The 141,768-nt window shown below is 39.0% G+C and overlaps 1 protein-coding gene and 1 long non-coding RNA gene across 7 annotated transcripts; one reads left to right on the top strand and one right to left on the bottom strand.

The window, feature by feature from the left end:
• Positions 1 to 78,936: 78,936 nt before the first annotated feature.
• LOC124858651 lies at positions 78,937 to 99,537 on the bottom strand. Its single transcript, XR_007035895.1, has 3 exons — positions 99,457 to 99,537; positions 83,112 to 83,212; positions 78,937 to 79,205 (listed from the first exon to the last, which is right to left on the bottom strand). It is a non-coding gene; the product is annotated as an uncharacterized LOC124858651 (long non-coding RNA).
• Positions 94,951 to 133,749, top strand: pax2a (paired box 2a). Of its 6 annotated transcripts, none has more exons than XM_047350746.1 (12): positions 94,951 to 95,529; positions 96,694 to 96,859; positions 97,302 to 97,322; positions 97,724 to 97,921; positions 100,916 to 101,001; positions 101,119 to 101,238; positions 102,168 to 102,212; positions 114,251 to 114,426; positions 117,564 to 117,684; positions 128,803 to 128,904; positions 130,153 to 130,239; positions 131,792 to 133,749. In XM_047350746.1, the coding sequence occupies exons 1-12, from the start codon at positions 95,487 to 95,489 to the stop codon at positions 131,866 to 131,868; spliced, it is 1,242 nt and encodes a 413-aa protein (XP_047206702.1). In that variant the 5' UTR covers positions 94,951 to 95,486; the 3' UTR covers positions 131,869 to 133,749. The 6 variants fall into 6 exon arrangements, with proteins under 6 accessions (XP_047206702.1, XP_047206701.1, XP_047206705.1 ...); XM_047350745.1 differs by having other exon boundaries at positions 96,682 to 96,859; XM_047350749.1 differs by lacking the exon at positions 97,302 to 97,322.
• The last annotated feature ends 8,019 nt before the right edge of the window (positions 133,750 to 141,768 follow it).

The raw sequence follows: 141,768 nt of genomic DNA, 5'->3' as shown, positions 1-141,768 counted from the left end.
TACATCAAAGCTTATGACCTTAGCCAGGTCCAACTCTGTTATTTCAGGGCTAAATTCTTGTCCCTATTATACAGACTTGTCACATTTGGGAAGCGTGATGAAGTTTGTGAGGGTTTTTTCTGAATAACCACAAGAAAAGAGGCTTTTAATTGTTGATGTTCTGACTAACAGTTGCAGTTCACATGAAATACAATTAATTAATTCATCACATTAAAATATGACTCTCCCAATAAAGCTTTCAAATTATGAAAGTTTTTCATTTTATTAGAGATGCACCAATCAGTCGGCTTTGATCAGTGATAAGCAGGTTCAATACTAAAAAAAAATTATTTTTTCCCCTATCCATTAATTGCAGAAAAACTAAGAAGTAAACACATCAACCTAAATCATATACTTTAATGCTCATTTTTTAGGTTTAACAAAAATCAAATAAAGCTTAAGGGCATGCTTTGTTACACAGAGGTTCATTATTGTGTTATTCTTTCAGTTCAGTTACATTCAGATCTACTGCTTCTATCTAAAAACCTTGACCACATTTATTCTCTTTTATGTTTTTGAGTCCTTAGGGTAAAAAAAAACAAAACACAAAAAAAATCTAAATTGGTCAAAATTGGAATTAACAGCCAAGACCTCAAAGAAAACCTAAAAATGTTATAAGCCAGCAGCAGAAGGATTGGTGCATCATTAGTATATATGCAACTGTGGATTTTTAAACCTATCCTTCAAGGGCTGATGGGGCCCTCGGGACAACAGGGGGCCTCAAGAAGCATTTACTTCGGGTTGGCTCTGACCCTAAATGTTACCTGATTTTTATTAAACTCATCAAAAGTTGATCAAAATGTATGTTGTTGATTGATTTACTTATAGACCAGGACTTTTATGTTGATTATTGTCTTTGAAGCAGAAGAAAACCTCCCAAAACAACACCACTTTGAGCATTATCTCAAACAAAGTCGGCGACCTCGTGGACAGAATCCAACACAGTTCGATTATCATACCCCCTGTAACTTACACTCAGGGTTATTACTTCCTACTTTGTAGATACATAATGAGGCTGTCAAAACTATGAAGCAAAAGTAAATAGAACTATGTATCAAACAAAAGAAACGTGAAATGATTCAAAACATCTTTTGTATTTTAGATTCTTCCAAACACCCATCCCATTGCTTTGATTACTGCTCCGCACACTCTTGGCATTCTCTCGATGAGCTTCACCAGGTAGTCACCTGAAATGGTTTTCCAAAAGTCTTGAAGGAGATCCCAGAGATAGTAATAGAAATAAAGACGAGCCATTGAATGACAAATGTCCTCCCTTTTACAGGAATCCGTTGTCTGTGCAAAGTTATTCATTTATTTACTTCTTTGTATTTTTTATTATAGCAACTAAAAAATGAGAGATCTTGAAATTACTATTTTTCATTAAAAACTGCAACCATTTGCTTTTGAGTGGCATGGTATGGTTTTGAAAAAATTTCCATCATTATTATTTTGTGATTATCAAACTATTGTTCCATTATTGAATGGACTTGTTAGTCTTGCTTTGTAGTCAGCATTTATGTTCCATCCAATTTTCTAAAAAAGACTCTCACTCAGATGGTACATTTGTAGCTTGTTTGCAGAAACCCGTTGCCTTCATTAGAGAGATTCATCGACTTTCTTTCCAGAAATTACCAGATTTATTTAAAAACAACACTCCACAGTGAAAGCCAACCTTACAATTTTGACTAACTTGATTCTGAGTTTAGGAGCATTCAGCTGTTAATCCAAAATGAAAAATGTTTTTCTAATATTTATTATCTTTTGTTTTCCACATTCCCTGCCAAAACAAATATTAATGTACATACATATTCCAATTTGAATTCCCAGTTTATTCCGTTTTATCTAGTTTGTGTTTTTACTTATTGCAGAGATCTTTTTAAATTTGTACTATTTCTGTTTTTATTTACTTTGAGGTATTTGGGTGCTTTTATTTGTCTATCCCATTTGCCCGCTCTACTTCACAAAATTCCTAAATGAGGGACAAATAAAGGATTATTCTATTCTATTCTATTCTATTCTATTCTATTCTATTAGTATAATCTTTTTTCATTTGTTTAAACAATAAACTATATTGAAAATAATTTTATTTAATGATTTAAATGTCCCAGTTTAACAGACTACCACACTAAATTAACTACATAACAAAAGGTCTGAGTAAAATAAAATGTTCCTTAATATTTGCAATACAGGTCCCATCATTTGTTATGATGACAAATTAACATTTTCAGATCCAAATCTTCACAATTTAAATCTATAAAACCTACATTTGCAGATAAGTTGGACATTTTGCAATGCAGACAGCTGAACAGGTACAGGTCTACATCTTGTCAAAATGTTTTTATGATAAACAGTTGTCGATGCAGACCTTTAAGAAAAGGTGGTGGATGAAACAGGTGGGAGGTAATGAAGAGCAACATAGGGTAATTGCTGACCTGTCCTGAACACTGGGGATATTGTTCCAAGGTTTAATCTTTGTCATCATAGTAAGGACAGTTTGCATGTGTGTGACACGGATGGAGGATGGAGAGCTTGGAGACTTACTGTGTCAACTTTCTTTCTCCCTGTTTCTCTGTAGGTCAAGTAAACAGCCTTTGCAGGGACAGCTCAGGGCTAGTGTCTGACCAGCCAGGCTGAAAATGGCCCTTGTCCATTCCTGCCATGTAGCATTTCTTTCCCCAGCTGTTTGTCCTTTGTCATGGACACAGCTTGTATTAAGAAGAGCCAACATATTTATGAAGTGTCCGACCTCGCCGGTGCACAGGGCTTTAATCCAGTGGGCACAAAACAGCTTTGTTACTCTTTAACAGTTCCCAAACCTGCGTAGTGGAGGAGAAATGTCTAGGAGCATGCATATACAGCATGTGAACTATTGAACACGATTGTTTAGAGAAAAACAAAGAAATTGATATAAATAAAGGACATTGTATTTTCCTGTTTTATGATTTGCCTCTAACACAGAGGCCAACGAGGATTTTCATGCCTAGTGATTTGTTTTACCATGTGTAGTGGCCGTAAATTTAGCTACATTTATGAGTGATTAGTTAGGCTTCACTTGAGCTGTAGTATGGGGGGAGTCCAGTGTAGAAGTAAACTTTGGCAAGAAAAGAAATGATTAAAAGGAGCTGTGAAAGGAGTCCTTTCACATGTCTAGGTGTGTGTGTTTTCAAAAGGCAGCAGGGGATTCCCCTTTAAACCAGTAACAGGTTCACAAGATACACACAGCAGCTGTCTGCCAAAAAAACAATCCACTACATATATAGTAAAATGCCCTTGTAAATAATTCCTTGAGTAAAGACCATGCATTAAAACTGTCAAGTTACATTAAAAGCAGTTTTCTAGAGCCTTACTCAAACTATCAACCAATTAATTAATAAGTACACAAATAAATAAAAGGACTTAAAATGGGAATTTATTCTTCAAAGTGGTCTGAAACTCATTGATCATGTTTCAGACATTCCTATTTGGCATTTGTGTCCTGCAAGTAGATAAGAAAGAATTGTTTCTTGGTTACTCTAATTTTGTCTTGACTGAGTTTTGTACCATTCAATTCAAAAATTACCTCATGATACATTTCTCTCTGTTCAGAATTCAGCATCATTTACGTTTTTGCAGGAATCAAGCCTGATTTTAATAGGCATGATGTCATCATGACCTTTGTCACATTTTGAGGGAAACAGGGGAACGCTTGCAAGTCTGAGAACACCATCCTAACTGTGAAGTACGTGGCGGCAACATGCTGTGGGACAATTTAGTTGCAGGAAGTACAGGTGTGCTTTGCAAAATAGATCACATCATTAACAAGCAACTTTACTTAGAAATTTTGAAGGAATGGACTTAGACATATGTTAAGTTAATTACTTACAAATAACAAACAAGTCAATATTTTGGCGTGACCATTACAAAGCTGTGAACTCAATTCTATAGACAATCTGTGACCACAGCTGAAAATGTGTTTGTGAGCCAGGTAGCCTAAAAACATGACTCAGTTAAACCAGTTCTGTCAGGAGGAATGGGCCAATATTCCAGCAAACTGTTTCAAGAATTTTGTCAAAAGAGACCCAACATATTTAAACTAAGTTATACTGTTTAAAAGGCAATTCTACCACATGCTAAGGGATGTATGTAAACTTCTGATTCAAAAGATAGTTAAAAACAAAAATCCCTCTCTTATTATTCTTGAATTGTGGAAAATGTAAATAATTTTGGTAATCCCAGCAGATCAAAAACAAGAAAATGTAGTTAATTATATTCAGACCGTGAACAATTTGTGAGATTAAAAGTTGGGACTTTTTCTGCAGTATATGTACATACCTGGTTCTATCTGTACTTTAGAGACAAGTATAGCTTTGTCAACATCTGTGATTGATGGGGCATGCTGGATTTGAATATGTTGATAGCCATTGTCTTGGAGATAAACATGGAGATGATGCTAAAAGCAGTTTAAATTTCAACTCTGTAATCATTTTGTCTATGTTTCAAAAGAGTCAAACCCTGCTTTACAGCGAATGCGCTCTCACACAAAATGGTGTGAAATTGCCTCTTCTCCTAATATAAATAATTAATGGCTGCTTACAGTAGGGCGGCTACAAAAATATTTTTAAATATTAATTCTTATAGAGGAATTTAGTGTTGCAGGTTGCAGTACAATAAAATTCGGAAATCATGAATCAGCAACAAAACTCTGGTCGAGGAAACTGTAGTTGTGTTTGATTGGTATTTCTAAGAACCTCTTTAGTAAAAAAATAAATAAAACAAACTGGTAAATGAAAACATGATTACGTTGTAATTTAAGGTAGATTAGGGCTGTATTTACAAAGAAACAAAAATAATATTTATATGCAAAGAAAACATATGCTTTTTAAATAATGCAGTTATTTGAACAGCTTACCACAACTGTCTATTAAACCAATATAATGCAAAAACCATTTTACAGGTTAAATATGTAATCTTTCTTTTGTTTTATCTGGTAATAACATGTAACCTTATCAATATGATGAACTTTTAAAATGATACATCATAGATTCCCCCATATTACAAAAATATGCAAGCAACATCTCAATTTCCAATAGTTTTATCAAGGTTAAAGAGTGAATGAGCCCTTCTTATCAGTTAATAGTTCACATCAGACAAAGCCACTTGTATCTAATGATTACTGTTAAATAGCTTAAATGTATTTTAATCCTCTCCATCAAATCGTGATTACAGCGGACGGGTATATCAAGTGGTCCTTTCATTTGGTTAACATGATCAAATTGACTCCTGTGTCATGAGCGATGACACCAGTGGTAATTAATTTCTCCATTAAGGGTGGCCGATGTGACAGCCATGCAAACAGAGCGCAGTGACAGGGAGGACACAATACCTTCAGCACACTAAGACAGCCTGACAGCCAAGGAGGAGCAGCGGGTAATCACATTATCTGTCTGCAGGGAAAGCGCTGTTCATTTAAGGAAAACAACACGGACTACAATGTCTGTTTCTGCATCGTAAGCATATTTGCAGATCTGGCAGATTTAATGGCGGCTATGCATTTACATATAGTAATGAACTTTTTGAAAATGTATTCCTAATTACTGAGGTGAGCCATTAGAGCCTGTGGGTACTTCCACCAAGGGCCTCAAACATGAGTAGTTTTATAGCTTTTGATTTTCTCATATTTGTAGAATATACTAAGCAAATGAAGCCAAGTGCTTTATTACTAGAAGACAAACTCAGAAAAAATATATTAATTACTTTGACTTCACTTGCATTTTCTCCTTTTGTGTGTATTATAAATCTGATCTAATTGAAATGTATATGTAACATTCTTTGACATTTTAGCCTTTTTTTTTTACAGTACTCTGTTATACTCACAAAATGCATGTTCCTCATCCTTTATTAAAAATTAGCTGTGTGTAATGTGCAGTTGGTTCAGGATAACGTGTTTTTTTGTGTGCGTGCCCGCAGGATGTCTTTTCACCTCTAGGGGTTTTGATAAAAAGTGAAACCAACAGTTCTCCTACAGCAGCAAGAGCGGAGGGCTTCTCCGAGGATCGGGGCAATTGTCCAGCATTTTCACCACAGTGCTGCCATATGGGGAACAGAAGGATCAGCCACTGACTCCCTGCCGGAGCAAAGGCAAACACCAATCCACATATGCATAGAAGTAGCCATTTTGAGCCACCACTTTTTACCATAACAACAGATGAAACACAGGAGTCATTTTGCTTTCACTGAAGAGCATTGTTCCCAAGACTCACCGCCTCTATAGCTGTCACCATATGAGGCAGGATAAACTTAGGGGCCCAGGCCCAGTTGTAAATAACAAAGAAAGCCTCACTTACATGCTTCCTAAATCCTATCGAAAAGATGAAAAGGAAGAAAAAAGATCTACTCCATTTCCTCATCTTCTGAAAATGAGCTTAACACAAGACAAATGAATTTATTTAAGACTCTTCTCACACTGTTTCTGTGTGTTTTAGTCCTTTTTGCTGTTTCATTTAGAAAACATGAAGTGGAAAAGGCTTAAATGGGTTTTTTATAATTCACCTTTTAATCCATAGTGTTCAAACATGAACTCAAATAAATTGTTTCAATGCTTTTAGGCTAAAATCTGTCAACAAATTTGAAAATAGAATTTCCAACTGAGAGTTTTAAATTTTAAATTTCAGATTACATATTTTTAGTTGAACAATATGGTTCTATTGACCTTACAAACACAATGTTTACATTTCCACCTATGATATTAATACAACTTACTGGACTTAATTAAGGAACTTAACTTAAAGGACTTTATTCTTGAAAGATAAAAAAGTATCTTTTGAAAATGTTATTGATCAATCTCTTCCAAACATATCACAGTAAAAAGTAAACTACCATTAGCCTTTCTTCAAAGACATATTTTCTTGTCTTTCCCATTTCAGGAGTGACTAGGAGAAATGGCCTTTCTCTTACACCTTATTTATCGTGTATTAGTCATGAATTGTTAAATTAATGATACAAGACACTGTGTTAAACTTTAAAAGTAATGTAGATATCTTAAAAAGTGCTTTATTTACATTTATTTTATTGGATTTGATTTGATAAAGTGTGGCTGTGTGAAAATATTAAAAACAATCATTTTTCAATGTTTTTACTCCCAATGCATAAATGTCAAGTTAAAGGTAGGATTGTTCAAAGGTTTTAAGGGTGAGTCTAAGCTGCTGCAATAAAAATAAAGTAATTTAAAGCATATTACACATCCTTAGGGTGAAAATATTTCTGGTACATAGGTTTTCTAGTAAAATAATTTTCCCCATACAAAATCTGTGCGTCCGAGCACTTAAAAGTCTTAGACTTAAGTAGACAACAAGTTTGTGTTAGCAGGTGTGAGCATTCTCATTGATGAGATTTTTTTCTTCATTTTATCTCTAAAAGCAATGAGCCAGTTAAGCATTTTGTGCAGGCTGGAAAGTGGCTGAATGTGTATTTCGAAGCTGGTCAGCCAGTCAGTGAGCTACTTAACAGCAGCAATACTGTAATAAAGATGTGCTGATGGGAGGGTAGCAATGGAGCTGAACTTCTTGCATTCCTCTGATGCTGCCTCATTATGATTTCAAGGAGTAAATTATGAGTGCAAACAACCTGAGACTATTCCTCCAATCCAATGCTTCATTCTGCTATGAAGAAAGTAATATTTTGAAAAAATGAGGGCAAAACAATGAAATCATTTAAATTTTATTGGTTAACTTTCTCTTACAAACATGTCATAAAATGGTTTGTGTCATAACAGTTTAAAAATCTAGTCCATTTTATAAACTTGTTGTTCAAAATGTTCTACTCTTCATTTGAAAGGTGCAGTGATAAAATGTGCATTAAATGTTACTGCATTAAAACAGCTAGCGCCTAATCATTACCTATGAAGGTAACATTTGCGCCCCAAAACCCTAATAAATGGCAATTGACTGAAGTTATCTTTGTGCTTTTTACTTTTCAACCTCAATTATTAATGCAGTGAGATCACAGTTAATCGTCAAAACAAAGTCATTCAAAGACATTTGGAAAGGAATGAGAGGCTGAAAACTTGTTGAATATATATATCAAAGGCAGTGAAAGCACTGTGTTTAAGACTCATCCAATCTCAGTGACATATAATACAGACTTTTAATATCCAGAGGGTGTTGGGCTGGAGCGGAAAGCAGTCAGCTGCTTCACTATAACCAAATGTTTCAGTATAAAACAGCATGTCGCGCTGCGATTTGACATGGTGCAATGAGATTAGATGGAATTGATTTCTAAGTGAGGGTAAATTACAAGCCTATTGAAAACAGACCCACTTACCCTCACAATTGATCGCAGCCTATGTTCACCCCCAGCAGTGGTTTGACAATGAAGGTGTAGTCTGGTAAAAAAGTGACACAGGGAAGGACCTACCATCCTCAGATGTATTCTCATGCTGGAGAAAAATATTTTTAAGGTCAGATTAGTCCATCAAATACAAGTTTTTTAATTTAAAAAAATACACTACATTAAAAATGAAGATGAAAACAATTATATTTTGAATAAACAAAAGTCATAGTCAAGTGAAATAAAATGACCAAATGATGCTAATTTTCCTGAAAATGCCAATACAGAGCCCTGTGGAACCCTATGGTTAATGGCAAGAGATTCTGAGAATGTGTTATTTTAGAGGACACTCTGGGATCTTTCAGACTGCTAAGATTTTACCCACTGAATCACCTGAGATGCAAAGATGATTCTGAAGTTTGTCCAGTAATATGCAGTTGCCCACTGTCCCAAAAGTGGCATTCAGATCATGTAACAATAAAACAGATGGTAACTCTTAGTCAACAGCCAGTAATACACCATTCACTGCCTTTATGAGTGCTGTTTCTGTGGAATGACTTAAATGACAAGCAAACTGAATTTGCACAGATGTTTGATAATCCAAATCTGAATTGAGAGTATTTTCATGCCATTATTTGAACAGGTCTATAATTAATTAGGCAGTCCACATGTCAAGTGCTTGAATTAGATTTTCTTTAGGCCACATTGACTCAACATTTAAACTTGGGATTTTGGTTAACTAAATTAAACATTTAACTGACCGACGTTGCAGTAGAATTTAGCACAAAGAAGATTTCCCCCCGTTAAAAGTGTCCTGATTTCCTACCAATGAATTCTCTTGCTCATTAATACCATGACCAGGTAGAATCCTTTGACATTGTGATCCTTGAACACATGTCTTAGACTTTGCAGCACATCAGGATGACACCTCAAAAAAAAGGAACTCGCCCTTTGCCTTCTCCTGAAGAACAACACGTGTCAGCGGCCCCCTGTGGGCCCTGTCAGGGGGTGAAGAGGTTAGACGCTCTGTGTGCCAGAACAGATCCCGGCTCTTCACGAAGACCACCATAATGACTGCTAATTATGCTGCCATCTGTGGGGTGGGCTGTGTTATGTAGACACCTGTTCATTAAGTAGGAGAAAGAAACTTTTCTGACAAAAAACACCAACAAACCCGGCATCTTCCCTGCACCCAGCTTTCTCTAAAACCTCATTAGCCCACATGCAAAAGCCGATAAAACGTCCAAGCATACAGAATTGAACTGCTCTGTGTTACTAATGATCAAGGGAACTTTGTGTGAAACATTTCCAGCATCAGAGCCATCACCAAGGTTAACCAGGTTTTTGCAGAGGAAGCCAATAAAAAGCTCTCAGATATCTGCTGAGGGGGAGTGCGGCTTGTCAGTCCCCTGACCCTAAGCGGCGATCTGCCATTATGACTTCACAGAAGACTAATGAGAACCATTCTTTTGCCCCCACCTTCAATAAAATGTCAATACCCATTCAGGCTACATTCAATGCTACCTGTTTTATGTTCACTTGATGTATTTCCTAAAAATGTCTACCAGCTGCAGGAACTGTCCTAATAACTAATAGTCTGAAAATAATTTCCTGCAAGGTAGAAGCTTATATCCTGCTTTGGATAAATTTTGAAAGTCTTTTAAGTTGTCTCCTCCTCTTTGAGCCATTCCAGACACATTCATCTAATCCCTATCTTTCCTGGAGATTTATATAAATGGATGATGGCAAACCATCACATATTTCAACTTTATCTGTTAAGCTTATGACTCCATTTAGTTTTAGATCCTCAGAGATGAAGCCAGCGCAGGATTCATAAACTGAAGGCCAATTAGGATGTTGACGGATTGAGTTTGGAAGATAAATTTGGGATGTAAAAAGGTTGACATAACTGCTGTGTCTCTTTCACTTCGTGCGCAGCTCCCAATTAAGTGAGGAGAGGCAGTTTTTCCCCCCAGCCAGGATCAGCATGTCTTCCTGACAGATGAGCCACTAATGAGAGCAAATCCCACAAAATCCTCAAGAAACTGAATCATGTTTGCCCTGTTCATTTTTTGTGTTCACAGATGAGACCAACGCAAAACATTTATTTAGTCAACAAATGGCAAATGAATAGGTGGGTTCATCATTGTTCACACCATCTCTATTGAACTTCTGTTTTCGTTCTGCTTCTCATTATTTTACCCTTCTTGTCTAATTTAAAATAGAATATGGCGGTTAAAAAAATACATATTTTGCATCATGAGTCCTTAGTTTGCCTCCATCCTAAACACGTATCAGCCAAAATAAGGAGGCTATGTCCTTCATTATTTCCCAAACCTCCACCATATGCTTGCCTATTATTAAAGAACCAGCTGAAGATATCCTTTTTTCAAATTTAAATGACTAAATCTAGCCTTAATTGGTGCAGAAACGCTGTCTAGCGGATGGTATCAAAGTCGGGCTTGGGAGAGAATCCGACAGATGGCTTAGTCTTATGACTTATATTAAAACCCTCCAAGTTTAATGAACTGTTAATTGCTTTTCTAATACATAATGGGGACATTGGAATACAAGCAGTAATGCAAATCGATTATTTTGTAGACAACAGATAAGCACACATCCACTTCAATGTCACCTTTAAGTACCTTGAACAACAAAAGCCATTTTAAGGAGAAAGAGAGGGTTCATTTTTCAGTTGATGGGAATCAGAAATGGTAAACTTGGTTAATTTTATGGATTATGGTTACTTTCAGTCACCCACTAAACAAATCCACTCCACCTAGGTAACATGAGTTCTGTTGCCCCCACCTCCACAGGACAACAACAAAATACAAAACTTGATTTGGATTCATAATGAGCTGGTTGGTAACTGTCTACTTGTAGGAGAAGAAGAAAAGAAGCATTTTAAGAAAATAATAAATTATTTTTGATGTTTCTGGTGAGTTTTATTAGTTTGTATTGTGTATTGTGTATTTAGCAGTAGCCAGCGTTAGGACACATGATTCGGATTACAGGAGACCTTGCTCTCAACTCTTTTTATCCATATCAATATACACATAGATGAAACTTAATTGCCGTGTCCCAATCAGGATCTTTAGAACCACCAAGATTCCCAAGAACACGAAGATTATATTCATAATTAGGGCTGTGAAGTGGCATCAGCTGTTAGCACTATTGCCTTGCAGCAAAAAGGTCGAAGGGTTCCTAGCCAGGGACATTTCTGCATGGAGTCTGAATGTTCTGCTTGTGGATGCGATGGTTCTTACTAGATACTCCAGCCTACTCTTAGTATAAAACATGAATGTTTGGGGAATTGATCTCTCTAAATTGCCCTTAGGTCTAAATGTATGAGTACATGTGGGCATGCATGGTTGTGTCTGTGTGGTGACCTGTCCACAGTGTACCCTGCCGCTTGCCCAATTACCAATGGAAATAAGCACTAGCCCTTTAATGACCCTCCACAGATTAAGCATGTATAGAACATGGATGGATGTATATACATTATAAGTGTACTAATAGTTGATCATTAAATTATAAATAATTAAAAAAGGAAGTGAAAAAAATCTTCAGAAAATTAATTTGACCGTAAAATATTTATTTGAGGTTCAGTGACAGCTGTATGCAGAAGTACTAATAAGCAGCTGCTGAAAACCCCTAAATGAGTTAGAAAAATATCTGTTATAATTTTTCTTTTTATTATTTTCTAAAGTAAAGCAATAGTGTCAGAAAGTTTGGATTTTGGAGTAGCACCCAATGCAGACAGGAACGTGGGAGCAACATGAAAGACAAAAAATTTACAGCATGGCACAAAGACATCAGGACATGGAGCATGGTCAGGCAGAACAATGTGACAGAAACAGGCATGGAAACAGGGAGAGAACAATGAGAACCAGAAAGCTTATATACTAAAGGAGGTGTGATGAATGACATTAGATACAGACGTGTTAATCAGGGGATAGATGCAACAGCTGAGACAAAATTTAAACAGGTAGACTGAAGAAGTGAGAATAATTAACCTGAAAAGAGCTGAAGAAAGACACAAAAACCCAGGGAAACAGAAAATAACTCAAGGTACGAAGAACACAAGGATAAACTGGGAAGCTAAACACAGAGGAATAAACTAATATGAAGACACCTACTAATAATAATGAACACAAAAAAAACTGAATCTGTGCAACAAGGAGATCATAGAAATACGCACAAAATAACCCAAACCACGCAGGTGGTCGTCCTTGGAAGGCACAAGGATCTGGCATGTGATCGGGAGGCCGTCCCTAGGAAGCACAGATTTCTGGAAGGCAACTCAGAGGTAGTCTAGAGGAGGCACTGAGGTCTGGAGGGTGTTGGGTCCAACAGAGGAACCTCACAGTCCCATGCTGGAAAGACTTGGGGCTTGAAATGGAGAAACCTTGAAGGCCGCTGGCAGGCAGAGATCTTGATGAGACAAATGGAGAACCCACAAGGGTTCACCGTTCACCTGGACACCCTCGTCTGAAAACTCTGGAACAGGAACACTGGACAGACCCTCCTGGGCTCCCTTGTAGAACTCAGGATGTCCTCAACCCCCCTGGAAAACTTAGAATCAAGAACACTAGGCGTGTCATCCTTGACCCTCTCAGAGAACTTGGAAACAGAAATAAAAGGTTATTCTTGACCCTTTTGGTGAACTTGGCAACAGGAACACAGGGAGGACCCTTTTGGACCCCCTTGGAGAACTTGGCATGACACTGTAGTAGAAGATACATTTGGTGCAACAATTTCTAATACTGTTGCCCATAAACAGCCCTCTGCATGTTAGAGCTCTGCTGGAAAATTTCTACTATCATATTTTCAAGACTGTTATGCCCCAGCCACTGGATGAAACAAGGACTCGTGATTTTTAGTATAACAATGGCCATCAGTGGGCTCTAGATGGACAAACTGTCTACTTTTAAGGCTAGGCTTAAAACTTTCCTTTTTGATAAAGCTTATAGTTAGAGTGGCTTAGGTTATCCTGCGCTATCTCTGTAGTTATGCTGCTATAGGCTTAGGCTGCTGGAGGACATAATGACCACTTTCACCCTCTTCGCTACATTCTTACACTACTCTCCAATTTTGCATTATTTGCTGTTATTTCAGCTTTTAACTTGGTTCTCTCTCTTTTCTCTTCCTAGAAGCTACACCTGGCCTGGCTCTGTGTCTACCTGTGACACCTTTCTGGAGAGGGGCATCGTCCAAGCTTCTGCTGGCAACAACTTAATGCTCACCCTGTACCGATGATTCACATGGCCCTGTCTTTCAGTGTTGAACCCTTTCTCTCTCCTGGATATGGCAATTGACTGAGCTTTTACTGTAACTAATTATATGTGCTCTCTTTCAGACTCTAACCTTGAAAACTGGCCCAGAGTTTATCTGTTCTTTCTTTCTAGGTGAAATGACTAAAGGAGCTACATCCACTAACATTTACTTTTCCTTCCCATAGAAAGGACTCCTGGATCAGTGCTTCTGTGTTCTCTTTGTGTCTCTGCTCTGTTCTCTCAAACCCCCAGTCGGTCGTGGCAGATGGCCGCTCAGCTGGTTCTGCTGGAGGTTTGTTCCTGTTAAAAAGGAGTTTTTCCTCTCCATTGTCGCTACATGCATGTTCAGTATGAGGGATTGCTGCAAAGTCAACACCAGTGACTGTCCACTGTCCCTACATGCTCATCTGGGAGGAGTGAATGCTGCAAGTCACTGACTGGATGCAATCTGATGGATTTCCTTAGACAGAAACACTTTTTTATCCAATTTGAATAAATAACTGAATCTGACTGCACTGTTCAATGATTAGGATTAACTGGAATGTATGTACCTGACTTTTGTGAAGTGCCTTGAGATGACATGTGTTGTGAATTGGCGCTATATAAATAAACTGAATTGAATTGAATTGGACTCTAAATCCCAGAATGCACAGCATTAATGCATTTTCTCAACTCACAGGAAGGAGGAGTGAAAGCTGGAATCCAAATGACACTTTAGTACAAAACCCTGTTGTGCTGCATCGTTCGTCCTCTTCCAGAGCATTACAAGAGTAGACATGCGCGTGGGAATCTGAATGTCTTGACCTTGCTGGTCAAGTAAAAGAATGCATTCGCTCTCCCCTAAGCCACTGAACAGAGAGCTGCTACCTATCACACAACTAATTGCCCTTTGGACGTTCTGTTCACCAGAACAGTTCATGTAAGAGGTTGTGTCTGGGCAGAGGAAATTTGTTTAGAATAAAACAATCTAAATGTTGTTTATTCTCATTGTGTTTTATTTTCTTTGTGGTGCAAAATCTGCTTAGTACTGACATGCCTCTAAGTCTTGATTCTAGTTACTTGTTTCGGGTTGTGTTTTAAAGTTTAAACATAGATTGTCCCAGTGGGGACAGTTGACGCTGGGCTGATGCGGGTGCTGGCAGGACAAGAGGGGGCCAGTTGGGGAGCTGGCCCCCAGGGGTAGATTCATGCTAGTGCCTTGACGTCAACCCCCTCCATCTTCACATATGCAACACTGCACAGCAGTAGGGTCGTGGGGTATGGGATGATAGGCCTTGTAGGTATGGGGGTGGCACTATACAGTGCACCCCTCTGCCTTCCTAATGTGTTGGGATTTCTGGGAGGTCTCCTCTGTTTGGTGCCAGATGGTGTTGCTGCCATGCATTGGTGTGGGCCCTGGGCTGCCGGGGGGACCGATTCCCAGGCTTGGCCTGCACGGCTGGTGGTGGCGTTGTGGCTGTGTCTGGGGGGCTCTGACCCTGCATCTTGCTCTGTGCCTCTTTGGGGTGGGGATTGCTACTTCTGTGCCTTGCTGGCGACCTACTTCTGTGACCTATGGGTGTCCTGGTGTGATGCTGTCTGGGACTGCTGCGTCCAGTCCACCTGCCCTTTGCTGTTCTTAGGTGCAGTGGATTGTTGGATTTCTACCGTTCTGCCCACACTTACAAATGAACACTTCCAGGAGACAAACTGACATTCAACACAAATACACTTGTTTGTATGCATATGCTCATCCAGCCACACATGCACACACTCACACATACATATACAGGTCCTTCTCAAAATATTAGCATATTGTGATAAAGTTAATTATTTTCCATAATGTAATGATGAAAATTTAACATTTATATATTTTAGATTCATTGCACACTAACTGAAATATTTCAGGTCTTTTATTGTCTTAATATGGATGATTGTAGCATACAGCTCATGAAAACCCAAAATTCCTATCTCACAAAATTAGCATATTTCATCCGATCAATAAAAGAAAAGTGTTTTTAATACAAAAAACGTCAACCTTCAAATAATCATGTACAGTTATGCACTCAATACTTGGTCGGGAATCCTTTGGCAGAAATGACTGCTTCAATGCGGCGTGGCATGGAGGCAATCAGCCTGTGGCACTGCTGAGGTCTTATGGAGGCCCAGGATGCTTCGATAGCGGCCTTTAGCTCATTCAGAGTGTTGGGTCTTGAGTCTCTCAACGTTCTCTTCACAATATCCCACAGATTCTCTATGGGGTTCAGGTCAGGAGAGTTGGCAGGCCAATTGAGCACAGTGATACCATGGTCAGTAAACCATTTACCAGTGGTTTTGGCACTGTGAGCAGGTGCCAGGTCGTGCTGAAAAATGAAATCTTCATCTCCATAAAGCTTTTCAGCAGATGGAAGCAAGAAGTGCTCCAAAATCTCCTGATAGCTAGCTGCATTGACCCTGCCCTTGATAAAACACAGTGGACCAACACCAGCAGCTGACACGGCACCCCAGACCATCACTGTCTGTGGGTACTTGACACTGGACTTCTGGCACCTTGATTTCCGAATGACATTTCCGAATGACATGCAGAATTTGCTTTCATCCGAAAAAGTACTTTGGACCACTGAGCAACAGGCCAGTGCTGCTTCTCTGTAGCCCAGGTCAGGCGATTCTGCCGCTGTTTCTGGTTCAAAAGTGTCTTGACCTGGGGAATGCGGCACCTGTAGCCCATTTCCTGCACACGCCTGTGCACGGTGGCTCTGGATGTTTCTACTCCAGACTCAGTGCACTGCTTCTGCAGGTCCCCCAAGGTCTGGAATCGGCCCTTCTCCACAATCTTCCTCAGGGTCCGGTCACCTCTTCTCGTTGTGCAGCGTTTTCTGCCACACTTTTTCCTTCCCACAGACTTCCCACTGAGGTGCCTTGATACAGCACTCTGGGAACAGCCTATTCGTTCAGAAATGTCTTTCTGTGTCTTACCCTCTTGCTTGAGGGTGTCAATAGGGGCCTTCTGGACAGCAGTCAGGTCGGCAGTCTTACCCATGATTGGGGTTTTGAGTGATGAACCAGGCTGGGAGTTTTAAAGGCCTCAGGAATCTTTTGCAGGTGTTTAGAGTTAACTCGTTGATTCAGATGATTAGGTTCATAGCTCGTTTAGAGACCCTTTTAATTATATGCTAATTTTGTGAGATAGGAATTTTGGGTTTTCAAGAGCTGTATGCCAAAATCATCTGTATTAAGACAATAAAAGACCTGAAATATTTCAGTTAGTGTGCAATGAATCTAAAATATATGAATGTTAAATTTTCATCATGACATTATGGAAAATAATGAACTTTATCACAATATGCTAATATTTTGAGAAGGACCTGTACACACCGTCATTCACCAACACAAATGTTTGAAGGTCATAGAAACACAGGTTTCTCTAACATCAATGTGGCCTGCCTACTTTGGTGCTGGATATAATCTTGATTATTAAATTAATCATGCAATTAGGATATTGTTTTGAGGTATATTTTGTCGAGCAAAACGGCCCTGGCACATGTAGGCAACCCCTTGCTCTATATGGCATGCCTAAAATGCTGCGACAGGACACGTAAAAAAACAAAAAAACAAGGTTCTTGATTTCTTATTCAGCGCAATCATACTTTTAAATATTATTTTATTAAGATAATATTTTATTTACCCTTCTGAATTGCACTGTGAATTGGTTGTTGAACAAATACAAATTGTTGGTCTTTATTGGCTTACAAACTAATTTGACCTTATTCCAAAGTCCTCAGAAAAACCTTGGTTCTGAAACATAGCATATTCTCGCTGAACTGTGATATTGCATTATGTTATTGGTTATTGGTTTCAGTTTTATGCTTTTTCCCTTTTCTTCATTCATTACATTTTTCCATAGGAGTCCAGTTTGTTGAATGTTTTTAGCCTAATTAAAGAGATTGTTAACTTACATATTTTAAATTCTCATATCTCATATGTAGCTGAATTATTTTGTTTTGTAAATTATCATATTTTGGAAAGTCGCAGTTTGTGTTTATTCTAGATATGTGTGCAGGGCTTGTTTTTGACGAACGTCAGTGCTGGATTTTACTCTTTCACAGGTTGTTCTATAGAATTGCCACATTGGGCTGGTATTCGAAGGACAATCCCTGACACACCAAAAGTTGTATGGCTAAGTTAAACATTCAAACTTTGTTAATGAGTTTTGGAATAATAATTAATAGTTGCTAAAAGCCCAAACAATGATTACTTTACAACAGATTGTTTTTTTTAATATAATATTGATCACTGACCTCATTCGCTTTTGATTCCTCCGTGCAAACGGTCTAATTCTCCCCTGGTCCAAATACTGCATCATCATGCTCTGCAAGGATCTCAAAACTTTTTATGTTCATTCTTTATTCTTGCATGTTGTTTAGGCAATGGAGATGTGTGTTGATATTTATGAGAAAGGAAATGGCAAAAGAAAAATAGTAATGGTGTAACTTGCCTAAAAATTCAGACAATAATTTAAGGAAAATTTCAGACAATAATAAAAGGGAAACATCTTTAACTGTTACAACCAAGGCTGGAAGAGGAATTGAATTTTTCTTGCCCACACACACAGAAAGGAGAATGTAAGGGAGGTAAAAAAATAAATAAAAAAAAAGCCACTGTTAGGGGGATTGCAGCATGTTAGGGTAATCAAATCTTAACAACAATCTTTTATTTTTAAGGCTCTTTGCAGAACCTAACCATGGGTACCAGTCATTTTTGAGGGTGTTGTATATCAATAAAGTTGACCGATGCAAGCGTATCAAGTGTGTCTGCTTTCTGATGTCATTTTGCATTCTGTCAAACTTTTTAATAAAATTAATATGTGAATACCACAGTTAATCTTTTTAGTTCTGACAGAAAGTCAGTAATAAAACCCAAATTCTTCTATGGTTCATCTATGTTTTAGTTGTATGTGTACTACAGTGTGTGACTTGTGCTTGAGTGAACATTTGTGCATTCAAACCTTTACACAGTACTTTATTAAATTATCTCTTCTTTAAGGTCAATATACTTCTGTAATGAGTTGACTCTTTTTAATCATCAGAGGTTAGAAAGTACTCCCATCCTCTCTCCGTTTAATGGTGTTGGCATAACAGCTTAGCTAACAACAACCCTGATGTTTATCATACTCCAGCTTAAAGTCAGCACAAGTAATGATTTGCATGCTTAAAATCCATTTCCATAACTAAGTGTAATTCCCCTTCAGTTTGTTCCTGTTTAATGAGGTGTCTTGTTTGTGTGCCTTCCAATGTCACAGGAAAAGTCATTCATGCGGCTATGTCTGACTTCAATCAAATTAACTTTACTATGCTGTCAGTTTGCACAAAATTCTTTAGGTAAAAATGTTAGATTTAGACAAAATTAGCTTTTACTGTTTGTTGCCTTTCTGCCTTTCTGTTCAAACTTCTTAATGATGGAATGTGTAAATGCTTGAGGGTGGTTGCAGAAAGTCAGAGGGTGGAGGAGAGAAAATGACCAACATTGATTTATCCTGGCTGTTCCCTTGTCTGGTTGGTGCCTTCAGAACACTTCGTTGCATCCCATTCCCTCCCATTATCTCCCCGCGATCACCGCAGCCCAACGAGTTTCCTACAGGGTCATAAATACTTCCCTCAGACCCCATACTGCTTCCACATTATCCTCCAGACGGCGCCTAATGACAGCGAAAAACAGACAATGCATCCTCTCTCTCGTGACAGCCATGCTTCTCTCTGTTCATACATATTTTACAGTGGTTAAAAAACATACACCTACACCAAGAAAGGCCAGCAGTAGTGTCCCCCTCAGAGTTTGCATTTAAAATGGGACATTAAAGCAACATGTCTGAAAATATCGTGCATGATTGATGTTGGTAATGACAGTTTTTTTTTTTCTGCATGAAAGCCATATGTGTGGTTTTCTCCACTTTTAAAATATCCAAGAAATAAATGTAGTGAAGCCTGATATAAAGAGAAAAAGGGACAAACAACAATGAAACAAATAGAAACGTTGTCACTAGGCTTTGTTTTCAAAAGCATCTAGTGAGTCAATTACTCAACATATCTCGATGGGAGACAAGCTATTAGAGACAATGAATCAAATTAATTATTTTGATGCGCTGGTCATCCGAATCAATTAGTAGCCACACACAAAGAACCCTCAGCATAAACAAAATGTTTTCCCTACAAGCATCCCAGAGACCTGTCACACAGAAAACCACATTCATAAACCAAATTGATGTGAGTCTATGGTCCATCTGATTTGCAAAGGCAGCCAAGCAGGGTGGTCAATTGTGTCATTGTTCATGTGTACAGAAAATAGAAAATGACTTGTTTTCATTTGTCATTTTACAAAAGGAGCAAATTCCTGGCAAAAGCAGTGAGCTCTCTCAAAACATTTGGCAAGTTTTGGAGGTGGAAGTTCTCTAGACAGCAAAAATGTTCTACTTCGCCAGCTATGGGAAGAACAACCAAACAATCATTTACACCCATCATTTAGGTATACATTTCCTCTCTCATTTTAACGTGTTTAGGGTTGCAGCAGCCTCCAGGAGTCAATTGGTGAAAAGTGAAGTAGATCCTTGGCAGGTCTCCAGTCAATTACAAGTCCAACATATAGGGCTTCTCAACCAGAATAGTTTTCTGGTTGGAGTTATGTAACTGTGTTATTACAAACCTCTTATCCAGGAACTGACTACATACATCACTTTAATTATCCCAGTAACCAAACAAACAGAAGTCTTTATATCACCTGCTTCATAAGGACTAATACCAACTAAATAGACTAAACTAAATGCACAGAACAGGACATAAGAAAGAACTAAGAAACGCCATATGAAGGAATGACACTAATAACACTGAAAAAAGCCCCTAAATACAAACACAAGTGAGAATCAAAAGACAGCTGTGGATCTTGACAACTCGAGTTTTAAACATAACTTCCGTTTCATTGTTTATTGGTCTCCATGAGCCTGCATTCAGCTCCTGATCAAGGCTGTTTTTTTCCTGAGCAAAGAGTTTATGCTGAGATCGCACCATTTTATTGTTGTCCAACAGTGGTAGAAAACTGGTTTTAAGGAAGCATAGGCACCAAATTGGTTTGGTAGAAAAACTCAAATGTACAAATAACCATGCATTAAAACACTCACCTTAACCTAGCATACATGTTTTTGGAGCGTGGAAGGGAACCAGAAAACACGTAGAACACATACCCATGTACAGGAAGAACATCCAGATTTCACACAAAGACTCAGGTCCTATTTGAACCCAGAACTTAAGGAATAATCATAAGGTATTTGTCTTAATTCAGAAAATTATCCTCCACTTTCTTCAATTAATAGTCTGGTACAGGGATATATCATGAAGGGAAAAAAAACAAAGTCTAAAGCCTATTTTTGAAAAACCTTTTAATCAAGTCAGTTTAAAAAAACATTCGAGACCGTCTGGGTTCTTGGAAGGAAGTATAGAGATTAGGGGCAGTTTAAATGCTTTGCATGGTTGTGTATATTTTAAAATATGAGACATACAAATATATGTTTCATTGGACATAAACCACTAAATCAATAACGCCTAATATCTGCAGTATGGGGTTATCTCTGGATTAAAATTGCAGCCATTTAAGTGCATTGCAATCACAAAGCATAGCCAAAAAGCCACTTATTCCAAAATCTCTGACTAAATCATGCATAAATTACAGTTTTATCCTATTCACATATTTCTCAATGTGTTTGCCAGACCATATTTAGAGACAGTCAGCTGGATGAATGAATTGGCCACCCTTAGATCCCTTGCTTTGTAAACCTGCCACATGCTCTATTAGCTCCCATGGTTCAAATGTGTACATTAACAGATAGAACAAAATAAGACAGAAAAGCCAACTCTGCAGCATGAAATCAGGACACGATCATCTTTTGGTCTGAACATGAATTTTCCCACCACGCTTCAGTTTACATCATTACATGCTATAGCATATGTGCCAATTTGGGCTCTCAGTGGCTCTCCACTGTCATGGAGACTGAGCACTTATTGTAAACTGTAATATATGACCTCGTGTTGAGCATATTCTTTGTGGGGTCTGACACAAGCCGTGCACTTGAGAGGGACACGAGTGACTGAGCATTGCTTTGTTGAGTAAGCCTCCTGATAGAATGCCATGTTTAGACTTGTCATTCAAAGCAGAGGCGCATCAGATAATGAGGATGCGTTGTGTATTTTATTTATTTTAGCTAGCAGAAATTTGTGTTTAGTTTCCTGTTAAGAGAGACATTAGTATAGTCACAAAATTTCAGATTCTGTTTGGTTTTATTCCTTTCTGAAAAGTTGGGCAGAAAGCTTTCAATGTTTTAAGTGTGTGTCATTGTCTTTTTGTCTATCTTTCACCCTCCAATGAAAGGTGGAGGAAATCAGCTAATTAAGGCTGTAAAAAGCCTGCTTGTAATTCGCATGTAAATTGTGTCTTACCTCAGCAGAAAATTTATTACAGGAGACAGTGTCAACTTTTACATGGAGAGGGCCATTTTAATTTTTCAAATCCATTACAAGAGTGGTGCTGCAATAAGAAGCCATAATACTGACCCCTACTATCCCTCCATTCTAGCGCCACCAGTCTACCTATTGCTACTGGGAAGAGGATAATCTTATAGGTTCCTCTCCAGTGGTCACTCAGCGGTGGTATAGATGCAGGGAAAAGAAGGAAAGGAAAGGAGAGAAAGACAGGGAAAGGGTGAAAGGACTTTGTTCTATGTTAAGCACAAAGCAGTCTACCACCTTGTTTATGTGTGTGTGTTTTGCTCAGTGTACATGTGTGCTGCAAAGCCACACCACTCTCGAGCGACAGAAACCTTGTTGTGATTTATGCAGCCTGAGATATGAGTGCTGGTTACGCAGTAGCAAGACATCGATCTGACAAAGCAAACCAAACAATAAAGAGGCGAGGAAGATGATGTGCCCAGTGGAGTGGAGAAATGGAGAGTGTACCTATAAGAGCTAATTATCTGAGCACATAATTCTTCAGGTTAAGACAGGGAGAGCTGAAAGCCTGCCAAGCCACAGCTGTCTGAGAAAAGGGCCCAGGCAACACAATAGGGCTGAGGTCCCAGACCATGGTCAAATGTAATTCAAATAAAAAAGTGTATAGGTGAGACTAATCACACATAATCTGTGTATGTGCATCAAACTGTGTGATATGTCAAGTGGAGTTGTGAAAAAGTAGGAGTGTTGGTGTCGGAAACTAGGCTTCAGTCCAAGATGTGTTGTCAAATCTGTTCTGTAAATGCTTTAAATTTAATTTAAAAAAGCAGAATGTTGTGAACATCATATCTGCTTTTCTTCAGCAAAAGATAAAATATTTGTTAGCCACAAAATAAATGCACAGACTGATTTTCTGTTTCTCTTTCATTAGACATAACCGATATTTAATTGGTTCTATCAGTAACTTATATGTAAGCATGTACCAATACAGATTTATTGTCTCCTATACTGATCTGAGTCATTTAGGAGTGAGCACTTGAGAATACCGACTCCCAGTTAAATACTATGTTATAGTTAACAAAATGACACACTACATTTTATTAAACCATGGTCTACCTTAGTTTGCCCCATTTGACTCATTCACCAATGACATTGTGTTGACACAACAATCTCTTCTATCAATTCTTCATGACAGATTTTTCTCAACAACCGGAGAAACTGCAGACGAGCCTCAAAATACTGATCCAACATGTGGTTAATTAGGTTATAAAAGCTGTGATATTCTGGCAATAGGCTGCTTTAAACCAGCATAATTTATTTAGAAACCTTCATCGGACTCGTCAAATTCAAAGAGTTTTAAATAAACGTACTCCTACTAATGAAGATTTCATGCTGAAATACTTGCGTTTTGAGATGACTAGTTGTTAATTCAGGTGAAGGATATTTAAGTGTAGCCCAAGCTATCATTATGTGCACAAAACTTAAATAAAAGTTTTTCCCCTGCTTCATACATTTAGAACTTTGTTTTTATTGTTTTAACTCCAATATGGCATGCAAACAACAAGCTGCAGCAGCCAATATAGTCTTTCTTAACTATTAAAATAATAGCAAAGAATGAAAAACATTGATTGGTAGGAAAAAGCCAGATTAATTAGGTCAATAAAATTATATGCATATCTTATATAATACTATGTGTGGACTAAGGCGTGCACAGAAATTAGGATGTAAAAATTTATTTCCATGGCTTGCTGGTGAACACTATGGGTTCAACTGAAATAAAATCCCAGACAGAACACTGACAACAGGTATCAGGAGTTGAGTTTAGTCAGTGACTCTAATAATAATTATGTTTGTGGCGCAGTTGGTAGCACGAAGGTCCTGGGTTCAACTCCCGGCAGCAGGTCTTTCTGCATGGAGTTTGCATGTTCTCCCACAGTCCAAAGACATGTCTGTTAGGTTAATTGGTCTCTCTAAATTGCCCTTTGGTGTGTGAATGAGTGTGTGCTTGGTTGTTTGTGTGTTACCCTGCGATGACTGGCTCTGAAACTAACCACAGCTTTCTGTAGTCTCAAAAGATTCTGGTTGGACCAAATCATTATTAAGACAAGAGGAAAGAGATTCATGTGCATGTCAGGAAAATCAAATTACTCTTTAATGTAACCTAAGAACATAAAATATCAAGGCCAAACACCACCTTAAATGTATAAAAACAACATTCAGTTTCGCATTTGCTAACTGCAGTCATCATTTTAACTTTAATACTTGGTGGTTTTCAGAAGTTTTTCATAATTTGTGTATCAGCACAATGACTGCAAAGTTCCACCAGGCAAAATCGGTGCCTTATTATTCAGCTGAGATGACTGTAAGGCTTACACCACAGCTTGTATAACAGCCATGACTGACCCTTATGGTTTGATCAGCGAATCATTACAATCATGGAACAAGTTCACAATTCAGAGTTCAAATAGATTTTCAGAGTCTAGTGTCATTTCTCTATGAGCCAAGAAAGCAATAATAATAATATTTACAATTATTACTTCCCATCTTGCAAATCCATTCTCTGCTTCTGTAAGCAGGGAGCCTTTAATTAGACACAAGTACACATACACAGGGGACTAGAGGCGGTGGGCGCTCACTGTCATTAATAACGCTATATAAAAGCAAAGCCCGAACACATGTGACACTTTAAGTAGTTTGGGAAACAAGATGTAATCTGCGTCTGGTGCCAGGAGCAGAGCGGGGCTGCAAGTTGGGAGGGAGAGAGGGAGTGTGGCCTGTAAGTCAATGTAAACAGAGCAGTGTGAGTACATTACTGATGAAGACATTATCTCTGAGTTATATTCACATAGATAATGGGAAAGGAGAAGTGAAGAGAACTGCAAGACCAACCCACAACATGAAACCTTAAGAAGGGAAAGAGGCAGAAAACGTTGGGGGGGGGGGGGACCATGCACTGCCTTATAAAAGTAATCATACCCCTTGAACTGACATTTTATCACCACGAACCTCAATATTTGTTTGTTAGGATTTTATGTGATTGGCCAAGATAATAAAGTATAACTGCGACCTATATAGTTTTGACAATCTCTTACAAATAAAAATCTAAAAGAACTGTGTGCATTTGTATTTTAGCCACTTTAGTCTAATGCCCCTAAATACAATCCATTACAAATAAATTCCCTTCATAAGTATCCTAATTAGCAAATAGAGTTCATGTCTATGTAATTTAATTTCAGAAGAAATCCAGCTGTTCTGTGAATGCCTAAGACGTTTGTTAGAAAACATTAGTGACCAAACAGCATTAAAACAACCTAGGAACACACCAGATAAGCCAGAGATAAAGTTGTGGACAGGGTTAAAAAAGGGTTAGGCTATAAAGCAATGTTCAAAGCTTTACATATCTAACACAGCATTGTTTCATCTACCATCCAAAAAATGGAAAGAGTATGGAATAAAATCAATCCTACCAAGACATGGCAACCCACCTAAACTGACAGGTTGGACAATAATTAGAGCCTTATTTAGAGCATCGGCCAAGAAGTTCTGGAACTCCAAAGAGCTGCAAAGATTTATAGTTCATTTTCACAGAAAGGAGAATCTGTCAAGCCTCCACTCTGCACATCTAGTCTTTACTTAAAAGGTGCAAGAAAAAAGATATTGTTGTCAATCTATGGATATCATTTTTTTAATCGAGGACAGGAAAGCTGTTCAAAGTTGATAGGAAGATGGATGGAGCTAAATACAGGACAATCTTGGGGGAAAAGACTATTTGTTAGAGGCTGCAAGTGACTTCAGACTCAGATGGAAGTTCACATTGCAGGACAACATCCCTTCACATACATCCAACTACAATGACATGGTCTGGATAAAATAATATTTTACACCCTGGACAGGTCGCCAGTCCATCGCAGGTCTGTGGTTGTAACATAACAAAAAAATTTGAAACTTTTTAGGCGGTATGCATACTTCACAAGACACTACTAGTATTTTAATGCTTCAAGTTAAATGTTAAATACTATATAAAAATAATTGAGGTGGTACAGTTATTTTTTTATTTCCTGGTTGTATTCTGTGTGTTGCATTGTGTGATTTGGTGGCATTTAGTTTTTGGAGAGATAGGAGAATGCAGCAGAAGATGAGGTTCCATTTAGTGGCACCCTTGGCACCCATCTAACCTTGGCATGCAACTGGGCATGCTCCACTGGCTCTGAACATGCTGAGGTTTGAATCCAGAAATGCCTTTGTGCTGCACAGACCAGCAGACAAATGGTGGAAGGCCCCATTAACATCTCCAACTGCATCGCATCAGTCAAGACTACGTGGTCAAACCGGTGGATCTGATATCCTGTACCTCTGCAAGCCTATCTATTAGCTTGAAGAGAAGAATCATTATATAATGTAAGAAAATACAATTAAAGGTCTGTAATTATGGTGATTTTTGTTGAAATTTGTATAAATTTTGAGAATCAATTACAGCACATTCACTTCACTCAAGGTCAATTTGTGTCAATGTTTTCTTGTTTGTGTGTTTGTATGTTTAATATAAACCATGAATTATAATTCTGGCAACACAGAATGGTCACATTAACCAGCCATGGCAGTCTGGGACACTGTCCAGCTGGAAACACAAACATGGTGCTGCTTTCCCTGCAACAAAACTGGCTCTGCAGCCGAAACAGTGTCTCACTTCCAAGAGAATACAAAAAATCTTTAATAGTAAAGCTTAATATTGCTTTTTAACTTATGGTATGTACCCCATTAGTGGTTATAATTTTACAGTGATTTGTAGGCTAGCTTTAAAACATTTTATCTCACCTATACAGCAAACAGTGATAAGATGCAGAGGGGGTGATATGCTATATTCTCAAAGGAATGTTTAAGGCTTTACCATTTTACCTCACAATTCATCTTCTCCTCCCTCCTGGTGTGTTTTTTTTGTCCCACCAGTCTGGTTGGCTGCTCAGTTTGTTGGATGTCTGTCTGAGCTGTGTCGTGTACAGGAATGAATGTCGGAATGAGGGTCAGGAAAAGTGCATCGGATCTATGTTTGTGTGTGCCTCTGTGGGTGGTGGGTCCCTGGTGACCCTTTCTTTTTCTCAACATGACAGTTCCTCAACTTCCCCATGACCTATTCCAGTTCTTGCAAACTTAAATATGACAATAAATGTGTGAAAACAAAACTCTCTTGACAGAAGTGCACAAAACCTTTTTCTTGAGGAACACATTCAGTTCAGATTCTCACACAAATAGTAAATGGATTTGGTTTTGATTACATTTAACTTGTTATTTAAAAATAAAAATAAAACCAAAGGCAAATCAACATTAAAACATAAATGATGATAATATTTTTGATATTTTAAAATCCGTCTTCCACCCAAGGCAGCTGTAATCAAGGATCTGCTTAAGATTTCATTTTGTACGGGTATAAAATGACACAGTCCAAAGGGCATACATTTTACTAAGTGACGAATATCCAGGGGGTCTTTCTGCATGAAGTTTGCATGTTCTCTCCATGCATGTGTGGGTTCTCACCGGGTACTCCGGCTTCCTCCCACAGTCCAAAGAGATGCCTGTTAGGTTAATTGGTCGCTCTAAATTGCCCTTAGGTGTATGAATGAGTGTGTGCATGGTTGTTTGTGTGTTGCCCTGTGATGGACTGGCTTCCTGTCCAGGGTGTACCCCGCCTCTCGCCCATAGACTGCTGGAGATAGGCACCAGCTTCCCCGCGACCCACTATGGAATAAGCGGTAGAAAATGACTGACTGACTGACTGACGAATATCTATCAATTAAGAATTAATTGGATACATTAAGAACTACTTTCTCTCTTATTTCAAAAAAAGAGTTCTAACATAAATAGAAGATGTTAAACTAAGGGACCCAGTGTTCATAATAATAGCATTCACTACCAAAATTATGCCAACCATCTTGTTGATGATCTCCGAGTTGTGGGACATGTTTAGTGGATACAATGAGCTAATGTACAGCTAGAGAGCTGGTGGAGATACAACAACCTTAGTGTGGACAAAACAAAGGAGATGATCATCGATCTCAAGAGGTCAGGTACAGCAGAGAGTGTGGATAGCATAACATTTCTCAGAGTGGAGTTCTCTGCTTATGGTCAAGAATCCCACTGGAATTGCACCAGAGACTGAGTTTTTGAGAAAACGTAAACGAACATCACAACACTTCACAGGCCTGTGTTTAGCAGTTTTGTTGACAAACTTCATCTGAGTTTGGGGCTCTAGCTGCAGTATGGCAGACAAGAGGGTTCCATCAGTGGATAATGAGTGGAGATGAGAAGGTCTGTGGAGCATCCACAGCCTCCATCCAGAAAATGTTTCAGAACTGTTGAAGGAACAGAGCTCAGAACATTGTCTTCACAAGCTCTCCATAAATATTTTTGAACCGCTGCCATTAGTTAAATGACACCTCAACCTAAAAAAGTAACCACGTATTGTATGTGTTCAATATGCTTTGTGTTTTCATCTGGGGGCTTCCAGGGCATTCTTAAGCAAAAAGGCCAAAGGCCTGAGAAGTTTCTGGGTTTTCCATAAGGTCTCCTCCCAGTGGAACATGACCAGAAAACCTTCAAAGGGAGGCAAACCAGGAAGCACCCTCATCGGGTGCCCAAACACCCTCAAATGACTCCTATTGATGTGGAGGAGTAAGTGGCTCTATACTCTGAATTCCCTCTGGATGAAAGAGCTCATACTACCTGTAAGGATGAGACAAATCACCCTATGGAGGATGTTCATTTCAGCAGTTTGTTGCCAGGATCTCATTCTTTCATTTCTCAGTGGAATTTCCACCACGTGGTAGATATTGCTCAGTGCCCCTATCAATTAATCAGTCAGTCACTTTTAATATACACCAGTGGTGGGGAGAGAAGTTGTGGTCCGGTGCTGTGTGAGCTGGTTAGCATGCCAGGGAGGCGACCCAAACTTACTGATTCCAGTGTAATAGTCTGCCTTCTGAACATTTTTTTATCAGTGTTTAATAATTTTTGGCACCGATCTCTCGAAAGATCCCAGAGAAACACTGTCTCATTTTGTTGAAACATTGAAAGCACAATAAACCAGTTTGATCTGACGGTACAGAAGCACAGTAGTCATCTTTGGTCCTCCTGCCCTCATTGGCCTTTTCTCTCACACTTTCATCAGAATCCCATTTCTGAGCTTAGACTGGGGCCCCTTGGAAACTCTACTCCTCACAGTACCATTCTAGCCCGCTTAAGATGGATGGCTACACCTCAGGTCCTCTCGGCCTGTCCATCAAGTCCTACAATTAAAACAGTTGGAAAGACCAACATTTTTCTGGCATGCCTCCCCCCTCAAAACCCCTTGTTCTCACTGCCACCCCTTTACTCTCAGGCCACCACCGCCACAACCCACTGCCCCCTCACCTTTCCCGCCCTCCCTTTCTTTAGTGCTCTTCTCCCACTTCAACTGCCCCCTATAACCCCCTTATCCATCTTGTGGAGAAAAACCATCATTTATTCTGTACTTCCCAGATAATTTACTTTTTCTATCCCTTTTTTTGTTCCTCTTTTCTTTTTCCTCTCCTTTCTACAGGAATTCTCCATTTCCCTATAAAATGAAAATTCATCTGGAATTACATCTTATGTCATCATTATGTTTATTAAGCGTGGATGATGTATATGAGGAGCTGCGGCGTGCCGCTGAGTGCTTAATGATGCATAAGATTAAGCCGAGCCTCTCAGCTGTGCTGAGACTCCCCTCTGCTTCCCAGGCTGCAGACACACGCTGAGGGAACAGGCTCCAAACGGCCATCAGGTGAACAGGGGGAAAAAGGGAAAGCCTCTTTGTGTGTCAGCAGAGAAGGAGGAAAGTGCGGAGCTGGTTGAAGAAGAGTTGCTGACCAGGGAGGATCAGAAAGTTGGCAGCAGCATCAGAAGAAGAGAACAAAGTGCTGTTTGTTACAGTTCGTAAAGTAAATATCTGATATTGTGTCCGTTCTTTGTAATAACCACAAGGATTTTCTGCAATACTCATGAGCTTCTTCTGGTTGTCTCCTCTTATCTCCATGTGCCAAATTTCTCCTTTTCTCTGATATAGTCACCACTTTTAATTTTTGCTCATGTGCACTCATCCCCACAAACACACAAGGTCTTCCTCTATTCGAAGAGCAGCAGCACCAGCAGTCTGACAAAAACATTATCCTTCTGGTGCTAAACAATCCAATAAACCTCTCCACGGGGAAGAACTTAACCTCGCCTCTCCGCCGATGCTTGAATCCCGACCACGTGATGGCTGCCACAGTAAATACCAATCATTAGTCTTCTCACTCCGCCATCACACAGGGAAGGGAGGGGGAAAAAATTCCACCTCTATTAGTAATGGAGACCTCGTCAGAGACCTTCCTCCGGGAGCCCTGCCTTCCCAATTCCCACAGGAAAAATCCCCAGCAAAAAACTAATTCTACTTTTAATAATCTGTCATCAGGACCAGAGGCAGTCATAAATTATGTGGGGAACATGTGCGGGAGCGAGCCACGAGAGGGAACTCAGGGGGAAAAAAATCAAAGCCTGAGTTTGACAAACTTTGCAGAAGATAAATAATAACTTACAAACGGTATTAGTTGTAAAGTCATGGCTGAATACACCGCCAAGCCGTTTCCCTCGCAGTCTATGCAGGATGAAGAATTTACAGACACACCTATCATCCCCCCACTAACACACGCGCACACACACACATATATCCCTTTTTTCATTCGTACTCCCCCAGTCTGTCTCTGAAGCCCCTTTGCTTTTTCTCTCACAGCAAACAATGTTTGCGTTTCATCATTAACCCTCTTGCTTCCCAGGGACAGGTGCAGAGGGAGTGATTCTGTAGAGATAAAGGAGAGACAGTAAGGTGTTTAAGAGACAGCGTGCCTGGGGAAATGGTCTCTTCCTACACCCTGAAAGTAAATAAACATAAATAAACAATCATCCTCCCACATATGTACACAGCACAGTAAAAATAGCAAATCAAGCTGCAGTTGGAGATGCATATACAGATCTTTGAAAATACCTCTTTAAGCTTTTGTTCCCACTCTTTTTGGATAGGTTTTTTTTGGGTGACACAGAGATATCAACAAAATGACCGATAAAAAAAGAAAGGCCAGCGAGCCGTGGGCTTGTTTGCTCACTGTTTTCATGTCAATATTTGCCGGAACGATCGACATGCATCATAATCGGCTCCTTCCATCGAACCCTGGCTAAAGGCCCATCTCCATGAGGTGTCAGAGACCAGTCAGGTGATGAATCTCGCCACAGCTAGGCAGAAGAGGAGGGACTGGCTGAAATAACTCAGACATGTTCCCACACATCTGTGGTGAAGCTCTATTGATTTAATCATCAACAGAAAAATGCTTTCTTGGCTTATACAGCATGGGGTCACTATAGATGTGTTGAAAAAGATAACTGCCCCAACTTCATTAGAGAATATACACATAATAAGTACAACTGCTACAAATTTTTTGGTGTTTTTTTGAAACTCTACTGTTTAAATTTATTGGCTTGCAACCAGTGAATCTAAATGAGAAATTGGACATTTCAACAGTGTAGCATTGCTAAACTACATTAGGCTGTATTATTTACATAAATAATTTTGTCTACAAATCAATTAAACATCTGTCAATATTCAGTTGGAAGGAATTATTCTTTAACTCTCCAATGAGTTGCCAAATGCAAATAAAAAATTTCTATATTTTATCAGGATATTTGTTGAAGGGAAAAACATCAATGTGGAAGATGAACTTTTTAACTGAATGTCTCATACAAACCTGATCAAATTCTTAACATTGGAAAAAAGTTACAAGTATTTGCATTTCATGCTATTGGATGGTAAACAGGTTGCAAGTTAAGCGAATAGACCGACCAGTCTTGTTGATTAATTAAAAAATATCTTTAAGCATGCTAATTGTGAGCGTTTACAGAGGATTGAAGGGAACTTTGATCCATTTGCTTCATGAAGGGTCCCATGGTCTGGAACTTTTTGTTTTGAAAACCTCCCTTGCCATCTATCTATAAATGGTTTAAATTTGATTTAGATCAGAGGAACATATATGATTGCTTTTTAATGTTTGTTTCGTTTATGCAATGTTTCCCACAACTTAAGGTTTTTTGATATTTCAATGTTTTTGTCTAAAGCAGCTTAGATGGCTGTGTGTCTAATTTGTGCTATGAAAATATACTTTCTTGCCTTTGTCACAAGGGTATTGTTAACTGCAGCATTGTCTTGTTGAAGGACCTGGTCATCATAGTGGAGGACGTTATGTTTAGGGATGCCTGCTGGAATATTTCAACAGTCAGCTGCTGTTTGACACCCCTTCACTGCCTAAATCTCCATCGCCTCCATGTGCCACTTAGCAAACATCTCTAGTGGGGTCTCCTTGTCATGGATATTTCAGTAATTCTAGAAGCCATACCGACCACCCAGTTTAATTTTTGTTCCCGATTAGAAAACAAATCTTTCTTTCAGTTTTCAGTGACTCATCTTTGGTGCTGTTCTGCAAAGTCAATGTCTGTAGCATGGAAGGAGATGAGACCTTTAAAGACATTTTTTGTTTTATAAGTCCTTTCTAGCAGATGCCATTTTATGCTTATTGGGCTGCAGTCAGCATCAGAGACAGCTTGATTTTGGTTTGAGGATATCTGTCTTCATTGACAGTCCGTCAGATCCTCTGGCTCAGAGCAGGTGAAATTTTTGTATACCTCTTCACTGTCAGAAACTCATGATTTAAAAAAAATGTCTCCAACAAGCTTGCAACACGCATTGTTTGTGTATATCAAGTTCAAATTCAGAAGGCCTTTTTGCCATTTCTGTAAGGGGTCATGACACTGTTAAAGTCTGACAGTAAATTATATAGAATCCTGATTTATGTGCAGACTTTTAAAAGCTATTGTCATAACCTTTAATTTTGCTGATGAACAACCTAGTTAAATTTAAATACATTTTTGATTAGAATGATGACTCAAAATTGTGTCTTGTTTTTTCTTTTTGGATTTTTAAGCCATGGAATCTGCTTATTTTACACCTGTATGAAATGCAATTTAGCAATTTCTTCCCTCGTCTTAGGATGTTGATATGTGCCAATTAGGTCTACAATGAATCATCGAATTCTACTCGCTACTAATTAACTAAAAATAAATAAAATATAATAAACAAAGAACAGCTGTCATAGCAAGACTCATAATCATTAACAGAGATCTCAACCACAGTAATTCAAGTTATCAAAAAATATCGCTCTCTTAAATGTCCAAAGAAAAGTTATGTTATGGCATATTTTCGACTTTTAACAAGAGGAAAAAAAATGTTGGTGTTTCTTCTCCAGGGTTCTGCTACCTCCGACTCTCTCGAGTCGGGGTAGAGTTGTCCTTCCTGCTACAACAGAGGTTATCTCACCCACAGCCCTCTCTGCAACAACAAGTGGTGCTGACCTCTCTTGGCAATGGACTTATGGAAGTCCTGCATGTTCTGCCACTTGGGTCCTGTCAATGCCAAGAGGACATGGTTGCAAAAACCTGCTAAAGGCTTAGACACATGTCAGAGGAATGAAAAACAAAATTCACAATAATTATACTTGTTTTGATAGACAAAATTATTCAAGACTTGTTTAGCTTGCTAAGTCCAAAACCGTTATAGTTCATTCAATTCAATTCAATTCAGTATTTTTAGAGAGGACCTATTCACAACACGTCGTCTCAAGACACTTTACAAAGTCAGTTTAATTGAATCATACAGATTTCAAGTCGTGTACATTTCAATTAATCCTAGCCATCAAACAGTGCAGTCAGATTCAGTTTATTATTCAAATTGGTTCAAAAGTTTTTTCTATGTAAGGAAAGCCAGCAAATTGCATCAAGTCAGTGACTAGCAGCATTCACTCCTCCTGGATGAGCATGTAGAGACAGTGGACAGTCACTTGCGTTGACTTTGCAGCAATCCCTCATACTGAGCATGCATGTAGCGACATTGGAAAGAAAAACTCCCTTTTAACCCAAAAAAACCTCCAGCAGAACCAGATTCAGTGTGAGCAGCCATCTGCTATGACTGACTGGGGGTTTGAAAAAGAACACAGAAGCACTGATCCAGGAGTACTTTCTATAGGAAACAATAGTGAAACATTAATGGTTATAACTCCTTTAGAGGCTTCATCTAGGAGAGAAAGACAGATAAACAGATTAACTCTGAGCCAATTTTCAAGTCTAAAGTATGAAAGAGAGCACATACAGTTAGTCACAGTAGAAACTCAGCCAGTAGCTATGTCTGGGAGAGACAGGGTTAAACACTGAAAGACAAGGGCTAAGTGTATCGTTTGTATAAGGTGAGAATTAAGTTGTTGGCAGCAGCAGCTCAGCCGATGCCCCCGTCCAGGAAGATGCCAGTTAGTTATCCATGATATTTATTTTGATGCTGTCTTGAGTCACTTTCTTGAAACTGATAATCTCATTGACTGATGTTGTTTTCATTTGTGGCCATCATGGGCCAGATGTTGACTATCCAGGGTAAGGCATGGCCCTCATTTTTGACCTGGAGGTGTGTCCTATACCCTTTACCTCCATCCAAACAGCATTAGGCCTTCAAAATTATTTTAAATACCCATCCTAGAAGTTCCCAATAACTCAAATATAAAACAAATGTATCAAAATAGAAGAAAGAGTAAGGACACGTTGAACTTATCCAGAGCTTTGCCTGCTTTTCTTTGACAGCTGTTTTCATTGCCACTCCATCATATCCCAGAAAACAAATACAAAACTCAACACATCATTAAATTTACTAAATTTTCAACGGTAAAATTTGGTCACAGACCTTCAGGCAAATAAATTACAATGAACAAGAGAAGAATAAAACACGATCAAGAAATTAAATGCATTAACAAAGTATACCAAAAGCAGTGCAAAATGTTTGAAATGTACATTTTTAATATTTCTGCATTGATTTTCTTTTACATTGTGATAGCCATGCAATGTGCCACGTTCACATGTTCTAAAATCGGAATATGATTCGCCAGGTACCAAGAACCAGTATCAGTTGTAGAGAAGCACGTTTTACAAGTCACTCAGATGTTGCATAAAACATTTAGCAAGTTTAACAGAGCGCAGGAGAATGGTTTTTATTCTCTGGTATTATGTCATCCTTCTACTATGTACCTGTTTTAAATATTAGATGTGCAACATTTATTGTGCTTTCTTTTTTTAAAGATGAGAGTCAAGACATTTTTAGACAGGCAATGTAAAAAATTTTTACCTTGATTAACAAGTCTACAAGAATACACGTAACTGAGCTTTAAAAAGTCTCTACTTTCTACAAGTTTCTTTCAAACTTTCTGTTGAATGAGGCAAAAGAAAAAGGTTTAAGTTTTGCTCAGGTTATTCCTTGACTGTGTCTCATGAAACAATAAATACATAAAACAAAGAGAGAGAAAGAGAAAATATGTGCATACAGAGCTGGGGTTTGATGTCTGCAAAGTCAAGTGCTCAATTTTCCTTTCACTCTCCAGCGATACCAAAGAAGCTCAATCATATCGGGACAGTAATATGAATCAAGGACAGCTCACTCACTCTCAATTGCAGCTCAGTCTAACTGGGACCATGGGTGCAGCAGAAACTGGATTCTCAATTCAAATGGGAGTGCGAGTAGGCTGGTCGGACTCTCCGGCACGTCTCGGGGCTGATAGATTACCATCTGCAGTAAGGACAAAGGGAATGAAGATGACTACTCTGCCAGAGCTAGCTACAGATGAGACATGCACGGCTGAATGACCATGGTACACCTCAGCCATTTGTCTATGTGCTCAAGATTTGCTCTACCTATGACAAAGGAGTTGGTACACCACACTATTGACATATAGATGCACCTTTATATGCTGGAATATCTTGTTACAACTTTCATTTTGGGTTAGATTTTTATAACGTTGGAGCATCGATCAACTGGATTGGCCACTTAATGTTCCTTACATGCTGCTATTTATTACACAAAATGTGAAATGCGGGCATAAATCAAACTTTCTGTCAGTCAGCTGTGTCTCAAAGGTAAAATCTGGTGCCAAGTATGTAAAGTTTGTTGTAACACATACTGCATAAAATGTAAAATCAATAAATTATACAGGGTATTTGTTAGGGGGTGTAATGATACCTCCTGCTCACAAGAAGTGATGATGGACAAAGCTGAGAATTTATCAATAGTAGAATCCTTTTTAAGATCAAAATCCCTATTTATTAGTTATTAAAATGACCTCTTATTTTAAATGACCTTTAATCAGTGTAGAACATTGCAGTATAGATTTGTCCAGTCTAAAAACTTTCAAAGCAGTTTTTATGCTTTTCTAATTCAGAAGTATGTTTCTTACAACAGTCATTAAAATGGTTACTTTTCATAGTTTCACAAATACAAGAACTGTTGAAAATGAATTTAAAATGTTTTGTAGAATCTATATTCAGTGTAGAATTGATCAGTACATATTTGATTATTTGATGTTTTGAGCAAAACATAATTAAATACCAACACAGGCACAGGCCTTTTGCTTAGTGTCAGTAGTCTCATTTATTTTAAAATATGTATTCATAATTAAACAATGAAAATCAACTGTAATAGCGTAAAAGTGTATATCCACACTGTTGTTTGCATTTCCTAATAGTAATTAAAAGAATAAAGTTATACCAGTAGTAATTTCTGTTTTCTTTCCTTTCCTGGTTTTTCTGTCTAATACTCTTTCTTTCCCTCCTCTTAGGTTTAGTTTTCTTTCTATCAGTCTATTTTCCTCCTCTTTTTTTTAACTCTTCCTATTTTCCTCTGCCATTTCACTCTTTTTCTCTGTGTCTTTCTATTTTCCTCCTCTCTCCTCTTCTTTCTTCTGTTTAAAATAGTCTTACTATTCTAAAACAGAGACATAATATAATCATAATACCCTCCAAAAACATTAGAACGTATAACATACTGAAAAATAAAAATTTAACAAATAAACTAGATTTTTGTTTCAGAAACACTTTAGAAGTTGGTGATTTTAAATGAGTAAATACAGTAATCCCAATATAAGCTCATAAATACACCGCTCAAACAAATAAAGGGAACACTCAACGCATCCTAGATCTGAATGAATGAAATATTCTCATTGAATACTTTGTTCTGTACAAAGTTGAATGTGCTGACAACAAAATCCCACAAAAATTATCAATGGAAATCAAATTTATTAACCAATGGAGGCCTGGATTTGGAGTCACTCACAAAATTAAAGTGGAAAAACACACTAGTGGCTGATCCAACTTTGATGTAATGTCCTTAAAACAAGTCAAAATGAGGCTCAGTATTGTGTGTGGCCTCCACGTGTCTGTATGACCTCCCTACAACGCCTGGGCATGCTCCTCATGAGACGGCTGATGGTCTGCTAAGGGATCTCCTCCCAACCCTGGACTAAAGGATCCGCCAACTCCTGGACAGTCTGTGGTGCAACGTGACGTTGGTGGTTGGAGCGAGACATGATCTCCCAGATGTGCTCAATCGGATTTAGGTCTGGGGAACGGGCGAGCCAGTCCATAGCTTCAATGTCTTCATCTTGCAGGAACTGCTGACACACTCCAGCCACATGAGGTCTAGCATTGTCCTGCATTAGGAGGAACCCAGGGCCAACCGCACCAGCATATGGTCTCACAAGGGGTCTGAGGATCTCATCAGATCGCTCTCCACGGTGTCTCCAGAGTGTGTCACGTCTGTCACATGTGCTCAGTGTGAACCTGCTTTCATCTGTGAAGAGCACAGGGCGCCAGTGGCGAATTTGCCAACCCTGGTGTTCTCTGGCAAATGCCAAGCGTCCTGCACGGTGTTGGGCTGTGAGCAAAACCCCCATTTGTGGATGTCGGACCCTCATACCATCCTCATGGAGTCAGTTTCTAACCGTTTGTGCAGACACATGCACATTTGTGGCCTGCTGGAGGTCATTTTGCAGGGCTCAGGCAGTGCTCCTCCTGTTCCTCCTTGCACAAAGGCGGAGGTAGCAGTCCTGCTGCTGGGTTGTTGCCCTCATACGGCCTCCTCCACGTCTCCTGGTGTACTGGCCTGTCTCCTGGTATTGTCTCCAGGCTCTGGACACTACGCTGACAGACATAGCAAACCTTCTTGCCACAGCTCGCATTGATGTGCCATCCTGGATGAGCTGCACCACCTGAGCCAGTTGTGGGTTGTAGAGTCCGTCTCATGCTACCACGAGTGTGAAAGCACCATCAACATTCAAAAGTGACCAAAACATCAGCCAGAAAGCATAGGTACTGAGAAGTGGTCTGTGGTCCCCACCTGCAGAACCACTCCTTTATTGAATGTCTTGCTAATCGCCAAAGATTTCCCCCTGTTGTCTATTTCATTTGCACAACAGCATGTGAAGTTGATTGTAAATCAGTGTTACTTCCTAAGTGGACAGTTTGATTTCACAGAGGTTTGATTTACTTGGAGTTATATTGCGTTGTTTTAGTGTTCCCTTTATTTTTTTTAGCAGTGTATTAAGGTTTCTTTAATTATTTCACTAGTTTTTCCCGCTGATGAAACACCAGAATTGCTATATTTAGCAAAGAAAGAAACTTGGAGCTACAAGCTAATATAACAGAAAAAATGCACATTTAACTAGGTGATTATCTCCCTCCTTATCATTCTCAGTTCATGCAGTTCTTGCCTCATTCAGTTTTCCTGTTACTGACTCCATTATTTTTTGAGAAACTTTCATACGCCCAAACTCAGTGGACAAACACTCCTCAGCCTAAAAGTCTGTGTTCACATATCGCAACAAAAAAATTCACAAAACAACTAATAACTGGCTCTAAAAATATAAACTAAAATCACCAATGAACCCTTGTTGACACTGTAGCTCCACTTTCCTAATTCAGGCAGTGCTTAAAAAGTGATTTATCTCTCTACCTCCCTCACTCAGCTGCAGCTACTCCCTGCGGTCTTGTCTTGCAATTTCCTGTTCTGTTCGTTCATAAAAGCTTTGTTTTTTTGCATTTGGGTCCTCACCTTTTGTAAAACAAAACACATCCAAGCCTTATTTTTTTTTTTACCTGGACACTGTGAATGTTGACAACACTATTAGCATTTCCTACCGCGATCCAAACCTTCATCACAGCAAGGACAGCCCAGTCCAAGGCATTAATAGCGTTGCTACAAGCTACTGTAACAGCTGTTGTTACGCACAACATGCGTACTCGTGCTTTCTACACCTAGAAACCATAATAACAGTCTACAAGCAACATCTTTTTTCCTCATTCACAAAACGCTAAAATCAGGGACATTTCCGGGGACAGCTTTAGCCGGGGACATGTTGTCTAAAACGGGGACTGTCGCCCTAGATTTTTAGCTTCAATTCAAACACCAAGCACCAGGGTTGCCAACTGAGTGAGGAAGTAGCTGTCCTACAAGTCGCTGGGAGTCACTACATGACGTCATCATCTAAATATCAATTTTGGCATGTCAAAAACTACAATTTGGCAAAGATGCCAAAGTGTCATTTATATGTTGTAGTATTTTAGTTTACTGTCCTTAGTCTGGTTTAGTGTTTAACTTTATGGTTCATGTAGGAGGTACAAGGCAAAGAAAAATTAAAATTTCTAATCATAACCTTTTTTTGTGTACAGTAATATTAACAATCTAAATGAAACAAAGCAATACAAAAGAAATGAGGTCCTTTATCTTTGCGCAATGATTTATTTTAGACATGGAGAAATTAAATTTGCCTCCTGCTATGACTGAGGATCGGTGTGAGAAACTGCTGTGCGAGGGATTGGGAAAGGGCCCCACAGCAGCACCTGTTACTATCTGAAAAGATTAAGAACGGTGCTTTCTCATCAGAGTTTCCAAAATGCACCAATCAGACTAAAAAAAGATTGTTAGTCAGTTTTTATGAAAAAGAGTGGCTAGAGGGGTTTTAATATTTGTTAAATACAGCGTCAAAGTTGCTAATTTGGCAACATCGGCAACAACAGTATAGTTACTTTCATTTCTTACTTCAAAATAAAATAATCAAACATAGGTACAGCAGGGTGTCAATCTTAAAGCACTTAATATTCAGAATTCATAATATTAGCTCACTTACTTTAAAAAGCTATGCAGCACAGCCTTCTCTTTGGATTCTTGAGACACCCCTAGTATTTGTAGCCAGTCACAATTTTAAATATATTCCATTTAAGGGTGTTTTGTTTGAAATCAGAGGCCCTATAAAATGTTTAAAGGTATTGCCATTTTTTTTATTGCATACATTGTTGTGTCACCCTTAAAGATTAACCTAGATGTTCTTTAGGCCAGGTTCACTTGTATCTGAGCCACAGTCGTATATTACAATGCAGCTGAGGTGGCAGTGGCAGTAACTCATTCTTTTCTGCTCTATTCCGCCTTGCATATTCCACAAAGCCGCTGCTGCTCCGCACTTAGAAGGTCACCTCTTTCATCAGCTATTCTACTTGCTTTCCAAATCGTATGCACATGAAATATCTGCCTCTGAGTTTTTTTTTTCTTTTTTCTTTGTGGCGGCAGATTAGAGATTGAATTTGCAGTATGAACCTTTTGCATGCTAACCTTTGCAGATGGCCCCACTATTGTGAGGAAATGGATTGCCTAATAAACCATATCATCCAACATATTTGCCGCTCGACTGACCAAATAGAGGCTGTATTTTTTGAGTAAATTCCCTTTGTCGAATTTGTCAGTGCTCATGCTGCCAGTGTAGCCTTGAGTAAGAGGAAAGGGATCCTAAGAGTATCAGCTTAAAGTGTTGCATAATTTGCAGTCTTTCCAAAAATGAGAGTTTTTATGTTATTTATTCAGTCAGCAGGGAGTATTTTGTATGATTTCTTCTTGTTTGTGTTTACCCTCAATGGATTATTCCATGAATAAGATCATGCACTTCTCAACAGTGGCAGACAACTGTTGGCAACCTTATTTTTCTTCAAAACTAGTGCAATTAGTTAAGGAATTGCTGGTTAAATGACACGAGCAGCATTTTCTCTACTATATGTAAAGTGACAATAAGTATCACAAATGTACAATCTTTATATAATAATTGTCCTTCATCTTTATAATTTCTCAGTTCAGTTGCCAACATATTTTTTACTTTAATGTACAGTTATTGAAGAAAAATATGGTAGTACAGAAACAACGCTACTTCAAAACCTTTGCAAGGTTTTCACAGGGAATCTAATTTCACAGTGGAGCCCTAATTTATCGCTCCCAGAAAAACCTCTTTCATCAAACTTTGCATATGAGCAGCCAAGTGATGCACAGGCTCTTAACGGCATGCTTTGCCTCCTTTGGTGAGTCGGCCAACCAATCCATCTTCGTGACTGTGCTCAGAGCCGAACAGTGGGCAACCGATGCTCCCGTCACCAGGCTCCTGCGGGAGATGGATAGGGGGCTCCAATCGCCCACCTCCAGTCCAGTACCAGCCCAGTGGCACAATCTGGACCTCTGCGCTGAGAGCCACGTGGTGGGCCTTGTGGGGGCTCTATGAGAGGGCTACAGAACAGAGGATGGAGGATGCTGTGCCTCAGTCATTCATGTAGAATCCAGATCCTCGCCTCCACAGGAGACTAAACTGGACCTCCTGTTTGTGTTCCACAAAACAGAGTGAGGGTGTCCAAGTCATTGTCTGCCTGTGCAGTTGCTAATGCAGGCATTATATCTATGACAAAATGTCATCCAGTAATGTGATCATCAGCAAGAAAAGAAAACTTACAGACACTATCTGACTTGTTTAGCATATTAAAAGGCATAAATTGCAATCTGTTGAATAAATGTGTGACCTCCATCGCGAGTTGTGTCCTTCATTGGCTGTTAGTCACTGAAGTGTCTGACAGAACAACAAATACAATAAATGATAGCCCTGATTCCTCTTAATCTAATAGGGCTCTTCAGTGTACATCCACCATTACAACAGCTTGTCCTTCAGCTGAAGGAGGAGTTTGGTTGCGTCTCTTCATGTCGTTCATCATGGCTGATTTTAAAACTGAAGTAAACGCTTCTTTTATTAATCACATAGAACTCAAGTCAAGGCTTTTCACTCCATCGCTTGCATTCAATTTACAGCAGCAATAATTCATGCTATACTAAACGTTTCTTGTAAAATGTCACTTTGTATTTGTAATGAATAAGAACATTTTCCCTGAGTTCCGGAATCAAACCTTTGGAAATCTTGGTGACCATAATGCATCAAGGTGCCAACTGGAATGGCAGATGATATAAAAATGTGACTTTTGTTGCAAAGTTTCTGAAGGTTTTAACAAGTCCAATTTAGGAAGTTTTAGGACAATGAGAGGGTGTTTTGTTGTTTATTTTCCCACAGCATGTCTGTGGCTGGACCAGTGGAACCTGAGGAATTCAGAGATACAAATCACAAAATTAACACCCCAAGTGCATTTCTTGAAAATTAGGACAGGAAAAAGGTTGATTAAAAGCAATGGATACAAGTAAATTGTTATAACCCAGCTTGAAGAGGAACTAAACCCCAAATCAACTTTTTTTCAGATAAACTGTATCAACTGTGCCTTAAGGGTGCTGTCATTTTGTTACCGTGTTTTTTTTTATTTCATGTAAACTTGTTTAATTCTGCAATATTTGTCCTATAACCATGTTAGTGTTGCCCTCTTTGGGTTGAACAGGGGTTATTGCTTGTGAGTTTTCCTATTGGTTCATACGATACAGCTTGGTACCTGCGTATGTCACAGCCTTGTGTTCAGGAATAAAATCATCTCACTCAAACACCCGTGGTGAGTCAGGAGTTGGAATTTTTCCTCCACTGGCCCGGCAGCGCTGGCTTCAGGCATCGCTGAGTCAGCACCTTGAGCCAGCGGCTCGAACTGATAAGGCTTAGGCCTGCTGGGAGGCCTAAAATCCTCCACCTCAACAGATCTATTCATGACGAAACTGCCAGCTTCTCTCTGCTCACACTCCATGTTTCAATTAGTTAAATTAAGCTAGCTGCCACTTTCCGTTGTCCTCTTGACCACACTTCCACTTAACCCCCTACGCTCATCCCTACACTTGGCACTGCCCACTTTGGTCGCATTTTTCAAAATTTGTCTGGGGGCGGAGCTGTTCTTTTACATGGCGTTTAGTTCCACTTCAATGTAAGTTACGACCCAAAAGTTTGGAAATCTGGCCACACATTGGGCTTTTTAGGGCCTAAACGTAAGACCCCGAATGAAGATCTAAAACCCTTGCAAAAAGCATATGGTAGAAACATTGGAAAGGTGCGACAGGTTGTTCAGAGAAATGCTTCATAAGCTCTGTCTATCTTTTAAGAGATAGTTCATGTAGGCTAAAGTTATTGTCAGTAAAAGTTTGCTTACCTGTAACAGCAAGTCAGATGGACTCCCTGTTGTAGCTGATCCTTATTTGTGATGTTTCTACGCTGAAGATGCACTTGTTGATGCTGCCCACTGATCTGCCTAATCACGTGATTGTCAGACCACTAAAGGGATTTGAAGATGCCATCATACACCTGCTTCAACAAACCCACTGTCATCTGGACAAAGCCAGCAGCACTGTGAGGATCATGTTCTTTGATTTCTCCAGTGCATTTAATACAATCCAACCTGATTTGCTTTGTCAGAAACTCCAGAAGACTCAGGTGGAGGCCTCAACAATCTCCTGGATCAAAGACTACCTGACAAACAGACCACAGTTTGTGAGACTAAAGGGTTGTGAGTCTAACCAGGTAGTCAGCAGCACAGGAGCACCACAGGGGACTGTACTCTCACCATTCCTTTTCACTTTGTACACCTCAGACTTCCAGTACAAGACAGACTTCTGTCATCTGCAGAAATACTCGGATGATTCTGCAGTCGTGGGGTGGATCAGAGATGGACAAGAAGCTGAGTACAGGAAGGTGGTGGACCGCTTTGTGGCATGGTGTGGAAACAATCATCTCATTTTGAACGTGACTAAAACAAAGGAGATGATTGTAGATTTTAAGAGAAACAGGAATAAGTCAAAAACTATTTCTATCATGGGAGAAGAAGTGGAGGTGGTGGAGGAGTATAAATACCTCGGTGTTCACCTGGACAACAGACTAGAGTGGAGATGCAACTGTGAAGCCATCTACAAGAAGGGACAGAGCAGACCGTACTTCTTGAGGAAGCTTAGGTCCTTTGGTGTTTGCAGCAAGATGCTGCATATCTTCTATAAGTCTGTTGTGGAGAGTGTGATCTCTTCTACCATCATCTGCTGGGGAAGCATCATCAGAGCCAGGGACTTAAAAAAGCTCAACAAGCTGATAAAGAAGGCTGGCTCTGTTCTGGGGACTCCTCTTGAACCTCTGGAGATCATTGTGGAAAGAAGGATTCTTCATAAAATGAAGAACATTATGGAGAACCCTGAGCATCCTCTTCATGAGACTGTCGTACAACAACAGAGTATCTTCAGTCAGAGGCTTCTTCAGATCTGCTGTAAGACGGAGCGCTACAGGAGATCCTTCCTGCCCACAGCCATCAGCATCTACAACGGCTCTTTGAGGAAACCTTCATAATATGAGCTATAACAACATTTAATTTCCCTTTGGGATTAATAAAGTATTTTTGAATTGAATTGAATTGAATTTATGGACTGATGAGTTTTATTTGTTCAGTCACATTGTTACAACCTTTAGCATCAACCAACATAACTTTACCAACATCACACAGACATTGTTCTGTTGACAAAACAGCTAGTTTTGAGAAAGTAAGCACAATATACCTGATAATAGCTTCAAAGGACATCACTTCAACACACCCAAACCATCTCTTTAAGAATATCAAATAAAAATGCCCTTTATTTTGCCAGAATCAGCATTGTCAGTAACTCTGTCTTTTCCTGATATCACCTCTGTACAGGGTTGCCAACTCCATCAATCCCATGCTTCTAAGTCAGGAACGGTGTGTTAGGTTACCTCCTATATGGAGTATCATGTATCCTTCATTTAATGCAACCTATGGGCCCTTGATCAAAAGGAGTCTAAAGAGTGGGGGGTCAGACAAAGTGTTTCTGTTCCTACAAAGCTTGGCCAAAAGGGCAAATACACCTGTCACGCACCAAGCAGGTGCATGCAGCCGAGTTGATAAATCAGATTTCCTCCATTAAGTTAATTCTACTGTACTTCTGAGATTAAATACAAAGTATCAGTGATGCTTTGGCAAGAGAGCGTAATGTTTAGAGATCAAAGAAGCTATAATAATGCAATCTGTTAAAGGGATTTCATTATGGAGTTTTCTTCCACCACAGCTTGACCATCTCCACTCCTGCAGTGTACACTGATGGCAACATCCATAACCTGTCCTCTGATATTTCATTCCCATACGGGTGCCGTGAACCTAAGATGTAATCGATACGCAGACACACAGGCCTCCTGTGTTATTACAAGAGGGACAACGTCTGCTCAGCTTCCCGTGCCGTTACACAGTTCAGGCTTCCAATTAACCTGAGCGGATCTCAGTGCCAATCACACAGGGCTTCTATCGACAAGCTGCATGAAAAGAATAATGTTGTTAGGATGATGTAGCTCATGGTGGGAGGGCTCCCCCCCCCAACACACCCCCTACCCACCACACCCCACCCATTACCCCCCCAGTACTGACAGGGACGAGTGTTGCAGTCATTTATCACCTCCTCTCTGGTCACTGAAGGGCCAAACAGGGCCGCATGCTTCTCACACCTTTGCTTCAGTAGACCGCAGTCTGAAAAAGTGTGATTAGAATACTAAAAGCGCAGCTGTATATCTGATTTTGACTGCAAGGAACAAAGCTTTAACATGTAAAGAGCTGGAAACTGATAACATGTGTGAATGTTTCCAAATTTATTGCACAGTAAGATAGGTATACTTTATAATAGATTGCATTTTTGCAGCAAAATGCACTGAAACTACCTGACTCATACAAAACCAGGGCTGGCTTTAGGAGGATGTGGACCCATAGGCTAAAGCCATTTTTGTGCCCTACCCTCACATGTTTATTTTTGGCATGCCAATTACAGTGATGTGATAATTAGGTAGCTGTAAGTCAACTTCAAAGTATTTAAGAATTGTCCACATAAAAAAAGTTGCTTTTCTAAAATTATTCTTCTATATGTATTTTCTAAAATATGTCCTCTTAACAGCATAATTTCTAGAAATGTCTTTGTAGAAATAAAGTTACCCAAAAAAGAGCCTATGTCACGATCACCAGGTGTTTGGGTTTTGATTTTCTATTTTGTGTGTTTTGAGTATTCCCTGGTTGTTTATTTTTGTTCATTTAGATCTTGTCATATTAGTTTATGCTTTTGTGTCAGTTCGCTAGTTTATTCTGTTCTGTTCTTTGTGATCTTTTCTCCTTGATTGATCATTTCTTTGTGTCCACGCTCAGCTCTATTTGTGTTAATTAGTCTCTCTCCCTCAGTTTCACACTGTTCTCTGTATTTCACTGGTTGTTATTGCTCATCGCTGGATTCTTCTGTTAAACTGTTCATTATTCTGGCATTTTTTCCTGTTGCTGTTTCACTGCTTGTTATTCGACATGTGTTGATCCTCCTGTTTTTTTATCCTGATCTGATCCTGACCTGATCCTCCTGTAACTAGTTTGTCAGTAACTTTTGTTTTTTAATATTGTTTATTAATTGTTTATTGGGTCCTTCTTCAACCACACCATGACAACTTGTGCCTGTAATACTGAAATACAAAAAACACAATACACACATCAAAGATAGCAGGGAGGGAGCATTTGCTATAGGCTTGGTTTTGTTTGTCTGACTTGCCTGGGGTTGAAGGTTTGGTCAGAAGAAGTACTATGACATCTCTGCTTTAAAATTGTTTTTTATTGGTTACCTTCATGAAAATCCAATAACTTCATACATGTAACAGTGATATGGGCTTAGATATTGTCTTTGGAAGCTAATGCAGAACTATTAATTAAGAAAATAAATACACATTATGAGGCCCCCAAAACCTCTGGGCTCCATGCTTGTGCTCCTGCAAATCCTTTCTAAAGTCAGGGCCACTGCAGGACAAATAAGATAATGTTATTGTTTTTATGATTTTACCTCTTATGAGTTCTCCACTCTTTGCTTATATTTAACTTTTCACACCTCGTGCATCTATTATCTTTTTTTTTTTTCGTTTGGGATTTTAAAAATCTAATTAAACAGTATCCCTAAAACGTATTTTGTGGCATAGACAGATGATCAGATGAACTGTGTGAAAACACCTCCATTATAACAGTGTATTCATTAAATAGAAAACTTGTTCATTTTGTCAGCAGTGACATTTTCTCTATAAATACTGTCTCAAAAAAGATGTGCACTAGTGGGACAAGTGATCAATCCATTTATTTTTGCCCCCCCTACGTCGTCTTCTGAGACACATCATACAAATTGAGACTGTATATAAGTTACAACCACAGCCAAGTGTGGTCTACTAGGATTTCAGTTGTGATTGAGAGTGTGTTTAGACGCTCAGGGCCAAACTCTAAAAGCATTGTTACATTGACAAGGCCGACACAAAGGAGGAATGTCTCTCTGCATTTGCTCCCTCCTTTCTTGGGCACTGCTGCCACTGGCGACTATGATATTGATTATTGTGAAACAAAAATCAGCTCAAGGAGCACAATCATTAAGACAAATGTGGCTCCACTCAATGCCAAATGCACAACGACTTGAAACTCTTTTAAACATATCTCTCAGTGTACCACACTTTAAAAGAAGCTGTGCACACAAGTTCTCTGTGGAGGTTTGGTCTGTTTATTGTAGCTTCAGTGGGCTAATGTCCTTTTTTAATTAAATAAAACCTTACAAATGAACAACATTAATTTAAAAGACATGCAAATCTTGTACGTTCTATATTTAAAGTATGAACAAATGAAAGCAAACATTTGTTCATATTTGTAGTACACATAGTTATGAAAAAAACTTGTAACACTACTTGTGACACAATTAGACCACATTCAAATTAATAAAAAATATGTACATTTACAAGACTTAAATTTAATTTTAAATCATGCCACATTGTATTGAGTGGACCACACAGTATTTAACTTTTTGCCCGTAATTATTTTTCACAGGGATGTCTCGATTTGGATTATTTTGCCCCTGATACATATCCAAGTCATTCATGGATAGACATTCACTTATACCGAGTCCCAGGTCAATGCTTCATTAAATCACTCCCATGTATATGATAGAAAAGTGCAGTTAAATAACAAGCTACATTAATCAGTTTTACCTCGTAACAGTATTAACAGTACAGATATGACTGCACACAGAACTACAGTTCTCAACAAACTCACAATCTACTTGACTAAAACAAGTACACGACCAATATGTAGTTTGTGCAAGATGTGCGCACAAAAATAGGCTGTGAATTTTAAAACTTTGTTCACTGGGAGTCTGGCTGAGAAAATCACAGGCAGGAGATCTTAACGAGGTATCAGAAGTTGAGCTTAGTTACAAATACCAATACCAGTAATTTATTTTATTTGGGACCCCGACCTGTTCTTTGGATTAAATGGAGACATTCCAACTTTTCTATTTTATTTTTACAATGTTTTCACATGATGTTGACTTCATGTTTATGTTTATCCATATTTGACAGATTTGTTTTATCTTGACTATATCACTTTTGTTCAACATAAGTAAACATACATACAGAAAAAAGGGAAAACGTACTGATTTTTTACTAATTACAATTTTTTTAATATACCCTTGAGTAAAAAGTGCAAAAGGAGATGATAGCTGTGAGGTGCCTCTTGTGGTGTGTGACCAGAAAGATGTTTGGAGGTCCTAAACCCTGCACACTCTGCATGCTACACAGCCTTTAATAAGTTCATTACTTTCAAAGACTAAATGCAACAATGAAATTCACCCTTAAAATGCATTTAAATCCTACAGAAGAGTTAAGGTTGTTCACTGCACACTGCTTAAAAACATAAAAGGAACACTTTTTCATCAGAGCATAATATCAAGTCAGTTACACTTCTGTAATATTGATCTGATCAGTTTATTAGTAGAGGGTGTTGTTAATCTGTTTCAGCTGTTTTGGTGTTAATGAAATTTACAACAAATGGACTAAAGGGGCAACAATTAGACAACCCCAAAAACAGGAGGCAGGTGGAGGCAGCAGACATTTGTTTGTTTTTGTTTAACTTTGTTTCAGTAGTTTTGCATTTGACCAGGGTTAGTGTCACTACTAGTAGCATAAGGCGATACCTGGACACTTCAGAGGTTGTACAGGCCGTCTAACTCCACCAGGATGGCACATCAATATGTATCATTGCCAGAAGGTTTCTTGTGTCTCCCATCACAGTCTCAAGAGCATGGACAAGATCCCAGGAGGCAGGCCGTTACTCTAGGAGAGCTGGACAGGGACGGCGGAGGTCCTTAACACATCTGCAGGACTGATATCTGCTCCTTTCTGTAAGAGGGAGCAGGATGAGTATTACCAAAAGCCATGGGGTAGGCCACATGTTCGCTGCTTGATACGATGGAGCTCATGTGGCATTTGCTAGAAAACACCAGAATTGTCAGGTTTGGCACTGGTGCCCTGTTCTTTTCACAGATGAGAGTAGGTTCACTCTGAGGTCATGTGACAGACGTAAAAAGGGTCTGGAGAAGCTGTGGTGAATGTTATGATGGAGAGTCACTCTTGGTCCGGGGAGGCATATCCATGGAGAAACACACAAACCTGTACATAATAAACAATGGCACCCTGACTGCCATCAGGTATCAGGATGAAATCCTTAGACCCATTGTTAGACTGTGCCGTAGGTCCTGGGTTCCTCCTGGTAGATGATAAAACCTGTTCTTATGTGGCAAGAGTATGTAGGCAGTTCCTGGAGGATTAAGGAATTGATACCATTGACTGGTCTCCTGCTCCTCTGACCTAAATCCAAGAGAACATCTCTGGAACGTCATGTTTAGGTCCATCCGATGCCAACAGTTTGCACCTCAGACAGTCCAAGAACTCAGTGATGCCCTAGCCAGAATCTGGAAGGTGATACCCAGGGACACTACCCCAGGACACTATCCTTCATCTAATAAAAAGCATGCCCTGACATTGTCAGGCATGCATACAAGCATGTGGGAGCCAAAAAACATTCTGAGTTGCTGCATTACATATCAACAAATTGGACTAGCCTGCTACATTAGTATTTAGGTTTAAATTTCACAGTGACTTTGGATTAAGCCCTCCGTGGGTTGATAATTTTTATAGAATAATGTGGCATCCTTTTGTTCCTAACACATTACCTATTCAGCATGTTTTTTTTATTTTCCAGTTGAGATCTGATGTTTTCAAAGTATAGCTTAAATTTGTTTTTAGTAGTATATAAATTGCAGTGCTGATAAAAATTAAAGTTGTATTTTTCATGTCTTTTACAATAATACTGTGATTCTTATAGCAATCTGCACAGTCCTGGTTGACTCACATGTAACAGAATTGTGTGCAGATAAAAAAGTTATTATTTAATGGTTTCATTAAGTTTCTTAAAAACAGACACACAAGACCCAGATCAGGCTAAAATATTAAAGTGAAAGGGGGCTGCATCTGCACCCTTTATGGATTACATCAACAGGTTAAGGCAAAGATACTGAGCTGTGCAGTTTTAGTACAGTTTGAACAGTATCTTATGGATTTTTGAAATACATATTCATAAACTTTACACTTGCCTGTGATCAATCTTTTCTGTTTAGCTCTGACAAAAATATGTCAGCGCAAATTTAATGTGGCCCTCATACCTTTAAAACTTTCCATTTGTTATGTTTGGTCATCCCATTAGTTGCCATTTATTATCATTAGTGTGATAGAAGCATCTTCCTTGCTGAAGTAGGAAAAAACTAGAATATTTTTACATTAGACAGAGCTCCACTGGTGCGTCAGATTAATGTTCCTTTTAAAAACAGAAAAAGGTAGGTGGAACATCAACTTCAGGAGCAGTACCATAACTATTACATTATGCTGTCTGTTTATTTGCTTACTCCCTTGATGGTTGGCTAAGTCCTAACGTTCCCATGATGTTTGAAGATAAAGCCTTCACTTTGGTCTGAATATGTTTTAAGAGCCTGTGACGGATGCCGTAGTTGTTCCCCTGTGGCTGCTTGTGCTATATTTAGCTACAGGTAAAAAATTTAAGTGATAGTGAGCGACATCAGTAATTTCCTGCCTCAGATTCCACTCAAAAAAAGAAAATCATCATTTTGGATACAGTAAATCACTTTTTATATAGTCTTGCATAATTCATGAAGAATTATGCAGCATTTTATTACCCAGAGATCTCAAAAAGAATTCCACAAGAGAAAGAAAAGTTGATAAATATTTTGAATAATTGAGTTTTAAAATGTATCTATCTTGTTGAAGTGGGCGGACCCTGCCTCGGGCTCGTGTTCCTGCCCCGTCCAGTGTGAGCGATAAGTAACATGGCTCACGGGAAACAGGACATATGTGTGGCTGATTCACTTTGTATAACTCCGAAAGAGATTAATGGTTTTCTTAATATATTCACGGCACTAATACAAACCCACGCACAACTAACCTTGCATAAAAATGCAAATGAATAGAGACAAACTGCTGAAAAAACCTAAATGGGCAGGGCTAGGCCCAAAAGCCTTGGGAAATGGGTGTGCATATTTCTTTATTTGACTGAAAACAACTTCAAATTGCAGATTAGGCCTTGTTTTGTTGGTGCAATTTCTCTTTAAAAGAAATACTACTGAGGTTCAGAAAACAATTCACCATAAGAGAAAGTAAAGTATTATACATTTTATAAAGTATTTTCACTTTTCAACTAAAAATACTTTTTAATTTTCTAATGACTTGATTAAATGAACATTCTCATATTGGTTGCATGCTGTCTTATCCAAATAACAAAATTGCTTATTATGTTAGGAATTCCAATCATTATCCATCCATTTATTGTCTATCGCTTATCCTTGCAGGGTCACGGGGGAGCTGGTGCTTCTCTCCAGCGGTCATTAAGGGAGAGGCGGGGTACATCTTGGACAGATCGCCAGTCCAACACAGGGGAACTGAGAGACACAGGAAACTACCATAGATGCACACGACACCTAAGGGCAATTTAGACTAACCAATTAACCTAACAGTTATGGTTTTTTGGACTGTCGGAGGAAGTTGAAGTACCAGCCTGGGTACTCTGTAAACTCCATGCAGAAAGATCCCAGGCTGGGATTTGGACCAAGGACCTTCTTACTGCAAGGTAACTGTGCTAATAACTGTAGGGTACGCCCAAAACAATATCCTGAAGCCTATATTTAACACATGGAACTATTATGAACTGCTATGAATTGTTTTTAAAGTAATTAAGGTATGGTATTTACCAAACTAAATAGATAAACATGCGCTTAGGTAAGAAAATAGTGGAAAAAGGTTGACACCAGTTACTGTTGAATTTCAGAGTGAATAAAAAAAAAATATTTTGTGGAAAAATGCCTTCGTCATGGCTCTAACTTGACAACTAGAGAATACTGTCTAACGTATACCTCCTAGTTTGCACTTCTCTCCTTTCTACTGATAACAATGTGTGATGTAAATGTTGTTGTTCTTACCCACCCAGAAGCACTCGGGATCCCTGCAACATCTGTGTACAGATTTATGTGACTTCAGTTCGAATACTGGCCTGGGATCTTTCTGCATTGAGTTTGCATGGTCTCCTCCGTGCATGTGTGGGTTTTCTCCAGGTATTCCGGCATCCTTGCCCAGTCCAAAAACATGACTGTCAGGTTAATCAATCTCTCTCCTTGCCCCATGTGTGTGACTGTGTGTGCATGGTTGTGTGTCCCTGTGGAGATAGGCATCAGCTTCCACCCGAGCCTACACAGAAAAGCAGGTATAGATAATGGCAGGATGGATCCAAATGTTCTTTGTATATTTGGATGTTATTTCTCTTAAATTAATGTTGATCATTCTCCTTTGGTTAGTAGTTTCTTTGTGTCTTTACTTAGCTCCCTTTGTTTATTAGTCTCCCTCCCTCAGCTTCCTTGCTTTTGTTCTGTCACAACTGTCCACAACACATTTCTTGTAAGTAGCTCTTCTGGTTAATTTGTCATTTTTCAACCCTCTCTTGGTATTCATTGTTCTTCGCTGGATTCTTTTGTTGACTGTTACTGTGTTACACCGCCTGTGGCTGATGACCTGCTCTCCCTGTGATTGTTCCTTGTAAGTTTTGTAATTTCTACATTAAATAACAGTTTTTTTCTATAATCTGTCTCTGCTACTAGGTCTTCTACAAACCAAACTATGACACAATGTCTTTTGCAAATAAATCAAAATGATCTTTTTGCAGAATACGCACATTTATGTCAGTGGTTGACTTACTGTGAATTCTTGCTCAATAGTTACATTACATAAAAAGACTAAATTATTAGCCTGTACGTGCTATGTGTAAAGTTACCATCATGACATTTTATTTGTATACACTGCAGTAATTCAAACGACCTTAATCATCTACTCTTACTGGCTTATTTTCACTCCTGAATGCATAAGATTGTTTATTAGACTCAAGTCTTATAAACAGAGATGCCAGCTCTCCCAATTAAAGACATAAAGTCAGTCTTAAAGCTTCGAAGAACCTAAACAAGCTCTGATATAAAAATTAAACATATCAGAAGTTTCCTTCCTTTACTTAGACAGTCTCATCAGCAGAAATAACTTTTTTTCACTGTTATTAATATCATAAACAATGTTGATTAATTATCAAGTCAAAATCACTGAGGATAATCTGTGCAGAATACATCACTGTCAGGAAGACTGTTGAATATTACATTTACACCAGGAGCGTTTTAATTACAGAAATCTTAACAGAATAATTAGAGCTCAGAAGGCGGTGGAAAACAGAGAATCTGAAGAAAATAATTCGTACTCGGAAGTGAAGCGTGTTTTCTTTTCTTGTTACTGTGTTTAGTTTGTCCTTACAGCATAACGTTTGAGCTATTTTGTTCTGTCTTATTTCCATCAGTAATTGCTTTGTATAATTCTGCTTTTTCCTATAAAAGAATTGAAAGAAAAAAACAAAAGATTTCACTAAAAAGAAATATATCATTGGTAAAATTATGCCTGAAACAATTTTAAAACAATGGTCTCTGATATTAAATACCACCTATTGCATTTTAAACTGTGCAGGAAATTAATGATGTGTAATATCATAACAGTTTCAGACTAACAGCATAAGGTTAATATTTTATAATTACACTGAACACTATTGGTTTTGTTCAGTTAGCAGCCTGGTTCTATCCTATTGCTTCTTAAAATCATCATATTATTTTTTATGGAGCAATCATATGAGGTGGGAAAGCTGAAATTTAGCACATAAGCACATGTACATCCTGACACCAGGATGCTGAAATGCTCATTGTCTGCAAAAGTAATCATTATCTGAGATCCAAAATGAAAGCTTCAACAGGAATGACTGTAAAATGAATGAAACTTTCACCACCAGGTGGGATGCTGCTGAAGAACATCTTTTTAAGTTGGAAATGAAGATGGATGTCTGATATTGCTGTTATTAATATATTGATGATCCTGTCAAAACATTACAAATCTGATTTTTTTGTTAATATTGATACATTAGCTGAGATAATTGATTAGATTTCTGTAAGCCCCTTAATTGTTAACCATCTGCTTCAATTATAAGAGCTCCCATGGGAATGGTTGTGATAGGTTGAAATTAGTGGTTTGAGAAGACTGAAAGCTCCCAGGAGCTCTTTTATCTTTTTTTCTTTCGCATGGCAAACCTCAGGTATCAGACATAAATCCCTGGTTCAGGTTTCCTCAACCTGAATCCTCAGGAGATGTTTTTCCCTGTTTGTTCATTTCCTTTTGAGATTAATTTGTGTTCTGTATCTTTTTGCACATTTTGAACAAATTACATGACCTCTGATTATTTTTGGAGCATTTGGAGCACTAGTATGTAAAATTATATTATAGAATAATTAAAACGTAGAAATCCACCAATTATATTTAAAGATGTTGAGGATTGTGTTATGTTTTATGCTAAATTAGCACACAGTAGGCTAATATTTATACCTGCTAAGAACATATGTGAGATATGTTCTAAGCTGAAGCCTTCTATCAAATAATTAGTTAAAAACCTAAATTATCCACATATAGTTCACTCTTAGTTCACTCTTACAGACAGGCTGTGAGAAAGAGGATTTCTTATTTTTTTGCAGTTTCTGCTCATTCAATTCAACTGTTTTTAATTTGCCTTTATTTATATAGTACTTTTCCAACACATGTGAAACTCAAAGTGACGTACAAAGCAAACTGGTAGCATAAAACAAACAGACTTCCAGTTAGTTGTCAGTAGGATAAAAAGCTCAGATCAGGATCCCCATAAATTTTTCATTTCAAAATTCTATATTTTTCCATACTAATATTTTTTTCCAGCAACTGTTATAGAATTTGGACATTTGAGTGCAAAATTAACCTTGAACTGCTTTATTTGTAGCTTTATTAGTAGGTTTTACAAAACATAAAAACAACAGTGCTGTAACTGTATTTTCAAAACAAAATTTTATAGTGTGGCATGATGCCATTTGGCATCTGGATTAATTTAGACCAGCAGTATTTTTTTTATAGTTGCTAAATGAGTACTAGAGTATTCTATAATAGGTGCAAATACTTTAAATCACAATTTTTGCTTCAAGAAAATTGGTACCTTTATTTGATTTGTAAAACTGCCACAAAGAGTTTACTTTTGATACTTTGTTCCACATTTTAACCAGACTTAGTTAAAAGACTATAGAATCAGCTTAACCTGAATTACAAGTTGTATTTTAGTCCAGATAGCAGTAAGGTGGCCCTTTTATGACTTTTGAATGACTGTGCATTCAGTCAGTAAATGAAAAACAGAATGCTGATGGGTGACACGACAAAATCAAGTTGTGACGTGTCAAATCAAAGATGAAGAAAGTCATTGAAATATGTACTTTATTAGATTTTTGCACTTTAAAAATGGAGGATGGGAAAATAAGACATTTTTCCAGTTCTCTTTTTCATACTTTTCTGAAACTGGAAAATTGAAAAATTTTATATTTGTTATGGACTTTTCAAGACTTTCATATGGAGTAAGACTGATTTGCAAAGTAAGAAAATACATAAAAATATGATATCACACAATTAACAATAAGAAAAAAAGGTTAAAGGTATGTGCTGTGGTATCTGTCACCAAGATGTGTGTAGCAGATCATTTAAGTCCCATAAGCTGCAAGATGAGGCCTCTGTGGATCAGTCTTGTTTTTCCAGCACATCCCACAGATGTTCAATTGGACTGAGATCTGTGGAATTTGGAGGCAAAATCAAAGACTCAATTTGGTTGTTGTGCGGGTCAAACCTTTTTATAGAGCATCGTCATGTTGAAGGAGATCACAGCCCTCAGGAAATGTTCTCTTCATAAAATGGTGTACAGTCCAGAGAGCATTTGTTTTTGATGAAAAATACATCTATAACCACATTTAGATCCGGCAGTCTAGCTTGGTCTTGTTGGGACCCACAGCCATGGATTACAACATGAAGTCCGGTACAAACTTTTCTGGAACTTTCAAAATAAATTGCATCAACCGACTTCCACCACAACTTAGGAAGGGGGGGTTACAGCGGACTTCCCGTGAGGTCACTGCCCGTATAAAACCCCCACCTTTCCAATGAATCGATCTCTTCCACGCCGGCCTCTAGAGGATTGGGACAGGAGAGGCACAGCGCACTAATGTCTCTTTGCAGACAAACAGACAAAACTCTTCAAACTGGATCCAAGAGTGTCATACGGTCAGCCGATCATATGCACTAAGTTAAGTACGAATGAATTTCTGTATGTGTATCCGGTATTCATTCAAGAACAGGGGTAATTAAGGTACAAGCGTGGCTTGACTGTTCTCTCTGAGGTCTACAGAATCAAGCTGTGTTATAGAGAGTTCCCAGCAGAGACACTGTCTCTACGACGCCAATTGGAGCAGTTTGTCGGTCTCAAGGAAGGACAACGGGGACCGCATCAGCGTGGTAACTGTACAGTTTGTTCGGCGGGCAGAGCGAGCCGCCCACCCAACAGCTATGGAGGTTAGCTGCAGTTAACCCTTTGTTCACAGAGCTTTCTTCAAACTTCGTCGTCGCCCAGAAAACTCCTCATTCGAGGTTTGGTTTGGGCAGAGAGAAGTTATTTAGGATGAAATGATCTAAACATTTTTTTTATTTTATGAAGTTTTTTTTTTTTGTGTTGAACTCAGCTATCTTGGTGCTAGCAGGCTATTTGCAGCACACATGCTCAGTTTTATGTTCTGTGTTTGTGTGTTTTTAAAGTTAAGACAAACTTTACTTAAAGGGTGATTTTAAACACAGAAGATCGGCCATAACGCGCCATCCGCGCTTCTGCATTTTAATCCCTTTATTGATGGTATTTTAAAGGTGTGTGTTTGATTCTAGTGCTAAGCTATCAGCTTCTTTTGTTAGCTTTAACTGCTAACAGTTAAACTGCTAACAAGAACACGTGCTTGCTATTAAAGATCATCTACCCAGAAAGGTTGTTAGTTTTCAATCCAGTAAATAATATTTCCCTAACATTATTTTACTAAACTTGATAACTTGATAACTTGATAACTAAACACCATTAAGCCCCATTTCTCCAGAAAGATTTGGCTCTTTTCCAAAATATTTCCTTAAATATTTTACCATTTCCTTAATAAAATTTCATTAAATATTATTTTAATAAATAAAGGCAGCTAATTAGACACTGTTGAGAACTAGTCATCCAGAAGGTTGGTTTTATTCAGCAGATCATTCTTTAAAACATTATTTTATTAAAATATTTTATCTTATCTTGCATTGTGAATGGTTGTCTAAAGGTATGCTGATTATTGCCTAAGTTGGTTCCAAGGCTAACTTAACTTCATTTCCAGATTCTTCAACATAATCCTTGGTTCTCAAACATAAATAACATTGCATGGTAATGTTGCATCACTCTTTTGGTCATGGTTTTCAACCATCTTTAATCAACTTGTTTATACTGTACATAACCCATTAGTCTTCGTTATTCTTTAATTCTGCTTGGTAGTTTAGTTGGATTGTTTTAGCATAGTAAAGAGTTTGTTGATTGAAATATGTTTGACTTTGAGTTGACTTATTTTTGTTAATAAATTCTTGTATTCTAAGAAATTGTGTGAATTCATTCCATATATGTGCAGAGTTTATGCTGTTCAATAATGTCAGAGCTAGGCTCACCTTTTTCGATTTTGTCCTAATACCATCGCCTTACTGGGCTGGTATTCACAGGACAACCGTTAACATACCGAAATATTATTTGATAAAATATTAAAGTATTAATATTAAATATTAAATAATATTCATATTCATAGTCACAACAGTCCAAACCTAGACGAAACATAAAGGCCTCATTCGGGCCTATGTGTAGACATACCGTACGTTGCCTTATTTCTAAAGGAGATCTATTTGGAACCTAAACAGGGCTATCAGCATTTTTTTTTTTTTTTACTCAGGAAATGATTTCTAAAGAAAATTAAGAGAACCCTGAAGCTAACAGTTCATCAGAGTTTGTTGTCACAGTAGACGCCATAGAAATATTACAATGACACCAAAACCATTACTTTAAAAACAGTTGTACTTAAAATACCAAACACATTTCAGCTTATGACTTGATTATTGTATAATTTAAAAAGACTGGTGAGGGCATTTAATCTTTCTGTAATCATGACAGACGTTGATGTGAAATTAACTGCAGTCACTCTCCTAGGCCAGTTTGCAGTGGTCAGCGGTCCACGTCCAGGAGACTAGAATAGATTTATTGCTACTGCGCCAAAGGTAACAAATACATGCAATATAAAGGGTGAAGATGGATGCCATTATCACTGGATAGATTTCGTGCCCATCATGAGGGGCAATCACATGGAATAGATTGATACTGCAAGCAAAATTTTTCTATTAGGCTTATATATCTTAACCGGACAATTCGCTTACAGGAGGGCTGAACAGGATGCAGAACAAACAGACATGAAGTGAAAAACTTTAAGTAGAAACAAGGCTGTAAAAAAAAAACGTTCTTACGGATTACCTTTAAATGTGAAGATCAAGGAATCCAACAGGTCAAACTCTGACTCCTCTGGTTATTCATAAACCTTCATCACTCAGCTGAAGCAGGAATATCTTCATCTCATCTGCAGAGTTGACCAAAGGTTTCTAGAATGCCTCAGAGAGATGGGATGAGGTTATGAGAGGTCATGTAGAACAGCTCTGTGTGACAACAAATCAGAGCCCACCCTTCTGGTCTCAGCAAAGGAAACCAGGGGATGAAACCAAACATGAACCACGAGTGGTTTAATGTCTCGCACTGTTTTATATATGTATATATATATATATATATATATATATATATATATATATATATAAATAAAGATAATTTAACTGTACTTTTTTTCTTTTCATAAAAATATGTTTGGATTAAGAGTAATCATATGTTTAGAAAATGAAGAGATGCTACATATATGTTTTAAAGTGTTTGGTAATAGATTTTTAATGTTCATTTGTCTATGCCCTGCAGGCTTGTATCTTTGACATTTGAAATAATTGTCGTTCGAAGGATCATCACCAGGGGAGTGTTGTGAATAGTGCGGGGACGATTTGAGTAAATGACTGTGTCAGCCTGTTTATTTGTGACAATACTGCCTCAGGCGCTGCCGCAGGACAGCTATTAGAGGATCTGGCCATAAAGAGATAGAGAGAAAAGCCCAGCGATCACCCAAAACTTAGCACTTAATGTGACAACTTATCAGACAAAAGCTCCCCCACGGTGAAAGGAAAAATAATAAAAGGAGGGAGGGAGGGAGGGAGGGATACATTATTGTCCACCAATAGAATAATACAAAATTAAGCAGAAGTAACCGGATCATGATTATTTGAAGGGGCGATTGTGTCAAATATCACATGTCTATTAAGAGTCTCAAGCATTGTCCCCATATGTTTTCACATGTTGCATGACGGCATCCAATCCCTTTAGGCCCAAGGGGATGCAGGAACCAGGATGGGATGTCCCGCGCTGTATTTAATTTGATGACACTGATGCTTCACGCATGTGGTAGGGCCTTAGTGTGAGTAGGTTTACAATGTGGTCTTTTAGTAGCTGCTTAATAAACACAGCTGGTCCCAGCAGGCCTGGGGATGTCGCACCAGAATTTAAATACCGCAACACTTTGATGTCCTGATGAACAAAAAGAGAAAGGCAGGAAGATAAAGACATTTTTTTTTTTAATCCAACATACATATGTATTTGGCACAGGGTTTCCTCAGTTAGAGTGACATGCACGTTGTTGTTTAGTTTAAAAAATCACTACATTCTTGTCCTGTCTTTACAATAACCCTGGGTAAATTCAGCCCATTTTTCTCAACTTCCATCCATTTCTTACTGTAGGTAATATTAACATTCTGGAGTGTCTTAACTTGAATCTTAAAGAGAATATTTGGAGGTAAAGATTAGGTTGAGGGTAAGGAGAGCATCCAACCTCAAAGACTTAGAGCTCATCACCAAAAGGTAATTGTCAAAATACAAGTAGAAACATACAAAGAGTTGATCAGTAATTATAGAAATCGTTGACTGTTGTAATGCAAATAATTTTTTTTTATTGATTACTAAACAGGTTGTTAATTATTAAACTTTTTTGATAAATGTAAATAAAAGAAAAATTGTTTCTTTCAAAAATAATTTCTTGAAAAATCCATGTCTTACCTTAACATTTGTTCTTCAAAGTTGGTGTGTTAGAACCAGGAAACTTGGAAAGTGTAATGACTTTATAAAGATTAGTTTGGGTCCAGATGTAGGGGTTTCATAGTCTGTAGTAGTCTGCATTGGTGAGTATCTTAGAAAACTGGTTCATGGTGGTGCACAAAACCCCAATGTTTATTGGGGTTTAGTGCATTCACATTGCATCACATATGATGCAGGACCGTAACAACAAGTTTGAGGAGTAGATTTGGCCTATGAGTCAAATGCTTAACTTTGATGCTTGACTGGATTAATCAGTCCAACACTGGACAAATAAATCTCATCCATGGAGACTCCACCTTGCCGCTTGCAGGAAATAAAGCACTTGCTAACATCCAAGTGATGGATGCCACAGCACACCTTCAGTGGTCCAGTGGAATCTATGTCTCAGCGAATCAGTTATTTTTGGGGCATATATATCAGGGATATATAATGAGCCTATACTATCTTCCAGTCTAGGGCCTTAGGCAAGACCTTTAACACTTAACTGCCTACCTCATAACATGAGAATGAATAACCTGAGCATACCAGCTCAGACGTCACCTGGTCAAACAAGGACTGTGATAAATTACGAGGAACTCAGGAACTTTGACATGAACTAAGTAAATGGATTGCTGGAACACAACAGCAATGGCCACGGGATGAGAAACGAGTACTGTTGAAATCTTATAACTCCAGTAACCCAAGGCAGGGCGCTACATGAAAAGACTGTTGGAAACATGGAATCTTTGATACCCACAGTCTAAGCTAACACTGAAACCTCTAGTAAGTTAGTATTACAACAAATGGCAGCTGATTTCACAACTAGACATTCAGGACATACAAAGCATTAATGCTAAGGGAGCCACGACACAAGGTCAGAAGAGAGAGTTAACATTAACTCCTCCCCAAAGATTGGGAACCAAGCTCTAACGATGTGAAGGGAGCGTTAAAATAAACGACATTACTAACGGCGTTAAATTTTTCAGTAATGAGTAATCAAACAAATTACTTTTTCTTTGGGGAAGGGAGGAGCGAGGGCGAAACAATCGCATAAGTGATCATGATTGACTAAGGTAGAGAAAGCTTTCATTGTAAGCCAATCAGAGGCAGTGTTCAGTTTATACACAAACCACAAACTCGCACACCAGCCCTGCTCAGGCAGACTAGCAGATGTAAGCTGCAACAACGGTGGGTGTGGAGGGAAGGATTGCGTTTTCAAAGTGGAAGTACAGACACTACTTTATTCTCCTTGTTATAAAAGGCAAGAACGTACATGTGAAGTAAATATTAAGAGCTCGGTGTAAGTACTGGTCTATGTATGTCCACTTCATGCAACTGGCTTGTGAAACCTTTGGAAAAATTCTAAATTTGTAAACATATTTACATTTTAAAAAAGTAACTCAATAGTTACTTTCCCTGTTAACTAGTTACGTTTATAGCGGAGTAACTCAGTTACTAACTGAGTTACTTTTTGAGAGAAGTAACTGGTAACTATAATTAATAACTTTTTTAAAGTAACTGGGCATGTTACACATGTTTACACTGCTAATGACAAGAATAGATGCGAGAGTAGCTTGCATGGTCAACCCCAATGCCGAATAGTGAAGTAGTAGACAATGTGAATGCAGCACTAGGTACAATTCCAAATGCGATCATCACAGAAACCAACAAGATAATATACAGTACAGCAACAGTGATCCTTCATATGCCTGGCAAAGGTAACATTAAGGGCAACCACAGTGGTCAATGTCCACCATGGATGAAAAGGTCGGATGCCAAAATCAAGGCAACATGGAAAGAAGTAAGCCAGTTGATGTTGAAATCCCGAAGGGTGCAACCAGAACCAGAATAACCAGGAAATACAAACAAATGCCTGAGGCTCTGGAGTTTACCAAACAAAGACTTCAAGCCTTGGCCATCTAACTGAAGAGATACATAAGGGAAATAGAACCCAGATGAATGAAATGGCTGTTCTCTACAGAACCAGCTAAAGTGTACTCCCGGTGGATGAGCCAGAACACACAAACGAACCCACCAAGGCTGAAGACTGAACAGTACTAAAACGGCATATGGGAGATGGAAACATCACACATTTGCTGGCAATCCAGTTTGATTTTAAAAAAGTGTTTTATTTTTTTATGCACTTGTGTGTTGAAACTTGTGTGTGTTGAAACATGGAGCCTGCAACCCCTTTCTCCAATACAGTTTTGACGATGAGACCGTAACTGTTGTTGCCTGAACATAAATTCCCAGAACTTCCATTTACACTGCCTGTTTTTTTCTTTTGGTAAGCATTTCCACTGGGGAGTCCAGAACAGGTGCCAGATGCTGAGAAAGTAACCACACCCACTGCAGCAGTGTCGACCAAGGTCAAGCTCAGTGGCTGAGAGCGGGAGATAGAGGCTCCCATTGTAGAATTAATAGCCATGATTTTCAGCTATAAAACTATGAATGATGATTTTTGAATGCAGCAACTGTTTTTCTAACTCATATGAAGTCCCTATAAAGTCCATGGAAAGGTATATCTGTAACAAATTTTAAAGGGATTTTACCAAGAGAGACTTCCTTGTTTTATCGTTGTTGGAGCAACTGGTAGAAAATAAAATGTGAAGCTGCAGTTGGGATTAAAACCTGAATTTCTAGCAATAAACCTCTGATCATTTCACAATGTTTACAATGTGAAGATGAATTAAAATGAGAGAAAGTTAGTAGCATTCATAGGTAATTAATAAATAATGCCTGAGAGACTTGTCCCAAAGGACCATAAATTACACACATGCAACAGTAGCATGTTGATGATTTAAAATCTATTTCAGTTAAAGTTAACAAAAACTATGAGCTGTAGACTGTTTTGCACTGATATGCATTGGCAGTTTTTGATGTGGGCTAATTGGGCAGTCTCCCAGGGCGGCATTAGAAATGGTGGACACACAAAATCCCAAATATATAACTTATCTTTCAGTTAGGCCATGAACCAGTAATCTATTGCTTTTATGCCTGACCAGTCAATGAGTTGGCTCTCCCTGCTTTCTGCTGAGAATAGAGAGACTGTTTTACTTGCCTTGTGTGAAACTGCAACATATTTTATCCTGCCCCTGAATTTAGATGCTTTACTGCATTTTGATTAGGGGTGGCAGAAAGTGGGGCTCATCCAAAGCATCATTCATACAAGTTCCTCCAAAGCTAGCATGACTGAATTATGTTGTTGAAAAATTCAACCATTTCACAGTGATCAGCAGCATCTCTCCAAAACACTCGAAGCACCCTGCTAAATAAAAAAAAGTACTATCTCACATCTAGAGCCTTTTGCTTCATATTGGGATAATGTTCTACCCTGCTAAATACAGTGGAAACAAACAAGGGTAATAAAAGCCTAAAAAATTGCCCTGGTGCCTGGAAAAGGTTCCTGTATTGGAAAAGTGCCCATTTACCAACAAAATACAAATATCTATACAAAAACAAATAAAAAAGTAAAACAACAGTAAATTTACTATCTATCCTTCCTTGACAAATATCAATTTTGGAGTCCATCTGGTTATTGTGAAACACTACAAAAATATATAGATGCTGACTCAGGTTTTCCTCACATTAAATGTTTTTTGCCAAATAAAAACAGAGAAAACGTCCAATTAAAGGTACAGTCAGGTTACAAAAGCATCACCAAAAGCTACCATCACAACTTGGGCCTGGTAGAAGAATGCTTGAAATTTCCTCTGGCTGGGATAGATCCTGAGGCTCCGGCCGGCTGTGGAGTGCAGTCCTATTGTTGCCTAAATTCTGAAGATGGGACGGTGGGCCAGAGAAAAGAAGGAAGGTGTTATAGTAGGTATTAAACATAGTAGAAATAGATGACCCAGGTCACATTTTTAGTTAAACCTCTTTATAATAATATTTTTCATCTTTTCTTATCAACTCTATTTTATGATAGTTCTCCAGAATTTCAGGAGTTTTTCTGTTTAGGAATAGAAAAACATCATCGTGTTGACTGGAAAAGTGTGTGTGTGTGTGTGTGTGTGTGTGTGTGTGTGTGTGTGTGTGTGTGTGTGTGTGTGTGTGTGTGTGTGTGTGTGTGTGTCTAAGAAAGACTAAAGGGAAGGGCCCTAGGTTTTTGGAGATTATGCTAAATCAGCTCCAGTTACAAGAGGGGGTGGAGCTGAAGGGCAGACAAAGACTGAAGAGGATACTGCTGGCATTTAAATATGCAAGAGGATCAGGAATAAAAAAACTAAAAGAAAGAGAGAGAGAAAACCAGAGTTTCTCTTCGACAGCAGACGCTGTTTTCTGCCTCCTCAACCAGATGCTGAGGCAGATGGTGGTGAATTAACAGAAGATGAGAGAAGAAGAAATGGAAAAACCTAAAATGGGCCCATGGAGGGAAGACATTAAAATATTGTGTGTTTGTGAGTGAGTGTGTGTGTGTGTGTGTGTGTGTGTGTGTGTGTGTGTGCGTGCTTCTGTGTAAGTGTGTCTGAGAGGGCGTGTGTGCAGAGTACATGGGTCCAGGAGACAGACTGTTAAACAGTATCTCAGCTGGGAGGACTAAAGAGGATGGGTGGAGGATTCCCAGTCAGAGACACAGCTCGCGATAATAATCACAGCCGTGAAATTACAATGCTGATATTTGTTGCACCCCAGGGTTTGGTGTGGAGTTGTGGGGCTATCGGAGCTTAGAGAGCCCACATATCACCAGAGGCCCCGCACTGGTTGACGGTCGGTCATCAATGATCAGAAGAGCAGCCCCTCACCCACACCCCTGCCAAGCGAGGGATCTTACTCATTCTGGAGATTCAGTGTTAAAAATAATAATAATCACCTGTGAAGTTAGAGAAAACATTAAACTGAAATTTTATTTATTGCAATCCCAAGCAATATTCAAATCAATTTTATAAACTGTAATTTGCAGTTTTGTAAAACAAATCAGGGTTGCAATTGATAATAATAAATACAATTTGCTAATTCACAGGTGTTATTTATTTGCTGATGGAACAGCGATTTAAAATCTTTGTTTTGTTTATTTGTAAATGTAATTTAGCATCTCAGTTTAAAAAATGTTTAATTAAAATGGTAATTCCTAAAACATATTTTCACTTGAGAACACAGAATTTGACAGACTTTTGCAAGTTTATACAATATTTTAAGTCAAAATGAGCCTTGCCTGGGTGCATCTGTGTCTGGGGTGTATTTTTACTTTATCATTACAACATGTTTTGAAAATGCAGATAACTGTCATTAGACAATGCATAACGATATGGGCTAAGTGCTGTTGTTGTGGAAAAAAAACTCCGGCATGCAATGCAAATATTAAATCTTGTAAAATCGTCGGTCATTTATTAAATATAGTCATGCCTGAAGGGGTGATGTCCTGCATGTTCTAGATACTGTAGGATGTCCCTGCTCCAACACAGAAGATTCATATGATTGAATTACCTCCTCAGTATGCTATCAAGTTCTATAGAGACCTGGTTATGGACCATTTATTTAAGTCTGGCATTTTGAACTAGGGCAATATCAGAATCATGAAGGATATAGGTCCTTGACATCTGAGTTTAGAAACCATTGTGGCTCTGGCAGGGGTTTTAGGTTTGCTGGAGGGTGAACCTTTGCTCAGTCTCAAGTTTTTTAGAGCCTCTAACAGGTTTTCCTCAGGAATTGCCCTGTATTTATCCATCTTCTCAACAACTTTGACCAGCTTCTCTTTCTCAGCTGAAGAAAAGCAGTCCACAGCATGATTCACGGTGGGCATGTTGTATTCAGGGTGCCATGCATTGACAGTTTTCCACTCTATGTAGCATTTTGCATGTAGACCAAAAAGGTTTATTTTTTGGTCTCATCTGACCAGAGCAAAATTGGTCCTATTTGCTGTGTCCCCCTCTACAATGCTTGTGACATTTTTTAAAAGGACTTCTAATGGTTTTATTCCAAACGTGGTTTTCCTGTCACACTTCCATAAAGGCCAGACATGTGGCGTATACGACTCGTGGTTCTTTTCCATTAGTATCAACTCAGCGAGGCTCGACTCAGTGCGGTTGTTTTCTATTAGAATTGTGTACCACCTCAATGTGGGTGTGGTTGTCATGTAGCAAGGCGGCTCCAAAGTCTGAAAAGTAACACTGAAAAGTGACGTGATTTGTATGTGACACAAACACAATGCAACAAAGGAGGACATGGAAGCAATGTTAAACCTGCTGCTCAGTCTCTGACATTTTACTCAAAGTAAAGAAGAGAGCCAGAAAAGGCTACAGGCGGCTAAATGAAACACTCTAGATAAGTACAAGAAAGTGTGGGAAGCCAAAGAGTGGTATCAGACTGAAGGGTATGAGCTAGATGACATGTGAGGGAAAGCTAATGGTACCTAATGCTAGCTTGCAATAGTGGTCATGTACACAGTACAGCGTACAATGATTTAATGCTTGAAGATATTACTTATTGTAACATATGCTGTGAGTTTCAGATCAGTCTGGGAATTTAGCTGAGGCCTCCAGTTGTGGGGTGTTATTGTTCTCCATTTCACAAACACGCAATGATTGCAGAATTTCATAATGTCTGAACAAATATTCAGCTTCCTGTGAAACAAACTGCATCCAGCGCTGGAGCAACAAGGTACCACTTTCAGTATAGGACATCTTTTTAAACTCAGCATCCCAGTTGTGTGCAGGTATGTGCAGGCGTTTTGTGCTGCAGCAGATATAAAAAATATTTATGTGGCCTTCACAGCCCTGAGCCCAAACATGTATCATTGTATCTCATCAGTTTTAACAAACTGTGTCTTAAATGTCTCCACTTTTGTTTTGTCCATATTGCAAAGACCTTATGCAAATGAAATGCTAAGAACATAATAACAGTTGGATAAATCACTTTTAGTTTGATATGATTTGTTCAACAGAATTATGAACCATGAAGAAGTCTGTTAAAACAAATTAAATGCCATTAAACATTAGCCTAGTATCAGGAAATACAGATGCTAGTATGGCACAGAATTCCTCAATATAAAAGTGGGATCACTAAAGAGGGTGGTTTCTTCTGCATTGCCACATCCAAGAATAGAGTTGTTGTTGTGATGACTTCACTCAATAAGAAAAATAAATTATTTACGTTACCTTTTCTTGACATTTAGCCATCAATGCACAAAAATGTCAATGACAAACATAGTACTATTGACTCTCCCCACCGGTGTATGCACAGATATAGAAAATCATGTTGCAAGCACACAAGTCACAATTTCACAAATTACTGACAGTAAAAAAAACAATTTACAATAGGCAAAAATATGACAGCCTGTCCTACTACAGATGAGGGGTCAGAAGCAGGTCCAAATTTAAGAGAGGTGGAAGAATACACCATGCATGTGGAAAGAGATTCTGGAAGAAAAAAGTACAGGTCCTTCTCAAAATATTAGCATATTGTGATAAAGTTCATTATTTTCCATAATGTAATGATGAAAATTTAACATTCATATATTTTAGATTCATTGCACACTAACTGAAATATTTCAGGTCTTTTATTGTCTTAATACGGATGATTTTGGCATACAGCTCATGAAAACCCAAAATTCCTATCTCACAAAATTAGCATATTTCATCCGACCAATAAAAGAAAAGTGTTTTTAATACAAAAAACGTGAACCTTCAAATAATCATGTACAGTTATGCACTCAATACTTGGTCGGGAATCCTTTGGCAGAAATTACTGCTTCAATGCGGCGTGGCATGGAGGCAATCAGCCTGTGGCACTGCTGAGGTCTTATGGAGGCCCAGGATGCTTCGATAGCGGCCTTTAGCTCATCCAGAGTGTTGGTCTTGAGTCTCTCAACGTTCTCTTCACAATATCCCACAGATTCTCTATGGGGTTCAGGTCAGGGGAGTTGGCAGGCCAATTGAGCACAGTGATACCATGGTCAGTAAACCATTTACCAGTGGTTTTGGCACTGTGAGCAGGTGCCAGGTCGTGCTGAAAAATGAAATCTTCATCTCCATAAAGCTTTTCAGCAGATGGAAGCATGAAGTGCTCCAAAATCTCCTGATAGCTAGCTGCATTGACCCTGCCCTTGATAAAACACAGTGGACCAACACCAGCAGCTGACACGGCACCCCAGACCATCACTGACTGTGGGTACTTGACACTGGACTTCTGGCATTTTGGCATTTCCTTCTCCCCAGTCTCCTCCAGACTCTGGCACCTTGATTTCCGAATGACATGCAGAATTTGCTTTCATCCGAAAAAAGTACTTTGGACCACTGAGCAACAGTCCAGTGCTGCTTCTCTGTAGCCCAGGTCAGGCGCTTCTGCCGCTGTTTCTGGTTCAAAAGTGGCTTGACCTGGGGAATGCGGCACCTGTAGCCCATTTCCTGCACACGCCTGTGCACGGTGGCTCTGGATGTTTCTACTCCAGACTCAGTCCACTGCTTCCGCAGGTCCCCCAAGGTCTGGAATCAGCCCTTCTCCACAATCTTCCTCAGGGTCCGGTCACCTCTTCTCGTTGTGCAGCGTTTTCTGCCACACTTTTTCCTTCCCACAGACTTCCCACTGAGGTGCCTTGATACAGCACTCTGGGAACAGCCTATTCGTTCAGAAATTTCTTTCTGTGTCTTACCCTCTTGCTTGAGGGTGTCAATAGTGGCCTTCTGGACAGCAGTCCGGTCGGCAGTCTTACCCATGATTGGGGTTTTGAGTGATGAACCAGGCTGGGAGTTTTAAAGGCCTCAGGAATCTTTTGCAGGTGTTTAGAGTTAACTCGATTCAGATGATTAGGTTCATAGCTCGTTTAGAGACCCTTTTAATAATATGCTAATTTTGTGAGATAGGAATTTTGGGTTTTCATGAGCTGTTTGCCAAAATCATCCGTATTAAGACAATAAAAGACCTGAAATATTTCAGTTAGTGTGCAATGAATCTAAAATATATGAATGTTAAATTTTCATCATTACATTATGGAAAATAATGAACTTTATCACAATATGCTAATATTTTGAGAAGGACCTGTATGAGTGGAGCATAATGATGCTAACTAGATATCTTATTTGTTGTCTTCATTCAGGAGGCAATGGCTTTACTTTCAGAAAAAAGTAAGCTTACCGCTGATGAGTTGACTAACAAAAAAATGCTTAATGTCACAAAATGCTCACCATTATCCATTACAGAATTCAGTAAAGCAGTGGTGGAGTTAAGTCAAAGCCACTCTCCCTCCTATTGTTCGCCGAACCACTTACAGTTTTTTTGGTTCAAACCCCTCCAGCTGTTGTAGTCCTCGATGGTCTGGTAATCACGTTTCAGCGTTTTAAGCTTCTCACAGCAATGCTTTGGTGTTCGCTGGTACCTGTCAGCAGCCATCAACAGAATCGCTCTAGTGACATAACTAGTAACTACCCAATCAGTGATCAACTGTCTTCAGACATTAACTAATCAGCCCAACATGGTTATCTTGGAACTGCAGCCAAGGAGTTACTAAAAAAGGGGCTGGTACCAAGTAACTGTTCCTAATGGGAAACCCTAAAAACTGAGTAGAGCTGAGTTAAGCCTCAATGAGTAGGAACTAGTGGAAAAGGGCCATTATAGCTGTTCTGTCCCATCAGAGCTATAGATTTCTACAGCCCATTCAGACTGCCCATGGGTATTTTGGCTGCTTCTCTAATAAATGTTCTCCTTGGGAGGCATGTTAGTTTAGGTAAATGGTCATGTGTTGATAGGTTTGCGACTCTGCTAACATTTTTTTATTTAAAGATTATGAATTGAACAGAGCGCTCTCAGATGTTCTCAGAAATGTGAGCTATAGTTTTAGAGCCCAACCCTGCTACAAACTTCTCCTTGATATATTCAATGTGGGTTTTGCTGGACCAAGGTGCAGACCAGCTGTATGGTTAGTAGACTTTTTAATGAAGAAAAAGAAATGTTAACTTACACATGAGCTACTTAAACACTGGCAGGGGAAACAGACAAGGAGCAGGTCAACATCCGCGTAGTGAACAGGAGGAATCGGTGAAGAACAAAGAACCAGAGAGTAAAAATGTTCAAAGAGATTGGAGAATGGACCAATGAAACACGAGAGCTAAACAGAAGGCAATGAGAAGCAGCTGGTGGAAGGCAATTGAGGGAGAGTGACCAATTAACACAAATAAGCAGGGAGTGCAGGGAGGCAACAGAAAACAAGTAAACAGAAACAAGTACCCAATGAGACTACCAAACTATCATGAACCGGGAGAAAACCGATTTACAAGAAGATAACAACTAACACATCTAACATAGGAATCCAAGGAAGTAACAAATATCAAAACACCAGAATGAATCTAATATGAAACATAAATAAGTGCAGAGAAAGTGTGTTTTTTGTTCTTGATAATGCTTAATGTTTATAATGTTGTCTTTAAGACTTTCACAGAACAGCTGCATTCATACTGAGAATAAGCTACACACATGTGGACTCAATTTACTGATTTGGTGACTTCCAAAGGCAATTGGTTGCCCTGCTAGAATTTATTTTAAGGTATCATTTTAAAGAAGGCTGAATACAGTTTCATCCCAAACGTTTTAGATATTTATTGTAAAAAAAACTTGAAAACCTGGTTTCTACCTGTGACTACTTGTTGCTTTTGCTGCAGCTTCATCCGATTGTTCCATAGTATTGTTGCCCTGTCTTACATATCACATGTATTATTTTCTGAATGAAGAAAGTAATTACACTTTAAATGAACAACAGTAGTTTTCTGCACAAAACTAACTGGACTTACTGCAGTACCATGACTGCAGTCTCCAACTTCAGATACCATAAGTTGAAATTTACAGAGGCATTTATTTTTCACTTTTTGCCATCGCGAAATAATTAAAAATAGTTCATATGTGACATGAAGTAAATCGGATCTTTTATGTCCACTCATTTTGTTCAACAGTAAAATCAGAGGCAGAAAAGTGGCTGGATGTACCTCGGCATGAATATCCTCATGGCTGAGTACCAAAACCCAAGATATGACACCACATTTTTCAGTCTGTAAAAGAGGTGGGGGGAAGCTAATTTTCATGTCCATCATCTCTTACTCCTGCCAGTGCCTCTGTGAAAGCCCAGTCTGCCTCCTCCATTTCTGGGGTGAAAGTAAAAAGTAGATGCGTTGTCAGGGCAAAACTGATAATGGCTGTGAGGCACAGGCTGATCCCAATTGCCCTGCTTTCAGCCCCTGCCACCCCCATGCTCTCTGACACTAAAGGGTTCACTGACAGATGGGACTGGGGTACTGTCAGACAGAGTGCTGATCTGGCATCAAAAGGCCCACCAAATAGGCTTTTTCTTTCCTGGCATCATGTGCTTACAGATTTTTTTTGCTGCTTGGATCATTATTTTATTTGCAAAGCTCTCATCTACAAACACTGATAAAATTAATACATTTTATTTGTTACTTGAGCTCATGCGGTTAGTGCTTATTGTGAGATTTGGGATGCTTTCAAAACTGCATTCCAGAACTTGAGGAGCTGAGCAAAACTGCCTGTCCTATGCCCACCGTGTTTAATTTCTGCCATTTGTAAAGTAGCCGAGTGGCCATAATGCCTGGTGGTTATCACTTCACAGGCGCTCTTTACTCGGATAAGCTTCACTTCTCAACAGGACAGAAAACTAAGGGGATCCATCAGCAGGGGGAGCAAAAAGTGAAGGTTATTATAATGTCATCACAAGTTATCCAGTCCCAGGGGCTAAATATTGTCCTCTGGAGAGCAGAGAAAAGACATAAAAGGAAAAAAAAAAAAAACAAGGAACAGTTACAGAGGGAAACAGGGATATGTTGACAGAAAGGAAGTGAATTGGAAAAAAAAACCTTTTTATTATTAAAAATCTGCATGATATATTCAAAATTATGTTACATTAGAATAAGTCATTTTTAAACTGGCTGTAGGACCACAAAGAATAGACTGGTATGATCCCTGTTTGTGTTCATCATGAAAAGAAAACCACTTTTCTGGCAAAACCCTGGAAGGAACGTTATAGTTGGTGCTCTTAATTTCTGCATTATTTTCCCACGATATGTGGATATGAAATGAACTGTTCAGCCTGGTTTATACTTTTTATTATTCTTAAATATTACAGCACCAGTCAAAGAACAGCTCACTTCATGCAGTGGAGTCTTTCCATTTAGGGCATGACAGCCAATCAAGTCTTCACAAATTAATAGGTCAGGATTGTGTTTTTACCCTACAGAATCCTAACAGAGAAACCTGAGATGTAAAGAGGTGCATCATTTGAAATGAAGTCAGATGAAGGATCTAAATAAGAGCAAACAGACCCTAAAATGATAACATTAAATTTATTCTCCCTAATGTTTTTTTGTTACCAACCTAACCCCCCCCGCCGCCAAATCCCCTCTGTGTTGTATGTGTCTTTTTGATTTTTGCAAAGCAATAGAGACAGATGCCCAGTTACGACATCACAGTAACACAATAAGCCTCATCAGATATTGGTAATTGACCATTAATGAAGTCCCTGCAATAGCCCACTGAGGAATAGACACGTGGGCCCTGGGGAAAATGCGGCACTGGGAGAAAAAAAGGTTCTTGTGGCATTGACACATACTCCCAAGGCTACAAAAGGCTTTTAAATGGCCAATCAATACAGAGCATCAGCTCATCATGCCCTCTGAGGGACCCTGAAGGTGTCTGTTGTGTATGTTGAGAGACAGAAAAAGAACTGTGCTTTCATGAGCCTGATTCTTTGTAAATAATAAATGTGGGAAGCTAAACATGAGCGAAGTTTGTTTTTGTATTTTTCAAAACTCAGACATTCCACTTGTACTCCTCACTTCTGTTCTGCTTATTTATTAACAGCTGTAACTCCTTCTGTAAAACCAGGACAAGGGCATCACAAATATCGAGTGACATTTACTTTACATATCCTTTTAGATAGCTATGAATAAAGCTGGACTTGCTTCTCACTGAGCAGTTTTATTCTTAATTCTCTCATTTGTATTATATGGCACAATGAAAGGGGATGTCATTACATAGAACAGCACTATCATACAAATACACCCTGTGTCCTTGAAGGCAGCATAATAAATGGTTCATCACTGGCAACCAAATGGCAAGACAAGTTTACGGCCGCTGATCTCTTCTCATCATCAGAGCAAAGTACTCCGTAAAATTTCACTGTAACTTTCAGGGAAATAAATAAATTTGCCCCTTGACCTTGAGAAAAAAATCATCCCCTCCCACTCATCTCGGCTGATATGATGGACCCCTGGCTTCATCCCTCCCCCACCACGTCTATCTTTCTATCACCTCCATACATCTTACCTTCTTTGGCTCTGTATCCATACATACATAGCAGGCTAAAGATAGGTTATCTCACCTCCACCAGCTGTAGATCCCCAAAGATTTGTGCACCGTCTCTTCTTGCCTCTGCTGAGGCTCCAGCCACCCCTGAAGAGCCCCCCTCTCTAAGGAATGGGGAGCAAGAATGCAGAAGACAGCACATCTGGAGGGAGGAAAAAGAGGAGTGGAAGAGGCGGAGGCGGGTGAGAAATGACAGGAGAGGAATATGCAGAAAGTCTCAGTTTAAATCATGATAAAAGACAGAAATAGAAAACAATAGAGGAACAAACCCCTGGATGCAGGCTTCCTCTTATGGAAGCACATGGCTGAGGCCGAAGGTGTTGTCAGCAGTCAGCCTGAGCACAGTGACATTTCTGCCTGATAATCCAGACTGCCATAAAATTAGAATAGCAAATACCCCATTGACAAAGATGCATGTCCTCCCTCTCTAGCTCCACCATAAAAAAACTCCCACTGGTGTCTCAGAATGCCACAAACTTCAATTTAAATTTACAGCACAGCAAAAAGGCAAGGTGATATGCATTCAAAAATTTTAATAACCTATTAACTTATGACTTCAATTTTCTTTTATGAATATTTTCCTTGGGGAGCACTGCCGTCACTTGAGTAAGTGAGAAATTTAAAGGAGATAAATAGTGCCATTAATCTATAACATTTCACTTCCATTATTCCTGAAAGCGAGAATGTTTTTCTCAGATTGTACATAATTAGCTCCTTATAGACTTGACAAAAAAATTATGTAAGCCTGCCATTTGACTGAGAAGAAATGATCATTTGTTTAATACAGTCTATGTGTCGAGCAACGGTTTGAAGACTAAGAAGTTTCAGCAGGTTTGTTAAAGGACTTGAATAGTCATCTTTGCAACCTTTACATTTAAATATTGTTTGGGCTTGTAGCTCACAATAGCTATATTCATTTCCCTGTCCAAAATCTGGAGAAAAAAGGAGTGCTAGGCAGCCAAATATATGGCCAAGAACAAAGTAATTGCAAAGTCTGCAGCTCAAATGTCCTTTCATAAGCAAAAAATGTACAGTATATAGTAACTTGTTCAGTAAGGAGGAGGAAGGCAGGAGAAGAGTAGCTTAAGAACTGAAGCCTTGAGACCCAATATTCTGGCACCCTACTCAGTAATTTAGGGCACGTTGTGGGGAGCCCAGTTTACCTGTACTTCACCACAGAGGTGAATGACCATCTTTGACAAAGCTGCAATCCAAAAACCAAAATTCTGGTAACATTCAGTTGGTGTTTTAATGTCAGGCATGCACTAGCATGCTATTCCTAGCCACTGTCTCACCATAATAAAATCGTTTATATTAGCAAACAATGCAGTGATTGTGTTATTTGCACTTATCTCCATATAATCAGTATGTGTTTTATTTATTTATTTTTATTTAAGGATTTAATAGCACTACAGTACTGTTGCTGACAAAATTCTTCATCTTCATGCCACTTAAACGCCATAAGTCAGTCTGGAGTTCGTTTTCTCACAGCAACATGTTTGTCACTAAAATTGTTATTTGGTTCAATGCTACACATGTGGTTTATGTAAGCAATGTTAAATGACAGATATACAGTCAGACTGCAGCTGCAGTCAAATGCTCTCTCCTTCATTTGGATCAACCACTGGGAAAATAAGAATCAGTGCTGCAGTGATTACCAACACAATCTACACACATCGGCAGACTTTTTGGTTATGAAAAATGAGACAAGTAATAACCATGGAAAAATATAGCATTTTACTGCCTGAAAAACCTTATGCTCAAAAACACCTGTGGTCGCCTTGTCTGGCTGTTGCCTCACTGACATACCTGTGTGTTGTAGCCACTTTTGGGTTTTACTGTGACTTCTCTATTTTGCAAAATGACGGAAGATTTGTTGGTTTTCTGTGTTAAGATATGATAATATTAGGTTTTTAAACACTGCTGTATGTAGGAAGTTCACTTCAGTATGTCAGAGACTGTCAATGCAAAGCGGAACTGCAGCAAAGACCTGGTCTCTTTGGATAAATCCCAAATATAAAAAACAAATTCAAATTATTTATAGCCCACCACCGTGCTTTACAGCATAAACTTGATATAAGCTGCAAAACTATTAAACAAGTCATCATAACTCCACTTTGAACAGGGTAAGTGTGGGAGTGCAGCAGGGAATAATGGCTTTAATCTGTCTGTTGTTTGTCTCATGGGCATTAAACACCATCTTGATATGAGTGAGACTACAGTGCGCACAGAAGGGGGTCCTCATAATATTTAATAGGTCATCAAAGGGAATGGGGGGCTGACTGCTGACATTTGCCTGGATAGTTAGGAGAGAACCCCATGAGTTGTCATATGACTCATTACCAGAACACAGTCGACTTGGTTGTATCATCGTTCAAAGACACTGTCTGGCAGAAAAAGAATGATAATAATCAAACATATATGACTATGCATGTCCCAATGGCCCCATTAGTTCATATGAGATTTCTTGTTTCCTCTCTGAAAATAGAGACCAATCATTTGATAAAACTCTATTACTGCTAATGTGAATTAAGTGCTTTAGTTGCTGTCATTAGGTTGAAAAAACTCTATAAACACAGCGGCCTGAGAGCATCACAAACTACAGAGTAAACAATGGTTTCCTCAGAGAGATTGCATTCTGACAGCACTCCCTGAAGACCAGCAACCTCCTGCCTACCTCCTCACTTTCAACGTCTGGCCAAAGATTACAAAGTGAAGACCTTAAACTTATGGGTAATGAAAGGCTATCATTTGGAGCTGCTAGATTTTCCATACAAGAAAATACAGGAAACGTGTTTGCTGCAGCTGACCTCCTGACAGCAAGTGTCACGGATGATAGTGAGAGCAGACGTTTATGTGAACCTTACTGTCTGTGAATTTGCCCTTATAATTTTTGTTTAATTGTAATACAAATAAAGGACAATAGGACTTTGTTGGCTCCTAAGTGTGTTTTATCTTAAATGTAAAATATTTTTTAAGTTAGATTTAAGTACCTAAGATGAGAAAATTATAACTTGTGAAACAGCATTTATGTTTTGGAGTTTGCATGGTCTCCTATTCCCTGACTTGGTTTTCATATATATATATATATATATATATATATATATATATATATATATATATATATATATATATATATATATAGATAGATAGATAGATATAGATAGATAGATAGATAGATAGATAGATAGATAGATAGATAGATAGATAGATAGATAGATAGATAGATAGATAGATAGATAGATAGATAGATAGATAGATAGATAGATAGATAGATAGATAGATAGATAGATAGATAGATAGATAGATAGATAGATAGATAGATAGATAGATAGATAGAATCATATGCAAAATATTTTTATTTTTTTAGTTCAGGCCTTTTACTTATATCTTAGCTGTGACTCAGGATTCATCTCACAAATCCTCAGCTGTCTCAGTCAATAACTCTAAAGCTTTGGACAACCCCCTCACCACAGCACAAAAACAACAGCACTCAAATGCCCCTCGCACATTGATTCCAGTCCCGAGGGCCCAAACCAATTTCTCTTGTTTTCAGACATCGTCCGTCCTAGAACCTGAAGTGGCCATCAAAGACATTCATCCATCCGGCTGGGATGACTATGACTGATCTCGCCACCAAACGATCAATTTGTGTTTTGCTCTCCTTCTCCTTCATTCTCCTGTGAGGATTTCTTTCCCTCTTTCTCTTCCTCTACTTCATCTTCCTGTTGTTTTTGTGATGTGCAGAATACGATGAAAAAGCGAGAGGGCAGATCATTTGACGTTGTCACATGCGAGAGTTACAAAGCAATTACTGTTTGACCTTGAAGAACAACTAATTCAAATGTCCATCCATCTATATTTTGGACACATTTATAACTATTTCAGCAGCAGCCAACATATCGTCCATGCAAACAAACTGTAATTTCTCACAGGCAGGACTGAACTTTGAAAAATACAGCCTGGAAAGTAAGTCCTGCATGTATAATTTTTTTTCAGTGAATTTATTTCTAATGAGACTATGGAAAAGAAATTCACACCAGATATCAGTAGCAACCCAGGTAATCCTAACATACCAACAAATAAAAAAAAACAAGTTCAGACCTCACAATCTGTGTAATAAAGGTAAATGGAACATTGAAAAAAAGCATTAAAAAGGCCTTTTGTGATCACAGGTTTAATTCTCCTTTGTGGAGAAACTAGTCAAACCTGTGAGTGACTGGACCAATCTAACAGCTTTACTGTCCTTCTCTGAAACAACCTCACAGATTTGGGGATTTTTTTTTTTTTTTTTTTGCTTATGAATCCACCCACGTTTCATCTTCAGATTCTTATCAAAAACATCCCAGTACATTTCTTGGTTCATCCTTCCCTCATATGAAGTCTGAAAGATAGCCCCACACCATGATCTTCCCATCTCCAGGCATCACTGTGTACCTACTGTTTTTGGGGTGATGGCAACATATGTTGTGTAATACGGTTGAGAATGTCTTGTGAGAGCTATTTGCTTCTTCATCTGAATACTGAAAAACATTTTATAGGTCATCAATTAGGACTAAAACAGCCGATATAGGAGGCAAGATGGCTTTTTTAAAATACCAACAGATTTTAGGGGTTTTCTGGGCTTTCTGTCATTTTACACCTCCTTTAATCCATGCTTTCAATAATTATTCCCTGTCATTCCACTTTATAGCACATTAACCTAGGAACTAATCAGTGTTTATTTTTTGTATGAGTTGGGTTGTTACTGACTTTTGGCTATAAGCTCATTAAAAATATTTCTACTGAGAAAAGGGTTGATGAGCACGATTTTATTTTCCAGGATGTAAATGATCTACATTATACAGATGAAGAAAATAATCTTAAAATCTACACAGTGAGTTCATTCGCAGCAGATTAAATCTACCTAAATTGTGCTGCAAGTCTCCCGTTCATTTATTAAGCAGTAATTGGATGTGATTCTCATCCAGGAACACAGCATTTTCAGATTCCTCCAAGGCATGGAAGGTGATGATGAAGACGCTTGAAAGAACCGTTAATCCATCTTGTAATTGCACCGAGCAGATTGTAGGGTTGGATATGTCTGTTGGTGGAAAAGCAGCAGAGAAACATTTGTCACCAGATGTAAACAATAGCTGGTACAATAGATGTTTATTTATGTGTAGTAAAAGCTTTTGAATGCGTTTTTGTTTGGGGGGGTCGATGATGCATGCGTGAGAATCTGATTAAGCAAAGTAAAACTGAATGAGGGTTTTCCGTATATGTATTTGTATATGTCCCTGTGTAGGTGTGTGTGTGTGTGTGTGTGTGTGTGTGTGTGTGTGTGTGTGTGTGTGTGTGTGTGTGTGTGTGTGTGTGTGTGTGTGTGTGTGTAAGTGGGTGTCCCCTTTTCTTGCTATTCCCAGACAATTTGTAAGGCCGGCTGTTGAAGACAGGCCAAAGCCCGTGGAACAGCTGGAGCCCCTCTATGATTGATAAACGCAGCAACGAGAACTTCATCTCCCCGAGAATGAAGACAAAGGCCCCACAATGCACCGCCAGTGTGTTACGCCTTTTTGTCGTTAAGTGTGGACCGCGGGCCTGCCCTGGTCCTCAGCTGGGGGAGTGGGGGCGCCAAGAGGGAGGTCAGGACCCAATCTAATTACCATTTTATGACAAAATGGTTCCTTTGTTGAGGTTATATAATTGATTTACCTTTCAGGGAGAGATCATTATGAAGTAGCTTGGAGAGGGGAGGGATTAAAAGGGTTCAAGAGGGTTTTAGCTTCAGCTGTACATGTGCTCGAAGCCACAAAGGAGGCATAGTGATACAGCATGACTACAAAGACAAATGTATTTTGAATCTTTATGAGGACAATTTCACAAGTACATATAATGATTTTGTATTTGAAAAAATAATCAAGAAAAAAAAAATTATTTGGTGCAAGAAAATCATTGACCCCATGAGCATTGTTCTGCTATGATCTTCAAACATGATAATGACAGTCACATCACTAATAATTACAATTTAATAACAATATATTGCAATGTCGTTTTAAGTTTGGCAGACTCCAGTCATGTCTTTTCCTGGAGATGTGTTCAAATGGCTTCTATCTCAGTCTTTTAAACATTTGCTTAATTTGTGACCTATACAGAATAAGGTCAAAGAGCCAAACAGTACCAAGCCATGTCAAATTTGCTAAGGGCTAAGGATTGTTACATTTGCCTATGATAATATTTTGCAAGTGAGTTTGCAATTGCAAATCTATGTTCAGTGTTGTGAGGAGTCAGATAAAGAATACATGGTTTTCAGTTGTTTTTGGAAATAAAAATCTAAAATGTGTGGCATGCATTTACATTGCAAAAGCTCCGGCTTCCCAGTGCCAGCAGAGGAAAAGCCTCCCCACAACATGATGGTACCACTACCTTTTTTTGCTGTCAGAATGGTGTGTGTTAGTTTTTTGGAGCATAAAGTATTTTGCGTGAAAGCCCAAAGTTTACATTTTTTACTCATCTGATGCACCTTCTCTGTGCCCCCTACATGGCTTCCTTTCATAAATGGCTTTCTTCTTCCAACTCATCCAAAAAGGACATATTTGTGGAATGAAGAGCTAATAGTTGTCTTGTCAACAGATTACACACAAATTAACAATATTTACTGAAAGGGTGATTTCTGAAGGCAGTAGATTGCATTAGATCTTATTTAGGAATGTGAGAGTAAAGGATTAAAGGAGGGGTATATACAGGTCCTTCTCAAAATATTAGCATATTGTGATAAAGTTCATTATTTTCCATAATGTCATAATGAAAATGTAACATTCATATATTTTAGATTCATTGCACACTAACTGAAATATTTCAGGTCTTTTATTGTCTTAATACGAATGATTTTGGCATACAGCTCATGAAAACCCAAAATTCCTATCTCACAAAATTAGCATATTTCATTCGACCAATAAAAGAAAAGTGTTTTTAATACAAAAAACGTGAACCTTCAAATAATCATGTACAGTTATGCACTCAATACTTGGTTGGGAATCCTTTGGCAGAAATGACTGCTTCAATGCGGCGTGGCATGGAGGCAATCAGCCTGTGGCACTGCTGAGGTCTTATGGAGGCCCAGGATGCTTCGATAGCGGCCTTTAGTTCATCCAGAGTGTTGGGTCTTGAGTCTCTCAACGTTCTCTTCACAATATCCCACAGATTCTCTATGGGGTTCAGGTCAGGAGAGTTGGCAGGCCAATTGAGCACAGTGAGTGATACCATGGTCAGTAAACCATTTACCAGTGGTTTTGGCACTGTGAGCAGGTGCCAGGTCGTGCTGAAAAATGAAATCTTCATCTCCATAAAGCTTTTCAGCAGATGGAAGCATGAAGTGCTTCAAAATCTCCTGATAGCTAGCTGCATTGACCCTGCCATTGATAAAACACAGTGGACCAACACCAGCAGCTGACACGGCACCCCAGACCATCACTGACTGTGGGTACTTGACACTGGACTTCTGGCATTCTGGCATTTCCTTCTCCCCAGTCTTCTTCCAGACTCTGGCACCTTGATTTCCGAATGACATGCAGAATTTGCTTTCATCCGAAAAAAGTACTTTGGACCACTGAGCAACAGTCCAGTGCTGCTTCTCTGTAGCCCAGGTCAGGCGCTTCTGCCGCTGTTTCTGGTTCAAAAGTGGCTTGACCTGGGGAATGCGGCACCTGTAGCCCATTTCCTGCACACGCCTGTGCACGGTGGCTCTGGATGTTTCTACTCCAGACTCAGTCCACTGCTTCCGCTGGTCCCCCAAGGTCTGGAATCGGCCCTTCTCCACAATCTTCCTCAGGGTCCGGTCACCTCTTCTCGTTGTGCAGCGTTTTCTGCCACACTTTTTCCTTCCCACAGACGTCCCACTGAGGTGCCTTGATACAGCACTCTGGGAACAGCCTATTCGTTCAGAAATTTCTTTCTGTTTCTTACCCTCTTGCTTGAGGGTGTCAATAGTGGCTTTCTGGACAGCAGTCAGGTCGGCAGTCTTACCCATGATTGGGGTTTTGAGTGATGAACCAGGCTGGGAGTTTTAAAGGCCTCAGGAATCTTTTGCAGGTGTTTAGAGTTAACTCGTTGATTCAGACGATTAGGTTCATAGCTCGTTTAGAGACCCTTTTAATGATATGCTAATTTTGTGAGATAGGAATTTTGGGTTTTCATGAGCTGTATGCCAAAATCATCCGTATTAAGACAATAAAAGACCTGAAATATTTCAGTTAGTGTGCAATGAATCTAAAATATATGAATGTTAAATTTTCATCATGACTTTATGGAAAATAATGAACTTTATCACAATATGCTAATATTTTGAGAAGGACCTGTATATATATATATATATATATATATATATATATATATATATATGTTGCTTTAAAGCACCCTAACACATTATCATGCTGCATTAACAGTGTAGCCCCAACCCCCTGTTGCAGGCATTTCTTTCAGAGAGAAAGAAATTATGTGTTTTGCCTACATTCTTGGTTTGACCAAAAGAGCACTGTAGCCTGCATACATCCATCCTTGACTTATTTACTGGCTGTGCCAGCTGAAACTTTGCGCTAATTGAAAAGTTTTCAGTCACTATTGAAATATATGGTTCTGGCTCCACATTGCAAGAAAAAAGATTTTTGCTTTTTAATTCCAGACTCAATTTCAGACTATCATGACACCACAGCAAGTGCATTTTAGGCCCGTGCTTGTCCACTTTTAAGCTGCCAGTGCACACAAAGATGTTCCAAAACCATTTACCCTTGTTTTTGTTGGTGTGGAGAGTGAGGAGAAGAAAAGCTGTGCCCCTTGGATCCCCTGGGAATGTGGAAGCCCGATCCATATTCAGATTATTTTCAGTGAAGTTCAGAAAGTGATATCAATCTCACTTTAAGGCTCTGCGCCGTCATTTGTTTGCAAGAGATGCGGCGCACTGCTCAGATGACTGTGCCAATTCTTCAAATCCCACTTACAGTAAGGAACTCACACGAACATGCACACTGTGCACTGAAGAACATCTGCCACTTCTCCAAGTCCTGGGGATCGGCATAGCAGGAGTCTGCAGCTGAAGCTGTCAGTATCTGAGGGCTAAGAGCAAAAATGATTGTTTGACCTTAACAACAGAAGAGTTTATTGGCTAAGATTTTCTTTTTCTGTGACATTTACAAAAGTGAAAGGGAAGATGGAGAAAGAGCTTTTATGTATTAGATACAGGGAGGGAGGCGAAGGTCAATTTATCGAAAACTCAACTCTCAGTTGTGCATAGCTAATTTAAATCCACATTTTTTGAGTCTGAGAGTTATTAAAGCAAGGAAGATATATGTCCCAAGAACATACTGTAAATAAATATTCAAAGAAATAATCTATAATACTACACATTAACCAAAAAGGCATCTCTAGGCGATGATGCATTTGCAGTGACAAGTTAGCATTTAAGGATCATTGCATCTTAAACTGTGAGCAAGAAGGGGGCAGATTTCCATTAAACATGATATTCAAAAATAACAACATCGAAAAGAAGGAATTTCAGCATTTCATAATAACCACCTAAAATAATGTAGGTGTACAAAAGTTGTTTTTGATTAGCCTTAAGTCCTAATTGTAGTATATTTAAACATTTAATATCTTACAATTATATCATTTTTTTTATTCATTCATTTTTCTGTATTGCTTTTTATTTTTCTTAATATTAGTTATTATTTTTCTTAATATAAAAAAAAATTTTCTTAATATTGATAATAAGACATATTGTTTGGTGCTTTAAATGACTTCCTTATCAAACAAGTAAATCCAAACAAACTTGTTTGTATAAATGCATTGGGTGCGTGCTTTTAGAGTTCTGGGTTTACAACAAATATTGAAATGTAAGAGATAAACTTGAAGGAAGCACATGTTAGATGTTCATAGAGGAACAAAGCTATCATTGACCTAAATTAACGCCCTACTGCACATGTTGAATCTTTGGGGAGACAAGTGCTAACAAACAAAAAACCTGATTCATTGAAGATCATGTTGGTTTTACCTAAACCTGCACAATTTGAGGAAAATTTGTAACTGTGATGTTATTGTTGAATATTATGATAAAAATATTGGTTGCAATAGGCCCTAATTTTTCTCACTTGTCTTTTTCTCTTCTATATCATAATGTCCCGACTACTCTACATAGGTTTTAGCATCCCCATCACTAAAACCCTTCTCAAGTGGGGTCCTAAAGGACAGCTAAAGTCCTTCTAACCGGGTAAATATATTCTAGGCATGTAGAGTATAAATTCATGGCACATGAATATAGCCTTAAAATACTGCGTCCAAAAAACCCTTTGTGATAGTTAAATTGCACACACTGATTTTGTGATGTTAATGATGATTCGATATAAAGTGTAGTTTTAGTTTTACCATGTTTCTATTTGACTAAGGTTTGTATGTGTACTTTAAGCTTTAATTTGATTCATTCTGTTTGTTTTGGTCTCTCTTCCTAAGACACCATCATGCCAGGTGCCCAGCCTGGCTGTGTTGTGGTTTTAACAAGGCAATGGGCCGTGCAGGCCCCACACAGGGATTCTGAGCAGAGGCTTTGCCCTCACATGCATTCAGTTGGGCCCACTTTACCAACACTATTGATTGCAGGTGATGTTCTGGACTCTGTCCAGCTGACCTCAAAGGGGAGTTAGATACATCATTGTCCACAGAGGAACCTGTGGGACCTTACAGAAACAGCACATGTGCTAAGCAGTCCCACTCTGTCCAGCCAGTGCACCTATCAGTGCTGTGGAAATGCATTATGGCCACTTAACACAATTCTCTTATTCTAAACAAAGGATGATGTGCAGAAAAAAAACAAGTTTCAGCTGTTGTGCTGCTAGAGTAATCACCCATGCATCACATATTTCTAAACCACTTCACCTTTTCCTTTTGCCTGCTAATTACAAATCTGTATGCACAATCCTGTCAACATTTTGCCTAATTTGTGTTCTGCACCTCTTTGTTTCTTACACACCTCATAGCAATTGATGGATATCCAATGAGACGCAGAGTCCCAGCCAAAGGGAGCAGCTCTGCAGCTTGTGACATATCACTGTGACTGGGGGGAAGTACGCCTTAAATTAATTAACATCGGACCTCTTGTAGCTGTTCACTTCTGTAAACAAACATTTTAATATGCGGTGATTAATTAAATCTGCCAAGCTCCTCTGCTCCTCCCATAGATCTTCCTTCACTGTTACTTTTGCCATCTTGTTAAAGAGTTTATTATGCTGCATGTTGTGTGGGATTCTCAGCTTTGTCCAGCACCATTGCTTCTGATTACAATTTTAAAAATGGTTGTCTGGAACCTGATGGGTGATATGATCGTTCCACTTCACTATTTAAGTCCAGGATTATCAGTTTAGATAGTTAGAAGCTACAGCTTCTTGCAAAAAAATGTATAACCCTAGAAATGTTTACAACGTTTTCACATTACAACCACAAACACAAGCAGATTTGTTTCTTCCAATCTTGGAAGAAGGCTGCAAAAGACTTGAGAATTATGTGAAGTTTCACCTTCCAGCAAGACAACAAAACTACACATCTCGAGCTAAAATTGAATGGTTTAAATCAAAGCATATTCAGTGTTACAGCAGCCCAGTCAGAGTCCAGACCATAATTCAATTCATAATCTGTGACAAGATTTGAAAGACAATGTTCATAGGCACTCGCCATCCAGTCTGACTGAGCTTGAGCCAGTTTGCAAAGAATAATAGGCAAAATTTTCTATCTCTAGATGTGCAAAGCTGGTTAGAGACATAACCCAAAAGACTTCCAGCTGTATTTGCAGCAAGAGTTGATTCTACAAAGTACTGACTGAGGGGGCTCAATACAGAAGGACCCCACAATTTTGTATTAATAAAAAATGTCGGTTAGTCTATCACATAAACTCCCAATAAAACACTGCTGTAACGTGGCAAAATGTGAAGAAGTTCAAAGGTATGAATACTACTGCAAGGCATTTTATATGGCTCAGATGTGACTGAAGTACTAATCTGTATCATCCTTACCCTCTTTAATAGCTTCTGGGTTCTGGCTGTGAGAAAAATAAAAGATCCCAAACCCTTTTTGGCTTCTATGACCAAGTACAATAAAAAAAAACAGCCAGATTTTGAGGTTTTTGGCATTTCAGTATACCATAGTGTCTAGCAAACAGGGACCAACCTATTTTCATTATTTAACCAGATGTTTCCATTAATTAAAATTAAAACTTTTCTTTTTCCAATTTTTTAAAATACTTTCAAACCATAATAAATGTATATGTTTTTTCTAAAAGATAAACAAGAGAAAGAGTAGTAGAAGTTAATTGAGCTGATTCTGTGAGCCAGCCAACACAATCCTGACAAATATTTATGGATTAAGATTTATTTTTAAGTCAAGATAAATAAATTCAGGCACTTAATAAATCCCTCAATTTGTCTACAGTGGATAGTTTTGCATTTATCACATCTGAAAAAAATGAATAAATGAATGAAAACACTGCGTGAGTTTATGGAAATCCACATCAGCGGGGAATGGATGCAGACTCAAGGGGCATCACTGCACAGGTAAGCTGCTTTTGGAGGGTTCATGTAAATCCTAAAGTCCAAAAAGTCAATTACTGGGGCATCTCAAGCGTGTGTTACTGAAAGACTCTGATGTTTTATTGAAGAGAGGCTTTAATTCATCGGGCTTCTCGGTTCCCTTTCATGCAGCTTGGAGAGGGAGAGCGTGGTACCTCCTTCAGATGGCCAGTGTCATATATCACACACACATATTCACACACAAACACACAAACACACACACACACACAAAGAGAAAGAAAGAGCGACCGATGGAGAAACACACACTAATGCCCAAAAACAACTCTCAGGTGGTCTGCTTCACTCCACTGACCAGACCATTACTCCTTGCACACACACACACAAACACACACACACACACACACACACACACAAACACACGCACACACACTCAAACTTCTCCCATTCTAGACCACACAGACTAAACAAAAAAAATCATACCACCTATTTTAAATTATTGGCATTTACCTAAAGACCAAGCTCATTTTTGGCACTCTGGAAAGCATTCATACTTGGTGTGCCTAATTCTCATTGGAATATTCATAAACAAACGCAGACCGATGCAGAGCGAGCGCTCAGCCTGGCTCTAATGTCTCCACAGCTGGAATTAAGGCTCGTGGTGGCATCGCCCAAAGTAAGGCGGGCAGACAGCTTATTTTTCCACCGTGATTAGACAAAATGTGCAGCTCATACACAAATGGAAATGGGATGTGCATGAGTGTCCCCCCTCTTCTTATTCTCTCTCTCCCATCTGTCAAGACAATAGATTTGAATCTTTAATCCATGAGCAGCCATTGAATACTGGGGAATCACAAATTACAGATGTTTTTTTCTACACTTCCTCTTTTTCTCCTCCTCCTCCCTTTTTCTTCTGGTGCTCCTGCCCCTTTGTCTGTCTATCTGTCTGTTTGCCAGTTCAGGCCCTTCAGCTATTCTCGCTATCAGGATGTTAACACACAAAGGTGTTGCCACAATCAACTAAACACCGAGCAGAGACAGCGACAGAGAGAGAGAGGTAGAAAGAAAGAGACTCACACATTTTAAACACTCATTCTGTGCCATCATGGTGCCATATGACACTGTCATCATTTGGTAATTAAACCCTTGCTGGCTTTAAATATGAAAAGCTGGCAAGAGTTGATGATGATGATACTGGCTGTCGCTCAGCCCAGATTTGAAACAAACCATCCAGACACCAGGCAGGAAGCATATTGTTCCATTGTTTTCATAGTTTAGCCCATCCATTTCCCGTTAGATGAGGAGAAACAAATTGTTTTGGCATTTTTATATGTACTATATTAGAATACAGAGGTGAGATTTGACAGTGGCAATATGGCTCTCTGCCCAGAGCGCCATGGGCTGGGGAGTGCCACAGGGCAAAAACAAACCAAAAAAAATGCAAATAAAAAAATTCTTCAGAAATGCTCTTACTTGCATATAAATGCATTTTTTATTGCTTATTTGCTTGTCCAATTACAAAGTACAAAGTACATGTCATAGGTGCTTCCTCCCATGGCCCAAACATATGACTGTTAGGTTAATTTGTCTCTTTATATTGCCCTGAGAATATGTATGAATTGTTGTGTGTCTCTGAGTTGCCATTTGATAAACTGGTGACCTGTCCAGGGTGAACCCCACATCTCCCCCAATGACCTCTGGAGCGATCCACCAGCTCCCCCGCTACCCTGCACGGACAAGCACGTATAGACATTGGATGGATGGATGAATTAAAAGTTGTTTCATTTGTTGGTTTTTGTTTTTCATAGAACTCCTAAGAGGAGTAGATGAGTGTTTGGTTGAGTCTGGAGGTTGGCAGAAGGAAGGGCTCGACTAGGGCGCCAGTCATTCAAGAACCAGCGCAGTTGGAATAATAGCTGTGATAAAGATTTTTTGTTTTAGTTTGCCTGAAAAGGAGCAGAAATTAATGTATCTCTCAATGGTGTGCATAAAAAAGAGCACATCCTGGTGAACAGAATCACAGTGGCCTCAGAGTGAGGACAGGAAAGTTGTGCCAGTGAGAAATGGAGGAGAGAGCAGGGTGAGAGGTAGGAGGTGTGTTTAATGTTCAGCTCATGGGCAAGTAGGACACCATTAAAAAAAATAAAAACAGGGGAGGGGAGAGCTGGGCTGGAGTTTTAAGGACAAAGAGGGAATCTGCAGGTGAGAAGACAGGAAGATACCTCATCTCCACCCCTCGCACAAACGATGCTTTCCTCCCCACCTAGGTGGCCCTCTCAGACAGAGTAGACACTGTTGACCAGTCTAATGGACTGCACCATAAAGATATCTTCACCCAGTAAACAACTTCACTCCTCTCCTTTAGTTTCCAATCTCTTTCTCCACTCTTAACCTGTAAATGTGGCATGTGTGGCTAACTGGCTAACTGGATCTGAACAAAATGACTGAATTGTATTGGAATTATTTCTACTTACTTGATTTAACTTTGGACCAGTTTGGATTTTATATATCTGGAAATTAATTTGGCCTGTTTGTTTTGTAAAATGCTTATAAGTAATATTGTTGCAATCTTGTGGTATATATAAAAGATATACTGAACTGAATTAAATAATCTCTATTCCAATGAGGTAAGCTCAGTGCTCATTGGTGGAACATATTTGTTTTAGAGTTTAAATAAATAAACATGACCCTAGAAATACAAGATAACTGTTGACCCTATAAATCTGGGCACATATGCAGGTACTGATTATAATGCTGAGTCTGAAATACACATTACAAAACAGTAAACATAAAAAAACTCTTCATTGTTTTTAGATCACACTATGAAACAAATAATTTATTCTCCCATAATAATTTCCATTTTGATGATTTTTTTTTTATTCGTATTTTTTGTGTGAAAGAACATCTTTTCTGTGGCTTTAAATCCCTGAAACTAATTTAGCTGTGCAGCATGCCATGGCGTTATAATGTTTTCAAAAGCTGACAGAAAAGTGTCTCTCTTGTCTAAATGACATTTTAAGTAAGGAACAGATCACTTCCATCTGAGTATAAAGCGCTCCACAATATCCATTACAGGTCCTTGGTCCAGTGGCAGCCTTATAGCTATGTCTGAACTTCAAGCACTGTAAAGAGTCTTATAACACAAAATGTTTGTTAAATAGCCGATAGAAAAGCTATAATCTTTTAATGTTGGTTTTTATGGCTTCCCCACGCTCTGCTGTTCTTGTGGATATTGTAATATTGCATTTTTACTGGTTATTCATCTGTTAATGTTCCACTTACTAAGTTTTATACTCTCCCCTTATACATTTTTTAGTATCCCCGGACACTGTTAAACACACAAAGAAAGTTTCTGCAGCAGATGAAAAAGACCAGTACTTACTGATATCTGATTAAAATTAACGAACTGATAATTGTATGCTACCACACTCTGTGTATGTGCATGAGAGTTAAATTACTAAAAACAACCACAAAAAATAGTGAATTCAATAAGTAGGGCTATGATCATAACATGATAATAAAGAAGGATACACACAAATGTATTTTCTGCGTGCTGAGTTAAACAGTGAGGGTGCAGCTGTATGCAAACTAAAGTGTTATTTTTTACTCGTTATAGGCGTTTTACAGTTTCTTTTAAGTCAGATTTCTATTTTTTTACTCGTTCCTTTATCAGTTTGTAGCTCATTGGAGCAGAGTTGCTTCCCCTTTTTGTTGTCGCCTAAACCGTTTAGTTTTGGATGATCGGTCAAAGATTCTGACAACCAGCGGGGAGAAGCGCGCAATCCCGGCCGGGGAGGGAGCGAGGGAGGCCGGGCAGATCTACTGGGCTGCGTCGGGGGGAGACGCACCATTAGACAAGGGAAAGCCATGCCTCACAGCGCGGGTCGATCAGGTAAGGATCTCTGCCTCTCTGCCTCACACTAATGTCTGCATTTGTTTTCAGGTATCAGACCCCCTGCCTATAAATGTGTTTGCAAATTTAATTCAAACTTTTTTTATTTGATATTTTAGTAGCATTATTATAATTGATTACCTAATTTGATTTCAGATTTTTCCTAACAATACCTAAGGTAAGTGATGTTATTATTATTATTATTATTATGTGCCTTTTCCGAAAATATTTGTTTGTGACTTTAATTGAAAGCATCGATCACTATCTAATTCATCTCTCAATTTTGAGGTTTAAGCTGGGGAAGATCAATGGGAAAACAGTTGTAATGATCTAATTAATTATGGTAAAATAAAAGCAAGTACAAAATCAATCTGGGGTGGTGTCGACAATGGAGTCAAATTGATATCCATCTGCTCCCGTTATAGAGCGTATGAATAGGCAATCTGAGGACGCAGCTGATATCCCGCAGTGTGGCAGAGCCTACCCATATGGCTCCGGGTGTGTCAGGAGACTCCAAATCATTGTGGGATGCTGCGAGGGGCTCCTGATATGATGCTGATGTTTTAACTAATGTGTGTGTGTGTGGGGGGGGGGGGGGGGGGGGGGGGGGGGGGGGATGTCTATTGTGTAATACTTTGATTTTTTTCTTGACATTTAAGGGCTCCAAGTTTTCCAAGTTTGATCGTTTTCCTTGAATTCATCGTTGGATATTTGCAGATAAACTCAAATAGCGTTATGCAAAAAAATCTGCCTAACTTTATTTACATACAAAGCATATAAATGGGGATTTCAGATATGCTTACTTTTAAATGTGTAACAATCCAACAAATTAAAATAAGTTTGTATTACAAATGCAGCCTGTTCACGCCAAATTGCATACATGTCGGAACTTAAATAATTATTAAACTATTATAAATCATAGAAAAACTACTTTAGACTAGCTAGAGGGTATGAGTTCAGATCACAATTAGAAAACAAGAGCCTTATCGATCGTGACTTTACGCGTGCGTCACAGGCCAAGTGTTTTACAAACGGAAGTAAAAGATTTGTTTGCTCCTCTATAGAAATTCATCACCCTCCCCTTCTTCTACCTCTTTAAGCTTCCATTTTTTCTAATCAGTAATTTCATTATTTTCTACATCATCTCCAATTAATATCTTATTTCCCAATATTTAAGTCATTAGTAATTTTGGAAATCGGTGTTGCTCTTTAAAGTGTCTGAAACACTTTAAAGCTACTGTTCCGGATATCTTTATGGCACAAAAATCGAAAAGGCTGATCTCAGGCCTCCTCAGTGGCCCGGATTTTTTTTCTTCCTTTAAGAAGTGGGGGCTACAGTCAGGTCTAACAGCTTCTTAATCATCGCGCCGTTTGTTTTGCTGTAGCGCCGTGACACGGGAACGTCATTGTAGCAGTGCAGAGAGGTATATGGGGGCCAAATAAGGGTGTTGTGGGCGAAATAGCAGCAGCTTTCGGGCAAACGTGCAGTGATGTGTGAAATTACAGCCGATGGTGCTACATATTGTACCAGAAGCTCCTTTCCACCCCCTTTCAAAAGGGAAAAAAATGCAGAAACAACAAGAGAAATCGTCCTCAAACTTGTCCAGAGGGTTACGGTGGGCGCAATGAGCCGCCATTAGTCCATTAAGGCTCTAAATAACAACTAAAGATTGTTCTGGTGATGGTTTTACTCCAGCGTCTTTGGATGTTGCTCCATAAATATCAGATTGAGGAAAATTGCTTGGGAAATGGAAAAAAATAATTTGTTGCATACACTATAAAAAGGAACTTTGGAGCCCATTAAATATAAACAATTAAAATTACTTTAATTTGAGTCAAGCATATGTAATGTTTACTTTCTAACAACATTGGCTACTTTATTTTGAGAACAACTTCTACCTTAACATTTTAAATAGACTCTTAGTTTATTCATGATGTGCAGCATCCAGCAGAGAGCAGTAAAGCTATTTTTTATTTAGCCGTGATCATGTATGAATACATTAACTTAATAAAAGTTAAGAACAATCATAAAACTTGCAGTGAAAATGGTCATCCAGAAGGTTTTAAAACGGGTGACTTAATGGTGCCTAATCTTAAGGTGGCAAACCAAAACTAAAACGTATCCTTTATTTATTTAAGTGTTGTTATGCTGTTTTTATACAATAGTGTTGGCTAGTCAAACTTAGCACATGTTGAAAAATAAAAACAGGTATAACTATACATTAATTTATCAATTAAAGTAAATATATAAATGAAAAAAATTTGCAACTTGTTTATTTTCATTGTCATCTGTCTTAAATTCATATTCATAGAAAACATGGGACTCATATAAGAGTTGCACATTCAAATGAAAGTACAAAACATCTGCACAATCAACAGTTTATAATAACCGGATATTAACATGTATTTAATTTATCAAATAAATGTATCTAATTTAATTTATTTGGCATTGTTCTTCAATAAGGCAACTAACCAGTTGGCAGCGACTATCTCTGGGTAATGAAGCTTAGCATACTAGCAAGTTTAATTTTAGCATTAGCACTGTCCCTAAGCTACTTAAGGTATAAAATATCACTGAAATAGTGATAAACTTTAAATTGATAATGACAAACTGGCATGTAAACATTTTTCCAGAAAACTACAGCTAAGATATATGCTTCTTTTTCACTGTAAAGAACCTTACCTTGCTAGCATGTAAGACTTTAGTGTTAGCTCTGTCGCTAAGCTAGTTAAAGTTGAATGTAAAATTCAGTTCTTCTCAACCACAAGTCTTATGGCAGTATTTAACTTAGAACAAGTTGATATATTTACAATTAAAACAACCTGTAACCATGTCAATTTTACTATAGTATGTTAGGCGCTGCACACAACGGTTGACTGAATCTTGTATTAAACTGTAATCAAAGTGTATAGATGTGTTTCCAAAAAGTAGCTAATAATGTTAGAATTTGACCATTATTGGGCATTACATTTATAAATGAATATGCATAGCTAAAAACTGAAATATTTTAATAACTAATACTCAACTCCCTCCAAAATCAATTTTTTTAGTGTAGTAAACTGAGCTTCTTAACACTAAAGAGGTGGAACATCTTGGCTGCAGTTGTCAGGGAAACGAGTTACATAGCACCTTATTAGATCAGATTAAATTGTTTATTACTATTTCAGTAAGTATTGCCAATGGGTTAGTCATAAACCAATTCTTTTTTCCCTTGTAGGACAAACTAGATAAACAAAACTTGATTAAATATTAGCCAAAACTTAATTTAGTTTTTAAAGTACATTTAAAGAAATAAAGGAATGAATTTAAGAGCCTTTTAGCTGGTAATGGTAGCTACATCATTTCTACTTAGGAATATTGAAAATAATCTAAACAAATAAAATGTTTGCAAATTGTTCTGTCAGTTTTATTGGTTGAATTCTAACAGTTGTGTATGTATGTTAGTGTATGTACATGCAAAGGTTAATAACAATCTCATACATCTTATTCCAAGCACTACGTTCTTAAATTTATGAGCACTTTAAGTGTTTTCTCTTCATTTCCCATTGACTTCCGGATGAGATTAGGAGCACATAATTCACTGTAGTCTCAGCATCAACCTTTGACCCAACCGGCTTCAGTAGGTCCTGCCCGTACAACAGCATGCATGCATGCTTCAGCACAGCAGGCTGTCTATCCTACTGTATGAGCGCCATCTACAGAGCAGAACCAGGCACAGGCAACTGGCAGATGATGATGAGGGTGATGATGACGACGGCCTACTGACTGACTCTCTCTCACCTTTTCCTCTGAGCACATTCAGTCAAACACTCTCACAACAGAAGCAGCTTACAGTCTGCAAATACTTTCTTTTTACGTGGTGGAGTTTTTGTTTTATATCATTTACGTAAACAATGTAGGCAATAAATCCACAATGCATGCATATAAAACATGCAATAGTTATGTGGTATAATTAAAACATCCTACGTCAGAAGTCCTACAAGTAAGAATCCCTTTTGGTAAGCCTTCATGTAAATATCTGACAGAACATATCCTGATAGCGCTTTACCTCTCCTCTACCCCCGTGCCTTTAATTTCCTTGATTCTTCACCCCAAAGTCTCATCATTTCCCATTCCGTACCCTCCCCTTCCTGGCTGTCGGATGCAGGGACCTCCTCATTTGAGCTGCAGGTTTTTTTACGTGGGCGAATCACAAAGTGTTGGAATCTATTGCCTTTGTCTGACAAGTCATCCATCTCTATGCAAGGGGATCTGTGGGATGGAGGTAGGCTAGGAGGAGAGGAGGGGGTGTGAGTTGGGGTGGTGGGAGGTGTGTGTGTGTGGAAGGGGGGGGGGGGGGGTGTCTGTGGGACTGCGGCTTTTAGAAACAGACACAGGAGGAGAGGGGCTTCATTCTAAGCCCAAAGCTTCGCTCAGGCACAGCCCCGTTCCGGAGGTTGAGGGTGGACGCACTGCTCTGTCTCTGCCGTGTCCATGCTGTTATTGTCATCTCCTCCCCTTATCTGACTGAAGCGCAGAGCCCCGCCGGTCCAGTACGCTGTCAGAGGAGAGGGGGATTTTCTCTTTTTTTTTTTTTTTCCTTTCTTCATTCTTCTGAGTGGAGCCTGAGAGCTTTATATCGGCTTGTTTTGTTTACCTCACGATGTCCTCCAAACACGCACAGTGACACGACTTTAACACCAAATGTTGCTGCAGCCGGTGCGCTCTGCACACGCGTGGGTCATGCGCTGCACCTGACAGGCTCTCTTCCAGACTTTTTTAAAGGAAAACTTAACAAGAAGAAGTTGAAACACCCGCGGACCCCTTCCAACGCGGACTGTTTTTACACCAAAACAAATCTCTATTTCTTTTTTTTTTATCCGTTTAAAGCTGCACCACAAAGGCGAAACGGCGACCTCAGTAGATTACCTTTCTTTCCTTTGCTATCCCATGGATATTCACTGCAAAGCAGACCCCTTCTCGGCGATGCACCGTGAGTATGCTGAAGTAGTTTATAGAGCGAAACATCTCAGTGAAGTAGCTTTCATTCCGGCTCAGATTAGATTATCTGCGGCAGTTAGCCGATTTACACCAAAAAGACAGCTGAAACGATTGAAAAAGTGCATATCTTAAACAGATTAAACCTAGTTGTAAACTTTTTTTTTTAGAGTTTAAAAGTGGACAAATTAAACAAATTTAAAAGCAAAAATTTTACGTTTCTTCTTAGAAGTTTTTTAATGCATTTTTTCTCATAAAAATAAAATGTAAAATTTAGAGTTAGAAAACCGACATTCCAACTGCAGAAAATTTTGTGACTAGCAATTAAAAAAAAATAAAAAATGATTCAACTGAATTTTTTGGAACATACTGAATCATGGCATATTTGTTTTCATTTTATTCTGTTTTGTTTTGTTATTATTTTATTACTAACTAACTTGTTAAGCTTCCTTTGTGAATTGACGAATTATGAACACCTCGATTTAAATACAGAACTTTTTATTACCTGGGGCAATATCAGCCTCATTGTGAGCAAACGAGATCTCGCTGTGTGTAAATGCACTTAAACGTATCCCATTATTCATTATTCGTCTCACTTTAAGATGTCGGTGTGACAAAAATAAAACTGAGCAGTTGCGTGTATTGTTTTTTTTCTATCCTTTCTTTTTATTTTTTTCTTCCATATGATATGGGTAAAAGAAGACCGGACTGTGACTAAATTATTAATCTGTCCTCTTTCGCACAATCCGCGTTGGTAATATGAGTTACCAAAGCTTATTTTAATTATTTACAATAATTGTAGCGAGAAAATTAAACAGGTTGGGAACATGATACGTGCGACATGTGTTTAAGCTACACAGGGAGAGATGCCCATGGAAAACAACTTGCAAGAAGATAGGATGTTTTTTTATGAATATCTATATGATAAACATGAAAAGGTTTAATATTATCAGACCATGAGTAACATTATAACTATTATTATTATTACCTTGGTGATATGAATAAACATATGCATTTTTTTTTATTTAGCCTGAATGCTAGTAGTGACCTTTAACTCTTTAGACTGCATTAAACGGTCCTCCATATACAGCAGTGTGTGTCCTGGCTGCAGGTATGTAATGTTATGTCCCCCCTCGCGTTGCTGTTGTATCCCACGCAGGGCACGGCGGTGTGAACCAGCTCGGCGGGGTGTTTGTGAACGGCAGACCCCTCCCGGACGTGGTGCGGCAGCGGATCGTGGAGTTGGCCCATCAGGGCGTCCGGCCCTGCGACATCTCCCGACAGCTACGGGTCAGTCACGGCTGTGTCAGCAAAATCCTCGGCAGGTAAAAGAGAGGGGGGCCCTTCATCGAATGTGTGTGCGTGCGTGTGCCCAGCACCTTTTTTTTTTTTTTTTTTGAGTATATATATATATATGCACATCCCGCTCTGTCTCAGCTTTAGCCGCAGCTGATGGAGGCAGATCTTTTATTTCCTCCGTTTTAGTTCTCTTTTTGTTTTTCTCTAATTATTTGGCGGATTTTGCCACCTCGCATGGAAAAACGTCACAATAATGTCAAAAAAAATCTGGAGATTTTCTTAAAAGTAAAGAGTAAACTTTAATAATTACTAAAAAATAATATGAAAATGTCTTAGAAATGAAATCGTATCAAATACATTTTATTCAGATAATTTACATTCATAATTGGCAGGAAAACAACGCCTGCAAACATCTAAATCGGGTTTTTCTTAAGAGCACCAATAATTTTTGACATATATTTTTTTCAGCTATCAGAAGGCATTTCAGAGGTATTTCATTTCACACACACTGAATGTTTGTCACCAACATTTACCAATAGGCCACGGTGGCATTTGGTGCATGCTACTGATAGTGGTGAAAATTAGAAATTAAAAGTGTGCTCTTGAAGCATTTGTTCTGTCCTGTCTGCCCTGCTCATATTTTATTTTAATTACACTCCTTTTTTGCTCGCCTTCCAGCTGACACTCAGTTAGCCCCAAAACGCTCCCAAACCAATTCATAGATCCTTTTCGTGGGTAATTATTTGCAGTAAATGTGCATAACTGCGGAAGCTCGATGGAATAAGCGTTGTTAAAATGTTAAAAAGCCACCTTTCTTATTGATCATATAACATTTGAAGTTGAACGGATGCGGGGATCCATTCAGGAAGGCTCACTCTGTCCCCATGCAGGTACTACGAGACTGGCAGTATTAAACCCGGAGTCATCGGGGGCTCCAAACCAAAGGTCGCAACTCCAAAAGTGGTGGATAAAATCGCAGAGTACAAGCGCCAGAATCCCACCATGTTTGCGTGGGAGATAAGGGACCGACTACTGGCTGAGGGGGTCTGCGACAACGACACAGTTCCCAGTGTTTCATCCATCAACAGGTAGGTGCAAATTGTCGTTTCTTTTTACTTAATTTAAGAATTCGGTGCGCGCAAAAAATTACCCCTAGAACTGCTTAAATTCCTCTCCAGTCAAAGTTATTTTTCATTTGGGGTGCAAATTTTAGAATAAAACCTGATTAAAAAACTGAACATTGCCACGATTCTGGCTGCAGTTATCTGGCTGCCGAGTCTGTTCAGGGGTGGTCTCATATATGTGCAATTCAATCCGTCCCCAATGTGCGGCCCTCGACAACACGGAGGCAGCGTGGGGCCGCGAAGGATCACATCTGTCTCGATAAAAACCGATCGATACCTGCGTAACCAGATCCAGAGGCGGAGGGAAATATCCGACACAGGCGTTCGATACGCGGACCACACTGCCACAGAGGCGGCTGCAGCACCCTCACTGCCAGCCAATATCCATGTTGTACAACACAGTACTGTCAAATATAACAATAAATGATCATATTATTATTATTATTATTATTATTATGGGATGAGAAGAAAATAAATTTAAACCTACAATAACTTAAAATGTAGAAACGACGAACAATAAAATAATCCCGTTTGCAATATATCATATTTAGATAGTATCCACTTAGCGCATAAGGAGGGACAGGTTAGGAAAAAGTGCCTTTAGACATATAGATGCATGTTTAAAAAAAACCGCTGAATGGCTGCAGAATTAAAGGAAAAAGTCCCGTAGTGCATGCCAGTGATGAACTTTAGTTAGAAGGCACTGTTCCAGAGAGCTGATCCTGAGCATTACATTTTAATGAGCTGAAAAGAGTCTCATAACACATCCCGCTAACTTCGAGAACAAAGGATGTAAATAGTGAAAGAAAACAAAAAAGACCCTTAAAGATTATTTATCAGGTTCTCTAATTTTAACTGGTTATAGAAATAAGGAATCATATTTATTTGTTACTGTGTTGTCTTGTTTCATGTTACTGTTGGAAACATTAGTGTCTGTTATGAAAAAGAATGTGTCCATAGAAACCACATTGTTTTCTAGTTTGCATATTAATAATTAACACAATAGTTATAGCCCAGCAACTCTAGGATTTCACTCGGAGTTTTAGTCCTCTGATGTGTTGAGATATAAAGTGCTGCCTGATTTAACTTAATTCATCTTAATCAAAAATGGCACAGGTAAATAGCAAAGTTGCACTCATTCCAGCAAGACAAAATGGTAAAGTTGCAGAATGTGTTTCAGTGTTGTTGCAAGAAGATTGTAGAGGAGTAATAAAATGCATGCAGAGAAGGATACAGAAACGACTTCTGGTTGTCGGCTTTGCTTATAAGTTTCTGGCTTCTGCTCTGTTGACTAAAGAGCTTGGATTAAAATGCATTTTCTTCTATGAATTATTAAAGATTGCACAAAGACGGGGTTGCACTTTGTTTTGTAGTCCCATGCCCATTGGAGAAAAGGACCAATAAGAGGCTTTCCATCCACATTGGTCAGCATTTTAAAATTTCTTTTACTTGATGTATTTTTTTTACACAAGTGCCAAACACCAAAGTTGTTAACTCACCCACCCAGATTGCTTTTTCAATACGAACAGCATACAACTCGAAACAAAGTCCTTGAATTTACGAGACTCCCTCAAGTCATGAGGTTAGATAAGTGTTGTGATGAGATGTTGGAAATTCAAATAAAAATATTGATATGAGGTTTTCTGGAGGAGGCTACTTGCCTTTTGTTGCCCTGCCTGAAGGAGAAAGCAGTTAAGGACATAGTGAGATAGTGGGGAGAATGAAAAGAGTTGAAGTTTAACCCTTTAGCTAATGGATTCCTGGTCACTTTGTGCACATGTGGGTGTCAGTCACCTCATCTGCAGCCTGTAAAAGTCTGTTCTTGACACAGCCAGATGTAATTCCATGTGGGATTTATGTCGCTGTTTGTTAATCAATGATCTCATGTTCTCCTGTCAATCAAAAGATTACCATAGTCATGATTTAATGCGATCACGAAGAGCTAAAGCAGACCTTACAGTATAGCAGCATGATTTGGATAAAGCTTTTCTGCAGGTTTACACTGTAAATTCTCTCTTTATTCTTGTCAATTTAAATCACTCTTCTGCTTGCTTCTTTCATAAAGATTTTTTATTTCAAAGTGCAGCAAAGATTAAAACACACTGAGTGTGGTGTTGGTCTTGCCATGAGCCATTGAGACACTATTGCTAACCTGTCAGATTTAATTTATAGATCACAATTTGCATTTGTTGTTGTTCGTCAACCTATCTGTCTGGGAGTTCCAGTCAATAGGCTCCGAGCAAACAGGACTTCTGAGTTCTATATTTAGCCATAAAAAAGAACAAAAAATACAGCTCAGAAATAGAGAAATTGCGTAGAAGATTGGAGAATGAAAAAGAAAGGAAAACAAGGAGCAGTGGAGTTTGAGAGACAGCCGTTATAAAGTACAGTAAGGCAGCGCTGGACAGAAAAGAGAGGAGAAATGAGAAAAGAGGATGGAGAAGAGAGATCAGATTGGAGAGATGAAGTGAGAGAGAAAAAGAGTTTGTGCAGGAGAGGTAGATTATTAGGGTTGGCCAGGTAGAGCCAGTGAAGCTGATCATTGAGGTGAATTGATGTGATTTCATGCTTTGTTTGCAAGATCATTCAGACCAAAGTGCAATGAAGACTTTCCCGACACATCGCATCTTACTGGTATAGGGACTTTATCATATTTCTAACCTCAGAATCCAGCTAGATTGAATCCACAATCTCCAGGGGGCAACCCTTATTCAGCTGCACACAAGGAGCAGAGAGATTGGACCTAAAGCCCAGAGATTGGCTATTTGTGACAGGGACAGGCCCGAATATGAGGATACAAGCAAGCTCACAAATGGCGGGAGCGCTTTGTACATGCACAGACATAAAGTGGACGTGAGGCACTGTGTTTAAGCATCCAAGGCTAGGCTGTTTGATGTGAAATCGCCACACTGTGGAAACCGGTATTGATTGATCCATGTCTGTTGTTCACTTCATCAGGATTATCCGCACCAAAGTCCAGCAGCAATTCCACCCATCCCCTGATGGATCTGTCACGCCACTCTCCACACCCGGCCACACCATAGGTGAGCGAATGAATAAGAGGACAGTCATATAAGACATTTGGTGTTGCTGAGACAACTCAGAAAACACGTAAAACAAGCACATGTGTGCACACAAGCTAACAAAACTTTCTCCATCAGTGCCCAGCACAGCCTCGCCTCCTGTGACCAGTGCCTCGAACAATCCAGTAGGATCCTACTCCATCAACGGCATTCTTGGTATCCCTCGCTCCAACGGCGAGAAGAGGAAACGGGATGATGGTGAGGAAAAACACTTTCCCTTTGTTTTCCATCCTTTTTAATCCATCTCATCTCTCTTCTCCTACTTTTTTGCCCTCTGTGTGTGAAGAAGTTGGCATTTATGACAGTGCTGCAGTCAAGAGAGTGCTTCTGTGTGTTGTCTCCAGTGACTTGTTATGTTGTTACATCAGGCAGGCCCGAATGATCAGAAAGCGCTTTGATCCATTCAGCTTCGTTTTAACCATATAGATAAATGGCTACAGAGCAGCATCTCAATCTGATACTACTGACACTGCATATAGCTGTCATTACAACTCTAATCCCCCTTGGCAAGTCATCAGTATTGCTGCCTCCATCCCCATAAAGTCACAAAAGGCAGAAAAAGCTTATTTTATCAGTTAACTTCTAGGCGTTTTATATTTAGCACTACATAAAAACTTAGGAACATTTTTTTTTTATTATTATTGATAAGGACAAGTAAAAAGTATTTTTTACTGTAAACAAAAGCTGAGAATTGGCAAGAAAACAGACGTAGATACACTCAAAAATCAACCTTGGACCGGAAGGTTTTCCAGTCCACGTCAGGATGTTTTTTTTTTTTCTTCATTCCTGGGCAGAGCAGGAGAATGGACACACAACGCCTGAGGGCTAATAGATTATCGGTTGTGCAAACAATTGCCTTTTTTAATGCCTATGAATTAACATGTCCCTGGTGGAAGCCTGAACAGGTGTAGGAACAGACCGGTGGAGGCAGGGCTGGGGCTGTGTGTGTGTGTGTGTGTGTGTGTGTGTGTGTGTGTGTGTGTGTGTGTGTGTGTGTGTGTGTGTGTCTGCGTTTGTGTGGGCACATCATTGAGGTTGCTGGTTGGGATGAGATGGTTTAAAATGATCTCAGAGAGCACTGATGAAAACAAGCCACTTCCTTTCCTTTTATGTTTCTGTCTCTTTAGTTCTCTGGAGTGGCAACCACTTGGATGGAAGGAAAATAGGACATTGTAAGTTGAAGTTAGACAACCTTTTTTCTTTTTTGCTTTGCTCAATCGTTTCAACCACACATCCTCTTCTCTCACCTGCAGTTTTTATTAGTGTTTGTTTACTTTTTTGTTTGGCTCATGACGTGTGGCAGGGAAATATTTTTTTCCAATAAATAATCTCCTGAGAAATTAAAATAAATTAAGCTAAAGTGACTGTGGAAAATCATATTTTCCATCTAATGGCAGGTAGTTCAATACTAATTTACTCTGTGGGGGTTTTATAAAATGTAATAGCTGAGGTTTTTATATTTTTAAAGGATGATAAGAAGCAGTTTATTGCTAGCAATTTTTTATATCCTTAAATTAAAATACGTTTTTCATTTGCAGTGTGACACAGAATTGTGCAGCTTTTATGTTTTACTGCATTCTCACTTTTTTTTATTAAAAAAAGCCTGTTTTGTTTGCATTTTGTTTTTTTGTTTTTTCAAAACTCTTATAGATGATCTTACCTGCAGAACTGCAACATCTCTGAATTGAATAAATTAAATGTCAAAGCATTAAGCTACAAGCTAAAGTATGAACCTAAAAGTAGAAATGTTTAATGGTCATTACAAGAAAAGATCGAGCGCAGTAATTCTTTTAAACTTTGTTATAAGTTTATGCAGATAACTCAATGGTGTTCATTTTGTTTTGCAAAAATGTTTCTTATTTCACATTTAAAAGTGTCACTTAATTGTACCCTATACATTGTCACTGTACTCTTTAGGCATAGTTTGCAAAGGGTTAAAAAATTATTATTTTGATTTTTCTTAAAGTAACTTCTTTGTTCAGTTCAGTCTGTGACAGAACTGTGCAGCCTTAGTTTTTGGCCACATTAACTTTCTTAAGATGGACTCTTTATTTAATACATTTCTTTTATTTTTTAAAAGCACTCAGAGATGATCTTCACTGCAAACTGCAGCCGTTGTAAACTAGTTAAATCAAATGTGAAAACATTAAATTACAAGCCATCTCAGTAAATACCTTAAAGTAGAAACAAGAACACAAAACGTTCTTTACCTTGTTGCAACTCTTTGCAGATGACTCATTGATACTCACTGTGTGTTTTCCAAAAACAATCAACAATTTTAAACTTGAAAGTATCACATAATTGTCTCTGCATATTTTAAATCCTGACAAGTCCCTTATAAGAAAGAGTTGTTCCGTCCTTGTACCACTTGTGTCACAACAGTGTTGGCTTGTGGTCCTTGTGTGACTGAAGTCAGCGGTTGCCCTTTCAGGAAGAAAAAGGTCCCCATTACTGCAGGGCTGTAGAGATAATGTAGTGTGACACGTGTTATGTACACCTGGTCTCCCGTAAGATGAGCCTCAGGGACGCTAGTGCCATAAGAGCTATTAATCTGTCCTTGTCATGTGTTATTGCAAATTAAAAGTAGCATGTTACACCGGACAGCTCACACAAGAAAAGAAAAAAATATATTTTTTTGTGAGGAATGGAGGGAAAAGGTAGGACCTTGCACACTAAATGAGAATGAAGTAGGGATTAGTTTTAAGATTTGTGGATGGGTATGACTCCCACCTTTGCACGGAAATGTGTTTGTCTGAGAGCTTGTGGCTCCCGATGCTCTAGAACATAGTGACATTTAAAAAGAATTTGCAATTCTGCAGAGAAAAGCTATTAATTCACAAATTAACCCCCCCTCTTTTACGCCCCCAATCCCCACCCTCTATCTCGGATGTGCAAGCTATCGAAAAGACAAAAGAAATAGCCTTAAGGGGGGAAAAGAGAGAGTCTCGGCCTTATCTGTGGAGAGATTGGTTTGCATGTCTGCAAGCAGTGATACCAATTATGCCAGGGCTGGGAGTACGCGTCTCAGTGCAACCCTCTCCTCTGCAACCTCCCCTCCCTCCTACCATCATCACCACGCACTCCACCACCGCCCAGCTCTGAATGTATCCATAGCCAGATTTATTTGCGTATCTCATTACAGGGAATGGAATGTTGTTCCTGCCAAATGCATTAATAGTAAAGTGGGGGAAATTAGCCTGTTGTACAGCATGTTCTCCCTCAGTCATTTAAACCTATAGCTTGGAGTTGAAGCCAAGAAAAGTCAGATAGGATTTGGTGACAACTGCTGAGTGTAAAAAAGTTTCTCCCATTCGGTTAAATTTTTAGAATTTAGTGTCAGTTCATATCCAGACTTACTGCAGTTTCATTTATTTTTCAAAGAAATGGCTACAGCCGTTTGCATGTTCTCCCCGTGTGTGCGTGGTTTCTCTCCGGGTACTCTGGCTTCCTCCCACCGTCCACAAACATAACTGTTAGTTTAATTGGTCTCTTTAAATTACCCTTAGGTGTGAATGGGTGTGTGTATGCTTGTTTGTCCTATTTGTTGCCCTACAATGGACTGGCGATCTATCCAGGGTGTACCTTGCCTCTCGCCCATAGACTGCTGGAGATAGGCACCAGCTCCACCGCAACCCAGTATGGAAGAAGCGGGTATAGAAAATGGATGGATGGATGGCTACAGCTGGAAACGGCCTATGATGTAGGCAAACTTTGAGATTTATTGGGGACTCTTGATGACCTAGGGGCCCAAAGCACACTTGAATTAAAAAAGGACAGATTTACAAAGGCATCAGTTATATATATACAAATGAAAACCTTCCAATATGTAATACTAATTTAATAATATCTGCTGCTCTTGTAAGTAAATCAGTGATTAAAATAAAATGTTTCTAGAAATGCACCAGTATATCAGTCAGAGTTTAGAATCAGGCAACAGCTGATTGGCTATGATCAGTAAACAACAAACAGCAAATACTGCAAAATCTGATTTTCTTTTCCTTTTCAGTAACTTCTGATCCATAGTCTTGTAATTCTTTACTTTTCTGTTGAAAACAAGAAAATTACCTCTATCAATAAACATAAAGCACGTCTCTTTCTTACTATGTGTTATAGTCCTTTGAAAGAAAACTCGATTTAGTCAAAATTGGAATTGTCAGGTCAGACATTAAAGAATCACCCAGGAAAAAAACTGATGGGTGCATCTCTAGTTTCTTGAACACTTGCAATTGTCTTTGGTGGATGTTGCTGCCTCAGATTAAATTCAGATTAGTGACCCATAAAGCAACAGCTTAATGTAAATTTAGTGCTCTCCTGGTCTTACCACGCAGTGATAGGTTACCCCTGACCTCAATGCTGTTGGCAGTCAGGTTGATGTGACCTAACGGCATGCTTTCTTCTCATTGCTGGACAGAGCCCAGCGGAGCTCCGGGGAGGACAGGCAGCAGGGAGCTAAAGTGATAAATTATATGGAGAAAGCAAAGGTCATAACTTGTGATTGTAGCGTGGGTGTGGGATGAGTGCAGAAGGGGAGCTGATGAGTGTGTGAGAGCTGAGAAAGAAATATAGCCTCTTCATTTATGACACAAAAGAACGATCACGGTCAGCTACCTGAATCATAGCAACCTCGCGCAAAAGCTCGAGGAAAAAAAATACAATTTTGATTTGTTCACATTCGATGTTTTGCCTTTTCGGACATTTTTAGAGTGGATCTTTGAACACATTTGACCCATTTGTGGAGTTTAAATCAGTTAGTGTACGGATTTGAACCTAGGCCTACACTGGTTGACTAGTCAAGCCGCTCCATGACAATGAGTCAATAGAGGATCACTTTAGAAAATAAATGCATCCAGACTGAGACAAAAAAAAAATGGAATCATGGGCGCCATAATGGTCTTGATGGTGTGTGTGTGTGCATGTGAGTGTGAGAGAAGAGCAGGTTTGAGAGAGGGCCACAGAGCATAACATAGAGACAAGAAGCTGTTAGGGCCCTGACAGTAGAAGAGACACAAAAGGGGTCCACAATGCCATCCTCCCCCTCCTTCTTTCTTTAACATTTCATTTCACCTCCCATTGTCCCCCTCTTCTTCATCTGTCCTCAAACGGCACAGCTGCTTGAGACCACATGTATCGCTGTAAACAGCACACAAAGAGATCACTTTGAAAAATATAATATAATAAAGTGGGGACTCACTTGGTGGAGAGGAATCATGTCAGAGAAAAGTCAATTATGGGCAGCAATGCTGAGAATTAATGGAGCGACGCGTTGCTCTGCATGAGGAGGGAGAAAAAGGCACAGGAAAAGTAGGGAATTCATTAATTGCTTTCCAGAAATACACACCATGCAGGATGGCAATGCTAAACGACAAGCTGGTACAGAGGAGGGAAATAAAAGTAGAAGAGGACAAAAAACTGAATCAGAGATGAGAAACTAGTCATATTAGCAAGCCAGGGGTGTAAAATTGATCTTGTTATCAAACTATACTCACTTTAATTCAATCTTGAATTAAGATTTCTGAAAAACAAATCAACTGAACTCAAAAATATATTTGCATACTAGCAAATGAAGTGTATTCACCATTCCTTTGATAACATTTATATTTTTGCATAACATATGATTGAATACCTGAAAGAAAAGTGTCTCTGAATACCTACCATGAGCACAAATAACCTAACTAGTAGGCTTTGGATTTAATTGGATGGACAAAACTTTGTAACAGACCAAGTCCAAATATTCCCTATTTAGAAATGATGGCAAATCCCGGGGGGTTACTTTTGCTCTTCAGTTCGTTATAGCCAGGGGTGACAGTGAGCCGGTACGGTCCGGTACTGCGTACCACTAAAAGATTCTGCGCCGGTACACAGTACCGGGAAGAGGGAAGAACACGGCTGTCTGTTATGAAGCCGTCATCCAGAACCAGTTACGGCTGCAAAAACTCAAGAGCACACAAAGAAGATCAGATCTGCTAGATCTGCTACCAATAGGCAGTCTAAAACACGACTTAATCTGTTTATAAATATAGCCATTTTCCCCTCATTCCAAATAGTTTCTGAACTGTTCTGCTATGAAGGAGCCTCAATGCTCTTGCTTTGCTTCTCTCCCCTTGGAGCTCGAGGCTTTTGTGAACAGCCAGCCTTTAAAACGAGCACCGCTACATTTAATGTCTGTCTGCTCGCTGCTAAATACCCCAGTTAAAAGCAAAGGGAGAGTAACTAGTTGTGTTTAATGTTATTTTGCTGAATTACGACAACAGTACAACTCGAAAACATTGCTTATGACCAGAGATTTCACATTCACTACACGAGAGCGCATGCGCGCATACTTCCAAAACAGAGCGGTTGCCAAGGAGATCGATACGTTCAATTTAATGGACTGGGAGATTTTACACAGGTGGTGCACAGACATAAAAAAACGCCGCTTGCATTAGGACAGGACGAACAATAAATCACTTACCATCTACAGACTTTTAAATAAAAACCACAAAAACAACCGAACTGTCAAATTTTTTATTTAAATGAAATCAAAACTTGGCCACAATGCAGAGAACAATAACTTCTTTGTTCAAAAGAAAAGACGGAAACTGAAGATGAAAAGTTATGCATCAGAAAATGGTTTATCATTGTTTCATACATGGCAGTTCTTTAACAATTGAAATATATAAATATATATAAATATATATATATTCTACATTGTCAAGTGATTCTAATTTCTGCCTTATACAGACAGCCTACAGTAAAGTAAAATATTGATACCTCACTGGTACGACTTTGCTGAGAGAGAGATCTCGAGGGGGCCACAAATGAGAATAACAATTAATACACACACACATTATATATATATATAAAAAAAATATATATATATATATATATATATATGCCCCCAGTGCCTCCCCAGCCCCCCTCTAGGTCTGCCCCTAAGTACCGGCAAGAATTTAAAACTACTTTCACCCCTGGTTATAGCCATTATGAACTCTGTTAAAACCTGTAAGGTTATATCAGCTTTTAAAACTGCATTTGCCCTGCAGGCTGATGTAGGCACAGGAAAAGAAGAATGTTCAAGATAACATAGCAGATAACATTAGCAGTTAGGTTTTTGTTAGAAGTTAAAGAAAAGCATGAGATTGAAATTTTACTCATATTTATATTCACGGACCACAGAGTTTTTGAATTGAGGTTGTTTATTTATTTATTTTTTGGTATTTATTTAACCAGGTAAAAACCTCATTAAGAATAAAATCAGTTTTTTCAAAAGGGACCTTGTAAGACAGCAGCTCTATTGTTACAATAAAAACAAGTACATTTATACTTACAATAATGTTCTGCTAAAAGGTTGTGCAGTTAATATCAGTGGTAACCTATGGTAGGTAACTCTCTTGATGATTTATTACAAAACCAGATTAGCTGGTCCCGGAGGTTTAAGCTAATAGTGAGTTTAAGAGGGGCCAGACCAAAAGGGACTTTTACCACCTTCAAACAACTCAAATCTAACAAAAACATCATAGTGGGTCACGAAAACACAGTTTTTATAACCTTTAAACCTTTAAATGTTATGTTTCCAATGGGCAGGTATACATAAAAAAAAGTCGCTGATTATTTACATGGGATTTGAAGGCAGGAATTGGTGCACCATAAATGATTTTTTTCTGTTAAAGAGGTACTGAGAACAGAACATATGAATTGTTCCTAGTCATATTAAAGTGAATAGTATGACAGTAGTGATATTTTTACTTTGCCTTTTTTTCTATAAGGGAGTTACTCTGACAGAAAATACCTTTTATATTCTGCTCTGAGATTGTGTTTCATACGGAAGGATCATTACGTGGTGCACCACCTCCAGACTTAATTTCCAGTGAAAATAGTAAGTGGTTTCTTTGTAACTAACTTCCCCAAAGCAAATTTCATGGCAGTTTCAGACAGAATTGTTTTAAGATGGTCGAAGTTCACTTTGATGTTAGCCCCTTTCAGAATAGCTGTTAGCTTCATCTTTGGGAACCAGCTAATCTGGACTGATTCTAAACAAAAACACCAAGAGAGTTACTTACTGCAGGTAAGATATTTCCGTTATAGTTTTTTACCAAAACCTCAATTAAAAAATCCAGCACTATCATCTTTAATGCCTGGTCGTCCTTAAAATACATATGTACTTGTGTTTATTATCAACTTTCTGATTCATCTTTAAAAGATAAAGCCCTAAATAAATTATTATTAACACCTCCTCAGTGTTGGCAGTGAGAGCAAATATCAAGCCGGCATCACTTGGCCTGCTGACAGTCAGTACACTGGTTGGTGGTGCTAAATCGAATTAATAAAGCTTTTAAACACGCCACAACATAACAGGATCTTAACAGCCATAGCAGTGTTGCTGCCTCTCTGCTTCCCTCTCCCCCCACCAACCATCACCACCACCCCACTCAGCTCTCTCCTTTCCGCTTCAGAGGTTTCATAAATATAGCTAGCTTACAGGGAAGGAGTGTTCACCCTTTGGGTATACCGGTTTGTTTGTGCTTGCTCTCTCTTTTTTTTCCTCCTAAGCTCAACAGCATTTTAAAAATCATCAACAAATGATCCACAATTTGCAATAGCATCATTTCACCTATCAGCACAGGACCAATACACAAACAGCTGCATCACAGCCTCTGATCTGGGAAAACCCCACATGTCACTGATTTATGGAGCGAGCCAGGCCGTGTGTAGGAATTCATTTGCCTTTCAAACAAGCCTCCTCCTCTTGTCTCCTCTGAGTTATCTTATCTCGGGAACAGGAGAGATGAAAGAATGATATTTAGTACCACTGTGCTACACAAAGGAGTCTGTTTTTTTTTTTACTTGCAACTGTTAATATTTGTGTGTGTGTTTGAGTTTTTTCGTGATGCTTTTTGCCTAGTAGGTGCATTGTCCACTCTGCTTAAAAAAAAACTCATGTAATAATGTCTTGACCTTTTTATCAACAAAAAGTTGACAAGAAGGTCAAGAAGCATACATTTAGGCTGATCAAAGAAACCGTGTTTCAGATCTAAAAGGTATGAGTGTCACTGTGGGAGATTCTTGTTTTTATCTCTTTACACGACAGTGTTAAAACAAAGGGATGCAGTCAGTTGGTGCTTTGGGAGTGATAAGAGAATACCTGCTGAGACACCCAAAGGGGTTGAAGAAACACTGGAAGAAAACGAAACAAGCCAGTCAATGAGACAAACACACACACACACACTCACAGAATCTGACAATCTGACAGTCGGGCTTCACACTCCACTTGACACACTGACTGTCAAAGGATGGATCAGATTTATTTCACCTTTTTTAAGGTATATGTAAATCATAAAACCTTTTAATAATGGCCAAATACAAGCTATTTGGAAGCTTGTATTTGAATATAAAATGATAAATCTGTACGCTCTTTTTGCTTTTACGTAAGTTTTAAAAAGTTTAAGAGAAAATAAGAGCTGAAAATATTTATTGGCTAATACAAAAAAATGTCTAAGTAAAATAGCAGGTTCCAAAATTAGCTTTTGATGATAATGTGGAGGGGCTGTTAACATTTAGTGAAGTGCACCAAAATGAATCTTATGATGGAAATGATGGTGTGATTTGCTGCCAGGTCAAAAGGCTTGAGGAGGAAAAGTATGTGCTTTTCCAAAAATGACAAATAGTGTCTACTGATTAAGCTTGACTCTTTCTGTCAAACCAGCAAATACAAAGTAATTGGGTTCAGGATTTTTGAAGTGAGGTTCTGTTAAAAGGCTGTAAGCATTTCCTTTAGAATACTCTAATTACATCTTGATTTAGTATAAATCCAGATTAGTTGGTTCTGGAGACTGAAACTAGTCCGAGAGGGGCTTTAATTTCTACCACCTTAAAAAGCTAAACATTTCCACAGACGTCATAGCTTCTTATTCAAATGCAATTTTACGAATCTTTAAACCAAAGACACATTTGCATTGAAAGGTTATGTGGGTAGTGAAGGTAGGGGGGAGTGTGCTGCCAGTGTTTTTTTTTTTTTTATAAAAAACTTATGAACATAGGAACTCATGAAGCATTTCTGGTCTCTATGTAAAAAGCAAAAATAGCAGTTTTAGTGAATGCTACTTTAGTAATTATGTACACTGCCTTACTATTATATATTTACTATGACCAAAAAACATTTACATGTTTTTGTTTCACGGGAAGATCATTTGTGGCGCATTGCCTCCTACCTTCTTTTTCTGTCTAAATATTCAACTAATTCTCTGTAAATACCAGCCTAATACATACTAATAATGATTCAAAGTTTCATAAAACAACAGCTACCTGCAGCACAAAACCATCCATGTGTCTTAATTTTGTATAAAACCAAATTAGCTGTTTCCAGAGACTGTAACTTATTGCTAGCCTGAGAGGGGCCAACATCAGCAAGAAGCTCTACCATCTTAAAACAACTCCATGCTCAAACATGTTATAGGGATTTATGCTACAGAGAAGCCGATGATTATTTAACAAGCAAAGAAAAGTAGCAGGCAATTTGCCTCCAATGACTTTCCTGTATGAAATGTATAAAGATAAGATATAGTAATTGATGTCCGGTAAGAATAACTTCTCAAAAGAAAAGTATGCTCTGTAAAAATCAACAAAATTGCTTGGTTTACATGTTGTGTTCTCAGTACTTGTTTCAGTCAGGAAGGTCACTGGTGGCGCAAACAATTCCTACCTCGAATTTCCCTTATAAAAAAAATCAAAGGCTTTTCTGTCGATAATTATGAAGACACGTCAGTGTTCATAAAATAGTGTTTGCATAGATTTCTGTGACCTTTTTTTAAAAATTGGAGCTGTTTTGGGCCTGTAAAAGGTCCCTTGGTCTTGGTCCATCTTGGACAAACTTTTACCCTCAGCCTCTGTTTTCATCTTATCTGGATTTATTCAAAATAGAGCTCCATTATAGTCATCTACTGCAGGTAAGCAATTAACAGCTTATGACCTTCTAATGGGACCCCACTCCTGAAATCCTGGACTACCTCTTTATTGTCTGTTTTCTTCTGTATCAGAGACAATGTCTTAGTTTAATTTAGCAACATCACTGCTCTCCATCTCAGAGAGCTTTTGGAAAATGGAAAAGAGCTAAAATATATTGTTAATTCATGGTTGGAAAAACACATATTGTGGGAAAAACGCTACTCCTCTATCAACGTTACCCAAGGATAAAGTCAAAGTACTGTATTTTAGCAGCAGCCCTCTGATCTACACTCAACTCATTCCCAGTTACCGTCCTCTATTCCATTCTCTCAATGGATCTATTTCTCAGAGCGAATCGGGTTCATCCTGTGGCCTCAGCCATTGAAAAAAGGTCAAGCAGCCGAGCAGAATGGCAATAACGCCCCTGAAATGGTACCATCAGTGGAACATGATTGATCAATTGAATTCCATAGCACAGAAAAATGTGGGATTAAGTAGAGTATTATACGCACAATGAGTTGAGGCATGATGTTCATTCCAACTTCATTTCGCCTCCCTCCTCTGCGAGCGGATCAGGCAATCAATAGCGGCCTTGCATATCATATATCACTGCTGCCTCGCCCAGGAGAGAACATAATCTCCTGCAAATTTAGAATGACAGATTTTAACGGGAGCTGAAGCCCTCATCCGCTGTTGGTGGCACAGTGTGAGGAGGAAAGGGAGGGTGGTGGGAGGCAGCCAGGCGAGAGTGCAGGTTCCTGGAATACTGGGTTGGAGGTTTTAGCTTAAGATTTTTTTTTTCTTCTTTCAGTGCTCAGAACATGATGAGTGAGCAGAGGGAGAAGTGCAGCGGTGCCAGCAGGCCTCCCTGCCTGGCTTGATAGGGTCAGAGATCAGAGGAACCAGGAAAGCATAGACTCATTTGTTTATATAGAGTGTGACCAAGTGAGGAAATGCATACGTTTGCCCTCGACGCCCTATCCTCATTCGGTCCCTGAGTGTTGCATCCCTGCTCTGTTCTGCTTTCCAAAAGACAGGCAATATGTGGGGGGATGGAAAGAGAGAAGAGGTATGGGTAATATGTTCAGGAGGAAATAGTTCAGTTAAATAATGGCTCTCTATTTCCCAGTGGCAGAATGAGAGGCTCTGTATGTAATCGTCGGTCCTACATTCTCTCCTGAAACATGCGCTCTCCCTTGCAAGTATATATTTGCGCTCAAGATAATCCATCAATTACGATAGACCTCTCAGATGATGACCGTGTTGATGGCAGCAGTGTGGGGCAGTGGAGGAGCGCAGCTCGAGTGGGTGGTTGTGTTTGGAGAGCAAGAGAGCGGCTGAAAAATAAAGAAGGAGATGATGGTTTTCTTCGGATTTTTAAGCCATTCCTTTCTCTAGTAAAGCTAAGAAATTTTTAGATGCAGCAGTGAGAATTTGTAGCTCCAACTAAACTAAGAATATAAGAGGATATGAACACAACACTGAATATGTTTTTTAGCCCTCCTGCCATGATCGGTCATTGACTGTTTATTTCAGATGTAGAGTTGACATCACCCCCCTGTGTAAGTCCCAATAAACCCTGTGTTATGGCAAATTTAAAATGAAGACAAATTGAATACATAGTTCATATTTCAATGTGTCTTTACCATGTTCCATTGTGGATTAGAATGGTTAGCATGCCCAGAATTGCAAAAATATCCCCCTCTGATCATTTACTCTAGATAATGTAAATCCTTACATTAACTCTAAGCTCTCCAAAAGGCCACCAACATTTCTAAATGAAGCAAACTCCATGACAGATAGAGAGTGATAGCTGATCAAAGTAAAGCAATTTTACTGTACCCTGTTCATCCCTTCTGCCATCTACTAAAATTTTTTGCTCTCTCACTCTCTTGCAGCCTGAATAAACCACGACAATATCTCGAAATGTGTTTAAACACCTCAATGATACTGGAAATGACCAGTCCAGGATGTTCCTACCTCTCACCAATGAATGCTAGAGATAATCTCCAGCCCCCTGCTACTCTGCATAGATAAAGTGGATATAAAATGGATGGCTGGATGGACAATACTGAAATTAGCTATTTGGGGTTTCCTCACTCAGTAACAATATCTACAGCAAAGAGTGTTGTTATCAGCAGGATATAGTAGGGCCTACGTATGGTGCGTTCACCAAGTGGAAAAATATAGGATATTCAAGCTTTTGACTGGTCTGTCACCAGATGATTTCTCTGTGAATAAGCTGGTAATGTCTCCTGTTGGTCCACTTTCTTCCATCTTCTGTCTTTAGATGGCTCAGATGGCTCAGGCCCAGGCAGTGACTCACAGGGCAGTGTGGAAAGTTTAAGGAAGCACCTGCGAGCAGATGCCTTCACCCAGCAACAGCTGGAGGCCCTGGATCGTGTGTTTGAACGACCTTCTTACCCCGATGTCTTCCCTACTTCAGAACACATCAAACCAGAGCAGGTTTGTTACTTTTTACGAAGTGAATGTTTTTAGTTTTTATTATTTGGGGATGCTTTTTGAGCTGTCAACAAAAGCAAATTCAGAGGTTTACTTTCTGATGCACAAAGTTTCCTTAAGTCACCAACTTCAAGAGCATGTGCAGTAACATTTCTATAAAGGACCAAAGATTAGGAGTAAAGTCAGATTAGTTACCAGTGTGAAGAAATACATCATTTTTAAAAGGTTTATAGTGCTAAAAGTCTCCATCATACCTTTGGTTATGGGTATTCGTTTAAAGGTTTTCTTAAAGAGATCCCATAGACAGTGCCAAACTGATTATTACATTGTCTCCTGTTCTACATAGCAGAGAGTAACACAAAACATTATTTCCCCTACCTGTTGCTGTGAACTGCCAGTCAGCTGCCTAAAAGAAGGCATCAACACTTTTACCTTACTTAAAAAAAAGACAAAATAGTTTTTTATATTTTCACAAAAAAACTAGACTATCAAAGTGCTGATATTTAAGGAGTGTTGTGACACTCCTATTAGCTAGTGCTGTTTTAAATTTACAAAGCTATAAGCCATGTGTCTGTTAAGAAGCCAACTGCAGGGTCCACCTGAGCAGATAGCCTGTCTAAATCACCAGCTAACATTCTGTGCAATAAACACTTGAAAACTGCTGCTAAATTTTGCTGGTTTCATATTTCATATTTTAGCTCCATTGTTTCACTGTAATGATCAATTAAGTTAGATTATTTTAGGAACAGTATACATTTAATATGTCATTGTGTAAATACTATGATCCAATTAAACCATTATACTTAAGGTTATCATTCAACCTTAAACCTCAGGAGAATATCTGACAATGATGTGAATTTGTCCATAAATGCCAGAAACAACAACTGCCAGAGACTTTAAACTGGAAGAGATGCTCTGGATATCCACCACCAGTTATTCAGAAAAGGCTTAAACATGGAACCATAGTCATTAGACTGTAGCCAATTGGTTCCCATATTCCAATGTAATAAATCCATTCCAAATACAAGGACAGCTTCAAGTTTTACATTTAATTTGGTCTTCAGACTATAGTCCTTTATCTTATTCTGTGGTTTTTTTTCTACAAGAAATCAGCAGATTTGGTAATGTTTTTAAGAGGAACTTTCAGAAGTTTTAGTTGCTGTCCAGCCTACTTATGACTATTTTGGCCAGTTCTGATTTATTTGTTTTAAGGACCTCCATGGGGACCAATACTTTCTGTTCTAAACATATTTGTTTTCGGTCAAAATGTGTAGAAGCTAGTTGTCCTTGTTGGTTGAAATTGACATTACCTTTTATTGCAAAATGGTAAACTGGTGCCTAAAAGTAGCATTGAAGCCTACAACCTATTACATAGGATAAGCTTTATTTACATTCATTAGACTGTTAAACAACAAGAGACTATTAATTTTTCCATTGAAACTATATCTGGGTGCCCACACAGCCTTAGCTGTGCCCTAATTGAGTTCATTTTCATCTCTGCGCGATCGTGGGGAATTACAGCGGCGATAAATCAGAGGGACAGCCCCTCAGCCTGCTTTACAGCCCCTAATGCAGCTAATTACCAAAGTGATTTCTACGGCAAGATCAATACCAAAACGAATTGGAAATGACTTGCAATCACAAAGAGTGGAGGAGAAGGTATTAAAAAGGCAAGAGGGGGCTGAGGGAAGGGGGTGAAAAACTGCGTCAGAATGGTCCAGAAAAATCAGTTTTAATTTAATGTAATATTAATCAGCCTGCTTTCCACTCATTCCATGCACCTCCTTTTTTTCTGCATGTTTCCAACACCCCCTCCCTTTCCTAAACTGGTGAAAAGGTGGGATATTAGGCTATTAGGGGCTTGTCTGGTGTCTGCATCAGGGCATTAAAAAGCCATTTTGAAGAGACTAGGCTGAATAGGCCTCATCCCTCCCACACTTCTGGCAGCCATGTGGTCAGGTCATTCAGGCCCCTCTGTGCTTGCCACTCGCCCTCCGCCCAGCCCCTGCCCAACCCCTGCCCACATCCCATCTGCATGACAAAATGGCTCTTATGCGGCTGAGGCCCAATGGGACAGAGAGGAACATCCAGCCTAGTGCCAGGGAACAGTTGTAAGCAGACAATTAGAGTTTATCTGGGATAGAAGCAGACAAGACCGGGGTCACCAGCGCGCCCCTGTGGGACCCCATACCCCTCCCCATCCCCAAATCTAACCCTTTGAGACAAACAGATGCACACACGCACTCTGACACAAACACTTGCAGCCACGAATGTGAGTGCAAACACTTATCCTTTCAAATAAGAACTGGGTCAGGAAATGTCATCTCATTAACAAACAGGATTCATCACAACTGCAAACAGAGTCTTTACCAGAGATTAAGGTGTACAAAACAAGAGATTATATGCTCACACCAATTTGTCTTTCACAGCACAGACATAATTAGATTTGTAAAATGTAAAAGATGGATTTAGCAGCAGCTGAGATAAAATGCTTTCAATAGAAAACAAAAAAAAAGCATAAAAATCCTAAAACAATGTGCAGAATCCTCTTTTTATGTGTTTATCTTGAAACAAAGCACAAAGGCAGAATTTGAGGTTGTACACCCCCATATTTTTTCTCCTTTTTTTTAAAGAAAAGATAAAAAAAAACACCACATGTCTCTCCTGTAACAAAGCCCTGAATGTCTCCTCCCTTGACTGGTCACAGGGATGACTGCAGTGGAGCACAAAGAGCCAGCTGACACCCCGTCCTTTCACTCCTCTTCCAATCCCTCTCTCATCCCTCTCTCCCTCTCTGCCATCTTCTCAGACAAGCCCTAATGCATGCATACATCATCACAGGTCTCGGTGAAGCACAGGGACGACAGGCAGGGGTGATGTTCACAGAATTTGCAGGAAATATCCTGTGTGAGAGAATCCAAGATACACTAGGAGGTGTCAGTCAATCATATTCTACCTAATGTCACATAAACTGGGAAATCTGCTGCGAGTCCAGAACTTAGAATGAGCCCGTGTGCAGTGCAGGAGCAATATTAATCAGATCGCGACCTGATCTGGTGGAATGTCAAATTAAATAAAGGCAGAGTGAGCTGCAAGTCTTTGATTGCCACCTGCTCTTGTGTGTGTTTGTTTGTCTGCAGGCGAATGAGTACTCCCTCCCGTCCCTGACTGCCAGCCTGGAAGATGTGAAGCCCAGCCTCTCCACCAGTGCCAGCTCCGACCTCGCTTCCAGTGTCTCGCAGAGCTACTCTGTTGTGACAGGTACAATCTGATTCATGCTGTACTGGGTCTTAAAAGAATGCGTGCAGGTGCAGCAGTGAAAGACATCTACACCAAGGTGGTCAACTCAGTCAGTGAGAGGAACACAGCAGAACAATGTCTTCTGTGTGTTTTTAACATCCTAAAAACTCCTCCCTTGACTCTATTCACCAGTCTAACTTCCCTGAGTTCCTAAGAAAATATATATACCTGATATGAAAAGCACTGTCAAATAAAAAAAAAACATTGGCAGAATACATGATACTGAATCTCTTATAAACACGTTATTTTCTCTTTTATGAGGGTTTCACTTTAATAGTTTTACAGCCCAAACTTGTAAAGTAGAAAAAATATGATTACCCATTTTTTTTCTTTTACCATGCCTTGCAAAAGTATTTATTCTCTTTCAACCTTTTCGCCTTTGGTCACACAAGCACAAATTTCTAAATATTTTATAGGGAATTTAAGTGGTTGACCAACACAAAGTGTTGCATAGTTGTGAAATGAAAAGAATATGACACTTGGTTTATAAAATGGAAAGGTTTGCCATTCATTTGTATCCAGCCCCCTTTACTGTGCTACTCCTTAATAAAATGCAATCCAATTTATTGCCTTCAGAAGTAAAAAAAATAATAATAATACCTGTTTAATTCAAACAGTGTAACTGTTCTGTATAGGCCCCAGAGGTTTGTAGACAACAAACAGCTGCGAACAAACAACATCATGGAGACCAAGAAACACAGCAGACAGGTCAAAGATAAAGTTATGGAGAAGTTTAAAGCAGGGTTAGATTATAAAACAGTATTCTAACTTTTGGACATCTCAATATGGCACAACTACAAACCTTTCAAGACAGGGTCATCCACCTTAACTGACAGGCTGATCAGCTAAAAAGCAACTTTATTTTTTAGGTCAAACTTTGTAGTTAGAGTTATAATAAGAATGCACTTCCTCCACAGACTCTTAGTTTGCCACCAGTTATTAAATATGGGCAGATTTCATCTGTAGCGACATCTACTGTTTAAAATAGGAACTACTCTGAATGTCATTTGTCTCAAGGCGAGGTTATAAGAGTCAGATGTCAAGCTGAACCGTCTTTTGATCTTGAGGGATAGTAAAGGTATACCCAATCAATAGCCATGAGCCCCATAGTAACCTAGGAGGAGTTACAGGTGTGAGAATTTTGTCTACAGAAAAATTTGTCATGCACTCCACAAATCTGTAGTTTATGGAAGAGCAGCAAGAAGAAAGTTATTGTGGAAGGAAGCCATATGTTTCAAGCATTTCAGTCTGGAATTATGTAGGAGGCAGCAAAGATGGTGTTGTGGTCAGATGATTGAAATGATGCAACATGATGTGTATGATGTGCAACTAACATTGCACATACTGAATACACAATCCCCACAATGATTATGGTGGTAGCAGCATCATGCTGTTAGAATGATTTTCCTTACTATGTACAGGGAAACTGGTCAAAGTTGATTGGAAGATGGATGAAGGTAAATACATAATGTTTTGCTTTGCTTAAACAGTTTTTTCTAATAGTTTGAAAACTGTGTTTAATTTCTCTTCCACTTCATATTTATGCGCTATTTTGTGTTAGTCTATCCCAATAAACTACTTTGTATTTTGTAGTTGGAAAGAGATTTGGTGGAAATGCTTATAGTGTGTTTTTTGCAAGGCACTGTAAATGAGCTTTTTTAATTTTTCCAACTAGATCAGCTCACATTAATTAGTGAAAAATCTCTCTTAAAGCACTTTGTGAGGGACTTTGTATTTCAAGGGAGAGCATGAGGTGATGCACAGCCTGAGGCCATTAGATCCTACAGGTCTTTCACATTTACAGCTCCTAACCTCCTAACTGGCTGCTGTTTGCTTAGAATGGCTTGTTAACAGATTGACTGTGAGTGTTTCTCATAAGAGACAGCTGCTGTCCTCGCTACTGCATGACACTGCCATCAAAGACTACCATATCTCGTTGACTGACAGCAGCTGGAATAGGACTGTGGCTGGTGCGCTTGCTACAGACAGAGGCACTCTCATACAAAAAATGCAGAACATTTTGCACTTTTGCCTTACTCTAAGAGGCAGCAGGCAGGGAGGTGCAGTGTATTAGATATCTTGTAGCATTTATATTGCTCTATGGCTTCTTTAGCTTTGCTGTCCTGGCTGATAGCCACCTGGATAATTGAAATATTGCTTCATTGTGATGGTCGAGGCTCTCTCCCGGGAGAGGTTAGGTTTACTGAGGGCCACTCTGACTCTCTAAATACGCTAGGGTTTTAATAAAAGCCCATGCAGTGCAGTGGGAATCAAAGTCAGTCTGTGTGTGTGTGTGTGCCTGTGTGTGTGTGTGTGTGTGTGAGCTGGTCAGGAAAGAGGACAGCATGATTGAAAAACTGCAGTCGCCCATCTCATATGATCCCTTTAGTCTGACCCCAGACGCGGGCACAGAGTGATGGGAAAAGAAAGACCCCCTTTTTATTCCCGAATATGTGGGAGGTAGCTTTGCCCTGGAAAGTTGGGCCTCAGGAGAAGAAAGGTGTGTTTTTTTCTTTTATGCAGGGCTCCTCCTATGAAAGTGGTCTCGCTCTGGGGAGCAAACTCATAGCAGGTGGCCTCCAAGTCCACCTGGGGGCCTGGGGCCTCCTAAGGTGATATCTCTGAGGACCAGAGGTTGCATTAAGAGAAGGCAGATCTTTTCAGTGCAATTTGACAGAATATATCAGTGCAACCATTTAATTAGATAAATGTATCTGGGTGATCTGAACACAAACAAAATTAAACTCACAACTAATATCCAGTAAACTTTATCACTTCAACTATACAAAGTAATACATGAAGCAGTGTGTAGGTTGTTAGTGTGCAATATTATTTTTTTCTGCCATTAGCAAACCCTGTAAATAGGAATGCATGCCAAGGCTGAGAAACTGCTAAATTACCTTCCTCACTTAGGCTGGAATCCAATTATCAATAAATTATGCTCTTGTACTGGATGGAGCTATGAGATTATATTCATTCCTTAAATGTTTTCTGCTCCCAATTAAAATGCATACCATTATTGATCTTGTTGATTTTTATGTCCTGGAATTTGCATAATCTATTAAAGATGAATGATTAATGAAGTGCTCAGTTTTGCATTCCAGGGGCCCCTGTAGAGAAAGCAAAGTCGGACATCTTTTGTGTCCTCTGTTTATCCTAACGGGTCAAACGATGCAGTTTATTTGGAGGAAGGGTGACAGCAATGTCACAGAGTTAGTTAGCGCACTGACACAAACCGTTGGCATTAAGGAAGATAATTAAATATATACAATGTGGCTGTTATATGAATACAAAATATAACAATTTAACTAATTAATACAAATAATACAACATTCTAATACAGTGTCCTATACGTTTATTGGCACCGCTGGTAAAGATGTGAAAAAAGCCTTAAAATAAATAATTCTTTTTTTGCATTAATCTGAGTGTATTTATTCAAAAATGGAAAAAGAATCAACAAAAATAAAATGTTTTTAACAAAGTCATCAATGACACAATTATTGGGACCTGCAGCTAATACAAAATAATCTTTTGCCAATAGGACAGCACTTAGTCTTCTCCTATAACTTTTCACAATGGTGCATACAGTTGGAGGGTTCTTTGACTGTTCCTCCGGAGGATCTAGAGAAGGAAGGAATGTCTGGTGAATCATTTCTGTGTTTCTGTGTTTGGCTTTAACTTTTGGATAATTTTTATGCTGAAATACCCAATGACAATCCATTTTCAGTTAAACACATTTTTATTTAAAATCTCTTAGTATTTCAAAGAGTTAATGATGTCATGCACTCTAACAAGGTTCCCAGGCCCTTTGGAAGAGAACTACACCCAAAGCATCATAGATCCTGAGTACACATATTTTCCAGGAAGGCCAATCAATCTGGCTGTGGTTTTAGTAAACTCAGGAGTTTAGTATGTGGAACAAAACACATTTTGAGACGCTCTTCGTGAGTTAAATAGGGATAGACCTAGTGAGAGTTCATCGATGTCGATGCAAGCTGGGTTAGCTAATCAGCAGAGCCTTCTGGGAGGCCCAGGTGTAAATAGGCACCCCTCCGTACCTGAACAACTCTAGCAGTTGTAAAAATAAAGCTGGTAGTTTTACATTACATTTTTTTGTTCTTTCTTTTCATCCACTTCACTCCCGCTCTGGGTGACAAATGGTAAATCTAATCAGCTGAAAGAGCTGAGTGCTTTACTTTAGAGGTCATTCAGCTGCACACACACAAACAAATAGAGGCTCCTTTTTATGACTTGGCAGCACCAGTTTTTTCTCTACTGAGTTGCAAACAATAAGCAGCTACCTAACCTGCGGTGCCTGGTGTGTGGCCTAGTGACAAATGGTTCGTTGCAGCTCAGTTAACGCCTGCAGCCCCAAGCTTAGAAATTAATTCTTTGCCTCCCCCACCTCCCTTAATGCTTATGCTAACCTTTAAGCACACATTCAATAATGAATTGTATTAAAACTCTGGAATGTAGGTACATAATTCAGGCATTTTGACTGTGCAAATATTCATTGCTCAACCAAAAATGTATACAACTTTCAACTTCTGCTCTTTCGTTCATTAGTGTAAGTAGTCATAAATGACTACATTAACAGTGAGCCAAGGCATATTTGTTAGCCTAGCATTGAATAGTTATTTACTGAACTGACAGGATGTTTTTTTTGCTTGTTTTGCTTGAAGAGATTAAACTTGTTCTCTATCTGAAGGAAGAGCTCTAGCAACCAATATGTACCAAAGTTCCTCTGTGTACATTTAAAACTAAAGAGCTCACTTGAGAGTAGCTCATTGTAGCTAAATCTGAAAGCATCTCTCCGAGGATTGCTACAAGTTCCTAACAGTTTATTTCTATGGTTGATGGGGTCTGTAGATGTAGTATCAGTGGTTGAGCGGAGACAGATGTTGGAGAACTCTATACTATCTTCCCCTCAGTCTGAGATGTGTTTGCAGAGGGAAAAAGGTCCCCATGGACTCCCAAGTTTATCTTCCATCTCCATCATCAGGGCCCGGGATTTGACAGCCTTCCTTTTTCCCCGGCACTGCCTCGTCTCCAGGACAATAAGCAACACCATGTCTGATTAGTTTTAGAGTTCAGTGGTCTTGAACGCAGCATTTGTATCAGTTGTTGCCGTTCTGTAACTGCCGAATGTCTCACAATGGTTGCTCGGGTGCTGAGAAAACAGAAGCAAACTGTAGTATATGCAGGAGGACTCGAAAACAGTAGAAATAAATTTGGCCTGGACCAACAACAATCTGATGAAATGTGAAAGCTGCTAGTTGCAGTTAATTTATTAAGCAGCATGAAATGTCTCACATTTAAGTTGTAAGAAACAATATCGAAATTTCTTGCTTGGCAGAAATTTAAGTTTGTTTCATGTTTAAAGGGGGAGTTCAGGAGTCTGTTAACAGGTTATAAGCAGTTCAAATCATTCCTGTAGTAGATAACTCGCTTCGTGTCTTCTTTTAATATAAATCCGATTAGATGGTACCAGAGGCTGAAGCTAGTCCAAGGTGGACCAATAACAAAGTTATTAAAACAACTCCAATCTTAAAAATGTCTCAGGGATTTGTGTAAATGTTAGCTTATGTACATTCACACAGTCGTCAAATTTGCAATGAGCATATTCTGACATGGAAGTTATAGTGTTTATATACAGGAAATGAGGTTGGGGGCCACCAGTGATCTTCTTATGCTGAGCAAATACTTGGAACGAAACCTGTAAAGCATGTCCGGTCAAAGTGTAAAAAGCAAAAATATTATAGCGGTCCAAGTGAATCCTATTTTTTATTTTATTTTCATACTGCCTCACTTTCTATCTGGCAGTTCCACTGACTGAAAATGCTACATACAGTGCCTTGCGAAAGTATTCGGCCCCCTTGAACTTTTCAACCTTTTGCCACATTTCAGGCTTCAAACATAAAGATATAAATTTAAATTTTTTGTGAAGAATCAACAACAAGTGGGACACAATCGTGAAGTCAAATGAAATTTATTGGATGTGTCAAACGTTTTTAACAAATAAAAAACTGAAAAGTGGGGCGTGCAATATTATTCGGCCCCTTTACTTCCAGTGCAGCAAACTCACTCCAGAAGTTCAGTGAGGATCTCTGAATGATCCAATGTTGTCCCAAATGACTGATGATGATAGATAGAATCCATCTGTGTGTAATCAAGTCTCCGAATAAATGCACCTGCTCTGTGATAGTCTCAGGGTTCTGTTCAAAGCGCAGAGAGCATCATGAAGACCAAGGAACACACCAGGCAGGTCCGAGATACTGTTGTGGAGAAGTTTAAAGCCGGATTTGGATACAAAAAGATTTCCCAAGCTTTAAACATCCCAAGGAGCACTGTGCAAGCAATCATATTGAAATGGAAGGAGTATCAGACCACTGCACATCTACCAAGACCCGGCCGTCCCTCTAAACTTTCATCTTGAACAAGAAGAAGACTGATCAGAGATGCAGCCAAGAGGCCCATGATCACTCTGGATGAACTGCAGAGATCTACAGCTGAGGTGGGAGAGTCTGTCCATAGGACAACAATCAGTCGTACACTGCACAAATCTGGCCTTTATGGAAGAGTGGCAAGAAGAAAGCCATTTCTCAAAGATATCCATAAAAGGTTTCGTTTAAAGTTTGCCACAAGCCACCTGGGAGACGCACCAAACAGGTGGAAGAAGGTGCTCTGGTCAGATTAAACCAAAATTGAACTGTTTGGCCACAATACAAAACGATATGTTTGGCGTAAAAGCAACACAGCTCATCACTCTGAACACACCCTCCCCACTGTCAAACATGGTGGTGGCAGCATCATGGTTTGGGCCTGCTTTTCGTCAGCAGGGACAGGGAAGATGGTCAGAATTGATGGGAAGATGGATGGAGCCAAATACAGGACCATTCTGGAAGAAAACCTGTTGGAGTCTGCAAGAGACATGAGACTGGGATGGAGATTTATCTTCCAACAAGACAATGATCCAAAACATAAAGCCAAATCTACAATGGAATGGTTCACAAATAAACGTATCCAGGTGTTGGAATGGCCAAGTCAAAGTCCAGACCTGAATTCAATCGAGAATCTGTGGAAAGAGCTGAAGACTGCTGTTCACGAACGCTCTCCATCCAACCTCACTGAGCTCCAGCTGTTTTGCAAGGAAGAATGGCCAAAGATTTCAGTCTCTCGATGTGCAAAACTGATAGAGACATACGCCAAGCGACTTACAGCTGTAATTGCAGCAAAGGGTGGCGCTACAAATTATTAACGCAAAGGGGCCAAATAATATTGCACGCCCCACTTTTCAGTTTTTTATTTGTTAAAAAAGTTTTGACACATCCAATAAATTTCATTCCACTTCACGATTGTGTCCCACTTGTTGTTGATTCTTCACAAAAAATTTGAATTTTCTATCTTTATGTTTGAAGCCTGAAATGTGGCAAGAGGTTGAAAAGTTCAAGGGGGCCGAATACGTTCTCAAGGCACTGTATGTTTTGTTCTTTTCTGTGTTTTAAAAAGGAAGATCATTGGTGGAGTACCTTCTCTTAGCTACGTTTCCTGGGTAAATAATCATTAGCTTGTGCGTAAAGGGGCCAAAGCTAATATTACTGTTTCAAAACAACTTTAGTCTCATAAATTGTTCTAATGGTTGATGTGAACTCTATGTTCTTAATCTTTAAGCCATTGTCATGTTTACATTGGGCGGCTATGAACAGATCAAATAAACATAATGTGCACCATGACATCAATTAAAAAAACTGATATAAAACATAAGTTTTCTAAAAATATAAAACACAAAATATGCAAATCAGACTAAATCCTGTAAGTGAATAGTCACAAAATAGTGTATTCATAAACCACTATAATGTTTTTGAGACTGGAGTTGTATTAAGAAGGTGGAAGCCTGCTTTGTCATAGTCCCTCTCTGACTAGCCGTTGGCTATAGCCACCTGATTTGACAGGATTTTGTAAATTAAGATGTCAAAAGAGTTTTCTGCTTCAGGAAAGTTATTGTTCCTAAGCTTTTACCAGAACCTGACTTTGAAATGTCAGTTTCAAATTTCTTGTAATCATGGATAAGGGATATAAACCTTATATCATTATTTTATTGTTACAAGACTTTCGAAAGCTGTTGTAACTTTGAAGGCTTGAAAGAGTACATGTTGGTTATAAATAACTGAAAAGCAAACCTAGGAATCATGGTGTTGCCATCATGCTAAATATGCCCTACTTGGATTTGGAATGTGACAAAGGTTTGATTCATCCAATTAAATCACAAGCTCACTCACGCTGATTGCAAACAAACTATTTTTAATGATCCAATCTTATGTTAAAACCAACATTTGTTAATTTTTCTCTGTTTAAGTGAGAACTTAGAGCCATGAAAGGGATGCAACAAAGCACTCAGCTGTGTTCCCTGATTCTCTTGCAGTAGCTTCTGATGGCTGACAATGTTAAATCCCCCTTTAGCCCTTATCTTAATGAGGAATCGCAACACACAGTCCTGTTGTAAAACAACAATGATGGGGGAAGCAGCTAATGAGGCTATCATGGTGTCGGGGGGAAAAGAGCCATCTCAGGCCCCTGCAAACAGAGCGAGGCTTCGCAGCACGGCGTGGAGGGACCGGAGAGAGACAGAGCTCACATTGATTGCACAGGTTCAAGAGGCAGAGCCGGATGAAAAACGAAAGATGCCAGGACTCATCAGCCTTATTACTTCAAAGCGTGGCATTTTGAACTGTCTGCGAGTTGATTGTTTGGTTATTTAGCTCAGAGAAAGCAGCCGTGAGATTATGCTGTTTGTTTTCCCAAAACCTTAGGGAAATTTTTTATGCATTTGAGCTTGATTGATCAGGCACGATGTGTTGTTGCAACATTTCACTGGTGTATGTTCCCAGTCAGTTGGGTGAATTACTGCAGGGTGCATATAAGATTATTATTATAAGCTATGTAAATGAACAAATCAGACACTAAATATTGCTTTTCTTTTCAGTATTCATCTAAAATTCATCATTTTGAGTTCCTAAAAGATATGAAGTTTAAGGAGGATGACTTGTGAACTTTTTATAAGTAAATCTCATAGAAATTTACACTCTTATTTGTGTATTTTTAGACCATGCAGTGTTTGATTAACATAAATAAAGCCTCCATCTCATCATACATGTGTGACTGACTTACATGTAAGTACAGAACGTGTGGCAATGTATGTCTGCATCCTATCAAGTTTTTTCTTTTTTTTTCCACCTGCCAGACTCTCACCCGTCATATCCGCCTTCCATGTGTGTAAAGCGGGAGCCCCATGAGGCATCCTTTGCCCCCTTCACCCCCTCCTCTGTTGGGGATTCTGCTCTAGCTGACATCTTGCCCCACCAGTCCAGCCTCTCTGTAGATGCCTCCACTCCCAGCTACCTTGCCCATGCCCAGGGCCCCCGCTACAGCCAGTATGCCAGCCAGCCTTTTACAGCAGGTACAGATTACCCATGAGGCCCGATGGCCAAATGAAAACATGAAAAATGTCCAGCTGATTTACCTTTGTGCTCACTTTTACCCATTCAGTTGTGCACCAAATTAAAGCACCCTCCTTCTCATGCTGCTTTTTGGCTCTACTGTTGTATATACAGGAGCTAAACTGACTCTTTAGCCCTCATTATCAGAAGCCCTGCTTTTCCCTCTCAGCAAAGCTTCTCTCCACATCTAACCCCCTGCTCATCTCTCGGGTTAACAATAGGCCTTCCTGTCCGTCCAGCCTCGTGACAGACTTACGGTCAGAGGAGGTCCAAAAAGGGGGGTGGGGATGACTGCAAAAGCAGAGATGCTGATGCTGGGGTTTGGCTTGGACCCACAGCACCCTCACTTAACAGACCCAGTGCTGTCATTATTAATTAAAGGTCTGAATATGGAACAGAAAGTCGAGATAGTTCTCACTGATACAATGCTCCTGTCAATTTCAGCTTCTTAAATTGTGATTAAATAACTAGTGTGATGTTACAATCTCTTATTTGATACTTTTATAATGCAAACAACATTATTCCAAAAACGGTGCAGCACTCATGTCAAAAGTTACAAGACAGGATAAGCAGCAGGATTTGACATCTCTACAGGGACACCTCCAAAAACCTTTGTAAGGGAGTGGCCAGATAGGGGCCAACTAATAATCTTAGGGTGGGACACCCATTCTAAAAGTCATAAGAGGACTTTAGGAGTTTTATTTATGTATGTTGCTTTGGTAAAGCTTAAACTTTGGGTCAGAATAAGAAAATCCTAATGCTCTTTGGGATTTTCTTTTTAATATACAATTATCTTAGTTTATGATTTCAAGTACCTGTATAATAAAAATTAGAGTCATTTATATTGAAATACTGTAAGTCCTACCCTTTTATACCAAAATACATAATCCTGGTATCACCTGAGGGTGGGGCCAGGAAGCAGTGAAATATATTTAAAAGGAGGCTCAATAAAGACAAAGAGAGAAAGTATATCAAAATAAATTAATAAATACATGTCGTAACTAATTTGATGTCATTTCGCTAAAAATAAATATGACACTGAGGGCCCAGGGATGGGTATTACACCCCTGGCTCCAATTTTAATGGTCCCTCTGTAGATCCAAACAACATACGCATTTTAAAACTTCATAAACCCTAACCAAAGAAGTATCTACAAAGCTGTTTTGGTTATTTTAATTTTGGCTTTGTAAGTTCTTTATGGCAGTTATTGGCAACAATGTTGTGCATCACTTAATAGATTGTATGTCTCTATGTTTTTTTATTGTGTATTGCAATATGTAGAAAAAAACTTTTTTTTTCATTCAGACTGGTACCTTGCTTAAATACAAACCATTCGTCCTAGATAATGTTTGCAAGAATCAAATATGCTCTAGTAAATGTATTTGCGCATACAAAAGAAAATGTTGGCATACATTTTACATTTTTAAGAAAACCTATTCTTTAACATTTGGCATGTAATCTTACTAAAATAATGCATTTCTGTTGAAATGTACAATACTTAGTAGAAATAGTGTATTTATTCAGTTTTAATAGTTTTTCTATTCAAGCATCTTAGTAATGAAATCTTTCTGTGTACCTGCAGGTCGAGACATGGCGAGCACCACTTTACCTGGCTACCCACCACACGTACCCCCCACAGGACAAGGCAGCTACCCCACCTCCACACTTGCTGGCATGGTTCCTGGTAGGTAAAGCAATTTTCTTTCTGGGATCCCGATAATTATATTGCTAACAGGCACTATGAGTCCTCCTTCAAGGAATCTTGTAGAGCTTGAGGTAATTTAGGAGTAAACACCTGTTTGTTGTACATTAAGATAAAAAAAACAGGACAGTGAAAACAGTGTAAACCTTTTCTCATGGATTGAAGCAAGCTCGTTATAGCTTTAGAAGTCTGCGGTTAGCGTGCGGTTAGCGTCTGTGAATGAGGACATTAGATGAACTCAATAGGCGATCACCACAATCAGTGGCCGTGAGATAGGACAGTTCCTCTCAGTTACACTCCAGCTCCCAGCGCTCATTACCCTCACCGTTTCCACATGCAGCGCGCTCTCACCAGCCCCGTCGATAAACACTGCCTTTGCTCCTCTCCTCGCCTCCACGGACACCCAGGGCTACAGAGCGTATCTCTTTCCCCTCTACTTAACCTGTAGTTCAGGTTCACAGCAAACAGTTAAGGGTCAGAACACAGAGGCGTAGAGGGCCTGTAAATATTTAAATCACTATCTCTCTCAGGGATGAGCTCGAGTTACACACGCAGCGGTGAGGATGCTATAGCTGCCAGTGTGTGTAAATCTGTCGTCCAAACAGTTGAAAACACAACTCTCTCTGTTGTTTAAAGACGTGCACAGCTCAAACCGCAGAAAGCAGCACTCAAAATAGTTGCAGATTTTGCAGGTGAGATTGGAGAAATGGGTATAAACACCGGTGCATTAAATATACTTATTAATCATCAAGCACCAATTGCACGGAGGCAAATTTTAATCTTCCTTATTACAGAAATAAAATACAAATACCTTCATCATCCTAAAGATATGGACCTCTTCTGCTTCTGAGCGACTTAGATTTATTGACTGGGCCAAAACACTGTTAAAGCAAACCCCTTTCTTGAGCTGCCTGATATAACACCTAGCCTTTATAGTCCCATAAAGAATAGAAACCTGGAAAACCTGAACATCACTCTGTAATACCCTCAAACCCCTACGACCTGGACAAGACTATAAGAGAACCTAAATGTATTGGGATGCTTTAAAGAAGAGGATCTGTGCTTAAAAAGTCAGACAGAAATCCTGGATATACGGCAAAAAAAAAGGCAGCGGAAATCCAATAGACTAATAAAGGATTTCTAAAAAAGAAGTGACTGTGGAGGGAAGATAAATACATATGTGTTGTAAAATGTGACCTTAATTACTAATTGTGTCTGTTTTTTCTCTAGGAGGGGACTTTTCTGGAAACCCTTACTCTCATCCCCAATACACAACCTACAATGAAGCTTGGAGGTTCAGTAATCCAGCGTTACTGAGTAGGTACATTCACTGACTGTTCTAATTACTGTGCCTTGCTAAAGTATCTATACCCTTTCAACTTTTACTTTTAACCAGAAACAATAATGCTGCTTATTGGAATTTTATATCATAGACCAACATACAGTATACCATAATTGTGGCATGAAGAGAAAGGATACATGTTTTTTTTTATGCTTTTAAAGATGATAAAAAGGAAGACAACTTGTTCATTTGCATTCATCCCTTTTTCTTTTTAATCTGATAACTCTAAATAATATCCAGGGCAAGCTCTTTCCTTCAGAGGTCGTTAATAAATGGAGTCCACCTGTGTGTGATTTAATGTTAGTTTAAATCGAGCTGTTCTCTGAAGGCCTCAGAGGTTTTGAAAAGTACATCAGTGAGTAAACTGCACCATAAAGACCAGGGAAAAAAGCAGACAGTTAAGAGACAAATAATGTTGTGATGTTTATAGCACATTAGGTTATTAAAAACAATATCCCAAGCTGTGAACAAAGCTTGATATATTGACACAGAGCACTGTTTAATCCACCATCCAAAACTAGAAAGAGTATGGCACAAATGCAAACATACCCAGATGGCAGAAGGCAAGATGGACAATAAACAGAGAAGAAGCCAAGAGCCCCATGGTAACTTTGGAGGAGCTACAGAGATCCACAGCTCAGGTCAGAGAATTTGTTGGTAGGAGAAGAAAAGATGAAAACCATTAAAAAAGCTCCAAGAAGTTCCTTGTGCAGTTTGCCACAAGCTATGTTGGAAAACACAGTAAACATGTGGAAGAAAGAGATCTGGTGAGATGAGGTAAAAAAAAAAAAAAAAAAACTTATTTGGCCTACATGCAAAACCCTGTGTGTGAACAAAAAATAATATGGCACATTGTCTTGAACGCACCATCTCAATAATGAAACATGGTGGTGGAAGCATCATTCTGTGGGGTGGTTTTTCAGGGCCAGGGAAGCTGCAGTTGATGGTAAGATTGATGGAGCGAAATACTCGAGAAAAAAAGACTTGAGACTGGGGTGGAGGTTAACCTTTCAGAAGGACAGGAAGATCTTAAACATACTACCAGAGCTACAATAGGATGATTTAGATGAAGTTACATTCATGTGTTAGAATGGCCTTGACAATGACTAGACTTAAATCCAATTCAGAACCTGTTGCAAGACATAAAAATGATCTTCATCTAATCTTCCTGAGCTGAATACACATGCATACCACACTTTTCTGTGTTTTATTTGTAAACAGTTTTGAAAATATGTATAATTTTCTTCCACCTCACAATTATTCACCACTTTATGTAAGTCTATCACAGGAAATCCCAATAAAATACACTGATGTTTGTGGTTGTAATGTGACAAAATGTAAAACTGTTGATGAGGTATGAATACTTTTGCAAGGGGCTGTAACTGATGAGATTTAAATATGTTTCATGCTCTTTTAAAACCAAAAAACTAAAAACATCACAAGCTTTGAACATTCCTTTCAGCGAACGTTTGTGCTGCATAATGTTTCCAACAGTTTCCAACGGCTCGTTCTTCTGTTAACTTTCAGGTTCCCCTTATTATTATAGTGCCGCATCCCGTGGCTCCGCACCGCCCACTGCTGCCACTGCCTACGACCGCCACTAGTCACGCCGGAGAGCAGCTCAAACTGCAGGGCCAGAGCTTCGGCCTCCACATTGTCCCCGTCTGAGAAACACTGACACCCCTTCATCTAATCCGATGTCGAGGAAGGATACACGAGGCTGGAGCTGGCGCACCCAGCTCTAGCTTTACACATTTTGGGACAGAGATGGGAGAGGGAGGTGAGGGGCCTGAGGGAGTTTGAAGCCTGTAAATCTCTCACAGGCCTGAACATTTTCCGAATGACTTCAACAGATTCTATAAATATATATATTATAAAATATAAATTGATGAAAAAACTGTGTAAAGAATACCATATGGAAAAATGTTTGTGGGATTTATAATTTTGTTTTTTTGTTGCTGTTGTCGTTATTTTATTCATGGATCATGACATTCCTTTATGTAATAAACTGCAGTATTTTTTTTTGTCTGCTCTGAAGAGACAAGTCCAGGAGAGATTGATGGTGGTCCCACAGTTTGATAATGTAGCAACTTACACCAGTGCTGCTTTTTACACCTAAAAAGATGGTTGCTCCATATTTACTGTAAAAAAAAAAATAATTTTTTCTGGTGCTTTGACAAAATTCAGCATTCCCCCTTCTTCTCCCGTCCATCCTGAGCAATGAGCACGTCCTTCGATGTTTACTGGTCCTGCGTACCGAGAGCAACATCGCACCTGTGGCAAACAATCAAATGTAAAAATGTAAATCGTTTTGCAAAGTTCAAAAAGTGTGGTGACCATGAATTTATAAGGGTCATGTCAGGATTTTAAATACTTCAAAAATGTGTTGTTTTTTTTTTGTCAAAGTTTTTATGTAAAGAAACTCATCAAAGATTTTTTTGGATTTTTTCCTATCATGTTCCTTTGCTCTTTTTTGCACTAACACCTCAGCTTTTTGACTCTTTTAGTCATCTTTTTGTGGAACATTTACTTACAAATTTCAGTTTAAAAGCACATGACTAAGTTAAACAGACACATTTCAGGCCAGAGCTCCTTGGCTGAATAAGGCCTCCCGATTCAATTACACAGGTAAAACTACACAATGCCCACACAGCTTAGAAATATGATGCAGTTGTGACAAAAATTACCAGAAATTAGCTTCAATAATTGCCTTACAAGCTTGTTTTGTCAACCTGAAATCACATCTGTTTAGTAGAAATCACACATATTCACCTCTCCGGAGGGACTAAAAGGGTTCTGCATCCGATTGAGCATTTGTTTTTTGTTTGACTGTTTGTTTTGGGGGAAATATTCTGTGAATGTACTCCTCCTACCACATTTGCCAAAGACTTAGTTTGATATTTAATATTTTATTTACAGTAAGTTTAATATTTCAGTATTATCTTTTAAATGAGTCAAGACTCAACGTGTACGCCGAGACAGCTGGACATGATGCATACAAGGAAGGTGAAATTCAGTGGCTTAATATTCCAACAGCTGCAAACTAAGTGCTGCTTTATAGAAAGATTTGTGAATAATGTGAAGACAATTCGTCTCTGTAAATATATAACGTCACATACAAACACCACTGCAGTATCGTACTAATATACCGTCTCCCTTTGTAGATAAACAGACTAAAGCTGATATCAAAAAAAAGAAAAACATGCATTACATTTGTGTCTCAGTGCAATGTTTTGCTCTGAGGAAAGTATAACCTATGGCTATAGCAGTGGCAGGTTTCAGATTCTAACACCCACATAGGTTGTCTTTGTTGTTTTTATTTTTGTTTTTCTTTTGTTGTCATGATGGTGTTTTATGTCACTATGCAATAAGTTGAATGGCTTTCTGTTGCTGTTTTGTTGTCGGGCTCAGAATAATCGGTCCCCATGGAGAACAGTATAAGGGTTAACTAAAGGATTCAATAGACTTGTGGTGAGAAATGATTTTATCTTTGCTGCCCTCAGATGAAGAAGTCCTTGGTAACAATCAAAGCTGTCATCCTGTTTGCTGTTTGTAGATGTGATCTTCTCCCAGATTAGACGATCTGTGCCTCCTTGTGCAGAAACACAGAATTCCCAGACACTAAACTGTCCACCATCCCTCCATTCTTCCATCGTATGACTGTTAGCAATGGGCAATTAAGATAAACTTAATTTGTTGTGAGGGAGAGAACAAGACAAAAAGAGAAAAACACTTAATCTGAAAGCTATTTTCTACAAATTGCACTTGGTGTTTGCTCGGGATTTCTATATCTTAAAATGTAACAACGTGGCCCTCTTGGACGTGGACCACCTTTGCTGGACAGGGTCATCCGCTGCTGTAAAGATGATACAGGATACATGTCACGGACATTAAAAGGATCTCTGATGAAAATCTATAAGGAAAGCCTCGTGGCCTCAATCATTGTTTCTTTTCAGTTCTGTTCCAATTTTTTTTTTTTGTGCTCATGAGAAATAAATTCTTTTATATGTCCGTTGTTGACTTGATGTGTACTCATTATTAACCCCATAAGAAATGATTCAAAGATCAAGGTTGCAGGGGGAGGGGCAGTGTCTCTCCTCAGGGTGTATTGATGTTTGGCTTTATGAACAGTCAGTTGTACAATCCACTCATAGATTATAACTCTAAAATATGAAATACACATAGTTTTACAGCATGATGTTTAAGTGTAGGAGCAAATGATATAAATAATGATTGCTGTTTAATTAGCCCATGTCCATCGTAAAAACAACTGTGTTTTATGGATGTGTCTGTGAATACAGGCTGACAGAAGAGAGTTAAACAAAGAAGCAGGATAGTTTGGAAGGCAGGAGAGCGCTGCCCCACCTTCTGACTTCCAGTATATTTAATGATGCATTGGTTTCATCCCACCATAGCCCGCTGCTGCTCCTGCTGCAGCCTCACCCTCACTCTGAAACATACAAACGCAGTCAGTTGTAATTCAATTTCTCTGCTTCCCTCTGCCTATTGTTTATTTCATGGATCCCCTGTGAAGCATCAAAAGCTGCTGTTTCTGTCAGCCCCTAACTGTCCTATGTGTTTGTCATTCAGGGCTTGTTAAAAGATAAAACACACACACATACATACACATGCACTCCCTCTTCCCTCAGCTGAGAATTCCCAGTGGTAAAATTATTCCATTTAGATGGGAACTTTTTTGTCACTACCCTGTCTAAATTGGCATATCTGGCTCTCTCAGAGAAACCAATAAACTGTGAACCCGGATGCATCTGTCAGTCAAGCTCATCTTTACTTTAGTGGGGCCAGATGACAACAACAGCAGAGGAGACACACACAACAGGCAAAACGAAGAGCACTGATAGGTTCTCATCAGTTAGGCATTACGAAAAGCACCTGTCATCCTCGGGGCTTCTCAGAGAGGCCCCTGCCATGGGGCCAACAGCACCGGGCGCAAGATTTACTCAAACACTTCACCCTCATTGTCAGCCTGGCCGGCTGATGCCCCACAGCTTGGCCTCTCTGGTGTGATTCATGTCTGTCACTGATAATATATACAGCAAAAATATGCCTCTGCTAGCAGGTGGAAACAGTTCTGAGGAAACCCATAACAATTTACAGCTTCAGACATCAAACTGCTGGATTAAATATTGTTTTTAAATCTTTAATTTGTTTATTGTATTTGCCAAAGAGGGACATTGTGCATTAATAAACATTTTAAACATCACAAATGTAAATGCACCTAATTACAGCCAAGGCTGATTTCCACTGTTTGTCCACTTGTCAGATGGTACAGGCTGAATTACCTAAAATTAATAAATTAAAAAAGAAGAAGCATATAAGAAATAGAGTATACACAACATTTCAGGCTAGTTGTCAACTTCCATATGTAAACTTCATAAACACAATATCATAAATTCATATATAGAAAAACGTGCAAATTTACACAGGTCTGTATCTCTGCTCATGTTAGAGACATTTACACACTTTTGTGTCTGTGTATGCACATGAAGCATGTGAGAAACGCATACACACACATTCACTCACACACCCTATGTTACACATAATCCCACTCAGAATTAGTTATACTAACTGTGTTTACAAATTTGGGAAGATAAAAGCTTCAGCAGGAAGGGAATCTGACTAACTCAAGCACAATCCAGTTTATGGGTTCCTTCATGTGCTTTTGATTCTTGTCTTGATCTAAGGTGGCCCCAAAGCCAAAATAGCACAAAGAATGCTCTTTTTTGTGTTTTCACAAGAAGAAAAAAGGGTTTTATAAATCTCATATAGTGTTTTAAGGAACTTCTTGAGGTTTAATAAGTCATATTATTTTTGATTTTAAACCAAGAGATAATGAAATGCAATCAAGATTTCTTCAAACAAAAAAAAAAATACATAGACGGAGGCTTTTAATTTAGACCACACCTCTGAAGCTAGGAATGAAATTCTAACTTTAGTGCCACTTGTAAACCTGTCAGCATACAGGTTGCCTGTGGTGCCTTCTATGGCATGCTTGCTTGGGTGGTGAGCCACATGGCACCATAATAGTCACACAGGATCGTAACGTGACATCCAGCTTGACAGTGATTTGCACAAGCCATGAATGAAGTGTAAACGATTTTAAATGTAAATGGAGGTTCGCCTTCTAGCAGTACGACAACTCAAATTATACAACCAGAGCAACAGTGTGTTGGGGTCATCCTTTTTGGGATGACAGACCGGCTGGGCTGTGCAGTTCGACATGCGCAGCTTAACAGATGTCGCAGCTCTGACGTCACCTGGGATTATAAAACCCGCGGAAAATAAACTTTCGTCGCCATTTCCAGCATGTCTCACGTGATGACGCAAAGGAGGCACATATCCAGAGCGACAGAAACTCGCAGGCGAGTTACTTTTTTCCTCCACACGGCCATTCCCAGAAGAGTTTGAAAGCTGGAATTTTGTATGATACAAGAAGGTCAGAAGATTCATAACCGATCGAAGACCACGCCGACAATCCGGTGCAGGTGGAAACCCACAGAGGTTTTATTTCCAAGGAGACCCCTTGTTGATTCAGTTGACTGCAATGGTTCTTCATATTTAGATGGATGAGAAGTTTACCGTTATTTTTTCTTTTTTGAGTGGATCACGGATGCGTCACTCTGGTACCCCCCCCCCCCGGTGGAGAGAAGAAATCAACGTCAAAGTAACTTCGTTCTTTTTCTATATTAAATTGGATAGGTGCATTTAGGGGTCTGGGCAGAATGAGGCAAAGTTAAGGTGATTTAGAATCACCAGTAGTTAATCCAAGGTATCAACTTGTTGCATGCAATACTGATTGAAATGTTTTATGCTGATATGCTTGATTTGCTGTGCAAGTGTGATGAATTGCGCAGTGCGGATGCGATCACCAAGGTGCGTGTGTTTTGTCCAGCTGATCCCAAATCAGCCAGGAGTTAGAAGTTGTACTTTTAAAGTTTTTCTATTCAAAGCAGCTGCGGTCTGGGCCTCGTGGCCTGATCATTCCTTTGTCCCACTTTTATTACTGGAGTTTTTCCACTGAATTCCCACCCCAGAGTGTTATGACCCTTTGTTCGAGATTTGGGACAATCAGATCCTAGTAGCTACCAGCTGATCGCCGAAAATCGAGACATCAGCACACCAGGAGGGCTTCTCTTTCCAAGTAAACCCAAATTGCACATTTTGTCCGTAAAACTGCTTACAAGTGGAATGGTTCAGATAAAAGCAAATTCATGTGTTTGAAGGGCTTAGACCTAAATCTAATTGAGAATCTGTGGCAATACCTGAAAATGTATGCCCACCATTTAAAAAAGAAGGATGGAACCAGAGACAAAACACTTGTAGCTGTAATTGCAAAAATACAAAATTTACCTGCACCATGTATTGGCTCTATGGGACTGAAAACAAATGTATGTCACACTTTTCAGATTTTGATCTGCAAAATATGTTTTAAAAAACATGCAAAAATTTTTGTTCACAGTACAATTATTCATATTCCTTGAATCTTTTGGCATTTGGTCAAATCACAGTTGAAAAAGGTTCAAGGAATATGAATAATTTTGCGAGACACTGTATATGTTTCAGAAGGTTTCCCAAGCCAGATTTTTTTGAAGGGGGAGAAAGCCTCTTGCAACCTTGTCTTTCAAAGCCAGAGCAACTGCCGAAGTGATAACATGTTTGTCTACCTGGTCATGCATAAGATGTAACTTTTAAAGCTACGTTTATATTTTACTCTCGTCTGAGGGTTATACATTTCTTGTGACATTGGTTAGCTGAATATTTCATTTGAACTCAACAACGAGTTGACGTGCAATTGTGTAAACTTATACAGTGCAAGACTTGATGAATCTGGTGGTGTCATACAGTATTGTTCAGAGACGAGGTGCGCCGGTGGTCTGGCTGTGACATCCTGTCATCCGCCTGCATGGGAGCCTGTCATCGGCCTCATCATTTGGTTGTCATAGTTGATGCAAGCGAGGGGAGAGGCCAACCCTATCGTGTCAATCAACGAACCCTCATTAGGAGCAGCTTTAATTAGTGGCTGCAAGGGAGCAGCACTGTTCATGGTGCTGTCTTCGTTAACTCTGTTAATCCCAAATGAATTTGTGTTAGGAAGACAAAGCGCTGCATTAATCCAGCGTTGCATCTTTAAATCAAAAAGATGTATGTGTCTTGTCATTTATGTAAAGAGAGTGTGTAAGATGTTAAAGCGTCCCTGGAGCACTTACTCTGCTTATTATCCCTGTCTGAGGAGGCAAAGAGCTTAGAGATGATCAGAGTTTCTGGCCAATTTCCATTCTGTGGTTTTTGTAAAACTTGACTGGCCGAAAGCGATTCTATTTCATTCCAATAGCAATAAAAATCAATTACATAATCCAGCATTTTTGCCTTGAGTGGCCATTAATTATGTTAGAGACAAAATCTTGCAACTGTGTGTAAAAGCAGTTGCTGTAAAACAATGTTTTACTAATATTGTCAAAGATAAAATAATTTCAGATGTTAGCATTTTAGATTAGCAACTAGCGTGAATGCCATTCCTAAAACTGCAGTCTCTGTGTGACAATCTATATCCTTAACTTAATTCTGAATTTCTAAAAAGCTGCCAATATTTCCAAAACAAACCGGGCAGTTTTGCTGTAATACATTCAGTCTTCCTGTTATCTGCTCAAACTCTGCTCTCTCTCACAGGCTGAGGAAACCACAGCCATGTTTAGACATGTCATAGAAAATACAATTTCTTTTAAACAGCTTCTTACATCTCTGTGCATCTTCTAATTTAATTTTTAAGCATATCACTAGTATCAAAAATGGCTAACTTTGAGTACTCTTCCTTTAGTAACAACTTCCATAGTAAAGAGCATTCACTTATTGGAAAAACTTTGGATTTTTAAGTGTCCAACCAGTCAGGGTCACTCTGACTGAAAAGTGGCAATTCCCAGGTCAACAGTGGTTTTCTCGGCATGTCTCTAAAAGAACTGAAAACAGAAATGAAGGTTGATGATTTATTCTTTATCTAAGAATAAATCATCAACTCATTACACAGAGGAAGAGCCAAGGCGTCCAGGCCTGAATATTAGCTTATTTTCACAGTTGGCGGGTGAGATCATCCAGGCGACAGGAACATGACTTTGTGATGTTTGTAATGAGTGAGCATTGATTGACTCAACACAGCCTAAAGAGATCTCCAACCACGTTCAAGCTAAGAAGCTACTAGGGCTCCTTGTGCATCTTGTGCTTTGGCATGGTTCACAATTATAATAATGAGCATTCCAAGAGCTGTTGCTGCTTTTCTCAACCCAGGCCTCATTTGCCAGCTATATGCTATTATACTGGTCCTATCCCTGTTAGATCAGTCAGCAGTGCAGAGCAATTTCCCTTCAGGAGCTAAATTATCTTTTTGAATGGCCATTGAGTAACACATTGTGTGATTATGCACTAAATATGCCTGGCTACTTGATTATGTCACTCTCTAGAAACAGATGATGGGGTGATGTGCTTGTGTTGGGTGTATTTGTGGGTGAATGTACAGTGGCAAGGAGGGATTCTACATTGGGAAGGAAGTGCATGGATACGCAACCACAGGCCAATAGATGTAAAACATGGTAGCCCTGACCTACATGCCCTCTTCAAGCTGAGAGAAAGATTTCTGTCTGGCAGAAGTTCAGGCTGAGATGGGGGGTTGTTTTGTTTCAATCTTGACTGTTTTGGGAAAACAGTTCAGCATAATCACAGATACGTCTGCATCTCGAGACTGGCGAAGAAGAGACAAGTGATGAAAAAGAGAAGAGGAAGGCCACAACAGACAACCCCCACACCCTCTGACTGGCTCCCCCAAACTGCCTCAACTCCTCCCCATCCACCCCTGTGCAATCACGCAGACACATACTCTCGCACACTCTCCTACATCTCCAACCTCCTCCACTACCCCACCCAGCACCCAGTCACTGTCAGGCCAAACACATGATGAATTGCCCTGTCAACAGAATTCATTCAGGGACCAATTAATTCAGCAGAAATGAACTAGAGCCATCAGTCGCTGAAAAACTCAGTGCAAAGAGGGCAAAGTAGACCCACTTCAGAAAAAACGAGGAAGCAAGGCAGGGAATGGGGGGGAGAGAAGGGGTGAGAGCACGGTGGAGACAAGAGGGCAAGCGTAAGAGAGAGGGAGAGGGAGCATGGTGGAAGTTAGTCTGACAGAAATTGGTCATTTAATGCTTTAGCGCACTGGAGACAGCCCCTGTCATAGACGGAGGCATGGCAGGGGCTCCCCTGGTATTTTATTTATTAATTATCCTATGCAGCGAGGGGCCTTTAACTGTCTTCGTCCAGCCTCATCAGCCCGAGTCCCTGTCATTTTCTCTCCACAAACAAATCCTTTAACACCGTGCTCCAGGTTAATGGAGACAAAGCCAATATCCAACCAACCTTGCCTTCTCCCCCAAATACACTATTCATCTGTACCTTATCCAGGTAATTATGTCTCAGGCGATCTCCTGAATATGTCGTTGGGATGCTAATAAACCACTTTAGATCTGGCGTGGTGAACACGTCTGACCTTTTCAACTCGCTGCTTCATGGTGGTTAAACCCCCCGAGAAGGGCAGCAATTATTTACACCTTACAAGGAGCTGCATATCACTGGGAATGAACAACAGCTCCAAATAATTTCATGATGGCCGTATACAGTATATTAGTCAAGAAAAAAACATATTTACTTCATATCAACTGACTGTTGAAATGAGTGAAACCTTTGTTTTCTCAAAAGAGATGCATACCAGAATTTGTTTCATCAGCGGTGACAAATTAGCCCTCGGTTGGGCGATATCAGCACCACCTAATTAAGGTGTCGTGTGATTTTTGGGCTCCGGATCAAGAATCTGCGGATTCATCCCACGGGTGATTATTGGGTCCATATGGTCTATGCACGGCAAGCTATGTTCAGAAATATTATCAGGCCACTGTAGCACTGCTGTTGCCAAAAGTTTGACACAGTCCTTTGTGGCTGCGCTGTGTGGTTTTCATTGCAACCCTGAATTATTTACCACATATTTTCTTTTAGCCTGGGATCCTCCAGTGGAAAACATGGGATGAGGGTCAGCTGGGAGGCTGCCTGTGTCGGATTGTTACTCTTCTTTGACGTTAGGAAGTGAAATTCAACACTGTTTCCACTGTTGTTCTTCATTGGCTTATGTTCCTTGAATACTCCCATTTTAGTTTCACTCAGTTTTGGGGATTGTCACACCTCTGGGCTACATAATGTTGGCTTTAGGACACCTATGGGTGAAATGTGTAACATGCTATATTCATTGTACACATTGAATGGCATAATATGTAGTATGTATAAAATGGTCTTCAATATTTTTAGGGCCAGGGATATAGTTGTTGAGTAATTTAAAACATAATCTGTAAACAGACAAAAATCTGATGTTCACAGATGTTCTTTATTTAATCTGAGACAAAGGTAGCTTGAAAAGAAAGAGTGGCAAAAATGTGAGTTTTTATCTG

Source organism: Girardinichthys multiradiatus, chromosome 22 (assembly GCF_021462225.1).
Source record: "Girardinichthys multiradiatus isolate DD_20200921_A chromosome 22, DD_fGirMul_XY1, whole genome shotgun sequence".
Classification (NCBI taxonomy): domain Eukaryota; kingdom Metazoa; phylum Chordata; class Actinopteri; order Cyprinodontiformes; family Goodeidae; genus Girardinichthys; species Girardinichthys multiradiatus.
The sequence above is the reverse complement of the archived record's forward strand: the minus strand, read 5'-3'. Positions and strand labels throughout refer to the sequence as shown.

Bases quoted from the DNA above. Each gene is read 5' to 3' on its own strand.
- pax2a (XM_047350745.1), top strand. From the start codon at position 95,487: ATGGATATTCACTGCAAAGCAGACCCCTTCTCGGCGATGCACC. The intron at 102,213-114,250 runs GTAAGTTGAAGT...TTCTGTCTTTAG, and splicing joins TGGAAGGAAAATAGGACATT to ATGGCTCAGATGGCTCAGGC. The intron at 128,905-130,152 runs GTAGGTAAAGCA...TTTTTTCTCTAG, and splicing joins ACTTGCTGGCATGGTTCCTG to GAGGGGACTTTTCTGGAAAC.